Source organism: Vicugna pacos, chromosome 2, assembly GCF_048564905.1.
Source record: "Vicugna pacos chromosome 2, VicPac4, whole genome shotgun sequence".
NCBI classification, from domain to species: Eukaryota; Metazoa; Chordata; class Mammalia; order Artiodactyla; family Camelidae; genus Vicugna; species Vicugna pacos.
Window position 1 is genome coordinate 68684416 of NC_132988.1, and position 112842 is coordinate 68797257.

The following is a 112842-nucleotide window of genomic DNA, read 5'->3' on the forward strand; positions in this document are numbered from 1 at the left end:
AACCAGCTTTATAAGAAATGTTAAAGGGATTTTCAACAAAAAGGCTACTACTTAGAAATATGAAAATTATGAAAGGAAATGTCTCACACACAGACTGAAAGTGAGGGGATGGGAAAGGAATTCCATTTAAATGGAAAACAAAAAGAAAACTGGCGTAGTAATACTTGTATCAGACAAGAGACAAAGAAGGGCATTATGTAATGATAAAGGGACCAATCCAACAAGAATATGTAACAATTGTAAATATATATATGCACCCAACATAAGAGCACCTAAATATAGAAACCAAATATTAACAGACATAGAGGGAGAAATTGATAGTAATAGAGTAATAGTTGGGGACTTTAACACCCAAATTTCACCAATGGACAGATCATCTAGACAGAAAATTAATAAGGAAACACAGGCCTTAAATGACACATTACACCAAGCGAACTTAATAACTATATACAGAACATTCCACACCAAAAGAGCAGAATACACATTCAAGTGCACATAGAACATTCTCCAGGACAGATCATATGTTAGGCCACAAAATAAGTCTCAACAAATTTAAGACTGAAATCTGAAAAAGAGTATCAATCCTTCCCAAGTAGCATCTTTTCTCTGATCACAGCTCTAAGAATCTTATGGTAAAAGTACATCTATGACACTGATCTCTAAAAAGTTTTAATATATTCTAAGTGTCCATCCTTAAGATAATCAAAGGGTTTCAAAAAACCAAACATAGATAACAAAAATAAAGTGCAGATTAAGTTGAAAACATCTCTTGCTTTATTTTCCTTTTATTAGAGAAAAGTTAATAGACGTTAATTCGTACAGTGGCTTGGGTTGTGTCACTTTAAAATAGTATTAGGAAGAAGCATTTGCATAAAGAAGCAACGTGTTTAGGCTTGTTTTTATAATCTTAGCTTCCTTAAACATGTGTAGCAGCTGAATCAGCCCTTTATGTCACTAAAACTTATGTAGAGCTATGATTATATTATTGATCCAAAAGCTAAAAGCATAAGAAACTAGGAACTTGGAATACCATCCACCTTTAAGGAAAATGTTCATAAACAGCCTTGCCTATGAACTTTAAAGGATTTATATTTCAGTTGATTTTTTTATATTCATTAAACTGCCACTTAATTAATGACAGAGAACATAAATAGAACTGTTTTTAAAAGTAAAGAGGCCCCAGAAAACCCAATAAACCACTATGCTGTACACCAGAAAAGAACACATTATAAACTGACCATATTTCAATAAAAACAAAATAAAATTTAAGACAATGAAACAGATTTCAAACTAAAAAAATAAAATAAAACAAAAACAATATGCTGCAAGATTCCACAGCATATCAATAACTATAAGTATTCTGGCTAACTAGAAAACAAAAAGCTTGTGATTTAGACTAGATAGCATTTCATAATTTGTTAGCTTGGTGACTCCCTTGGCTAATTATTGGCCTTTCTCAAGAGTGATTTGTGAGGAGTCTACTCTTTTTTTCTTCTGCCTACAGTGGGGTAAAAGTATATTCTTGTCAAATTCTTTACTGAAAAATTGCAAAACAACTGTGTGAAGGAACCTGACAAGAACACAGTGCCACAGATTTCTGCATGCAAAAACAAGGTAAAGGATCCAGTTAAAGATGGGTATAAAACTATATAATACATCTGGAATCTTTTAGTTTTTCTCTTCAAGGTATTATACAGTTTGTAATTCCTCAAAGGCAATTATGTTTTTTATCAAGATTCTCACCCTCACCAAGAATGAAATGAAAAGGACCAACAAACTTCCAAAATGTTAAAGATATGATAAAAAACCTTTTTTCCTCCTCAACTGAGTTTGTTTTTATTTTTGTAAATTACATGCTGTTTTACTAAAAAGATAAAACATAACTAGTAATAATTGTTTTCACCTATGCCAGAACAAGAATCCAAGCTAAGAAGACAACTTACTTAAGCAAGTAGTAGCACTGTGATCAACAGGTCACCGAAATGCCCAAAACGGAAAAACTAAGAAATTTCTGATTGCTTGAAGTTAGCGTCTTCGTAAACACCTCCTTTTAAAATATATTTTGGTTTAAAAGAGTTGGTGGAAGATAGTATTAGAAGTCTCATGGTAACTTCTTGAAATTTCAAGGTGGTTTTTCAGAGAATAACAATGAAAAGGCTTACTTTTCCTTTCAGAGAGGCATAACTTCCTCCACAGAAGCAAAGACAGACCAGATAAAGAGGGAAAAACAGGTGGACAAAATGTTACACAACAGTGATTTTTAATTATGAGTCAATATGGATTCTATGCCAGCATTTTTGCAACCCGAACACAAAGTTAATCAGCTGGGAAATACGGGGCACGTTCATGGAGTCCAGCTCAAAGAATAACGATAGTAACTGGAAATTGTCTTTATTAAAGAAGGAAATGTTTACTTACGGGAATAACTGGATCAGTCATCACTGATTCAAATATTCAAAATAAAGCACCACTGGCCAATTACTAGGGAGACACAGGCACTATGAAAGTGAAAACTGTCGCCCTGTAATAGACGCTTGCCACATAAATTCTAAGCTGTTTGGTTTAAAATGCATTCATGCGCATCCGGTACACCGGAAAACCAGGGAGTTAAAGCCAAAGCACATACAACATTTCTACACAGTGCATATGACAGGGAACAAAAGAAGTGCGGAAAGGAAGACACCCACCTCTGGTTTCTCACAGAAAAAGCTCATAAATCAAAACCGTGAATCAACGGTCAAAATTATAGCGTGTGCAAGACAAATGGTACAGTTTAATACGGGGTTGGGGGAGGGCAGTCTCCTGTTTAAAATTAGCTTTCGCCTCTTCAACCCAGATCTTTGTGCCACCGATGAAGTTAGGCGGTTACACACAGAAGCGCCCCTGGATGTTTGGCCAGGTCTCCCACCGTTCAAGCACGGGGGGGCGGAGCGGGTGGCAAACACACCTGACCGCTCGGGAGGGTCGGGTCGGGCCGGGCCGGGGACGGGGAAGGACGAGGCCCTGGGCGCCGTCTCCTTTCCCGGGTGGGCAGGGAGCTCAGCGATGCCGGAGCGAGGCGGAAGGTGGGAAGTGGGAAGAGGAGGAGGTCGCCCCCTAGGGGAGCCGCGCCGCAGGCTGGGGGCCGGGGCGGGAGGGGCCGACGGGAGGAGACGGCCGGTAGGGAGACCGCGCCGTCGGGCGGGGCCGTCCCTCCAGCTGGCTCGGACCCGGCGGGGCGGGCTGTAGACGGAGCGACGGAGCCCAGACCGGCCCGCAGCCAAGGAGAAAGGTGGCGGCGCGGACGGGACGGGGCGGCGGCTCCCCGCCGTGACCCTCTGCTCCCCCCGCCCAGGCCTGAGCGCGAGTCGGAGGCGGCGGCGAAGGAAGGAGCGAGCATGGCTGAGACCTCGCCGCCGCCCACCGCCGGCGCGGAAAGTTGCAGCGAGGAGCCGGGGAGGGGCGGGAAGCAGCGACTGGAGGAGCCGCGCCGCACTCCAACCCAGGGCGCGGACCCAGAGGACGAGGCGGGGCCGCCGCTGGCCTCCCCCGCGGGGCAATCGGAGCCGGGCTCGCCGGTGGCCGCCCCCTTCTTCCTGCTCTACCCGGGCGATGGAGGCGCCGGCTTCGTAGCGCGCCCGCCGCCGCAGCAGCAACAGCGCTCCTGGAGGACCCCGCCGTCGCCGGGCTCCCCGCTGCCCTTCCTGCTCCTGAGCTACCCGAGCGGCGGCGGCGGTGGTGCCGGTGGCGGTGCCGGTGGCGGTGGCGGCAAACACCGTGAGTGGCGGCCGGGAAGGGGGACGCCAGCGGGGAGGGTAAGGGGGGGCCTCGGCCGGGAAGGGCCGGCCCGGCCCCGCGGAGCTCCGCCTCCTGCTGGGTCCCCGGAGCCGAGCCGGACGCCGGGCCGGCTAGGAGGTAGGGGCGTTGGGGGTGGCTTCTTGGTACGCTCCCGTCCGGGGGCACGCAGAGGGGCGGCCGCTGTCTGGGCGCCGGATTATTTACCTCCGAGTCTCCCCAGGCCGCAGGCTCCCGCCCAGCCTCCCCTCCCTGCCCAGGCGCTGGATCTCGCCAGCCTCCCACGTGCTCGCCGGGTCCCAGCCCTGGGTCTCTGCTGGGAGGCTTCCCCGGAGGAGTCGAGGAGGGGGCGGCGCCGCCTTCTGCGGGCTCAGAGCGCCGCGGCTGCCGAGTAGGTGTGGCTGCTGCCGCGCCGCCGCCCGCGTGGCCCTAGTTGGACCACTAAATTTTTTACGATCGTTCACTCCGCACCCGTAAATATTACAGATCCGTCCCCCAGAATGGGAAGAAATCAGGAATAGTGCGCGAGATGACGAGAAGGGAAAGTGTGGCTTTGGGAGGGCACTTACCGGGATGTTATCGTTTGACAGGAAGAGGCCTTCACCTTTTAAAGCCACTGTCACCAGAGCCATCTGAATGCAGCGGACCCCACTTTGTGCTGTATCAGTCAGCAAATGTCTATTGATACGTACAGCGAACGGGCCCTAGAGCAGGCAATATGTGTAAGACTCTTGGAGGAATGTTAAGTCTGGTTAAGAAAGACAAGGTCTTAGAATATGAAGATGTGACTGAAGATGTTAGGCATGATAAAAATGCCGAATACTTTGCTGTATGAGTTCTGAAAAGGGGGAGAAACTTGCGTAAGGTGAAGAGGGAATCATTCTGTCTCTGTCTGTCTCTCTCAGTCTCTGAGATAGAGCTAGAGATTTCTTTTTTAGTACCCAAGCAAATCTTTTAACTGGTCTGCACTGCCAAGAAACCCGGACTTTTTCTTTTCTGCATCTGATCTATCCCATGGGAAAAGATTAGCATTAGTTGACTATTTCCTGTGTGCATTCCCTGTGATTATCATAGTTAATCCTCACATCTCTGTGAGCCAAATATACCACTTTTTCAGATGAGGAAGTTGAGAATCAATGTGATTAAGTGATTTGTCCTAAATAACAATGTAATAGAAGGAATGAAGTTGACCCAGATTCTTTGCCTACCGAGCCCATGCTGTTTAAGTGAAAGCCAGACGACAAAAAAACTGTGATTGGATGGTCCCTCCCTAGGTTAGGGTCCATTAGATTCAGCTGGAGGGAGTCCTTTGTTGACTTCTTTTTATTACTTACCTAGAATGGGAGCCAACACTGACCACCGACTAAGAGTCTTAGTAAAATCATAGTTTGTGTGTTAGAGTAATCCACTAATCTCTAGATATGAGTATCTGATCATGTCAGAAATTAGTCTTTTTATAAGCAGAGAGAGTAAAGATAATAGTCTCAACACTACTTCATTTTGTAAGGAATCTGCTTTGTACTTTGTTCTTTAAATACAGCATCTCTTTTCCTTCCTAAAATTTTCTATTTTTGAGTAATTTGCTTATTAACCAGTCACTATAGAATGAAGACCTTCCTCTCAATTGTTTATAACTCTGTAACAGTTGTGATACAAGGTGTGATGCAGAAGAATTTTTCAAGTTTTAGCCAGTATCAGTTGTGGGGATTATCTGAACTTCACTTTGAGTCCTTCTTGTTAAGGATTGGCTTTATTTATTTATTTATTTTTTAATGTTGTCAGGAAATTTGGGCCGTAGCATGATGGAGATCATCAATGGAAGACTGAAAGCTAGAGTTTCGTAATTGTGATCCCTTGATCTCTACTTTGCAATCGTAGCAGATATGTGGCATGATCTGTTAGCACATAAAGTTTGAATAGTCCCCTACTGGCCTTTAATTTCTGAAATTAAAAGCTTACTGGTGTGAAAGTGCTCAGAAAAATTACTGGGAAAGTGTATGTGTCCCACTTCCACTGTTTTTAAAGACCAGTCACTGGGGACATTTCATATTAGTAAAAGATCACTGATACTTGACTTAAAGTAGTTCTTGTTTTGTACTATTTTTGTTTGTACCAGTTATTTTTAATGTACTTCGGAATACACATACTTGAAAAAAGGAATACTCTGAGGAGGGAAGGTAGAGCACATGCTTGGCACACACAAGGTCCTGGGTTCAATCTCCAGTACCTCCTCTAAAAATAAATAAGTAAACCTAACTACCCCCCCCACCAAAAAAACCAAAAAAATTAAAAAGAAAAAAGAGCCCTTAAAAAAAGAAAGAAAAAAGGAATACTCTGGATATTAATAAAAATACTTCCTTGTCAACGCCCTACACAGTCAGTGCAATATTGCTTTCTGTGATGGGCCTGAATATCGGAACTCAGGGTCTCCCGACTACTCACTTGAACTACCTAAGACCAAACCGTTTTAAAAAGTCTTATTTCAATTACCAGAGCACTGCTTGATGCAGTCTCCATACCCAAAGAATATTTGCCTCCTTAACACCCAATTTTTAACTCTCGCTAATATATTTGCCCAAAGTATGTAACAGATAATAACTTTGACAGACTGTATATTAAGGCAGTGTTATCTTTTTGTTTTAGAAATCTTGACCGCACTCAGAGATTTTAAAAATTAGCCTTTACATTTGAGTTCAGAAGCTTTGTTTTAAATGACACTGATAAATAATAGCAAAAACGTGTGCACAAGAGGTACCCTAAATTTTCAGAGTTCATGACATGTAAGGTTTCAGTGTAAAATCTTTCAGGATCTAATGTTCATAAAATATTCAGCAGAAATGCAATATGAAAGGTTTCTGACTAGATTATGTCACTTTCTGAGTCTTTTAGTGCTGATAATCTGCTAAATTTTTATGCTTCTAGCTTTTAAATCTCATAAATTTTACCATGCCTTTTTAAAAATTGATTTATAAAAATTACAAGTAACACAAGGATCTGTTGGTCATAGGTTAGATGTTTTATAGTAGAAAAGTACATTGAGCACAGAGTGAACTTTCCTTCTTGTGGGCCTCCAAACCCTCCTCTCCCCCACCCCTCCCCCAGCAGAGTTTATTATCAGAGAATACCACTTTTGAGTTTGGTGAGTTTTCTCCTAGAACTTTTCCATGCATTCCCAGAGATGTATATGTTCATATTTCATGGGGCCTTTTCCTCCTTGGTGTATCACCTTCCATTCCAGTTTCTCACCAGCTACTTGCATGTCATGGTCCAGTACTTTTGAAATTGAGTCCTCCTAAACCCATGTTTCTCTTCCAAGGTTATGACTAACCCCTCTATCCAAACTTTATTCCCTTCCTTGTCCCATACCAAAGTGGGGAACTGAAACCAAACCGGACCTGTGGGGCCTTCCCAGATACAAAAGCCCCTCCATGACCCCTGTTTCTTGTTTGTGGGGAGAAAAGAAAAGAAAAGGCTTCGGTCTCGTAGGCCTTACCTGAGTTCCAAAGAGCAGACTCCAGCAGTTAATGATTAGGACAGTAGAGTCACAGGACTCCTGGTTCCTCCTGAAGGGATGTAGATAACAATCTGATGCATATCTTTGAGTTTTTCTATGGAAACTAAGACCCTCATCCACGTGGAGGATGGCAACTATGTGCTGACCACAAGCATGTAGACCCCAGACTGGTTGGAACCACAAGGTTGAAATTCCTGAAATGTCACTGTTACCTCACCACCAACCAACCAATCAGAAGGCAATCCACAAGCTGATCACATCCTACGAACCTCTCCCCTCACATTGTCTTTAGAAACCCATACCTGAAAGCCATACAAGAGTTCAGGTCTTTTGAGCATGAACTGCCCATTCTACTTGCTTGGAACCCTGCAGAACAACCCTTACTTTGTTGCAAACACCTGCTATCAGAGTTAGGCTTTCTGTGCCTAGGGCACACCAGCTCTTGCCCGGTAACACTTTAAATGCCTTCCTTTTTCATCCTAACTTTAGAAGTTGTCTTGTGGGTGGATGGGATGGACAAGAGATGGCTTCTTCTTGGTGTTGGAATGAACAGGCACCCCTGCCATTTGCATGGTTATCAGCTTCTGTTGACAGTTCTTTTCCTCTTCCAACTCCCAGAACTACAGCACACATTTATGTTTAAGGCAATGCCATGTAGATAGCCCATATCTCTGCCCTTGTCTTTTCTCTCTCAATTACAGCAGTGTACAAAAAAAAAAAAAATCCAACTCACAAAGAAGCAGCTTTCTGTATTTGTATGTGCTGTTTAGAGATGGGAGGAGGGCTAGGAAAGGAATAGAAAAACAAAAACAAACAAACAAAAAAAGCCTTGGAAAGGACTGGCAGCGTTACTATGACTACCCACTTCAAAGTTGAGTCTACCTAACAGTGAATGCCTTGATTGAGCCCTGAAAAGTGCAGAGAATTGGGCTTCTAGAAGCATTCCACTTTTTCTCACAGAAGCACTTTAAGAATCCATGATGTGGGGAAGGAGCTTTCTCATTTACATATAAACCCAGGAATGCATATTTAAGGGGAGAAAATTAATTTTATATTCACAGTTTTATACACACACATACAATATAAAAATATGCATATATTATGTATGTATGTGTGCATATATACAATGTGTGTGTATATATTTATTCATTGATTTTAGTTTACTTTTCATGGATATTTCTATTATCATGTCTCTTTTTTATCGTTTAATAGTAGTCTGGAAGACATTATACGTGGTCAAGGGTTGAATACACATTAATCAGTTCATCTGCTGTATGCTTTTTAAACTTTGAAAAGACAAAAGTACGTTTTTCTGTTTCATAAATATAGAGGCACCTGCCCAAAACTGAGGTATGCTGGGGAAGGGTCGAACCATCAAAATCCAAAAATTTTGAGCATTTACCTCATTCTAGTAGGTTTTAGATCGATTTGTGACTTTTTAAAAGTCAGCTTTTTGGTGTAATTAATGTAGAGCAGTGCCTCCATTTACAATACTATGATTCACAAATCTATTAGCCTCCAGCTCTTATCCAACTGTGTTCAGAACGCAGAGCCACTTTCTGATCCATTAAATGCCATTTTGTCAAGTGGCAGATATAAGTGTCTGTGAAAAAGGGGGGAAACCCTCAGAAATGTAAGCCTCTTTGGTGCGTAATTGTAGACTAGTGACTACCAGGCACCTTTAGAGTATCTGAATGCAGGTGGGTCCTTTTCACACACAGCTGAAATGACTGGGACATCCCGAGCCTCTAAGATCCTGGGAGCTGGGTCATGCCCCCTTTTCCTTCCTTGTGACCAGACGAGCTGTCTGCTGCTTGCCTCCTAGATTTTGTTTTATCACCACTGCTGCCTAAACTGTCCCAGTTTGTCTTTTCAGTCCATTTCTCTCTTCCCTTCTGCCTCCTTTCTTTTGTTTTACCTACTGTTCTGTCCTGGCATCATCAAAAAGTCAGATGATGCTTCCAATTGACAGAGCAATAATTTTAGAATATCAGGTGTAATCTTTGAATCTTTGACTTTGTTTTGACTCCTCCCCTCTTGATAACCACAGGTTTATTCTTTCTAGAGAGAGTTTCTTTTTTTTCTTGGTTCTGATCTTAGCTTCATTCTGGATGCTAGAAGATCCTAAAAGGCTCTTCATTGGGTAACAGAAGTTATCCTGTAGTTCTGTAACTCAAACAATTATGCATAAAGAATGTGACTAGTAAGATAGTAATGGTACCTAGTGGCTATGATTTATAGAATATTTTTATGCACCAACTGGAGAAGCAGAAACTTCACATGTATCAGTACTTACCAGTTTGAGGGGGTTATATTTATAAGAGGTATTTCTTAGAATTTCCAATAGTTAGGAGCGCCAATACATAAAACTACTGACTTAATAATGAAAGCTGGAAAAAAAATGGGGAGGAGTAGTCCCTATAGAATTCATATAGGTAGATGGGGGCAATATATGTTTTTCATCAGAGTATTTGATTCAGTCTCTAAGTGACTTATTTAAACTATTATAAAATAAAAAATTCTGATAGCATAACCTTGGATTTAGAAGATCATATACTGGGATACAACTTTTTTGGTGTTAGAAAAAGTCTTATCTCAAACTTTAGCATGCATCAGACTTACCTGGAGGTCTTGTTAACACAGATTTCTGGCTCTATCCCCAGAAGTGTTTTTTGTTTTTATTGAGATGTAATTGACATATTAGTTTCAGGTATACAACATAATGATTCAATATTTGTATCTATTTTTTTTAACTGAAGGAGAATGAATTCATATTCTTGAATAGTCTGACTCCAGAGCTCATGTTCTTTTTTTTTTTTTTTTTTGGAGAGGAAGTAATTAGGTTTGTTTTTCTTAATTATTATTTTTTTTTCAATGGAGGTACTGGGGATTGAACCCAGGACCTCACGCATGTTAAGCATGTGCTCTACCACTGAGCTACAGCCTCCCCCCAAAGCTCATGCACTTAATCATTGTATATTTCCTCACCAAGACCTTAAAGAAACCAGTCTGAGTAGAGGGCAGTAAAAAAAGTTGCTGGATGGGAGAGAGAACAGAGGAAAGGTGGCAAAGAAAGCAGCTTTTCAGACTAGAAGAGTAGGATTGGACTCAAAACGTATTCACCTGATTGTGCTTTGCCTTTCATCTTTCCCTTTCTGTTTGACTTTTAGCAGAAACGTATGTGCTACGGAGGTAGAATTTTATCAGAAAGCTAAGAGAATGTATTTTTCTAGTGTCAATTATAGGTAGTAAAACGTCTAGGTGGATGAGGATGAGAGTGTAGCAGAATTAACTGGATGAAATAATGACATTTCCTTGTTGGCTAATATTTTTGAAAATTCCTTAAATAATTAAAAGAGTTGCCTAAAAGATATGCAGCTTCTCCATCATTGCGCAATAAATAACCTGTAGCCAACATAAATCAAAGTAGAATCTCATTTTAATGAATTTTGCAGAGCATCACAACTGTTACATTTCCATGCAAACTTTATTAACATTAATTATGATGTCTTCCTAGAGTGCAAAGTGGCTCAAGTATGAGCTTGAAATTTTTTTTTGATAAGTCAGTAGTGCACCATAAGCATTAAAGAATTGGTATGAAATTATGTGAAAAGAAATACCTTTTGAGTTACAAAACAGTGGTACTTGAGACGTACGTATTAATACGGTCCTGTGATTGTATAACTGAAAAGTTCATAGCCTTCTTAAAATCTGTCAGAGCTGCAGGCCAAGATGGTATTCTTCTTTGCAGAGCCCATCTTAGTGACTGTCTGGTTCTAGACTTGCTCCGTGTGAAATGGACACGATACTCAGCATGTGTCAGAGGGAGTGGCATGGAGAGGGAGCAGAGCGGGAAAAGTTTGAAACCTCATAATCCATAAGAAAAGGAGAGACTGGCACACTGACAGCAAGAGGCATGTAGAAAGCAGTTGTTTCAGCATGTTGCCTTTTAGAGTACGGTTCCTCTGACTTTAAAATCTGTTTAGGGGCTCTCCACAGACATTTATCTGCTTCCCCTGCCTTTTCTGTGAACTTAGGAAATCTGGTCACCTGGTGTGAATGCTTAGTAAAATTCTCACTTCTCTCTCCTCTTCCTTCCTCAGGGCCCAAGAAATGCCCCAGCATACCCTTTGCTCAGATCAGCTTTTTACTTTCCTCTCCCTTAGTCCCATGAACATTCACCCTTACTGACTTTCATTTCATGTAATGGTAGGGCTTTTGTTTTCCTTCCAGAATTCCTGAAGGCAGAATCACTTCTAATATGAGCGTGGCTGCCTTTACTGACTGCTTACTTTGTGCCCAGCGCCAGGCTGAGTGTGTCACTTACACTACTTTATCCAACTCTGAAATAGTTAATATGAGTATCTGCATTTTGTCAGTGAGGAAACAGGCAGAGGAGCAAGAAGCTTGCCAAGGTCACTCAGCTTCTAAGTGGTGGGTCTAGGATCACCGCGGGCGTTCTGACTTCATTCCACCTGCTCTCCACCTCCGTAACTGCCTCCTGTAATTGGAATCACATCCTAAACTGGAGGCTCTTTTCTAGGCCCCAGTAATCCTCTAGTTCCTTGTTCTACCCAGGAAAGCCCTATTTGCTAAAAATGAATGAATGAATGTGAAATTCACAAGTCACCAATTTGATAGAGAAAATAGTTATGTATCTGTGTGTCGAGGACTTAGGAATTTCTTGAACACCTGTAATTGACTGTTTCTTGTCTATTGCTTTGTTCTCTCTTCATATCTGTGCATAGTGGCTACCATATAGTAGATGCCTTGTACATGTTGAATGATTGAATCTGTTACGTACAAATGAATAAAGCTTGTGTTAGAATGACATGCTTGTTAGGGCATAACTTGGTTTCTAGAACTTGGGGGTTTTCATGGTTGAAGTGAAACAGGAGGGTGGAAATATACCACTGCAAAAATACAGAGTGCTTTAGAGTTACATCTGTATGCCAACAAGTATCCGTTGAAAGTCTGGTATTTGGTAGGTACTGTTATAAGCAGGTGTGTAATGGTGTGCAAAGCAGGCAAAAGTTCTTCTCCTGGCACCTGTGATCTTTGTGAAGCTAGTTATTTAGTTTCATTTATAACTGAGTATCCTGAGACAAGAGGATGAATCTCCCAAGATCATCCACTAAGTAGTTGGTAGCTTTCATCTGTAAATCGCTGCTTGCTGCCACCTAGCCATTAAATCCATTTTAGTTATTAAGGTAGACGTTATTTCCAGTCTTAGGCTGGTTAATTTTAACAAGTAAAAAGATTATGCATTGTAATAGTCCTGCTGGTGTTTGTTTCTGACAAAAAACCAACTCAGCTTCTCAGGTACACTCATTTTATAGTACTTATTATCATCCTTGGTTAATATCTACAGACTAGTACTGAGTCTGCCAAGTGTATAAACCTAAACTTGTAGAAATCTCAACATTAGAGTTAGACATAATAAATCTTTGTATGCAAGAGGGAAGGAAGTGGGAGGGAGGGAAGTGGGAGGGAGGACTGAGGCATGTGACAGTCATGACCATTCAATTGAATAATCTTAGAATTTAGCAGAAACATCTGGGCTTTCCCAAATGTCATCATGATGATAATTCATCAAGGAAACCCTTTTGTGCTAAAAGTAACTAGTGAGATGAGCCAGGGGTGGAGGAGGGGGTGAGATATTTCTTCTTAAATTGTAGAATCATGACCCAGGAAGCCTTGGGAAACAGAACTTGTGAGCTTTACAAACTGATTCAGTTGCACAAGTTGACAGATTGTAGGAAGCACTATTGTGTGCAGAATAGGAACTAGGTAATTAATAGGAGGAGTTAGCTAACTATAAAAGAAATAAGTGAAATGGCCTGTTACCTTCAAACCTGTTGAAGAATTGGCATACCTGCCAGAAATCTGTTTCTAAAAAGCATCATTTAAAATTGAAAAATTAGAAGTAAACCAAATGCCTACCAGCATGAAAATGGCTTGGAAAATTGCTTATACATAAAATGTAATATAATACTTATAATACTAGCAGCCCAAAGGATAAACTACGGCTACACAATACAATGTGGATGAATCTTAGAAAATGCATTGTTGGGTGAATGGCTTAGAAGGTTATGGAAGCCTTATTGTAAAGTTAAAAAAACCTGAAGTTAATATATATTGTATAGGCATTATATATGTATAATAATATTTTAAAAACAATGATTTACACAAAATTCAAAAGTGATTGCCTCAAAAGGGGAGGCAGGAAATCAGAAGAAAGAAGGAGCATATAAATGTAGGTTGTTAGCTCATTCTCCAGTTGACAATAGTTTCATGGATATTGAGGTGTTTTTTTTAACAATTAAAATTATACATTGAAGTTTGCAATTTAAAGAAGTTCTACAATGAGTCATTTTAGAAAATCGCTCCATCCCTTCATTTATCTTTTCACACTTCTGAATGTATCAGGTGTTCTTAATATGTTCACCTGAGTCAGGAAATGTGCAGGGAACTTGGTAGGATGGTTTTTCAGCTCTGTCCTCACAGTGGTGGTTCAGCAAGCAAGTGACATTGTCCTTCACGGTGTTCAGGAAGAATTTGGTTCACCCTCTGCCAGCACAAGTAGGAGAGATCCATGCTGGGTTCTCAGGTTCTCAGAAAATGTCCGATTAAAAAACCTGAACTAAGTGTCTAAGGGTGGCTAAGTGGAATATATGGTTTGTGGAACATTAAGGTGTAAAGTGTGAAAGCTGCTAAAAATTTTCTCTTCAAATCTTTGTTCAAATTCATGTTTAGGAAATTTCATGAGGATCTTGCTTTGGTTTTGCTTTGGTTTTGTTTTTAATTTTCCCTGAGTAAAATTTAATCCTTGGAATGGAGTGCTGAAGTTGCAAAGTGTAGAAGAAACCATGGACTTTGGGGCATTCTAGACAGAAGCAGCTGGGGATCCCAGATCTGCCGCTTGCTAACTGTGAGATCTTGGGCCAGTTACATGGCTCAGCTTTGGTTTCCTTGTATATGAAGAGGGAGTATCAGTACCTACTTTGCAGGATTCCTGTGATGATTTGATATGGTATTTATAAAGTACCTAACAGAAAATAGAAGTTCAATAAATGGTAGCTACCTTAAGTAGTAATAATTTTTCCACATGTGTAACAGGGACATTGGGTGTAACAACCCAGTCTTTGTCTTAAAATAGTAGCTGAGTAAATACACTTTAAAGAAATGTAACTGCTAACTTTGAAATGTGTATCTTATTTGCTTTGAATCAATCATAATGCAGAAAATTTGGGCTGTGTAAGCAGCTAGAAGATAGGAGTATTCACATCATCATCTTGGATTTGAATCTCACATAGGCTCGTTAATTCTGCTTTAGAGCCACAGACTGTACCCCAGCCCTCCTCAGAATGATTTTACAAGCATATGCTGTTATTCACAAGTGGAATCAAATGAGAAAATAGTTCAGTACAGCTTAAAACTAGTATGTTTATGAGAAAAAACAAGATTATGAAAAAAAAGGTCAAGGTTTGTGTGTCTTACTGATGACTTAATATTACCTTTATATTCTAAGCTAATATGTTTACTTAGTAAAGACCCAAATGTAAAAACAGTACTAAGTAATACTTAAAATTATTTTTATTAGTCCTCTAAAGATAGTGTTTTCATAATAAATTCATTGCCTGTGAACAGTGAGTAATTGTTAGTGTTTAACACTCAAGGGTGTTTACCTGTAAACAGGCATAACCTAGATAAGTAGAAGTACAGGTTTTCCTGCCCACCCACAGCTCTTCTTTCTGAAATGACTGCTAACACCTCCTCAGACTGGTAGGTATGGGAAACTCGAGGTTTCCCAGTGCAGGCAGGTTTTTCTCTCCTTGGCAAACATTCTAATTGCTTTGGGCTTCCCTGCCTGTGTCCTCTACCTGGAGAGAAGGACCTTTGGAAGGAATGTTAACCAAGTTCCTCTGCTTATTAACCTAGATGTTCTTGTGCTGCCATGTTGTAATCAGTCCAGATCTCCTGTTCAGGATTAAGTAAATGCTTATTGTTTTCTTGGTGGGGAGATAGTTCGTCATGGTTTGTGACAGACTAAATTCGAATATGGTGGACACGGGCAATTCCAGAGCGCACAGATTAATTTGTATTCTCTATTCTGTATGTTAAGATTGTATCAGTGATCTGCAGTCTTGATGTCATATGCACAGATAGCCAAGGATGTTTGGTGTTGTGGTTCCAGGGACTATTTAGTGTATGTTTAATTTAAAGGTTTTGATGACTGCTTAACTATGTTTTAAAGTATTGCATGGCTTAAAGTGAAACTATAAACTATCCTCCTTTAAACTTTAATGTATATGATGGAAATACGTCTGGCTAGAAGGGAATTGAATTGTAATTAAATGTGATTGTGTTAAATGAAGGCTTATATTCAGTATTTGGATATGTAAACTCTGCTTCCTTAAAAAAGTGATCTTGTCCAATTGCTGCATGCCAGCGCCTGGCACACGGCGTACTCTCAGTGAATGATGAATGAACAAGTGAGTGAATAAGTGAGTGTGAATAGCCCTGGGTCCAGATGTAGAATAACACTGGAAGAGATTTACATAGAAATGAATGACCCTACCTGGAATATTTTGTTTTCTTTAGTAATTTGCTGATTTTATTCCTAATTATGAACACCATATACATATACGCATTCTTACGTTATACCAGTTTGCCTTCTCTAACAGCATGAAAATGCCTATTTGCCTACAGGATCTGGTTCTTAGCATTGTTTTCTTTGAGCTCAATCTCAAATTAGAATGGAAGCAGTTATGGAATTTTAATGATACTCCAGGAGAAATGTTTTATTTCAGTTTTCAGGTATCCCTCTGATAAGACATCCTAGAACAGATTAAATCACCTTGGGACATGTTTTCTGAAATTGTATGTTCCTCCTCAAAACTGGACCCTTAAGAAGAAGAAAAAAGAAAGAAAGAAAGAAACAACTTGTTTTCAATCGCCCAAAACATTTTCAGAGAAAACCTTTATCATCCCTTATCTTCTATTATTTATGTATCTTAAAAAGCAAGTACCTAACTTTTTGCTACCAAGGCATAAAGGCCTCACTGGATAATACAGCTGTGTGGGTGGGTGGGTAAGCTGGTTGACTGGTTTAAGAGAATATAACGTGCCCTTAGGATGTTCCAGGATGGGAGACTTTTTAAGATATGACATAGTTCTGTGCTCTTATTAGGAACTAATCTAATGTAGAAACTTAGTAAATACAGCAACATCAAAAGGAGAGGGGGATTGCCATTCATCAGGAAGGATTTTGCTTTTTTAACTTCAAGTTTTCTTGTTATTTTTTACATTTCTGTCCAGTCTAAAAAGTTAGGTCTCTGTACTTTGGAAAAGGAAATTATAAATGCTTAGAGTATGGTATTTAAATTGAAAATCTGCTTTAGTTTTTTTCCCTAAAACACCATCTTTAGCAGAGTAAAGACTTTTAATAGCTAAGTATATGACGATAAAAGAGGTGAATTATGTGCTTGTTAAATCAGTCTAACTGCCTCTTTTACCATCTTTGCTATGGAGTATTACCCAGTATGAATTGTCCTCCACTTATCTAGCCCTTTTATCCCACAGTGAGGGGAATTGATGAGGATATGTGCATTGTGTTATGTCTGATCACAGTTTGACTAGCACAGTCTGGAAGTGGGTTGTACAGGATGAGAGCAAGCAGCCTAATTGCTCTCCCTGCATCAGCAGCATCTATAAAGCATCCTGGGAATTGCTCGCCCTCCGTTCAGAGCAGCTGGTCACATGAGCTTGAATTTTCAGTTCAGTTCATTAGTCAGCCATTTTGGTCAACACCCTGCTTACTGCGCACAACCAATCCTATTAGAACTCAGCATCCCGGCTCCTCTGAGCAGATCCTGCAAGTGATTTCTGCGATTCAGGATTTTTTAAGCTAAATAGAAAATATTGGCTTATTTTTTGTTATTTTGGTTTGGGATTTTTTTGCTTTTGTATTTCTTTTTCTGCACAAAGAAGGAGGATTTTTCACTTACTCATACAGAGGCCAGTTTTTTAAAGCCAGCTAAGGTGGAATCGGCTGTGCAGGATTTCAAGCCTCTGGCTCAGCTGAAAAAGAAGGGGGTAGGGAAGGGAAGATAAAAGGAGAGAAGCTGGAAGAAGACAAGCATCATCTTACTTTGCTATGTGGTAGGAACTGTCTATGAGAAAAGATAGTATAGAATTGTTTATCTTGAACAGTTGGTTCTTAAATCATAAGGTATTTTTCCTTGTGTATTTTTTTTTTAACCTCCTCTACCCCTTTTCCTGAGAGCTTTGTTACAGAGCTTTGGATTTGGGATTTTTGTTGAGGAGGTTTTATTTATTTTTGTTGGGGGTGTGTGTGTGTGTGTGTTTGTGTGTGTGTGTGTTGTGGTCCCAGCTGAGTCATCATGTCTGCTCTGACGCCTCCGACCGACATGCCAACCCCCACCACTGACAAGATCACACAGGCTGCCATGGAGACCATCTACCTTTGCAAATTCCGAGTGTCTATGGATGGAGAATGGCTCTGCCTGCGAGAGCTGGATGACATCTCACTTACACCTGACCCAGAGCCTACCCATGAAGGTATGGTCAGACCCCATCCACTAGCGTCTCACCAGCATCCTCATTGTTACTTGGGCTGGGAGGGTCAGGGAGAGGCAGGAAGAACCCATACTCTAAACTGTTAACAACCCTGAAAACCTTTCAAGCTTACCTACCACCAGCTCCCCTTCAGTACTTTACTGGGGAAAAATATGTTTTCCCTGCCCCATGAGGTATCCTTTCAAAAGATGCTGGTGCTTGTTTAGAGTTCTTTGTCTTGAAGCCTCTAATGAGAACATTTGAGGTCACTTATCACATCTGACCCTAATTGATAATGAAAAAGCTATTAATTCTGATCAGATGCTAAAATATTATAGAAATTAGAGTGATCCTTAATAGAGTAAGGTAAAATAGCATAACTGTAATTATAGGGTTGTACATGATATAGTTGAAACACTCATGAAGGGTATCCTATTATCAGGATGTAATGTTAATCAGGCTATGATACCTAGAAAATATTTGGTCAAGCATTATCTTTTTTAATAATGTAGATTATAAGCTTAGATGAGAAAGCAGTTTTACATTCAGTGCTTATTTAATGAATATGGACACTTAAAAAAGCATAATGCCTTCAAAAGGTTAAACATGGTTGATAAGGTAATCCCTACCCGTGGACTGGAACCTATTGGCCATTGCTTTTTAAAAGTTATTTGTGGTAGCTATGATGACCCTTTGAAATTTCCACTGTCAGTACCTTTGAGACCTTTGTGGTCTCTTGACTCTGACTTTCTCCCAGAACCTTTTCTTTTTTTTTTTTTTAACATTTTTTATTGATTTATAATCATTTTACAATGTTGTGTTCCCAGAACCTTTTCTAAATTTTAAGAGGTTTTCATCTTCTCTCCCATTATAAGGAAGAGAATTAATTTGAGCCATAATTTGAAGCAAATTGTTTTGTATTTTTGTGTAATGGTCTCTTAGCTAATGTTTATTCCCTACCCTTAAAATAATGAAGACAAATGCTTACATATGAAGATAAATTCTTTGTAAGCATCTGCCTGATGTTTAGGCATATCTGCAGGACAGAGGGCATAAGGTGAATTGCCATAGCAATTGGGTTAGGAATAGTGATCCCTTGCCCTTGACCTAGCGTTGCAATCTTGTCATGACTCAGATTTCACCTTCTGTGACAGAAGAGGATATTATTTTCCCAGTTAGACTGTGTTAGAGAGGGTTAACAGCACCGCACAAAGCAGTCATTTAGGGTGTGTCTTTAAGGGCAATGGTTAAGTAGTTTTTAAGGCCGTTTGTATCTTTTAACAATTGGTTTGTCACTTGGACAGCTTCCTTTGGCTCTAAGTTTCAGAATGTGCACAAGGATTAGAAGACATCAGCTGGAATTCCATACAATGCCAGTACTGTTTAGAACAGCCTCCAAAGCTTTAAAAATCTTTAGGGAAGGAAAGTACATTTTTAGATGGTACCAGGAAGTATTTTAGCAAATGCCTCAATTAGCATATTTTGTTTTAAAAATTTCATTTTGAAAGTCATGTTATATGAAATATTCCCTTTTATAAAAAAGGCAGTAAAAGGCAGTGTGTCAGTGCCTCAAAAATAATTTTTAACAAATTTAGTACTCGAATATATATATTTTTTGAGCAAGATTCCTATGAGTGAGCAAAAGTGAGTTGTTTGGTTCATGTAGGCATTTGTAGTGGTGCTGATTGAATTCTTTATTGCAAAACCTGTGAGGGAAACTGTATGAGAACTGCAGCCTAAGCTTAAGTGGCACATCCTTGGATTAAGGAAAACAGAAATAGGAAGTTCCCAAAACCTTAGAATCGATTATAGAGGGGTATGGAGGAAAGTAGAGAAATGCTGACAATGAGTTTTGGAATTTTGCCTTTTTGGGCAAAAGAAGCAACAATTTCAAATGATTAGAACGAGAAGTGGTCAAAGAAAGTCCTGGCGCAGGAAAACATCTGTAGGTTTAGTGATCTAGGACACCAGGTAGTGCTGTGCAGGGCTTTTATTCCTTGCTCCACCAGCTAACTCAGGATGTCTAAACAATCATTTGGACCCAAGAAATGCCTGCTTTAATATTAATGCCAGTGATAATTGTTAAGTTTAATTTTGCCATCAGCGTTTAAGTGGTGATCTCCAGGCCAGTGATAACAAGAATCTCACCGTGTTGACAGCATGGAGCACCTGGTGCCCGGACACACAGAAGTATTCACAGAATACTTCCCAGCTGATTCCTAGAGGGAAAAACATCTGACCACGCAAGTCCTGCATTGGGGCCTCCTGACCCCCACAAAAGAGAGCAGGTGGAAAGCATAGTGTACCCTCTTAAGACAATAATACAGGCTAACTATGTGGCTTCAGTAGTAGAAGCCTTGTGGTTTCCAACTTTTATCTTCTGAAGACAGAGTTCCTGCTCTTCACTGTGCAGTCCACAGTGTAGCCTGGACCTAGAGTTTCTGCCTAACTTAACTCTTAAATATATGGGAGTAAAACTCACTTTATTACTTCAGTGCTTATTGATGGTCAAAGAAGTGATCTCTCTCCACCCCTACTTTTTTTTTTTTTAATATACTTAAAAAAAAAAACAAACCTAGAGTGAATCTACAAATCTCTGGCGGTAAGGAAGGTTCAGGAAAGGCTTCATCCAGTAAGTGACACCTGAACTGGGCTCGACCTTGTGAGATAAGTAGATGATCACCAGGCAGACACTGTGGTGGAAGGGGGCCGAGGCTGGCGGGGATGACTTTTCAAACAGTGCACAGTGAGCCGGCCATGCTGGGCAATAGCAAGCAGTTAGGAGTGGTTCCCACCAAATGGAGGTTAGGAGCATTAAATGGGATAATTAATGTAAAGCACCCTATAAATGTTAGTTATTTGTACAGTAGTTATTCATAGGGGGGAAGGGTATAGCTCAAGTGGTAGAGCACACACTCAGCACACAAGAGGTCCTGGGTTCAATCCCCAGCACCTCCTCCAAGCAGAAATCAGTGAATAAGCCTAATTACCTCCCCCTCATAAAATAATTATTCATGAGACAGTAGTTTGTGCTGCAACAGTTTAAGCCACATCATTAAATCTATTGCCATTTTAGTGTATATTTGTTTTTATGTCTAACCATCTGGACTGGTCAAAACTAGTTGTTTACCAAACAGACTGAAGGTGAACATTAGTAGCTTAAATTCGTGTTTGAGCATTGTCCTTCCTTGAGCCTTTATAAACAAGAAAATACTTAGTTAAAAATAAACCTCAGTTATCAAGAAATACTTGTTTTCCTATTAACTTTCTTTTAAAGATGAGGAATCCAACATTGAGAGATGATCTGTACCATTTTGTTAAAAAAACAACTGTAAGCTCTGAATTACTTTTCTGACTTAGAAAACATCCTTCTCAAATACAGATAATAAGAGGCAGACTATGAAGAAATGATACAGGGGAGAGACACATTGAGAAGAGAACTTTTGCTCAGGTCTTTGATTGCAGTGTTGCTGTGGAGAACTGTTTGCTGGCTGACTTCAGACATGCTATCACCGCATGACTCTGCAGTCCTCCCCAATGGTTGTTTCCTGCTTTAGTGTTCATTTCAGGGATCTGGCGTTTATACTTTAGTGTATAACGGGGCAGCTTATATGTAACATCTGTGAGTGTAGTGATGATATTGCACATCATGCAAGGAATGTGTTTTGGTTTGTCATTTGGTCAGAAATGTTTATTGGGCATCCCTTTTTTTTTTTTTGAAGTAAATATAATCTCAAAATTTTATTGTCTTCATAATAAAACAAAGTTTGCAGCTTAGAACTAGATCACTTGGCCCTTTCTCTTCTTAACTCCTCCCAGCTCAAAATGCTTGTTTGCATCTCTTAATAGCCATCATTCTCTTAGATCTGCAGTTGGGCTCAACACATTCAAGCCTCAGCACAATCTTCTTTGTAGTTTTAGCCTTCTTCCGGAAAATCGGCTTAGTCTGCCTATTGGGCATCCCTTGATGCAAAGTCCAGTTCTAGAGACTAAAAAATAGGTGGCTCTTGCCTTCAGTGAATTCACAGAAGTCAGGGTAAAGAGATGAAACAAAGATGTCAGAGGCTGCGGTAAAACAAATGTGAACTACTTGGTTACTAAAAGACAGTCAATTCTGTTTCTTAGGAACTGGACATGGAATTCAGAGCCAGATAGCACTTAAAGTGACCACACTTCCCAAAGCCCTGTGTGGGTGCAGGTGTGGGATCAGGTTTTTCCATTCAATAGGAAATACTCTACTGATACAATAAGCAAAGAAAAATTCCCTGAAGATGAAATGGTTTGTTATTCAGTGACTGTGGAAAGTGTCTGGTGCTGAGATAATTCCACGGACATTTACTAACATCCTTTTACTCATTCACATCACTGCACACTAGTGTAAGCCCAACTTGCCTGGGAAGTGCATATGTTTTAATGAAAAAAGTGCATGTCCCAGTGGGCATTTTGGCGGGAAATCCAAATGGATGTTTACCAAGAAACTTGATAGCATGAATTCACTACAGTCTTGTGCAGGGCTTCTAAGCCTGGGATCCATGATCCAAAAAATTATATATAAAATTTTATATCTGCATTTTTTTTCCTGGGGAAGAAATCCTTAGGGTCCATTAGAACCCCCAAAGGAAAAAAAGCAATATTTTAAAAACATGCAGTTTTTATCGTAAGATCAGACCTTCGGCCCGTCATTCAGCACACATTTAAGTATCCCACTTACAGTTTATGCTCCACCCTATGCTAGGTCCTGAGGTACAGCACAGTGAACTGGCCCGTTCCTCTGTTCTCTTCTGAGCTTATTGATAAGTGGGAAGTAGGGTACTTCAGCAAGTAAAATGGCAGTCATTGCAGTGTAATGGTACAGAGCCAAAAATATTTTCTAGGGAGTTCCAGGGAAATTTTCCAATTGAAATAATGTCTGAATTTAAGACGTAAAGGGTAAGCAGGGGTTAATCTAGTTGTAAACTGGAGGCAAGGGATGGTGGGGGTGGGAGGTGGGGAAGAGACAGCATTTGCAGAGACCCAAACGCCAGAGCGGAAAGATTTTCAGTATATATTTTCAGCCTCTTTCCAAAGTTCCTTTTCAGTAAATTTTCACCTCTTTGCTCTGAAATACTACTAAAGCCACATGCTCTACCGGGGACAAAATGTTAAGGGTAGTGATCAAACAGTAGATTTCTTTTTCTTTTCTGGTTGTGCCAGTGTTAATTTTTTTAACATTAAAATCTGAAGTGTTCTGACAGTGAATAAGTTCATTATATGTTTGCATTTACTTCCATACTTTGTTAAAACTATAGTTTTCTCTTATAATTAATCAAACCGTGCTATATATGTTAGGGCATCAAAGAAGGATGTATGTGTTCTGTTCCACACAAGAGGCTTAATTTTGTCTTTCATACTCATTTCCACAACTACCAGGATCTCATTATGTCACATCCAGATTCCCATACCTACTCTCAGCTTTTCTCTAAACCATTTCTCCAGATACTGATTCATTCATTATAAGAATGCCAAATAAGTCTTCACAAAAGTGAACGTTTCATTCTTGTACAAGAGTCGGTTTCAGTCAGCCTTTATATTGAATGTAGAATATTCCTGAGAAAGTAGTGGTGGTGGTGGTGTAGCAGGAGGAGATGTTATCATTTATCAGGCAGCTCTTCTGTGCCATCAATTAAATTGGAGGCCTTAGCTTTTTATCCACTTGATTTTCTTCCCCTCTTTCCACCCATTTTTATAAAGTCCACGAAGATATTTCCCTAGTTGTGCAGGTGCTGCCCAACAACAGAAACGGCACACTGCTGAAACTGACCTGGCTGGCAGGCAGCACCTTTATGTGCTGATCGTAATATGTTTCTCAAGTGGATGTGCAAAATGACATGAAAAGCTGTTTGTGGGAGCAGTAATGTTTGTGATTATGGATTGTATAGAATAGTAACTACGTTGAATGCTAATTGTTTAGCCAAATATTCTCATGCCCTTCTTTGGGTAACTTTACTTATCAAATGTTTTTTCAAACTCCTTTTCTGTGCTTACCTATTTCAACCAGGCTGTGATTCTGTACTTCACCAAAACCCTGATTCTTGTTGTTCCACTATTCCTGCTTGAGATTCTTCTTGCTGACATTAAATTAGGAAAAGGAAAGGACCCTTGACACCCTTCATCTATGAGCCCTCTCTAACAAACCCAACACCCTTCATCTCCTGAATCATTGGATACTGTTGTGTCACTTGCTTGAATGCACTTGAAATCATTCTCCAGTGATTTATTTTAATCTATATGATTCCTACTTTATGAAGTTATACAGAAAGTTCTTTGGGGAAAAACTTTTCTTTGGCATCCTGTTTATGGTAGCTATCCAGCACACTTTAGATGAGCTCATTAATGCCCCATAACTCCAGAAAATAATCACTTTTAAAAGAAAAGATTATTGGAATACCTTCCCTCCATTATACACAACTTACGGTTTCTGGGTATTTTCAATTTTTAAAAATCATTTATCATACTCTAGACTCATTGTATCTTATTTTGAAAATAGAAATTGAGTGTAAGAAATAATTTGTTGTTGTTTACCATATCCATGAGTAATACTCAGTGCTGATGAAAGTGTGGGCAGATCCAGGTGGGGGCTCTGCTGGTGGGAGTATACAGTGGTACAGCATTTTTGGAAATCACTTTATCAGTGTGGATCAGGAGCCTTAAAAAATTAAGTCCCAGTGATTATACTGAACATCTCTCCTAAGGAAATAATCAGAGGTACAGGCAAAATATACAGGTAGGTATATTTATCACAGTATTAATTATTTAGAGTGGCAAAACTTTAAATGCAACTTAGATAGCCTAGCAGGAAAATTGTTCAAATAATTGTAGAACATCAGTACAACAAACACTAATAATGATGTTGTGGAAGAATACTTAATGGCTTAGGGTGTTGTTTAGAATATAATAAGTTTTAAAGGCTGTCTCCCAAGATGCATGTACCCTATGGTCATAATCTGTTTTAAATATAGCTACACATACACACAAGTAAAAGGAAATGTACCAAAAATGTAAAAAATAGTTTTCTCTGGATAGTGGACCTACAGATGATTTTTACATTCTTCATACTTCTTTATGTCTTCCAGATATTCTACAAGAAGATATATTACTATAATCAGGAGAAAAATGCTTTTTTTTTTAAGAAAAAAGCTTTATGAAAACTATAGGTCTGCAGTCATCTGTCTGTCTAACTCAGAGTTAAGCACCTTCCGTGGCAGGGTTTCCCATGTCCATGAGCAGGAGCAGGAGCCTAAAAGCAGAGCTGCTGTTTCGGATTCAGTTTCCAGTATAATTTTTAATGTTTCAGGTAGACATCTTGAGTTTTTCCAGGTCACAAGCCAGGCCAGGGTTTATTTTCCAAGCTGTCTAGAAGCTGCATGCAGTGCACAAGGGTGACCCATAGTGTCTAGACTTAGGTGCATTCGGTACAGCATTTGATTTATTCCTTTCCTGTGTTCAGAAAATAAGATCTGAGTCGTCAGGATTCTCATCTTTTACAGAATTGTGTTACTGTTCTTTGCTTTCGCTATGCACTCCTCCTTTTGTAAACTGCCCTCAGTGAGATTCCTGGAACATTTGCCACCAGCCCGGGTTAGCCTCAGAGTTACAGGGTCAGGTTCTCCAAGTTGTGATTACTTGTGCACAGGGCAGTCTTTGTGAACTTCTCAAAGTGAAGTGGCTATAGCTTTTATTACCACCTCAGAAGCCTACCGGACAGAGGTCTTGGGACAAGGTTCTTCCCTTCTTGTTGCTGTGTTCTGGGAATAGCCAGGCTAGTCACCCTTCCAAGGTAAGTTTTACCCACTCACTTCCAGGATTTTATAAAATCCTAAAGCTGGGGGAAAGTATTAGCTGAGTTACATTTGTACCCCAATCTGTAATTAAGCCATAGAAGAGCCACCTGATGCCTCTGAGCTGACGGTAATGGGCTCTCCCTGAAATCAGCTTTCTCCTTCCAATTTCAGGTCTACTCTCAGTTTCTTCCCAGCTCCTTAGTAGTTCTGCCACTGGCATCCACTTCAGTGGACTGTCATTAATCACAGTGCCTTACTACTGGCTTTCTTCTCTATTGGTGAGCTTTTTCTGGACCTTTCTTGAACGTAGCTTTTACTTTAATTTGTGCCTTTCTTAACATAGTTCATACTAACTCTTCCTTGAGTTATCAGCTTCCAGTGCCAGAAGGTCATTTGTCCTAAACTAATCAGGGACGTATTTTTCATTTTCCAGAGGTGAATGTTGTACCAGATTAGCTAACTACTACTCAAGAGATGGAACTCAGATTGGAATTCAAGTTGTTGGATTCCCAAGCCTGGGTACCTGTGAGACCTGGCTGGGAAGAGAAAAAGGCTGCCATCTGAGAGCACCCACAGTATTCTCTGCTCTTCAGTTGTGGTTCTGTATTATTTGGGGGGTTTCAGTGGTGCCTCTCTTTTGGAAAGGTAGCATAATGGGGTATGATTTTCCATTGTGGTTCTTCCAACTCCCAACAGTCCACTGAGACTGCTACAAAGTGCCTTTGAGTACAGGGAAGTAAATACTAAAATTCATTCCCTTGCAATTTTTCACATTTGAACTTTGCCAGAGAACAAATAGAAGAATTTGCTGAGCTTAGAAACACACGTGTAGAGGGACAGTGAAACAGACTTATTGCCAAACGGCCCCTAAGTATTTATTACTCATCGTAATTGAATTTCCCAAAATAAAATATCTATCAGTGTATTGAAGATAATGGGGTTCTAATAATATATGTTAACATATATTAATGTATAATGAATATATGTATTTTAGTGAAAACAACTTTATTTTTCTAGTTATAAAAAGAATATATTTGCATTTGAGTCACAGAATACAGAAAAGTAAAAAATATAAAATGGTAGAATTCACCTAAAATTCTAATACTTACCAATAACTACTAGTAAGATTTAGTAACCAGATTCTCTTTTTTAAATATGTACACATGGAGTTCATTTACAAGCTTACACAACTTTATACATGTAAGATCATTCCATTCCTGTGTTGTGTGACCTGCCGTTTTTCTCTGCAGCATCTTTCTGTATCAGTAACTAGAACTCTATATCACCTCATTTACTGTCTTTTGTTTGGAAGTACCATAACTTCTTTGAGTCCCTTATTATAGACATTTAGGTTATTTCTAAAATAGGCTACCACAGTTTTGGCATATCATTATGTTTATAACTTGAACACATTTCATTTGAACAATTTTCATTTTTAGAAGTGGAATTTCTTGATCAAATGGTAGTGTATTTTAATTTTTTATATACAATTCCAAGCTGCCATAAACACTAAAAATTTTAATACATGGCATCATGAATTTTCATATTGGCTTTTTCTTTGCAACTCTTCTTCTTTTGCCACTGCAGTTGGTTGTGGTTTCTCACAGTGTGTTAAAATCTGAACTTTCAAAGGAAACAGTTGTGGTTTTTGGACAGTTGATTCAGCAGCTATAAACTGCATGATGTTTTATCTTTTTTTTTTTCCTTTATACTAGCGACAGTGTCCTAAGCAGAAGAGAATGAGTTTTACCATTGATTGTACAGTGAGAAATTTCACCCTTTTCTGAGATTGCTCGAGTTTACTTTCTGGGATGAAAGGCTGCTGAAATTTCTTCTTTCTTTCTCCTAGGGCTGTAAATCTTAGCATATGTATGAGATGTACTATATCTTATCTGAGAATTTCACTGTGTCCTGTTCTATGGGCAGCAGCTACCCATTTGAGGTCCAGTTAATCAGAGACATTATTTTCTGCCATTGTAACCATTCAGGCAAGAGGGCGAAGGTCTCCTGAGGAGGCCCCTTTTCCTTATCCCCTCTCCCCTTCAGGCCCTGTGTCACCTAGCTGCTCACCTGACTTAGGAATCTCTTCTATCTTCTCTTATCTCTCTAATACCAGTCCCTTTTACCTCGTGTCATAGTTACCTAGATCTCCTCAAGGGCAGTGTCTGTGGATGTTTCATCTTTGTATCTTCTGTGCAAACTAACCGTACTTAGCTGCCTTAGTAAAGTTCTTTGCTCCCCAGATGTGCTCAGTAAATATTAAGTGGCTCAAATGCTGATAACTGTAATGGGAAAAGGTACATTTCTTCTCCTGGGTCTCTTTTACTTTCACACAGAACACTTCACTTCTGACACTTCTGGTCACCAAATGTGTGTAGGTTTTTCCCAGTACCAAGTGATTCAGCAATACCAGATGGTTGTCCCACAATTTAACTCAATTCTGACTCTTATCTGCCTAGAGAAAGCATCAGATCCCACAGGTCAAGGACTCAGTCCCACAGGACCCCTCTTCCCCACTTGAGATGCCAATTGCAAGTAGTAGGTCTCCAGGTTACCCACAACTTCTGACTGGGCTGCAAATCGGAGGTCCCCATGACCTCCTCGCCCTTGAATTCAGTTATGTGCTAAACAACTCATGGAACAAAGGGAAGCACTTAACTTTGCCAACTTATTAAAGGATATGGTAAAGGATATAGGTATGCAGCCAGATAAAGAGATACCTAGAGTGAGGTCTGGGAGGATTCAGAGCAGGAGCTTCTGCTCTGTTGAGTTGGGATACATCACCCTCCCGGGTACATGAATGTGGTCACCAACCTGAAAGCTTTCAAACCTCATACTTTTGGGATTTTAAGGAGGTTTCCTCACATGGACAAGACCAATTATTAACTCCATTTTCAGTCCACATCTCTCTCTCGAAGGGAGGGGATGCTGCTGATAATTACAATCTTCTAATTATGTCTTAGGCTTTCTAGGCACCAGCTCCCATCCAGGAGCCCACCCAGAGTCACCTCATTAGAGCAAAAGATGCTTCTAATGTTGTCATCACTTAGGAATTTACAAGGTTTCGTGAGCTCTGTGTCAGCGACTAGGGATGAAGACCAAATACATATTTCTTATTATAAATCACAGTATCACAATAACTTAGTATTACTTTTTCTCAGACCATTTGTTTTTTTGCTGATATTCTTGGTTTTTCTATACTTTGGGAAGACGATAGACCTTAGCCTCAGTTACTGGTTAGAACAGGACCTATTAGCATTTTTAAAAATTAGCCTGACAGTTCTTTCACTACTATTTATCGTAGTAGTGAAAGAACAGGACCTATTAGCATTTTTAAAAATCAGCCTGACAGTTCTTTCACTACTATTTATCGTTATGTTAACAACCTAATTGTATTATTGTTAGTTTAACAGCACCTCAGCTGTTAAATTTGTCATTTAGTCTACTTATATTGACTTAGGGTTTTTCGCTGTGTTTAATATTTAGGGTTTTTTTTTTTCAATCCCATTCCCTCTATTTCCTTTGAATAATTATGGCAAATATACTTAGATGACTCCAGTTTGTAGCCAAATCAGAATACAGGGCACACACTGGTTTCTTGTATACCTAGAGTGGACATTGAGTACCTATAATGTGCTCGGTACTTTAAAGTCTTTAATTACCATATTTAATTTGAATATCTATTTCCTACAGGAATACTAATGTGCTTAATGTGACGTGCTGCCCCAGGCCCTGCTGGTTCTGCATGTTTGTTGGCCTCAGTATATACCATTTTACTTTTCTAAAATTAAAAAATAAAATGCTGAATTTCAAAATACATTTGGCCAGAAAATAGATAAAAGGTTTTGAACCTAAGTTTACTCTTTACTTCTCACACCAGTGCTGTAGGGCAGGTCCTGTTCTCGTCCATGTTTTACAGATGAGGAAACTGACTACGGGAAAAGAGATGGAGTACCCGGACCAAGGTCACACAGCGAGTAAGGGGTGGGGCTGGGACGGGAGCCCAGGCGTTCCGCTCTTGAGTCTGTTCTCTGAACCAGCATGTTTTCCTGCCTCTGTTTATAAAGTGACTTGCTGGGGATGTTGACAGAAGTTAGGAATTTAATCCTGGTCCTCTGAGCTGTACTCCTGTGCTTGGTTTTCTAAATCATTAATTTCTAGACTTTTGAATTGGGAGATAGCACAAATGTAATAGGGCATAGACACTTGCAGTCTTTTTGTATTACCTATCTTTGTGTTTGACCTAGCCAATAATCTGTATATATCTATTTTTCAGAAAAGTTCCATTTTAATCATATATCACCTTACTAGATCCCCATCTGCTTCCCTGTTTTCTGAATTTAAATTTAAATTTAAACTTTCTATATACTTGGATCTTTTTTTTGCGCAACTTTACAGAATAACTGACCATATATTTGACACTAGAATATACCCTTATAGTCTACTAGAAAATTCTGTTACATGAGAACTAAAATTAATCAGTTTAATTACAGTAGTATTTTATAAAACTCGTGAGAATAGGACAAATGGTAAGTTCTTTTTTTAGATGGTTATTCCAAGTTATTGCTTCAGATACTATGCTGACTTCTGTGATAAATCTTTCAAGAAAGAGGGCTTATCATGGGCAAAGCATTCTTGGCCCATTTTCTCATTCTTTTATGTTCATTCTCTGAGAACTTACCTTTATTTGCTGCATACTTACACATGTAAAATTCACATGATTTGTGAGTTTAAGTATGAATATGCCATTGTGTGTAAAATAATGGTTTCAGAGTTACTGAAGGAAGATGCTAATCCATTTTTTAAAATTTCTATAGGTTCTCAAAACTTATTTCAGAACAGAAAATGATCTACCAGTTTTAAGACACTGTTAGAAGACACTAAAATAGAATCTACCTACTATAGAATAATAGAATAATCTGTTACATTTGTAATCTTGACATTCTTGTTCTTTCACTTCATATTCTCACTATTCTGTGTGCAAGAACATTGAATTTACAGTAAGAGGAGAGAGTACTATACTTTTAACTGGATAAACATTATCTGTGTTCATTTTATTATAAGTGATTTATTTTGTCTTCAAAACAGCAACTTTTCCTTTATTTTTGTTTTGGGGAAGGAGAACTGTTGGGGTGGAGGGCATCAGGAAGACTATTGAGATTTTTCTTTATTATTCCAAGTCACTAGTTTTGCATGATATTTGGCCTGAGTCTAAAAAACACCTCACATGTTTTTCAGCTTCACTGAGGGGATGAAAATAGATATTGAATGAGGTTGCGTACACTTAGAATACCAAGAATCTAATCTTGATTTTCAGTGGGGGAAAAAAAACCTGTTAGTTTTTTATGGGATGTGCACCTTCCCTTTTATTAAAAACTGAAATTATTAATCTCAGCTTTGCGACATTTAATATCACAGTTAATATCTCTGCTTTGTTAGTGTCACATTCCTCCTTGGGTGACTGCTAACCTCTTGGGCTAAGCTCAAAGAGTTCTGGGAATCTCCCTTTCAGTTATCCCTTTTGAAACCTTGTTTTTAATAACACTTTTCTTTCTTGGCTTGCATGACATTTTATCTTTCTTTTCCTTTCTTTTTGCCGTTTGCAAAGACTCTTGGGAGGATTTGACAGATTTGGTGGAGCAAATGCGCGATGATACAGAAGGTGCGTGCCACACCAACATCTTTTAGCCTTTTTTCTCCCTTTCTTTCTTTCTTTTTCTTTCTTTTTTCTTTTAAACTTTCTAACCACCTTTTGATTGTTTTCCATAAGAGGAAGTGTCCGCTTTAGGTTTTATTTCCCATGACAGTAACTGGAGCAGTAAGCATATTTGCCAGATTTTCCATGCAGGTACTTCATACAGGATTAGGGTTTTCAGAGTCTTGCATTTAAAATCTTTATCTTTATGGTTCCAAGTAAAGTGGCATTAATATATGTGTATGCTGTTCATTTAGAATATTTGTTATTTAATAACATGTTCAAAGGGAACTTTATTTCAAGATTATATCATGTATTCCGGTGGCTGTTTTCTCATTTGTTTGTTGGAAAATGTAAATTTTTTATCATTCATGCCAAAAAAATAGATACGTACATATTTCTATGAATTCCACGAACAGATCCCAGGAACTTCAAGTATTCGGTCTGGAATGTTGCTCTCTGATTTGTAGATTTCCATAACATTAAGATACTTTCAGCTTGGTCATGTGGTAGCTGGTGGAATTACTTTGAAAAGTAGCACATGTGTTGTAATGTATGAAGGTTCCACAAACCAATCATTTTTTTTCCCTGTAATTGGCACCTAACTTTAGGGAGCTCATTAATACATTTTTTTATAATAAAAATAGAAAAATTGAAGTTTGGCTCCACTTTATTGCATCATTTTATGTTCTCCCACTTTTGCTGGGCACATTCTCATAGCACACGCTGCAGGGCACACTCTCATAGCACACGTCCACTACTCTGCCCACGCTGGCCTTGTCACTGACTGTGTCAGCGGCCCTGAGCCTCCTCTCCTGCCTCGTTCCTGTGACGTTCCACCCAGAGCATTTACACCGCATCTCCCTCCCACTGCAGCCCCTGCAGTCTAGAGGAGAGCTCTGGGACACACTCCCTGACAGCTTTGGCCCGCAATCATTTCCCCATTCACTCAGGTTCTGCAGAACTTGGAGGTTGAAGCTTTTGACATGTTCTCTGATTCATGTATGTTTATATTCCTAGTTAAAGTGTAAAATCCTTGAGAGCAGAATTTGTCTTAAACTTCTTGGTGTTCGTATCAGACTTGGGACAGTATGGTCCTGGGTAGATTTGGTCACACCGGGCAAAAAACTAAAGCAGTTTTCTCTCTCCAGTGAGGCCCAATAGTTTCTTCTTTAGCATTTTACTTTGAATGAGTAAATTATCCTGAGTTTCATCTCATTTTCTACAGACTATTTTTATTCCATTTTTATTCTACTTTTAATATAATTAATTATATTTTGATGAACAAAAAAATTCGTATTGTCTAGTTGATTGACAGTTCATAGACAAGAGAAAAAGGAGGTTGTTGACTCAGTGAATGAGTACTGTTAACTGTGTTAGCTGCCATTATTATTATTATTATTATTATTATTATTATTATTATTAACCAGGTACCAGTGTTTTGATTCCTTTAACAGACTAGTTATAAAGAAAAAAGCTACATAAAAGCCAACAAATCTGTGCCCTTCTTGGAGATTTTTTTCCGTATGACTTACCCCTGGTAAGCTTCCATTTCTTTAATACAAGGTACTACTGTAAGAATCAAGCCTGCTGTGAGAGTCAGCCTCCTCTTTTTCATTTTCTTTTTGCTGGAATTTTTATGAATGATTATCATAGATGAAATCAGAAAGGGAAAAACTCAGAAGATATGAATTGTATTACTTTGATGTCTTAGTAGATTACCAGTCAAATGGTTAGCCAAGAACCTATTTACAGAAATGTCTTTCTGGAGTATAGCTTAAAATAAAGAAAATCAGAATGGGGGAAAGAAAATGGCTTTACTTGTTAACTTTTTTTTTGAGTCATTTCATCCTTGTCTTTTTAAATATAGTTTTCTACATCTTTTGTCTTGTTTCAGTTATATGAAATTCTAGAATTTTAGTGTTTATATAAGTTAGAGTTTTTGTAAATGAGTACTTGTAACAAGAATGAACATGAGTTATGGAGTGTTACCCACACATAACACGCATAGCAGCCCAGGGTCATGGGAAGAACCTGCAGTCAGACCCAGAGAAAGCTGATAATAAATATAGGCTCAGATCTTCAGGAGACCATCACTGCTGAGCTGTTTTAACTCTGTTTCTTATCTGTTGTTATGGATGTGTCATAAGAGTTGGCTTTTTAACACTGAGTTCCAGCCTCCTGAAAGACTGCTTTTTTTAAGATAATAAACTCTAGGAGGTCACGGATTTGAACTGTTAGCTTTGGGGTTTGGTTTTTGTTTCATTTTGTTTCAATTTTGGCAAGATTGGGGTTTTTCTGGTGAACTGATTTCTTACAGTGATGGTTGGTTTTACATTCAGTGTGTCTATAACACCTGTCTAGTAGAAAATGAAATGTCTTCTTAGGGTGGAATTGTATCATGCTCACAACATTGATCAGTTATCTTGCATCTCACTCATTATATGCTATTAATTTGAATCTAAAAGTTTTGAAACTCGTTAGAAAATTACGAAGAGTAATGAAATAATAAAAAGCACGTGGTTTGCTATCTTTAGTTTCTCAAAAAATATTGAATTCCTTTCTGTACTCATTTATAAACCTTTTAAACAGATTCTATGAATTTGCAGTTGCCCAGATTACTACCTATCTCTCTGAGATTGGAGTGCCTGGGACATTACTTGAATTAGGAAAATAATATACCTGTGTGAAATATTACCTGATCAAGATTGCTTACTGGTTCCTTGATATATTTTGTGAGTTAAGACTTGTTATCTGCCATCTTGAAAACTGGAAGGAACATATCAATGATTTTCTTAGCATCTAGCATGGTGTCACATAGACATTCAATGAAAGGCTATATTTAATTAAAGAAAATTATTAAACTTATTTGTGGAGGGCCATAATAATTTTAATAGTTAACAATTGTTTATTAGTATGCCCCAAGCATTTCCAAATATTTAATATACATGAACTTGTTTAATCTTCAAAACCCTTATCAAATCTTATGGCTGAAGAAAGTAAGGCCTACAGAGTTCCATCCCAGTGGAATACTACTCAGCAATAAAAAGGAACAAACTATTGATGACCTGGATGGATCTCTCAAGAATTATGCTGAGTAGAAAAAAATTTTTTTCTTTAAAGTTACATGCTGTATAATTTCCATTTATATAACATTCTTGAAATGACAACACTTTAGAAATGGAAAACAGATTAGTAGCTGTTGTGGATTATAAGGGGGTAGGAGGCAGAAGGGAAGTGCCTGTGGCTGTAAAAGATCAAAATGAGGGTGATATAATTCAATGCTGTAATTCAGTGTAGGTTTCCTGGTTGTAATAAGTTACTCTGGTTTTGTAAGATGTTACCTTTGGGGGAATTAGGTTAAGGGTACACGATATCTCGCTATTGTTTCTTACAACTGCATGTGAATCTACAATTATCTCAAATTAAGAAGTTAAAAAAGAGAGAGAGAAAGAAAGAAAAGAGAGAAGAAACTTGCCTAGGGTTACAGCTAGGGGAAGAATTCAAGTAGAGTTCAAACTCCAGTGAGCCAGCTCCAAGGCTTGTGCTCTTAATCACTAAACCAAAGTTCAAACCTAGTTGACTAGAGACCCACTGTAAACATATTTTTTCACCAAAACTCCATACACACATCATTGATTTGTAAACATCTAGAACAAGGGCTTCATGAAACAATGCCTGACCTTACTATATGGGACATACTAGATCGATTTTATACTCCACTAAGGGGTCGTGACCTTCAGTGTGAAAGCTAGTCCAGGATCCTGTGCTGCCTCTCTGGTGTATGTCCATTTTAGCTCTAGCTACCGAGATAGAAGCAAGAGAGTTCTTCCCGCAGTGCCAGTATGTTGGGTTCTGTTCCCAGCCTGTAATTGTTAACACCTTTTAAAGTCTCCGCCAGTGACCCTGCATCCTTCTGTTTCTCTTTAAACCATCTCCTCTGATGAAAACATCTTATTTATAATAATTGCTGCTGTTATCCTTATGCTAGTGACTATCCAACCCCAAACTTTAATTTGTATGTACAACTATGTGTTGAAAATTATGTTGAGACTGCTTCCACGTATCATTTACTGTATCCAAAACGAAGCAGATTTTGTCCCTTACCTCCAAAACAATTATTCAGTTGTTGTTTTTGTTGTTGTTTAATTTCCATTTTCAGCACAGTATTCTAGTCTCACAGGGCAAAAACTTTAGGTTATTCTTGACGCCTCTGTTTCCTTAACAGGTACAGTTCTTCGGGGCAAGCCATTTTGATCCTCTCCACCAAATTCTTCAAATTCCCTTTGCATAATCCTTTCAGACTAATCACCCTCAAGCAAAGCTGTAGTCTTAGGACTTGCCTGCTGAAAACCTGCAAAGGTTCCCATTGCCTGCTTCCTGGATATGCAGGTCTGGTTTTAGAGACCTGTCACTTGATTCTGCCCTTCCTGTGTTTTCCAGTTCTCCTTAGGAAGAACTCCCCACTCCATTATTTCCTTCACCTCATTTCACACAACCACTCCCACCCCTTGGAATACTTTCTTCCATGTTTTCTGTGATTTCATATTTAGGGTCTGCCTCAAATCTTACACTGGAATTTAGCGTGCTTTTATCTTTATTACTTTTGGTGTTGTCTCATTTGAAGTATAAATGTACAGTGTTCTAGGGAATTAAACTAAGGAAGAGTTTATTCCTATTTAGTTTTGTTGTTGTTGTTGTTGTTTTTGTTTTTTGTCAAGGTTGGGGTTTACCCTACTTGCAAGCTAAAAAATGAGCCTGTTACTGTTTCTTGGATGCGGGTAAAGACATGACTCCGTTTCACTTAGAGACAAAAAACCTTGTTACTCATAACACTACAAGCAGACTGAACATCAACACTTTTGTGTCAGTTCCTCTTGCACCAGAGTTGCACCCAGGAGACACTGTATGGCTCAGGAAGATGCTGTGCATGTGGTGGTTCTGTGTTGCAGCTGAGGAACATTGAGTGTGGGGTATCTGTTGCTTTTACAGGAAGCAGTAGGCAAGTCTCATCTCTCCTGATAATCAGTTACATACACAACCCTGAGAAATGGCCTGGATAAAAGAGCATTCAGGGCCTTGCATTCTTGGTACAACCCATAAAGAAATGTAGAGCAGGAAGTCCAAGGAGGATTGTCTCTCTCAATATTTTATAGGTTAGATGTAAAGAGATTAGAAATTTCCCCAGTATCACTCAGGGAATATGAGAGAGGCAGCTCTAACTCTTCTAGATCAGATCACAGTGTTGCCCCCTAACATTTTAATTATTTCTATGGAATAAGTTGAGCAGAGCAAGGAACTCTTGGGTTTATACTTAACACCTAAAATTTTTATGTTGCATCAAAACAAAGGCGACTGACTACTGTCCTTCTAGATGTTCCCAGAAATCTTCTAGGTATTCTTCTGTGTGTGGAATTCTTCAGGTAAAGGTGCTTGAAGGAGTTTAGGAAACTCCTAAAGTTGATTATTTTGTGATATGGGAGTGCAGTGAAGAAGTCAGTGTGGTTTCATAGAGAACTCTTGGACAAGTTTGGAATATAAATGGACATCTTTTAAAGATTAGAGAAGTGGATACCTAAAGGAAAAACAGTTTTTCCCTCTGTTATTCACAGTGCTCTCTGACACTGAGTGTGTGGGGTGTTTTCCCACACCCACTAATTCTCCAACAGCAATTCAATTTTGACGCTATCTGGAGTTAACACAGACTCCACCAGACGCCCCCTCACTTTAGAAGCCAATCACAAGTCCAGGTTGTCATCTGTGCTTCTGACCAACCAGCTATAAATTGGAGGTTTCCATGAGCCCCTCCTCAGGTTTGATAATTTGCTACAAAGGCTCACAGAACTCAGGGAAAGAGTTTACTTGCTAGATTACAGGTGTATTATAAAAGAACACAACTCAAAAACAGCCAGATGGAAGAGATGCATAGGACAAAGTATGTGGGAAGGAGCATGGAACCCACATACCCTCTCAGGGAACATCACCCTCCCAGCTACCTGGATGTGTTCACTAACCAGCTCTCTGAACCCTTTCCACTCGGGTTTCTATGGAGGCCTCATTATGTAGGCTACATTGATTAAATCATGGTCTTTGATGGTTGAGCTCTATCTCCAGCCCCCCTCCCCTATCTGGATTTGGAGGTGGAAGGGGGTGGCTCAAAGTTCCAACCCTCTTATCATGCCACTGGTTCCCCTGGCAACCAGCTTCCACATCCTTAGGGGCTTTCTAAAAGTCACCTTATTAGCAAAAACACTGATTGAATGGGACTTATGAATAACAAATATGCTCCTTTTACCTTTAACTCTGGTAAACTCAGGACCTAGAAACAGAAACCAAATATAACAGAAGATACCCCTGTAGCTCTTATCACTTGGGAAATTACTAGGGTTTTAGGACCTCTGTGTTAGGAACCAGGGGCTGAAATAAGTAGGTAGGTAGGTAGGTAGGTAGATTTATTTCTTACTATTTCACAATCCCTAGCCAAGAATGAGTAAAAGTATATGGAAGAATGATTTTGGAACGTTAATAACCAAATAAGCTTTTTTAGTTTAAAGCAAACTCCAAGCATCATGTTTTATCACCTGTAAATACTTCAGTACTGTTGCCAATAGATGCAACCAGCGTTCCAGGTTCTTGTCCCCTCCCAGAAAGAATTCAGAGATAAGACTTAGAGGTTAAAAAAAGGTTAAGTGAGGCTTTATTAAAGGATGGATAGTACACTCTCAGGGGAGAGCGGGCAGGCTCGGGTGAGCGGCTGCCCTGAGTTTCTTTGGCAAGTTAGTTACATAAGGTGTAAAAATGAATGGGCAGAATATTCACTGGGGAGGAGGGATTTTTGTCCTTATTTAGTCTGGATCAGAAGTGTCATGGTGTCGGTGCCTGATGGGTACTTCTGATCTGCAAGGCTAATTTTATTGAAATGAGAGCATAATGAGCAGAAGGTTACATTCGGACACTAGAAATTCCTGCCTTTTCTCACCTTTCTTTGTTCTTCTCCAGGCCACTTGTCATCCCAAAGGACATGATCCCTTATCAGCCCCAAGGCTCCTGCTTTTCTTTCTCTGCCCAGGGATCCCTGCTGCTTACATGATGTGTGGTTTCCTGCATCTGGCTTGTGCCCCTCCTTTCTGCCCAATTCCTGCCATTTGGTCTGTGCCCCCCTTTCTCTGCTCATATCTAGCTATCTGCCTGCTCTGACAGTACCACACCTAACAAAATTAATTATTAATAATTTCCTAACAGTAAGTAATATTCAGCCCATTTTCAAAGTCTGCTTGTCAGGTTTTTTTTTTATTAGGATCCATACGAGATATTTTATTGTGTCTCTTTTAAGTTTCTAGGGTTTTTTTTCTTATTAATAGCATTACTGAGATATAATTCACATACTGTAGGGGTCACCACTTTAAACTGTACAATTCAACGGTTGTTAGTATATTCACAAAGTTGTACACTCATCACCACTATCTAATCCCAGAATATTTTCATCACCCTATAAAGAAACTATACCTGTTAGTATTCACTCCCTATTCCCCATTCCTCCTAGTTCCTTACAACTACTAATCTATTATCTGTTTTATAGGTTTGCCTATTCTGGACATTTCATATAAACAGAATCATTAACTCTGGTGCCTTTTGTGTCTGGCTTCTTTCACTCGGCATAATCTTTTCAAGGTCCATCCATGTTGTGGCATGTATCAGTACTTTATTTCTTTTTTATTGCTAAGTAATTGTCCATTGAACATACTACATTTTCTTTATCTATCAGTTGATGGACATTTGGATCATATGGTAAGTCTATTTTTAGTTTTTTGAGGAATCTCCATACTGTTTTCCATAATGGCTATACCAAATTACGTTCCCACCAACAGTGTAGGAGGGTTCCCTTTTCTCCACAGCCTTTCCAGCATTTGTGGTTTGTGGACTTTTTAATGATGGCCATTGTGACTGGTGTGAAGTGATACCTCACTGTAGTTTTGATTTGCATTTCTCTGATAAGTGGTGATGTTGAGCATTTTTCCATGTGCCTATTGGCCATTTGTATGTCTTAATTGGAGAATTGCTTGTTTAGGTTTTCTGCCCATTTTTGGATTATTTGGTTTTTTGTTATTAAGTTGTATGAGCTGTTTATATATTCTGGAAATTACGCCCTTGTCAGTCACATCATTTGCAAATATTTTCCATTCTGTAGTTTGTCTTTTTATTTATGGTTTCCTTTGCTGTGCAAAAGCTTATGAGTTTAATTGGGTCTCACTTGTTTATTTTTGCTTTAGAAATATGGAATGTTTCATGTATTTGCATATCATCCTTGCGCAGGGGCCATGCTAATCTTCTCTATCTTTCCAGTTTTAGTATATGTGCTGTCAAAGAGAGTACTCATTATGGTTTTGATTTGCATTTTCCTCATGAGCATTTTTTCATGTACTTATTAGTCATTTGTATTTCTTCTTCTCTGGAGAAATGTCTGTTTGAATCCTTTGCCCATTCTTTTTTTCTGAGTTGTTTCTCTTTCATTGGTGAATTATAAGAGTTCTTTATCTGTTCTGGATACTGGATCTGATTTGCATTTTTTTCTCCCATTCTGTGGGTTGTCTTTTCACTCTTGATGGTATCCTTTGAAGTGCAAATGTTTTTAACTTTTGTGAAGTACAGTTTATCTTTTTTTTCTATTGTTGTTTGTGCTTTTGGTGTCATCCAAAAAAAATTTGGTCATATTGTATAATCCTTTCTATATGTTGCTGGAGTTGGTTTGCAGGTATTTTGTTGAGGACTTTGCATCTGTATTTATAAAAAATATTGATCTGTAGTTTTATTTGTGGTGCCTTTGATATTGGCCTCAAAGTAATGGTTTCATAGAATGTGTTGGAAAGTGTTTCCTCTTCTTTTATTGTTCAGACTTGTTTGTGAAAGATTGGTATTAATTTTTTCAATGTTTGGTAAATTTCAATAGTGAAGCCATCTGGTCCTGGCCTCTTCTTTGTGGGATTTTTTTTATTATGAATTTAATATCTTTACCTTTTAGAGATCTGTTCAGATTTTCTATTTCTTCTTGAGTCAGTTTGGTAGTTTATCTTTTTTAGAAATTGTCCTTTTCATCTAGGTTGTCTAATATGTTAGCATATAGTTGCCCATGGTATTCCCTTATAATCCTTGTTTCTGTGAGATCAGTAGTAGTGTCTCCTTTCTGTTCCTAATTTTAGTAATTTGAATCTTCTCTCTTTTTTGGTTGGTCAGTTCTAACTAAATGGTTATCAATATTGTTGATCTTTTCAAAGAGCCAACTTTGGATTTCATTGATTTTTCTCAGTTTTATTTGCTATTGATTTCTGCTCTAATCTTTATTATTCTTCATCCTGGGAGCTTTCTACTGATAAGTGTAATTATTGGCTGCCCTTGAGGAAGCCATCTGTGAAATCATGGAATTATTATAGGCTAGAGTTAGGAGAGTCATCTAGATCAGTGCTTCTCAAACTTCAGTGCACATACAGATTGCTTTAGATTCTGGTTGAAGTGCAGAACCTGATGCAGTAATATCATTGGAGCCCAGGGTTTCCTGTTTCTAAAGGCTTCCAGGTGATGGCAACGTTGATATTCCAGGCAGGACCACACTTGGAGTGGCAAGGATCTTGTTCATTTGGTATCAGAGTGACTTGTGGGATTTTTCCAAACCATGTTGTTACTCCTCATTCCGGGAATATTAATGTGTCCCTCCCTTGAGAAGTCATGCTGTGATTAGTCATTATGATTGATATGGGTGTATTTGTCTCTATCAGATAAAAGAGATACTGAACAAGTTTAACTCTTCATTTTAAAGGTAAGGAAATTGAGGCCCCAAAGAAGTGAGATTCCTTGCCTGGTGTCATATAATATGTTAATCCAGATGATTAATATTAAGCAGATTAAGAATAGTGGGTGGATATAATCTTCCTGATGTAAAGGCTTATTTTTTGCAAAGTGCATCGTTGATTCTGCTGTTACTAAGAAAAGGTAGCAATAAGGATGAGTAAATTTGTGGTTAAATTTTTTGACCAACTCCTTTGGATTTTAACCCAAAGAAAATGTTACTTAAGTGAATTTCCTCTTTATTACTCTTGAGTGCAAAATTATATCTGAAGTGTCATTAGTAGATAGATAATGATACAGATATATAAATACTCTAAAGGTCCTAAGACTCTATTGATTATTTTTAAGGGAGGATTTAGTAAAACTTCATAATTCTCTTGTATAAATGAGTGTCACCAGACTAGTTAAATGGTGTTTTATTATAAGATCTTTTTAGTACTTTGAGTAATTTCTTTCACTATCACAGATAACTTATTTTATGCCCAATTTTATATGCTAAGAAATATTATGGCCAAAGTTCAAAATAGATTTATTTCGGAATTATTGGTCTTCAGACATTCTGAACATCGAGTAAGCTTTCCTTTCAGTATCTTTCTGTTAATTTGTCATTTTTAATCTCATATTAATACTTTTAGGTATCACTGGGAAATTTGTGTGTGACAGCTATTTTCGTTTCTCATTTAAAAGTTTTGATCTGTCAAAGAACCGGGAAACTGAAGAGTAACTACTGTTGTGCTATGTATGAATTATTCCCACTTTACCAAGAATTGGGTACAATGTAACATACTAAATCTTAATATAATGTTAAATATACCTTAATTTTCTTTCAGTTATTCATTAAACATTTCAATGTTTCTCTGTATGAATGTTAGTTGTCACACTATAAAGAGATTAAAATAGAGTCTTGGTGAGATGACTGGTTTGCAGAACAGTTTGCCTCACTGTCACTCTTAGCTGTATGACTTTGGGTCTGCTTTTCTCATCACTGTTAACTAAATGAGTCACATGACTCTGTAAAGTTTATTAAAATTTCCTCATATGAAATAAGCAGCCTTGAAGAGTTATGATGAAGACCCATACTCCCTTGAGAGAACTTTGGTTTGAAAACCAGTATAGTTTATTATTGTAACTACAGTCATTTCCACATGGTTTCTTTAGTCCACTGCTTCTGCTATGTTTCCCACCAAGGTGATTTGCACCACTGGCCAAATGTAGAGATAATCAAATAATCACCCAAACTAGAAACACAGAAGTTGCTCTCTATTCTTTCTCCTTCTTCCCTCAATCCAGGTGATCACTGAGTCCTGAAATCGTGACATTCTGCCCCTACAACATTGCTGAAGGCTAACTCCCGCGGTTGGGAGGGTACAGCTCAGTGGTAGAGTATATCCTAGCATCCACAACGACCTGGGTTCAATCCCCAGTGCCTCCATTATAAGTATATAAATGAATTCCTACTTACTTCCTCCCTAAAATAAACCCCCAAAATTAAAATATACAAATTAAAGAATTTGTTTTAAAATCTGAACATTTTTTTAAAAATTGAAGAAAAAAAAAGGAAGCTAGCTCCCTCTTCTCCACACAGCACTCAATGCTTTAGTTCTGTCCCATATTATAATTTCCCTCCTTAACTTTTGCAGTAGACCCTTACTTGCTCCTTGGCTTTCAGTTCTTACTCCCTTCTGCTTCATCTTCCTCAAAGCTGCTGGAATGGCTCCTCTAAAATTCAAATCTGTGACATTACACCTCACATCAAAATCTGCACTGACTTTCAGGTAAAATCCGTATTCCCCAAACAAGGTCCTTAGTAATCTCTCCCTTAATTACTTCGCTTATCTCATCTCACAGCTATTACTTGAATGCTCATAAACTCCTGGCATCTGTCAGTTTTATTTGCTTCTGTACGCCATGTCCTTTCACATTCTGTGCCTCTGCTCAAGCCGTCCGTCCACCCTACTCCCACCACAGCTCTACTCCTGTGCCTGCCTTGCCCAGTTTCTCTTTGTCCTTTAAATGACAAACTCAAAAGTCTCATCCTGTATGTATGGCATCTAGTGGTTTCTATGTATTGATTTTACTCTGCTATCTCTATGAATTACATTTTTGTAAAAATTTTAGTTTATTTTGTTTGATTTTCTGGGTGTAAAATAGATTGTATGAGAGCAGTAATATATGACCCACTCACAGTTTATATGTCTCCAATTTCTTTACCTTCTCTAATTGCATTGGTCTGTCACCCTCAGTACAATGCTAAATAATAGCCATGTTGATAGTTATTTCTTGAACTTTCCACGGAATATATCCAATGGCAGAGAAGGTTGTGGTGGACTTACAGCTTGCCTGAAATCCTACATTAATATCATATCTACTAATTTAGCCTTAAAAATATATATCTATATATAAACTTACATTTGATTCCATAGAATGGTTGTATTTAGTTTAACATAAAAGCCTTTTAATTTACTTGTCCTGGAATAAAATTAATCTTTGTTGAAGATGAGAATGTTTATCCTGAAATTTCAAGTATTCTCTGTAAGCTGCCCTGTTTTGTTCTCCAGATGTCCGTATTATCAAGTTTGATAAGTAGTAAGCACTTTAATGTCAGAGGCTAGGTCTTTTATCTCTGGATTCCCAGCGTTAAATACAGTGTCTAATACCCAGTAGATGTTTATTTTAGTATTTAGTGAAGAAAATGAATGAATGAATGAATGAAGTTTTAGAAAAATAGTGTTAGATGTTAACATTGTGAAAATTTGACATTTTAATTATTTTAATATAGAAAAAGTATAACAACATTGTGAAAGTCATGCATTTTAAAATCATTCTCTGGTCTATACAAGAAAACTTCGTTTAGCTTTTTATACTTAAAAGTATAAAGTATACAGAAAAGATTACATAAATATTCAGCTCAAGTGAATTTTCACACAGTCACCAATTTGACACAACTAACACTATATCAAAAACAGAACTTTCCCTGCCCCTTAGAAGTCTCTCCACATTCGCTTCTGGTCATTGCAGCCCTTTTAAAAAGCATATATTAGTTCCAGGAAATCATTTTATACTTGACTACAATTCAAGACAAGTAACAAATTGATTAAACAGAGAATTTCTTATTCTGTGACAAATCAAGCTAACGATTTAGTATTAATTATTAGTAGCCAACATTGCAAAATGGATGAAAAAATACTTAACTACTAAGTCTATTCAGTTTAATTTAGTACTAACTAGGAAACAAAATTGTTTGTAACGACCATTCTCTCATATACTACTCAGCACAAAAATATTGATAATAATAAGCATTAAGTAATCATTTAACTTTTGCATTAAGTAAATAATAATGAGCAATAAATTCCTTTGAGCTCTTATGCCTAATTGTCAGGTTACCTTGATTTCTGTTTGACTTTCTTTCATTTGTTTAGAGTAGCAGTCTCCACATGTAGGAGCTGTTGTCTTTCAGGAGACTCTGGCACCAGCTGGAGATACTTGGGGTTGTCAGACTGGACGGTGCTACTGACATCTAGTGGGTAGATGCCTGGGTTGCTGCTAGATTTAATTCACAGAACAGCCCCTCAAAAAAAGGAATTAGCTGGCCTAAAATGTCAGTGGTGCCAAGGTTAAGAGTAATACTTTCTAAAGAATGGGTGGGTTGTTTGTGTTTGGTGCAGGTTAGTTCAAAAAGGTTATAGCACCAAATTCCTGACACCGTGCAGTCCAAGGTGTTAGGAATTTAATTTTCCTGGCCACTAGGCCATCTTTCTGTAGTCTGTGTATCCCAGACTCTAACCAGATGTCTTGAACGTTTCAGCTACTGATTTCAAGAAGAGCAAGATGAGGCAACATAGAAGAGCTGGTATCACCACTTCTGGAAAAATGCCTCACAGTCTGCTATTTTGTACATACTCCAAATCCAGCTCTTCCCACGTGACTGGTTCTCACTAGGTTGGAATTAGGTTATGTACTTTGACCAGCAACATTACTTTTGCTATTAGCTCCCTGAATTAATGATCTGCAGACTTGAGGCAAAAGGAGTGGTACCTTATGGACTGCCAGTTACCTCAGCCCAACCACATTTCTTGCCATCTGTCAGGGGGAGTTAAATGGGGATCCAGGAGTTCTCTGCAAACGTTCATGCGTAGCCACACACCCCAGCCCTCTTCCGTTCTCCTAGTGAGCATAGAAGGTCAGAAAGTCTACAGTGCACATAACTGCTGGTACTGATGCTGGAAATTAATATTTGATAAAGTTGTTCTTCACAGCTGTTGGGAGGTTGTTTTTGATGTATTTTGGTGTCTCCTGTGAGCTTATTCTATTCTTGACAAGTTGACCTACAGTGAACAGAGAGCCAGATTTGAGGCACGGCCCTAACTTTTTTTGTTAGTGTGCGGGAAAGAATTAGTGGGAAGGTATACCAATTCTGACTTTCCTACTAAAGTACCCGCTGAAAATACTACCTCAGAGAACACTACAGCAAACCTAGATTTGTACTGTTGGCACTGGAAACCTCCAGGTCCTTAAACTTAATGGAGAAGAGGGTGAGCTTAGATTTGATTCTGCTCATTTAATTGTGAAAGCAGATATAAATGAAAACACTATGTGAACAGAATTACTTGGGACAATTTAAGTAAGACAATCTCTGTTTTGTGTTGTAGCTTGTTTCTATTATAGGAGCAGAGCTTTTATTAGTATTACTTTTAATCCTCCTCAAAAGGTAAAATACTTCATAGATCTCCAGGCCAAAATAGAAATGTAACATAGTTGGCTTTGGGAGGATGCCCGTATCATAGTGGAAAGAGCATTGACTTTCATGTTATATCCAAGTCCACATTCTGCTACTTGGGAGCTGTTTGGCCCTGGATCTCTAAACCATTACAGGCCTGCTTTACCCCCTGAAAAAAGAGACAGCACTTAAATGATAGAGTCGCAAAAATTAAACGTGATAATCGTGTAAAAGAACGGTCAGCAGGAGGGAAGGATAAATATTTGGAGTCTGATGTATTTGTAGGTGGATAATAGTGGTCAGGAGCACAGGGTTTGAAGTCAGAGAAACAGAGTGTAGACTCTGGCTCTGTTGGGTATTTCTGGCTGCGCCTGAGGTCAGCTACTTAATTCTCTAAGCCTCATTTTCCTTCTTTTTAAGTCAGTGATGTTGGTCTAACTGTCTCATAGCATGCAGTGAGGAGGGACTGAGATCATAACTGTAAGAAGCAGCCCGCAGTACCAGGCCCAGGGTTAACACCAATGAAGAAGGTAGCAAGTGCAATAAAGAAGCTATCTGAGTTTTGTCAGATTAAATATGGTACTTACACCCTTTCCTCAAGGAGTTTATTTGGTTGATGAGAGCCATACACTCTGTTAAGCCTTTAAAAATTGGGGATTTGATTAAGTTCTAATATTTGCATTCCTGATAATGTTAATTATTTTTAGTTCATTTAATAATGCTAAGTTTAAATTACAATGCTTACTAGTATAAATACTAAAAATGCAAATAGTATATTTGGAACAGAGTTTAAGCACTTTATCCTTTTTTTCTACATCGGCTTTATTTTTTTAGAGCACTTCACAGGCTGCAGAGAATGAACCAGGCAGGGCCAGTAAGGAAGCAGGCCGGCATGAAGTCTGTGTGCTAGTGAGCTTGATGGGCCCAAGTTATGGTGGTGGCAGAGGCGGTGCTGACAGTATTAAAAGCCTACTCTGGGCTCAGTATTTGATAAAAATAAATAGATTTTTTACTGTTTCACGAAGAATATTCTTAAGGGCAACTGGCATCTTTTTTTTTTTTAAACAGTAAGCACATGGCAGAGGAGAATACATCAACTAATAGTATAATTTGGTGCCACTGCCTTGATTGTTGCCAAGACACCCGCAGTCTTACCCACCTTTGTTTTTGCGCCATCAATGCGAATGTCAACCCAGTCAAATTATCCTGAGTTTTTGAATGTGCTATTTCTAGTAACCAGGCTCCATCCTTCCCCTTTTGGCTGCAGATCCTAATTATCTCATGGCTAACGAACGCATGAACCTGATGAACATGGCCAAGCTGAGTATCAAAGGCTTGATTGAATCTGCTCTGAACCTGGGGAGAACCCTGGACTCTGACTACGCACCTCTCCAGCAGTTCTTTGTTGTGATGGAGCACTGCCTGAAACATGGCTTGAAAGGTAGGCCCCGGCCTCAAAATGCAAATGTGCGTGCACCTGTTTCCTAGCAATACGTGCTTAAGAAGAGAAGCATTCCTGGTGGAGCCAAAGAATAAAAGGCTTGAATTAATGACATTGATCCATTGTAGTGCAACCTGTATGGGTGCAGGAATGTGATTAACTTGAAGGATGTATAGGTCTTAAAATACAAATCCTTAAAAGCTACGGTTGGAAGCACTGTTACAAGTATCTAGTCCAACATGGCAGTTGTGTTTCACAGGTGGAAATAGACGTAGAATGGGACATGACTTGCCCTGGGTCACACAGTGAATGGGGGCAGAGCAAGTGCTGGAACTCAGATCTCCTGACTCTTGCTTCTATGCTCTTCCCACTTGACCAGAAGCTTCAAGGTCAGGACTCGGTCTTGTTCACCTTTGCTTCTTTTCCTCCTCTCTCCCCAGTCTTTGATTACCTATTTCTGGATTACGTATTCTTTTCCACTGGGCTGTTTTCTTCACTAATACCACACAGTTTTAAACATGATATTGTTAAAATATTTTATTGTTATCATATGGCTAGTTAATAAATTTTTCCTGAAAGAGGAAGGACTGAGTCTCAAGAAGTAGGAGATTTTTTATTTTTACAAAATGTTACCTATTCTGAAAGCATGAATAATTTTAGAACTATCTGATAATCTAGGATTGGTTCCCTGAAAAGCACACTGAATAGAGTGTGTGTGTGTTTAGGGTATGTTTATGTTGTAAAAAATATTAAAATATTGCTTTGTTTTTATCACCTTAGCTAAGAAAACTTTTCTTGGACAAAATAAATCCTTCTGGGGGCCTCTAGAACTGGTAGAAAAGCTTGTTCCAGAAGCTGCAGAGATAACAGCAAGTGTTAAAGATCTTCCAGGACTTAAGTAAGTTTAAGGTTGAATTCTGTTTGTCAGGGAAAATATTCTTAACGATCTCCTTCAGGAGTGAGACTAAAGACAATGATGACCATAATCATTTATTTCATAACAATCTGAAATGCAACATGTTGTTATGACTAGAACAGGTGGTGTTATGAGAGAACTGGTAACGTAGAATACTGAGAAGTGTGCCTGCAAAGGATAGTTATGATTGATCTAACAGAGGTTGTCTTCATGTTAAGATACCAACCATTTTCGTATTTTTTCTAAGCACCTGTGGATATAAGCTGGTGAGTCTCAAGAAATTAGATCTAGGGAGGTAGCATGTTGGACTTGACTTAAGACAAAGAATGTGTTCAATGGAGTTGGAGAGCCAAGATTAAAACAGTTGTCAAGTGAATCTCAGGAACTGACACCCGGAACCCAGCTTGGAACTTGAAAAAGAGTAGAAATCGCCTTCCCAAATTAGACTGGTCTAATTTTAATCAGGTAGAGGTCTATGTGGCCTGTGATCTCATTATTAATGTTTGGGTACTTACACGACCCACATTTCATTTATGATGATTTTCCAAAAGTAGTCTGCTGGAACATTTTCAATTTGGCCTCCCAGAGGTCTTGTCTTCAAATTGTAGTCTCATTCAGTAACTAATTCCTCACAAGAGCATTTGTCCCAAACACACCCCTGGCTCCCACTAGCATGCACAGAATTCCTCACATAGAGATGTGGTGGGAGAGGCTATGAGGAACAGGGTATACTGGGTGACCACTAGCAAGAGTAAGTGAATCTGTCCCCACTGTGGCCCCAATCTCTGCAACTTTTCATTGTTTGGTTTCTGTGTTTTTTGTAGGACACCGGTAGGCAGAGGAAGAGCCTGGCTTCGTTTGGCATTAATGCAGAAGAAACTTTCAGAATATATGAAAGCTTTGATCAATAAGAAGGAACTTCTCAGGTATGAAAATCTTCTTGAACTTTGTTCTTTTCTTACCATGTTCTATATGGTATGAGGTTGAATCATGTAAATTTATCATTTTTGTAGATCAGAAACAGTTGATTCATGACAGTTTCACATAGTTCAACTAATACTTCCTCCCACATCACATACACACATACTCAAGAACAGATATTTTTATATTACGTGGGTTCACACTGTCTCTGTGGCATATATATGGTCCTTTGCAGGGCAAGTCAAAATTTAACACCTCCAGAAAGCAGGAGAGGCTTTTGACACCTTAGCATTTACCCAGGCTCACTAAGACAGGAAGTGGACAGGTAATGTTAAATTTAAATTCAGCACACAAAAAAATTTCCAGCTGAGTCATAGGTATGAATGGGAAAAAGAAAACAATAAAAATGTTTAGAAGAAACCTAAGTTAGACAAAAATTTCTTAAACAGGACACAAAAAGTTCTACCTGTAAAGGAAAAAATGGATGGATAAATTGGTCTACATTAAAATGAAGAACTTCTGTTCATCAAAAGACAAGATTAAGAATGAGAGGCAACCCATAGCTCTAAAGGAGATACTTGTAATACATAATGTATATATTCAACAAAGGATGCATATTCCAGGTATATAGAGAACTCCTTCAATCCAAAAAGAAAAAGGCAGATGAGCAAATATAAAAATGAATAAAGGACTTCAACAGGCATTTCACAAAAGAAGAAATTGCAATGGCCGGTAAACATATTAAAAGATACCTAATTTCACTAATTATCTTGTAAATTCAAATTAAAACAGCAATGTGATAACCTCACACAACCACCAGAATGGCTAAAATGAAAAAGACAGATAATGCCAAGTGTTGATGAGCATGTGAAGCAACATTAGTGTCCTGCCGATGAGCTAATTGGTTCAGAAACTTACAAAAATCGTTTGGCATCCTTTATTAAAGCTGATCATAAGCATACCTTGTGATCAGTGATTCCATTTCTAGTTAGTATAGCCAACAAAAATGGTTATGTTCAACAGAAGACATGAGTGAGAATGTTCATAGCTATTACAATGTTTGTAATGGACCCCAAGTGTCCATTCACAGTAGAATGCATAAGTAAATTATACCATACAATGAAATACCATACAATGGTTATTTCTCATACAATGAAATACCATATAGCAACTACACACAGCAATATGAATTTATCTCACTAGTGTAATGTTGGGCAGCGAAACCATACATGAAAAATACATTGCACGTTACTCGGTTTATATAAACTTTGGAAGTATATACAACTTATCTTTCATGATAGAAGTCAGGAAAGGGCTACCATTGGTGGGGTGGGGATAGTAATTGGGGGTAGAAGCAGCATAAGATGGCTTTTGAAGTTCTGATAATAAACTGTTTTTTCATATGGTGCTGGTTGCACAGATGTGTTCTCTTCATGAAAACACATCCAGCTACATTGTATGATGTGGGTAGTTTTTTATATGTACTTTATAGGTCATTAATATTTACTCAGAGAAATTCAAATATAGCAGATTGCCTCTGAGAAATAGTGTAAGAACAAGTAACAGAGAATTTAAAGACATGGTTGGATTTTCCAAGAGCCTAGTTTTCACAAGAAGTTGTGCTCCAGATCCTAATACTGAGCATTGTTTTAATGTTGCTGCAGCTGCATATGCATTGATTGTTGTTTTCTTGCCGAAGAAAATTAAACAAATCAGGATAAAAAGAAATAAGAACCATTCAGGGGAACTTGTTTATTTCCACAAAGGGAGGGCTCCACTTTCCAAGAGTCAAGCCTTGAAGTGGTGTAGGGTCTAATGTTTAAGCAGTAGGTGGCTGCAGGGGAGTGTCTTCAATCAAAATTGTGTGGTTCAAATTGGGGTCTGAAGAATTAGCTCTCGATCCAGCAGAGCACCCGATTAGATGGGTTCAGCCTTGTGAACTAGACAGAAGAACACTTTGTATACATATTTTCACTCACTTTGACACAGCAGTTTCACACCATAGGCGTGTCTGAGAGAAGTGGAGGTGTTTATGCCCCAAAAACCGTGTGCAGTCGTGTTCAGAAAAGCACTGGAGCCTGCACAACAGAGACAGCAAGTGGAGTGAATCCACTGCTGCAAATTCATACCACGAACACTGTCCAGCAGTGAAATGAATGAACTGCCATTGCATTCAGCAATACATGTGAATCTCACAAATAAAAGAACGCATGAAGGAAGCCAGACACAAGAAGTGTTTACTGTATGTCTTTAGGGAAAATAAACTATTAAGCAACGTGTTCATTCCAGTTCTACTCAGCTTTCTTCACAGGTTGTCAAAGAACAAAATAGCACATGGGCTATTATTGAAAGAGAGGGCAATTTGCAGATCATTTTGTGCTGTTTTTGAACTGTTTACCATTTGTTAATATTTTTTATAGAGAATCAAAAAAGAAAGGCAAATGCGTTGTTTCTCTTCTGCTTTTTTATTTCTAAGTCATTTTCAGCCTGTGGAATGTGTCATGGTAAAAAGCCAAAACAGCTACCTATTCATCAGAGAGAGGCTGGCTAAGAAAAAGGAAGTTTTGGCTATTACCATTTATACTACAGCCATACAGTGGAATATTATAAAGGCCAGTGTAAATGAAGCTGCAGAAAGTCATCTATTGCAATAGAAATCTACTCACACTATCATTAAGCCAAAAAAAGAAATTCGAGATAATCTAATGGTATAATGCTTCTTTAGTATCTCTCAAAAATATAAGTATGTCTCCATGATGATCTGAAAGGTGATATATCACGGTCTTAACAAGTCATTGGTGGCTAGAATTATAGGATTTCTTGTGTGCTTCTTTTTGCTTGCTTCTTTTTCTATTTTCTGTAGTGAGAACTGACTTTATTAAACAATAAAAGACCCCTTAAACATTTTAAATCATCTGCAACCTATTATGGGTGCTGATAGGCAACTTTTTTTGCTAATTAGTCAAAAGGGAATGAATATAAGTTATTCAACAGTTCACATTTTTTTAAATGTTTATTCACTGTGTGAAAGGAATGTGGTACTTAACTAGAATTAAAAATTAAGCAGATCAGAAAAAAAGCAAATTTTTAAAAGCAAATAATTTTTAAGATGCATTAAAGATTGAATAATTATCCCATGTACATCACAAATGCAGATATGTAGAGAAAGCATGATTTTTCATTTCGGTGAAAATACCATTCTGATCACTTTTCTTCTAGCTGCACCTCTATTATCCAGAGTCTGTTCATGCACCTATTATCTAAAATAAAATATCCAAGCCATCCTTGTTTTTACTTTTTTTGCTATTATCATAGATGACCATATTTAACCATGAGGACTTCACTTTTCTTCGTGTCTTGTGATTACATCATTGATTCTTGAGGTTTTATTGCAGTAGAGCATTCTATGGATTTCTCTTACAGTGAATTCTATGAACCCAATGCCCTCATGATGGAAGAGGAAGGAGCCATAATTGCTGGTCTTTTGGTGGGTCTGAATGTCATTGATGCCAATTTCTGTATGAAAGGAGAAGATCTGGACTCTCAGGTATGAGAAGGATACTCAGCTACCTGGTGTGTCACTCTCAGTTCTGTTACCTTAGAATTTGGATTGATGGGATTATACCAACCAAATAAGGGGAAGTTCTATAAGTCATAAGTAGGATTTCCTTTAATGTTGATGTGAATATAAAAAGTTTGTTTTTCCTTCCAGCTTGGCTCATTTATGCATAATGAATGTTTTTCAAATTCTTTTCTTGACTGTGATCCCCTTTAAAAATAATTTGCACAGGCTGAAAAAAAATATATATATATATACTAAAATATATATACAGGGGTTTAGTAGCAGAATATTTGAAATAAGCAAAAGAGAAAGAAACATTAAACCTTAAATTTATATTAAGTATTCTGGTGACTTTTTTTTTTTAATTTTTAATTTTTTTAATGGAGATACTGGGGATTGAACCTAGGACCTCCTGCATGCTAGGCATACACTACCACTGAGCTATACCCTTTCTTTCTTTCTTCCTTCCTTCCTTCCTTCCTTTCTTTCTTTCTTTCTTTCTTTCTTTCTTTTCCTGTTGACTTTTTAGTCATGTCATGATCCTACTGACTTAATCTTGATTCTTTACTTATAATACTTGTCAATTCTTGATTATAATAAAACATTAAATTTGCATTAAAAATTTCTAGTAATTGTCATGACTGTGCTACTATTTTGAGTGCCTAGAAGGAGCCATTGTGTTATGGCTTGGGAAAAGTATCTAATTTTATATTAAATTCTGAAAATTCTTTCTGTAGGTTGGAGTTATAGATTTTTCAATGTATCTCAAGGATGGGAACAGCAGTAAAGGTAGTGAAGGGTATGTACAAAGAAAATTAGTGTTCCTTTTTCTTTAGTGTTCTTAATACTATTTAAAGTTCACAACAATACTTCTTTCACAGATGTACGGAAAGGATTTCTGATGATTTAGCTTTAATAGAATCTTGTCAAAAGTATCTGACTATTGTGCCTGCTAAACCTTAAAAGGGGATTTAGTTAAGTGGGTTTTCTTGCTATGCGGTTCAGGTTTATAAAAATTTTTATAAAAGGAACCCAGTGCTCCATCTCATTTGAAAACATGGTCTTCTTGACCAGAGGATTGTATTTTCAGTTTGCTTAAAATTTGCACTATTATTATGTGCATCACTGGGTTGTAGGAAATGTTAACATTACAGGGAGCTGAATGAAGAGTATCTAGGAACTCAGCACTACTTTTACAACTTCTGTAAATGTAAAATTATTTCAAAATTTGAAGTTTTTAAAATATCCATATGGTACTTGGAAATTGGAGATCAGAAGCTCACCTTATAACTTTTATAAATTTAGCAGTTGACCCACTTAGAAAACAAACTTATGGTTACCCGGGGTGGGGAAGAGGGTGGGAAGGGACAAATTGGGAGTTTGAAATTTGCAGATACTAACTAATATATATAAAATAGATAAACAACAATTTCATACTGTATAGCACAGGGAACTATATTTAATATCTTGTAGAAACTTATGTTGAAAAAGAATATGAAAGCAAATATATGTATGTTCATGTATGACTGAAGCATTACGCTGTACACTGGAAATTGACACAACATTGTAAATTAACTATACTTCAATAAAAATACATATATATAATAAAATAAAAAACAAACTCAGCAGTGGAAACCATAGTCTGAAGTTTTGAACCTTGGGTGTTGAGCTAAGATTATTATATGGCTTTTTCTTTAAGTAGTGTTAGAGAGGTATGTGGCCTTGAATTTTGTCTTTAAGTGGAAAAGTCTGTCTGTTTAACTTTTGCCTACTCTAGTTGGCTCCAGAAGTAAACCTCCTTTTTCCACATTTAACTTTCTTATGTAATAATAAACACTTGATCTTTGTGAAAATCTTTTATACCATTCACCTTGAAATTCAAATAGCATTTAAAGACAAATTTATAGTCTTTGAGAACAGTTAGTACACCTGAGTAAGCGTACTTCAGTTCCTATGACATGTGGAACATTGCTACTGTAAATCATACTAGCAAAGCTAAAAAACTCCATCAGTTGCAAGAAGAAGATTTTTATTCTTTAAAAGCCTCGAATAGATTGCACATGATACCTATAACCTAAGTCATTAAGAGGTATAAGCTATAACAAGGGCTCTATTAACATGTAGGGGCAGGGGCTTCAGTTTTAAACCAAGTCTCTCTCGTTGATAATGTCGAGGGAATTAGACGTCAGGTCTATCTTCTGGTTCGGTGTGTCTATGACATAATTTCATTTCTGTATTTTATGAAAAGATTAGGGGCAGGAGGCATCTTGGTATTTCTAATGGTATTTATTTTAGCTCTATTTTTAACCTTTTTCTCCCTAGAGATGGCCAGATTACTGCAATTCTGGATCAGAAGAACTACGTAGAAGAACTCAACAGACATCTGAAGTAAGGAATTAGTAAACAATTACTGGGGGTTTTGTTGTGGGGGAAGGGAAGTGTAAACTGATGAGCAGTTAGGATAAATTCAGGCAATACTCAACTATATATAGAATTCCTGCTTGCCAGGCACTGAGCTAAGCCCTGGTTAAGTGGCATTTAACTGTCTTGGTGACCTTTAATGAAAGGCAGAATAAAACTAGTATGTAATTAGAACTCTAGGGATTATGTAAATATACTCAATTAAGAATTCTTAAGTTTGTGACATAGACAGTTGAAATTGGAGGTCTTCTTGATTCAGTAGATCCAGCCACGTATTTCAGGACTAATCTTGGGTAAACTGCTTGTTGTTTTGGTACCTTTAGGTTAGTCACATCTTGTTGGTCCCTTGCATTTCACATACATTAGATTGATAATATTAATTTGCCCCCTTTTCACCAACACTACCACTAATTTACCGAGTACTCACCAAGTATTTTTTATGACCAGAACATAAAACAATCTCTTTTCTCTTGAGGAGAGCTATCCAAAATGTACTGGTATTCTCAAGTACATTGATGTTCTAAAAACTGTTGAATAAGTCAGAAGAATTAATATATCCATTAATTATTTATAGTTCTCTTATGAAAGATAATCATTGTAATTTAAGTAAGACCTAAAATATGATTCTGCTAGTATCAATATAAATTATAGTCTTGGTTCCGTCTAGAAAACTCAAGAACAATTTAAGTACATTTTCTCTGGAGACTGAGTACTAATAATGAACAGTGAACTGTGGCAATGTTAGCCAAGCAAAGATATGGTTACAGTTGACAGTGAAATATAAATATAACACTATTATTTACTCTTTCAGTGCCTCAGTTTCTTTATCTGTAGTTGAGGATACTGAAGGTGGGGTTGTTGAAAGCAATAAATGAAATAATGTAAGTAAAATCATTCAGAAGAGTGCTTGGTGACTGGCAAGCACATCATAATTCATGTAGCCTAGTATTCTTACTGTATGTATATATGTATGTATATAAATCTTGAAGTTTACAGTGTAGTGCATCAGCTCTTTTATTTCATCAACAAATACTTAGTAAATACAAATTTCAATGCCAAGGATGTAGCAGGTAAGATACATATTGCCTTGTAAGCTGTCTTAGAGCCTGAAAGTCGAGAATTGTGGAGAGTAAACAATGAATGATAAGTATGATGGGTGTTTTGAAAGAAAGTACAGGATATTATTCTGTTTCTCAGAGGAGACCGTTATGTTTTTTCTTCTCTTGATAGTGCTACTGTGAACAACCTTCAGGCAAAAGTGGATGCATTAGAAAAATCCAACACTAAGCTGACAGAGGAGGTAAGTGTTTTGGAAGTTCTTTGATTGCCTTATGGAATTTAGTAATGTGCGTTAGTGGAAAATAATTTCTCTGGAGCCTTGAAAATAAAGGACTTGACTTTTCAGATAATACCTTGTTCTGACAAGAATGGCCAGCTGGCTTATTTCAGGGGTCAGTTACCCAGTTGGACTTTGTAGGCATAGAACCTGGGCTGCTCAAGTATTTTGCTTTCTTTTGTGTGTTTTGTCTGGGCTAGCCTGGAGGTAATGTTTAGCAGATAGCATCATATCCGTTCAACAAACACTTTAGGTACCACTTACGTGCCAGAGCTAGACAAAGATTTACACCTGCCAGGCATTGATTTCTGTATGCCAGATTGGCAAGCTCCCTACCTGCACAGGTTTTGTTTTCTCCCTGGGGTGATGGGACAGATAACGTAAAGAACACTGGTCAGAAGACCAGTAGTTCCTGCTTACATGTCATGTGCTCCTGAGCAAGTAAGTCACTTGACTTGCGGGAGGCCCAGTTCCCTCACTGGCACTTTAGGGTGTTTACACTTCCCCTTTTAGCCTCCAATTACCCTGAAAGTCAGATAAGAATATATATGTGAAAACTCTTAGAAAAGTCCCTAAAATAAGGATAAAAAATAACCTCATATTTTACTTCTGATTAATATATTTCCTCCCCAGTTTACAAATGCTAAACTGCATATTTTTTTTCAACAGCATTAGATTGAATAGATTAGTTTCTGTGAAAAACCTTAAGTAAAAATTTTCAGGTGGCAAAGGCTTTATCTTCTCTCTCTTTTAGTTATAACTATCCATTTACATACAGTGAGATAAATGTGGCTTAAACACAGCATAGGTGGACCTGGAGGGTATTATGCTTAGTGAAATAAGTTAGACAGAGAAAGATAAATAATGTATGTTATCACTTACGTGTGGAATCTGAAAGATGAAACAAATGAGTATAACAAAGCAGAAACAGACTCAGATGTAGAGAACAATTAGTGGTTACAGTGGGATAGGGAAGTGGTGAGGGGCAAGGTCGGGGTAGTGGATTAAGACATGTGAACTGTTATGTATAAAATAAATAAGCTACTAGGATATATTGTACAGTAGAGGGAATACAGCCAATATTTTATAATAGCTTCAAGGCTATAATATAATAAACATTTATAATCTACAGATTTTACATATAGAGAGTATAATCTATAAAAATATTATATCACTATGTTATATACCTGAAACTAATATAATGTTGTAAATCAAATATACTTCAAAAAAATTGGTATAAAAAAAGGAACTTAAAACCCTAGTCAGGAAATGCCATCTAATCAGATTTTTTCAGAATGAACATTTTCATTGTTATAACTTTACAACACCTTCCTTATTACTCGGCTCTGTGGGCTTAATTTTTGGATGTAGATTCTTAAATTATATTAAAACTTTAACTTATGGATATGACCATTAGCATTTTATCCCACAAGCCTTTTGAAATATTCTGCACAAAACTTTCTACTGTGATTCTACTGCTATTCTATGGAGGCAATGGGGCATAGCAGTTAAGCATGCCTCTCCAACACTGGACTGCTTGGGTTCATGTCCCAGCTCTGGCACTTGCTGGCTTTTTGATCATGGGTCAGTTACTTAAGCTTCTTTCTATTCCTTGGTTTACTTATCTGTAAAATAAAGATAAGAACAGTAATAAGATTTTTGTGCAAATTAAATGATTTAATGCATAAGGGCCTAGACCAGTGCCTGACACATCATATGTACTCAGTAAATGCAGTTGATTATTTTATTCCTTCAGTCACAAGACTTGTTCTCTTGACCTGGATTTATTTTACCAACAGTATTAGTGTATTCATTCATTCATTTATTTATTTTACCAGTAAGATTTAGTGTTTTGAAACTTCAAACTTTTAGAGATAGGTAAGTGCTGTGCATAGACTTTATAAAGAGCAGATAAGCCTAATGAGGTCCACCTTCTCTCATTTCCATCTATTTTGGATTTAAGGGGACCAGTAAAAAACAAACAAACAAAAAAGACCTTCTTTCCCCTCCTGAGTTTTGAACCAATATGACAAAGTGAGAAGAATGGAGCAGATGCAGATAGGTAAACATCCACTTAAGTTGGTAAAGCTGACTTAGAAAGCCCACTTGGATCTGCAGTCGTCATTCCTAACATTTCTCTGATGGTAAGACCTTGGCAGAAGCAGTCTGAGGGCGCGCTTGGTGCTAGAGAGCAGACCCACCTGCCCAGAGTTACTTCATTATGCTTTACAAGGCCGGTGGAGCAGAGAGAAGTGGGCTGCTGGCACTGCCTGTAAATCGTGCCTGAGCCTGGCTTCTCTGTACTGACACGTTAGACGAGGAACCACGTGGAGGCAAGAAGGCAGATGGCCCGGCTGAGAGGGGCTGGCTCTCCCAGCCTCCTTCAGGCACCTTCCATTCCCTGTGGGGAACTGAGCTCGGTAGGTGCAGAGAAGGATAGTGTTTCCGCTTGGTTCTTCTATCGTGTGAAATGGGGATTTGTTTCCCTTAGCAATATACTGTTCATAACATTACCTTATCTCTTTAGGCCCCCAAATGAAAAATCTCTTCAATGCCTAGTGGCATCTTTTAAAGTGAGAACTTTAGAGTTCATTTCTTTACCCTTTAAAAAATCATCTGTAAAAGGTTTTATGGAGGGTTTGTAAGATGGATCCCAAGGCATGAGGTGACCTCGTAAACATTTTAGAAATAGGTATTATAACTAAATATAATTATCCATGAGGACACCCTTGAGGTAAACAATCTTAAGTTAACATTTTGGTACTGAAAAAAGTTTACCAAAAAAGCAGCAGCAGGAGAGGCTTTTTGTTTTTATCTTTAAAGGTATTTCTCCTAAGTTCCCTACAAGAACATTTTTACAGGGTTATAGACAGATTTCTTTCCTTCTAAAAATATCTAAGCCTGAAAATCATGTTCTAGCAGATCATGAATTATCTTACCCTCTGTTAATAAAAGAAAGATAAAAGATTATTTTTCACATTTTGTCAACAGCTTGCAGTTGCAAACAACAGGATTATCACCTTGCAAGAAGAAATGGAACGAGTTAAAGAGGAAAGCTCCTACATACTGGAATCTAATCGGAAGGTTAATCTTACTGGATTTGTAAAGTATTCCTAGAGAGCATGTCAGTGTGTTAGCAGTCAGGGAACCTCCAGAGAACTGTTTGGAAGCAGCGAGCATTTGCATATGTCCAGTGTACTGTTCTCACTAGACTCGTGCAGAATTTCATGAATGATGAAGGTGATGGGAGGGCGGTGCCCCCTCTTCGGCAGATACTCCTTGGCTTCACCACCACCTGAATCTGTTTAGGGACTTCGAGAAAATAGTCGAATTCAATTCCTTGTTTTTATGTGCTAATGATTTGTACTGTATTTAAGTATTCTATTATATTAAATATACCATTATTTTTAGACCTTGTTACTGTTTTATAGGGAGTGTTTATCTGATACCACTAGGAAAGAGTTACTACACAAATGAATTTTCTGGGTAACTCGGTCCCTTAAAGTGCCAAACTTTTTATAGATGTCTAAACATATTTTGCAAACCTTTTATGTATGCACAATTCTAAGCCTTCTTAAGTAGAGGATATAACTTAACACATTTAGCCCTTTATGATGACTGAAGATCATTATTATCAACATTGGCAACTCTGTACTGAATTACAGTGGTGCTACTTTAGGGAGCTGTTGAAATTGATTGCTTCTAGCACCTGTACTTAAATATTCCCAGATTACTGTGGGTGGTTTTCTGCCTTTTATTTCACTGGCATCTCTTACGTCTTACTGCTGTTGGCACTACTTTCTAGAAAGGTCTCCCTACTCCTTATCCTCATGCTTTTAACCTGCTGTGACCTAGGAATCCAGAAATCCAATTATTAAAATGGTTCCTGGTGGGGAGGGTATAGCTCAGTGGTAGAGTGCGTGCTTAGCATTTACAAGGTCCTGAGTTCAATCCCCAGTACCTTCTCTAAAAATAAACAAACCTAATTCTCTCCACCCCACCACCAAATTTTTTTTAATTAATTAATTAGATAATACAATAATAAATAAATATTTTTTTAAAAAAACTAATAACCAGGCTCTGAGTGGGGACCAACATGAGTAATATGTTTCAGTTTTATTTGTGGAGTTTGTTAAAAAAAAAAAAAACTGTCTGCTCTGAAGAATTTTCTGGTGAGCTGCTCATCTTTAGCTCTGATCTCTGGTTGGTTGGATCATCTGGTGGATGGTCGGAGACACCAGATGTGAGATCTCTGGAGGAGGACAGTATTACCATTTGAACCTTTGGTCCAATTTATAGTGTATAGTGAATGCTGTTTTGTTTTTAGAGGATGATTTTTAAGACTTCTACCACTTGGTTTGGTAAACTGTTTAGGACTTTAAATAAAATGAGAAGAAATCTCCCATTCAGCTTAAGAATTTTTAACTTAGTGAACCTCTTCAGTTTCTTTGTTGGCTTTGCTCATCCTCATATGCGCCTAGATATGATCATTTTCTTTACTGAATAGCAGTGCTAGTGTCAGCCAACCGTATAGATTCTTTAAGTCGTTAAATACGTACTATTTTATTTATCTTTTCAAGGGTCCTAAGCCAGACAGAACTTCAGAAGGGCAAGCACTGAGTGAAGCAAGAAAGCACTTAAAGGAGGAGACACAACTACGACTGGTAAACTTTGCCTACATTCCAACAGTTCAGGAACACATTAAAACCTAACAGCCGACTGAGGGGCTTTCTCTCTCACACCAAGGACTGTCAGTGGTGTTCTAACAGATTTTATGGATCCTATAAAGTTGTTTCTCTTTCTTATAACCCATATTCCCTATAATGCTTCCTCAGTCATTTTCTGAATATTCTCAACAGCCAATAGGATTTTGCCAAACCTTATTTTTATTTTCTTTTTACTTTTATAGTTCATGTTGCAAAAACATTAGATATCTCCCTTCCTACCTCAGCCTTACCCCTGCAAAGATCTGTCTCCTTGGGCTGGGCAGGAGACCTCCCCTCTCTCCTTACTAAGAATCATTAATGTAGAATTGTACTCTTTTACTTTTAGTTGTTATTTCTGAGTTTATTCTTGTTCTTATACATAAATAGAAATGTGTTATCAGTATTAGTCTTAAAATATTTTTGGAAATTAAGAATATATATATGCATATATATAAGGATATATAATAAGGAATAATTCTCCTATAATAGATTTTATCCAAAGGTCAGTGTATTAATGCACCTATGGTATTAGTACATCAACTCCTCCTGTAATTTAGACAGTATGACAACCAAATGATCGCTGCCAATAATGTCTCTAAGAATAGGGAGAAGCCTGAAAATAAGCACTGACCCAATTTACAGTTTATCACAAACTTTCAGTGCATAAAACAGAACTTCAGGTCATTTTATCATGTTACTTTAACAATAATAACAACTTGAAATAATTATCATTTTCCTTCTATGCGTTTGTGGATTCAGTCTCAATATACTTGCCATAAGGAAGGTCCTAGGAATACTATAGGCCAGCATTTTAAGGAGCAGTCTGATTTGTTTTCTTTTATGCTAACTGTGTACAGAGGAGTGCCTCAGTTAAGTGGCAAGTGAAAAAAATCTTACACAGAGTTTTCCGCATTCTCATAACACATTAAGGTAAATGTTTGTTAAAAAGGAAGGGAACCAAGCAAGGAGACAAGGTTCTAGATAAGCCCTGGGCAGAACCTTAGATCTTTGTACCTCTGATTATCCAAATAATGTTGTAGTAATAATGGTTGAAATAAAAGAGGATTTCATGGTAAGTGAGTATAAAAATTCAGTCAGCTATATTGACCATTCCCAGTAAGTGAGATGTTACCCTGGGGACCCAAAGTATCTCTGGGGTTCCTTGGGCTCTTGAAAATGGCAGCAGCCTCCAAATTCCGGCAGCTTCATTTTGTGCTGACCGCTGTAACACTTTATGTATATTTCTATAATAGGACATGGTGTCAGTTGTCTACTTGAATATCTAATGAAGTGCCTCAAAGATGCATGCATTTTAGACATATTAAATAGCATTACCTGGGGCATACCAAGCTTTTCAGATTTGTAAATTATTGAATAAATGTTACAGTAATTATCCTAGTTGTTATTATTCTTGTTGTTAATGTCTCTGCATTGAATGACAGCTTATAGCTATTTTGCCAGATTTCAGACCTGAGAGTTTTGGTCTGCCTTTTCCTGTGGAATTTTAGGGTTTTCACTTGAGGAAGGAGAGAGTAAGCAGTTTGTTTCCCTTTGTGGAGCAGGATGTTGAAAAAGAACTGGAGATCCAGATCAGCATGAGGCAGGAGATGGAACTGGCTATGAAGATGCTGGAGAAGGATGTCTGTGAGAAGCAGGATGCCCTGGTGTCTCTGCGGCAGCAGCTGGATGACCTCAGGGCCCTTAAACATGAACTTGCCTTTAAGCTGCAGGTAAGAGAACTATGAGAAACAGTCTCACTGACTCTCTGAAGTCCCGGGGCTTCCCTCTGCCCTCTCGTTCTCTAGAAGCACACTTGACATACAAGAGGAAAACGTAAACCACTCTAGGAATCAGACTGTCACAGGGTCCTGGACTGCTGTTCTGGAGAGCCACGGTCACTTTTCACGTTGTAATGGGGCAAGGGGCTCTTCTTTATCCTGTAGGATAATTTCTGCCCTCCAGCCTAACCTGCCAACTGAGTTATATAGGTAAATTGATGTACTTTCTGATGTTGATTTTTGAGACAGAACTGCACATCACAATACTAATTTTAAATGTTTCTTATTTTTCCCTCCATTTGAGAATTAACCCATATACAAATATACGGGCATTTCCATTTCTCTGTTTCCCACTTTCCATTAGGTTGCAGAGGCATGTGTGATTTGTTTCAGTATTTTGTGTTATATATACATCACTCCTAACTCTTTTGCCTAACAGAGTTCAGACTTAGGAGTGAAACAGAAAAGTGAACTAAACAGTCGCTTGGAAGAGAAGACTAATCAGATGGCTGCTACTATTAAACAACTGGAACAAAGGTAACAGTGCTGTTTCTTTAGTGAAACACTTCGGGCGTTCCGTACTGGAAGTGATGAGAGTGTGGCGTGTGTTTGGCAAACAGTATATGGAATTCTACCCGCTTAACATCAGTCATGCTGGTAGAAAGAAAGCCAATTAAATTGTATGTTTTTTAAGATATCACTAAAAACATTTCAGTGTCATGTGTTAGAGGAGGGGTACTTACAAGGATGAAAGGACTTTTAAATCTGTTTGTGACTGTGTTATTTTATTGTTCATCACTCAAGTCTTTGAAGGCTTTGGGGCTGGGCAGTGGAGGGGTGCTGAGGGCCCTTCTGATCACTGTAACCCCTTTCCCCTCCTCTCCCATCTCCTTTTTTTCTCTGTTTTCTCCTAAATAGTTAGTTCCAAGGCTCCCACTGTCGCCTCCCACCCACAACTCTCAGATCTGTCAGTCTCCAGCTCTGTCCCCCATCTGGAGCCCAGTCTTGCATTTTCACCCTCTGATCAGCTGTTCCCACCAGTACCCACAGCTCAGTCTGCCCAGAGTACATCCTCTCCCCGTGCTACTCTCTTCTCTTCCTGGTGGCTCAGCTGAAACTTCGAGACTGAATGAGCCATGGTCATTAAGTGTTGTCAGCCTGTGCTGCCACCTGTAACACCCACTGCTCACCCTTCTTGCTCTTGAGCAAAGCTAAACTACTTACTGGCCCCTGGACATATCTTTCTTAATAGTTTGACCAATTAGAAATGCCCTTCCTCTTCCCACTCCCATGTTCTCCAGATACAATTTTTACGTTCATGCTCAAATGCCACCTACCCAGAGCTTACTCTGATACTTCTTCCCAGCTAGAAATAAACTGCCCGTCTGTCCTTGCTGGAATTCCCATAGTCTTATGGCTATACCTGTCCGTATGTTTATAGCACTTCTCACTTTCGGCCTCACCTTATAAAGCCTTAATAAGTGTAACTGATCTGATGAGAGTATGAGTTCCTTGAGGTTAGTTAACTAATCCTTTGAGTTCCCTCACTGAATCTGTCACAGTACCTTGAATGTCCAGGGCAATCATTTAGTAGAAGTGTGAATGAATGGACGAGTGGATGGCTTCTTTTATTCAGATGGTACTTTACCAGGGGGGTCCTGAACAGCACCCCATATTATCGTTAACTCAAAAGTTAATTGCAAATTAATGAACAAGCTTGAAACCTCTTGTTTGGCTGATTTTAGGTGAATTTTAAATAAGCTTTTTTAAAAGTTTAAAAAAAGTAGGAAGCTATCTAAGTGGTTGCTCATAGCAGTTACATGTTTATGATTTAAAAAATCAACTTTACTGTCCATGAATTATGTTTTTGAAATGTGTCAGATTATTTTTCAATGGATTTTTGTCTTAGCATTTAAAGCAAACAGACCTAAAGTAATGACTTATCTCTTCAAGGAATAAGCTGACTTATTCTCTTGCTATTTTTGTCTTTCCTACTTATTCATTTTCTCATTCCCCTTTCACTCCATTTTTATTTTTTATTTTATTAATATAGTGAAAAGGATTTGGTGAAACAGGCAAAGACCTTAAATAGTGCAGCAAATAAACTGATCCCAAAACATCATTAGGCATTTTGCAGCTGGTCACCTCGCAAGTTGGATGTCACAACTTAATCGTAAAGGGAAGAAATCAGAAAGTTATTGCATTTATGCTCTGATTCTATATAAAATGTCACCAAAAATTGACTTTGAATTGGCTGGACTTAAAAAACAAAAGAAGTTTGATATATAGGCTGTGTTTTTATTTTTCCTTCTTCATTTTCTCCCCAGAGTTAGAAAATTCAGCATAAATTCTTCATTAAATGCCAAGTAAACTTTGAGAAATTACTTCTGAGTTGCCCAATAAAATAAACACACCATTAAAAAAAATCCTAGGGAATTGAAGCTCTGTACATATATGATCGATGCTTTTACAACCCAGTCCCCGACAATACCAGTTTTTAGGTGCGATGTCTGTGTCCGTGAGCCTGTTCTGCCATTGCGATGTAATGAGAGGTGACTACCGTTGGTCTCGGGCTCTGAAGTAGCTCTGTGTCTCTTAGGCCGTGACCCCTTTTCACTTTTGTTACCTAGGTTTAATCCCCAAGCCAAGGACAAGTACTTAGTATTTCACTACAGTTCTATTCTCAGTAGCCAAGATTGCTTGCAACTTTTTTGCCTTAGTGACTTTGGGGAAGGGGAAACAGCGTCCTTACATTTCTTTAAAGTCATAGGGATAAAGTTAGTGGTTAGGTAACTTATGATAACACAATAATGTGGAACCTTGGGAAAGCCCTCTAATGTTTGTCATCTTCTACCTCTGCCATCTTCCTGCAATTCCACTTCCTGTTGAGGTAGCTCAGAGAGAACAATTCTAATTAAAAACACTCCTCTCCTATTTAAAAAAAAAAAAAAAGCTACACATTTTTCAGATCTATCCTGCTTTTCCTTTTGGAGTAAAGACGACAAGGCATAGACTTGAATGATGGCTTCCTGCCTCTCGTTTCTTGCCAGCTACATTTATTTAAGAGTTTCTGTTACTTTTTGTTCATTTGGAGATTTGCTCAAGTTTTTAGGAAAATAACAGTCTAATTACTAGAAAACCATTTCAGAGTAGGAAATTGATAAACTTATATTCATTATTATTATTATTTAGTCTAAAAATAAAGATTCCCAGTGGGTGTCCGTAGACAGTAATTAGTGGGACTTTTATTCCTAAGTGACCACAGATCTAACCGTTTCCAGGCTTTACATTGTAATACTCCTATAAATACTTCGATTTTTTTTAATGACTTTTGATTTAGGGGGGACAGTCTTTACATAAGCCTATATTCCTTCAAAAAATCTTGGCAAAATTTTTTCCTTTTTTCTCATTCTGATAGGATTTGCAGCATTTCAGCTGCTTAGACGGGGTCAAAGATAGCCCCTTTGCTTCCAGCTCTTGAAATTCTTTACTGTCTTCTTGGAAAAACCAGAATTAAGAGAGTAAGATAGATTTTATGTGTGTTTTTCCAGGTCCTTGCAGACTTGACTTTGCAAAGAGCATCTGACCAACCTCATGGAAGATCCTGTGCTTTTAAACTTAGTTAGCGCTTATAATTTTGCACCTATTCTTACTTCATCAACCTTCTATGGTGGTGAGTTGCCTCTTCTATAAGCATTTGAAGGGTGTACTCAAACACCAAAATAAAGTATTTTAATGAGTACACATAGCATGCTTCCAAATTCTATCATATATAGGCCCAGACATTTCACCTTCGAACATGCTTCTTTACAGGTGCAAAGTTATAGGATATGTAGGAGAAAACATTCATCAGAATCTTCCACAGAGTCTGGGCAGGAAGCTTAGGCAGGCCCAGTGCTGAATTGTTTGTCACACGCCACTCGGTAGAAATGGAAAAGGAAAGAGATGGCCAAACTCTGACAAAGGCTTTTCTTTATGTAAAAATTTGAAGCCTGAATAAAGGTTGATGTATAATGTCTGATGATTCAATATTAATGTGTGATTTAGGGAAGGGACCAGGAAAATGTTAAAAATGTTTTAATTCCACCTGTAAGAAGGTAGTTGCCCATTTGCAAGTTCCAGTTATGAGTGTAAAATAGAAATATAAAGTACCAAACATATTAGGAAATAAAAACAAACAGAAAAGTGGATTTGACTTTAATTACTGTGTACTTGAGGTTGGCTTTGGATATGGATTTTCTAAAAAGTGATGTTTTATTGTTTATCATCTAATGGCTGTAAACCGTAGTACTAGAATAAAAAAAAAATGGAAAATCAACTTTTCCTCTGCCTGGTTCACCTGCATCTTGCTTTTTTTAGACAAATTTGTTTCTTCATCATCTTTTTTCCCCTATAATTTCTTCCTGTGGCCTGCAAAGTTTTTTTTTTTTTTTCCCTCTTTCTGTCTCTCCCTGCCTTCTTCCTTGGGTTATTTTATTTTGTGTTGTGAACTTGGTCTTTCTCCCCACCATGGCTTTTGTTTTTTATCACAAGTTCCTATGGCTCACATCCAGATTGCGCCAGGCTGAGCGAGGCCGTCAGTCTGCTGAGTTGGACAACCGGCTCTTCAAGCAGGACTTCGGAGACAAGATCAACAGTCTGCAGCTGGAAGTGGAGGAGCTCACCAGGCAGCGGTGAAGAGAGGGCGGCTGTAGCGGGCAGGGTGGTCGCGGGAAGTGCTAAGGCCTGACAGCATCAGAAGGGGGTCTCCTGAGCCAGCCGTGTGCGTTCTGTCTCTCCCATGCCCTTTGTCCAGAATTAGAATTCAGAAAGCTTCAGATACATCAGCATTCCCCAAATCTTGTCAACATCCTTTGCCATCAAAGAATTAGGAAATTGGAACCCAAGATCCCAGATAAATGAGGAGTAGGAGAATTAACAGCCGACACAACACTAATAATCACAGTTGGGAGTTCCTGAATTCTTACCATGTGCCGAAGACTTTACTAAGCATTTCATGTGCATTCTCTCCTAGCATCTCCCTGTCACCTATTTGTAGGTGATCCTTTTGCCCTCATTTTAGATGGAATTAAAGCTTAGAGGGCTGAAATTGTCCAAATTCACACAGTTAAGCTAATAAGTAGTAACACCCAAAATTAAAAGCCTATTTCACTCTGACTCCAAGCCCTTAACCACTTTTCCGTACTCTCTCTCAGATGAGACTCCCTTCTGTACCTAAAGCACTGACTTCAAACAAATCAGACTGTGTTGTTGGATATAAAAGCACACGGCTACTAAGGACGCCAGTGGTAGAGAGTATCGCTGGGGATTGGCTACATAATTGTAAAGAGAGACCAGCTAATTAATATGTAAATGGACTGTGGTGTCAACACTTTCATACTGTATCTTGCTAAAGATTAGTAAATACTATCTTTCAGTGTAGTAAGTCCTACTAATTGTCATTCAGTTGACCACACTCTTCATTAAGATTTAATATTAAATGTTGATATTCAGAGTGGTGACCCCTCAGGCACTGGGAGATCCTGAAGTACATTCTTAATCATCTAAGGAGGATTAAACATGTTGAATGTTTTGGGTGTTTTTTTTTTTTAGAGCGGAGGTGGGGTAGTTTTGTTTATTTATTTATTTTTTAAATGGAGGTACTGGGGATTGAACCCAGGACCTTGTGCATGCTGAGCACGCACTCTACCACTGAGCTATACCTTCCCCCCAGCTCCCCGGAATGTATTTTAGAGCTATTGGTTTCATTGTATTATATTTTAGTACTTTAAAACCTGGTTGTCCATCTATATCTGGTAACTTTTTATTAATCAAGTATTAAAACTTATTTATTGAACTCTAAGAAAAGGGTCTGGCATTCTTTAGAAAATATGAGTACAGAAATCAAAATTTTCACCCTTTTCCTCTCCTACCTATCCCAGGAACCAGCTTGAGTTAGAACTAAAACAGGAAAGAGAAAGAAGGTTACAAAACCACAGGAGCAGCCCAGGGAAGGGTTCCCAGAAGCAAGAACCCAAAATGGTAATATTTGTTATTCCCTTGTTCATTTACTTAAGTTTTAGAGGCTACCTTGATGGGCCGGACCGTTTTCTCTCCTGGAACAAGTGCTTAATAGCTAAGGCCTCGAGTATGTAGACGGCCGGCAAGAGCTGGAGTGGACACATAGACGCTCGATTCTGAGTGCCCCCGGGACACCCTCTAACTTGATTTCATTTGGAAAACAGGATCAATAACCATGATTTCCAGTGACCCTCTTATTCCTTTCAATTTGTTAAGTAAGATCATTTTGGTATTTTAACAAAAATAACTGTTTCTTGGACTTCTGCTGGCTAATATTTTTAGTAATATGTTATAATAACCCCTCCCCAACCCTGAATTCCCCTTTAACAGAGTTGTCTTAGATGTGGGTTTGATTCTGTGCACCTTTTTCAGATTATGAAGTTTTCAGTTTTAGCATACTCAGGGTACTTCTCTTGGGAAAATCAGAAAAAGAGGGAACTAGGCTTGGGGAAGAGAAAGTAATGTAGAGGGGTTTAAACAGCAGGAACAGTCTCAGGAGAGAGACCTGTAGTGGTGAAGGAGCTAAAACTGATTTAAGGTCGTCTCTGGGACCCAGGAAACAGAAGCCAGCCTCTTGAAATAATAAATCAGGAAAGCATGAAATACTTTTTCTGTCAAAGACAAACCACAAGGGGAAAAATTACCTTTTTTGTAAATATTATATATAACAAAGCAGGACAAATTTATAAACTTCTTACTTAAAATTTCTAGAGAGTGAGCTGCTAATTTGCTGGAGGATAGGAAAGTGGTAAATGGAAACATATTACATAGTACTCATTACCGCTGATTTAACGTGTGCAAAGTACCATTCTCTCTGTGGCAGGCTGTCTTTATTAGTTTAGCAAACATAAAATCTGCTTAAAAGGGCTTGCAGAGATTTACTTAAAATCTTGGCCTATCTTACCCTGTTTTTCCAGTGACGCCTTAGATTTCTCAATCTTGAATCAGCCTGCAGTGCAGGGGTTTCCAGGAGTGGTCTAAGAACATGCGTTCTGCTTTTGGAGGCTGATGGGCAAGCAGTTCAGAGCAGACAGCAGTGTGTGTGCCACAGAAAGACTTTGTCCCTAGAAATGGCCCAGGCAGGGCTTAAGAACATTGGTAGAAACACAGTCTGGAACTTTACATTGGTCATTCAGAGTAGAAAACCCCTTGAGTTGTATACGCTGTAGAAGTTGTCAAGGCAACTACTTGGCTGCGTGTCTAGAGGGTGACACAGTCTGCTGGATACAGCCATGCCTGGTGTCACCAGTTGTCCAGAGCTCAGCTGGGGGGAGGGGTGGGTGTTTATTTTTTCTCTTAAGAAGTAACTGATACCTTGAGCCCACTTTGTAAGTAAATAGGATACATTCTGAATTTCTTTTGAATCTCAATAATTAAAGAAAATATCTACTCTGAAAATCATTTGTTGTAAACTCTATGAGAATGTATTAAGAAACTACTTAGAACAAAGAATGAAGGAAAATATTTTGAAAGTTAAATTCCTTCCCTAATTAAAAAAAAAAGCTATTTAGCTTTATACCTAAGCTAAGACAACACAGAAGAAAATGTCTGTAGCAACGTCATTGTTTAGCATTCTGAATAATGAATAAATTGGGACTGTTTTCTTTTGGCAGGATGGGAAACACAAAATTCAAGAGGAAAATGGTAAACTAAAAAAGCCCCTAGAAGAAAGCCACAGGTATTTGGTAAAAAAGTATTACTAACTAAGATACAAAGTTATGTTGGGGTAGTAGGGAAGGGAGCTTCTGATGTGCTTTAGCAGTGACACAGACCGTACAGTGATCTGCAGTATTAATATTCCAGAAAGACATTTTGAAGGGGGAAGTGAACAAATAAAAAACTAGATAAAACAAATTTTTTTTATTGAGTTATATAGTCAGTTTACAATATTGTGTCAATTTCTGGTGCAGAACACAATTTTTCAGTCATACATGAGTATATATATATTCATTTTCACATTCTAGATAACACAAATTAAACCAAACCCATTTAGTCCACTTTAGAAGGAAGGTGATCAGGCTGTCCTGACTTCCCTGGTTAATCCGTTGTCACTTAAAGATTATTTCTAAGCTGACCTTTACAGGGTCAGCAGCACAAGTGAATGAAGCACAAGTCATAGCATTTCTTAGGTTCTTAAGTGCACCTGAGCATGTTTCCACCTATGTGCAAAGTGCTAAGTGAAAGGAAGCTATGTTTCAAATAAAGCCTCTAATTTCCCTTATTTTTTTTTTTTCCTTTAAGGGTTTCAAACAGTTTATCTTTATTCCTTTTTCTGAACTCTTCATCTCATTTGCTTACTATGAAGAGCATGGGGGCCATTTCACGGAAGTTGACTTTTAACAATTGTTTTAGCAGGTAGAAATATAACAAAATATTACATAATGCCACTGCATTAAAAATGAAGGTGGTCCAACTATATGACATTCTGGAAAAAGCAAAGCCATTGAGACAGTGGTTGCCAGGGGTTAGGTGATATGAATGGACGGATAGGTGGAGCACAGAGGATTTTTTAGGACAGTGAAGATACTCTGTATGGCACTATACTGATAGATACATGTCATTATGCATTTATCCAAACCCATAGAATGTACAGCACCAAGGGTGAACCCTAAGATAGACTATGACTTATGATATGTCAGTTTAGGTTCAATGATTGTAACATCGGGTACCACTGTGGTGTGGATTGTTGACATAGGGGGTGGGTCGGAGATCCAAGAGAATATATGAGAAATCTGTGTTCTTTCTGCTCAACTTTGCTATGAACCTAAAACTGCTCTAAAAATTAAAGTCTATTATAATAACAACAACCCCCCCGAAAAGATGATCATCAAATGATTATCAAGAAAAGATACCACAGAGGGGTTTTGAGAGAACTGTACAGCATACATTTTTGGCTGCTGTACCTGAACAGCCTTGGATGCCCTAAGGATGAGATAATGTGTCATCTGGAGTAAAACCAGCGGCTGCAGAAGATAAATCACTCAGTCCAACAGAGGCTGAGTGTGCAGGTGCTTATGTTACACAGCCCTTCCTTGCCTCCAAGGCCAGAACGATGCCAAAACCTTTAAGTTTCCTCCCAAACAGAGCGTAGTCTGATCCAAGACCAGCCTTAAACTACAGGCCGTCTAACACTACAGATTAGCACAGGCCATGGGAAAGAACTAGACTGTACAATTAACCAGGGTTCAAGGGGGCCCTTCAGGGAGCCTCGCTCTAGACTAAAGTCAAGTCACTTACATTCAGGAGGGTCTTACATGCCATGTTCTGATTTTAGGCCCTGGAAATACAAGACAGTACAGTCCTCCCTCAATATCGGGGGTTCCAGGAGCCCCCTCAGATGCAGAAATCCATGGATGTTCAAGTCCCTTGTATAAAATGGCTGAGCACAATGAGTATAATGGGCTCGCTGATTTGTGGGTTGCACACCTGGGGACTTGACCCACCCTGGATGCAGAACCTGAGGATGCAGAGGGATGAGTGCACTGCCTTACCTCCGCGCTCTGCAGCTTAAAAAATGTGTCACATTCATTGTCTCCTTGTAAATTCAGTTCTCCTTACAAAAGTTTAACCATCTATTCCTGCCTCACAGATGAGAAAACTGAGGCACACAGAGAGGTCCAAGTTGCCTCTATTATCATGGCTTCTGCTTTCAAGTCCTTTGTCTCTGCACCACTTAATAGCCACTTCAGGGCTTCTCCTGGCCAGAAATACAATACTAAGATACACCCAGGTTTCCTGGGATTGTGGCCCAAGAAACACCTGAAAACTCGATCATGCTGGAGGTCACACTGCCTCTCAGCCAAAGAGAATTGGAACCGCTAGATCTGTGGTGCATTTTCCCCAGAACTGAAAGTGGGCCTTGCTCCTCCTCTTGTTCTGTTTCTCCTGAGTTCGGTTCCAAGTTGGGAAAATCAGGGCTAGCTCAGCTGGGTATCATGAAATACTTCCACCCGAACGGGTACTCATGTGACAGTCTCACTCACACTCTTTCCCTGAGTAATTTGCTAAAGTTCACATTTTAAGAATACTTGGGAGAAGGGACAATACCTGACATATGATAATGGGTAGGTTTCCATAATAGTGGATAGGAAAAAAAAAGCTATCACAACGTATGGCCTCAGCCAGTGGGAGTTTTGCAGGTTGGAAAACATAAACTCTATTTTCTTGGTAGTAAAAAGGAAACATAAAATGTAACTCCAGTCTGTTTTTAAACAGAAACCATTATGTAGGTCAAGGGTCACATTCTAGTAATAGATTTAACAACTAAAATTTCCTCCCCTTGGTTGTGGACATTAATAATTACTTTGGTCCCAACAATGTAAAAGAATCATGGTGTTGATTTTCTGTGCTTTTGAAATGATAAAGGAAACATAAGTCGCTATTAGTTACTGTTCTTAATTTCCCATTGTAGGCTGCAGTCTCACCCTGTGGATGAACAGGTAACAGTCTCCTATCCTAAAACATCTTGTATAAATTATAGAGTTGGCTGGACCATGCCTAGCTGTAAACAAGGCAGCAAGGGAGGTAGATGAATGCATTCAGGCCTCTGTGTCCATCCTTCTGAGGATGTCCTAAACAAACATGCATTTGCCTGAAATTCTCACTGGAAGTAGCACAGCCCTTTGAGCAATTTACTAAGTAAGCAGTTTTCACTTCCCCCATTTGAGATTCTCTTTAACATACTTATGAGACCTAAGGGGACTCGCCATACCTCCCTTTCCGTTAGTTTTCCCTGACATAAAATGGAGAGAAAAAAATACTTCTTGATCACTTACAAATAAGCAAACATAAACGGCAGAGAAATATAAATACAGTGGTATATGTCAACCCCATGAGAAAGACGGTAAGTGCTACTCTGTGTGAGTCACCCTGTCATTTATCTATTAGGATAGAAAATGAAGCCTACTCCTTCCCATTCTTGATGACAGAGTAAGGCAAGAGGAATGGGGCTTTTTTTTTTAACTTCTTACGTTTATATACTTGAATTTTCTTTCTATAAATAAAATCGCATGTTATTTTATTGTAAAAATTAAAAGAGCTCCAAGGATACTGATAGGATTAGCAGAGTTGTATTAAGGTGGTGGGACTATATGTAGTCTGTTTCTTCAGTTTCCAGGTGGTCTGTACTATGATGATATTGTGTAACTAAAAAATGCATATTCTGAAAAAATGTCCCGGGCTAAGGGAAACTAACTGGCTCACTCTGGTTTAGGATCAGCCGCTGCTCTCTGAAAAGCCCCAGATGTGTCAGCTGTGCCAGGAAGACTGCAGCCTAACAAAGGTAACGGTGGTGAGAAATGAACAGGTTCTTCATAGGGACGCCCACTGCACCCTAGCCCCGCCCGCTAATAGGGGCGGCCTGTGTAGAGTGCAGAGCATGGGGAGGAAAGCAAGAGGAGCAAGTAGTTGGTGTGTACCTATTTTTTTCAGCCCTATTAAGTCATGTCAGTAAACGCCCATTAAAATAAATACAAATTAACTATATAATTTAAAATAAACATGAATGCACAAATATTCATTGAGCGCCTACTGTGTGGAATGTGCTATTCCATCTGCTGGAAAAAGAAGAATGAACACAGTGTAGACCAGGTCCCTGTTCTTAAGCGTATGTCCTTTGTGCCATCGTTTCACAGATGAAGAACTTTGGGTCAGAGGCATTAAGGACTTTTCCCAGTTACTTACTCAAAGTTCAAATGCAGCATGACTTTGCCTACAAAGTCCACTCCTTCTAGAACTCTGTCCTGCTTAGAACAGTTAAGACATGTTTGGGATGGAGGGTTCTTTGAATTTGGGGGAAACAGCCTTGGAAAGGAAAATGAGCTCTCTCCCCACCAAACCACTTGTTTTTCCCTCGGATCCTCAAGGATCTCTGCTTGAGGACCCTCCCAGTGTGTTATCCTGAGTCGGCAGAGTGAAGGAAGCATTCAGGAAGAGTAAGTGTCCTTGACAGCCAGCTCTGTGCCTTGCTCGCTACAGTAGGGTCCCCCAGCATCAAATATGGTGCCCAGTGCATAGGAGATGCTTGAGAAATGCTATGGACTAATGAGTGTTGGAAACAAATACTGAGAGGAAAAGGAAACATGCCACCATTTGTGATCATGCGGCATTTTAACAGGCAAACTTGTAATATGACCTAGTCTTAAATTAACAGTATCAAATAAAGATGAACTGCCTTTATAGAACTGAAAGTTTTAATGAGAAAAATGTGTTCCAAAACAGAAGAAGCTGCCAGTCTAATCCTGGCTTTTCTTAGCTATTCAAAGTAACGGCAACATTTCGGAGAAAAATTCCTCTCAGGCTTTCAAATGAAAGTGACCACCCTCCCTCCACGGCACCCTCAGGAAGATGAATTGTTTGAGGAAAAGTAGCATTATTTATGGGGGCAGTTATTCTTCACAGCCTTTATACAGGGGCCCTTGGAACTGTGTGTGCACCACCCCATCACAGCCTTACCAGTGACACTGCCATAATGACCGAAATGCTGTCCATTAGCTTGGCCACTAAAGATTCAAAATGCTTAATAAAGAGACTGATTTCCCAATAAACAGGATGCAGTGCACTGATGTTCCAGAGGATGTGCTTCCAGAGAGGGCATCACAGGAAGGCATTGAGGACGCCAGTGTCTTAGGAATTCTACTTTCAGATCATGCTCAGCAAATTCTTTCACCTTAAGCTGGCTACCCAACCCACTGCTAGGTTCCTGCCTATGCTTTGGTACTTTAAAACTAATTTTAGAATTAGCCCACCTTAAAGTGAATATAGTAAGTGAAAGTGTTCTAAAGAGAAACAATTTGTGTATTTGTTCATTTGAATTCTGTGGAAATGCTTCTCTTCATTTAGCTCTAAGAACTAGACTGTGTGCTTCTCTGTAGAGACTGTGTTTGGTCAGATACCGTGTGGCACACAGCACACTTTCAGTAGGTACTTGACTAGACGTTGAGCATTTATCATATGTGGCCTTTTATATCCTGTGCATCTTTATGCCTTGCTCTTCTGTTCCCCACCTGCCTTCCCCTTTTCCTTATAGAATGTGTGTGAGAACTGCAGAGGAACCTTCTGTAATGCCTGCTCAACAAACGAACTGCCTCTTCCTTCAAGTATCAAGCCTGAGCGAGTTTGCAATCCCTGTCACACACATCTGATGAAACAGTATTCCACCAGCCCATCGTAAGACTGGAGGCCAAGAGCCAGACCAAAATGTCTCTACTTGTGTCAGATGTCAGGATCCCCTAGAGCCCAGACGTTAGAATCAACTCAAGGGTTAATTAAGAGTGACTTAAATAAACCAGGTCCAGGGAGAAGAGGCAGTGGTTGGTGGTGCCGGAAATTTTGCTCGTTTTCTCTAATGAATATATGAATAAAAGTTACTCAGTTGAGCCTCTCTCTGCTAAATCTGAACAACCCCACTTTGCAGTGTTTATTTTATAGCATGTCTTTGGAGAGGTTATTCATTTTTATGACTGGTGATAATAATACTGGGGTGGATATGAAAGGAGAGAAGGTCCTTAGAAGATAAAAAGGAAAATGATCATCTCCCCCTATTTTTATTTGCAGATTCAAGGGGGAAAGATAAATGTTACCTAAAATTGAAATGATGGGTGTTACATATTTTCCCAGGTGCTGCTACACATAAAGTTTCCTCTTTACCCCGACTGACTACCTCTTCTTTAAAGTAGCTCTACCAAACTGTGAACCCAAACTCAGGGAAAAAATATTAAAGAGTAATATAAATTTTGAATGTACTTAAAGCAATATTATAATATATTACAGTTTTAGGACCAGAATTTTTCTAGTCCTGGCTACAAGTGTTTTCATTATCAGCATGAGGAGGAGGAACACCTGCCGTTTTTTCACTTGATGACTTCAAAAGTAAATATCTGCCCTTTTCAGAGTCTCCTACTGCAAAACAAGCCAACTGTCTTCCCCAGTCACTCATTCCTCTTTGGGTCATAATGGAAATTAGAACTTTTAAAGCTAGGGTTTGACTTTTGCAAGTAGAAGATTTGAAGCAAAGCTAAGTCAGGTATAAAGTAAAACAAACTTAATTTGTCCACGGCTGAGAATAATTAACTCAGGTTATTCATTAAATTCTTTAATAAATAAAGGATCCCTTATTCTAAGCTAGGAATCAGAACTGGTAGACCGGTTTCTTGGAAAGTACAATACTTAGACATCTCTTAGTAACAAACCCTTTGGGGGAAAAGAGGGAAATGCATTCAGCAAGAGAAGGAAAGAAATGGTATATGCTCTTTTGATTATGTTACATGTGTCTAGATTGTTTGATTCGAATTAAGACCTAAGAAGATACGATTCTGTAACTGCTTTATAATTCTGAGGTGGAAGCATCCTGGAACGCTATTTGATAACTTCTGTCTCCTGAAAAGGGTTACAGCCCAGGAAGGAGTTGTTATTCCAGAAGTCTAGCCTGTTACTTGGTGAAGCTGAGTTTTAAGAGTACCAGGGAAAAATAAAATCTAATAATTCTAGCCTCGTTTGTTGTCTCTTTTTTCCTTTTAAATATTTATGATTCTTCACCCTCTGTATTTTTGACCACCTATATGTGTCAGCACTGTTCTAGGTGCTACAAATGATGTGGGCAATTATCCTAAATCAGCAAAAGTTATTTTATAATTAGTTTTGAATTAAATTGAAAAGAGGCTGCTCTGTTCATGGAACATAAGAAGGAATAAGTAATTAGCCACTTGAAATTTGACTTTCAAATGCACATAAGCTATTTAGCTTTTTTTTTTTCCTTAAACAAAGATCTGTTACTAGTTCAGCTGCCCACAAAAGCAAGGGCACCAAGTCATGAATACCGTGGCTTAATGTTATGCCTTTCTTCCTTAAAAATTGTGCTGTCCACCATTTATAATAGCATCACCAAGAATAGCATACTTAAAAATAAACTTAACCAGAGGCAAAAGACTTGTACACTGAAGACTATACATTGCTTTAAGAGAATAAATACACCAATAAATAGGAAGACACCTCATGTTCATGAATTGGAAGATTTAACATCTTTAAGATGTCAGTATTACCCAACACTATCTACAGATTCAATGTTATCTCTTATCAAAAATCCCAGTATTTTTTGCAGAAATAGAAGCATTTATATGGAACTTCAATGGATGCCTAAATAGCCAAAACAGTCTTGAAAAAGAACAAAGCTGGATGTCTCATACTTCCTGATTTAAAAACTTACTACAAAGCTGTTTCTCATCTCATTCTCCAGTAAGGGAGCCAGGGCTGCTTAGAGAAATGGCTGATTCCAGATCTGGGGCATATCAAAGGGATTCAGGAGCAAACTAATAGCCCCCAGTGGGTAAACCTGAAACAATGTAAGCAAAATAATGTAGAGTAGGATTATTACCCAAAGTATAAATATCCATGAGTCCACATTATATAAAGGATTAAATAAATGGCAGAGTAATGTCTTATTTCCTACACAGAAAAATTCCAAATAATTTATGTAGATACTATTCCTTCAAGAAAGTGGAACTTACCTCCCCACCTTCTGAATGAGGGCTGTGCTTAGTAACTTGCTTCAAAAAAGTGGAATATAGATAAAGAAAAAAGAAACTTTATAGTAACCTAGCAAACACTATTTTTGCCAGGTGATCAAAATCCACAAGGTCAGTGGTAAGTCATGTTGATAAGATGAATGCAGGGAGCATGACACCTTTGTGTTCTTTGTCCCCAAACCTGATAACCGCAGTCTAACCCTGAGAAAAACCTCAGAAAACTCCAAGTGAGGGACTTCCAACAGAATACCTGACCAGTACTCCTTAAAACTGTCAAGGTCATCAAAAACAAAAAAGACAGTGAGGTTAAGGAGACACAATGACTAAATGTAATGGGGGATCCTGGAACAAAAGATATTAGGGAAAAGCTAATAAAATCTGAATGAAGTATGGAATTTAGTTAATGGTAATGTACCGTTAGTTGCGGCAAATACATTCCAAGATGTCAACAACAGGGAAACTGGGTGAGGTATATACAGGAATTCTATTTTTACAACATTTTTGTATATCCCAAACTGTTCCAAAATAAAGTTTAATTTTAAAAAAACTGTGCTTTCATATTCCAAACAACTATAGGTCTAACCTAATAGAATTTGACTGAACACCCTAAATGTAATTTATTTCCAAATAGAATCTGAGAATTTTCCCCAGCATGTGGATTTTAAACCAGATTTATAGCTCAGCACAAGGTTCTTGGATCATTCGTTATTCACAGTCAAGTTATAAAAATATATGATGAAACTCTTATAAGGAATTTTACCTTCTGTGAAAGGACTCCAGGTATGTCCTAGTGATTCTGAAGAAACTCACAGGGCCACTGTATATTACAGCCTTATTTCAGCTTTGCCAACAGAAAATGTAAGCCTTTTTAAAGAATTATATTTCAGAAGTGGTAAGTTTTGATTTATAGTAAAGCATCTTTCAAATAACTTAGCCTAATAACCCCCTAGATGTTTTCCCAGGTCAAATCTTAAATGATTCTTAGATATCTGCTGACTTGGGGATTGTCCATCATTAAGGTCTTCTATTTTATTCTCAGCATTCCTGAGGACAGTTGATTTTGTTAACATTTGTATAAGAGATTTTTGTAAACATGTCAGTCAGTCCACCAAATCAGAAATCAAATATCTGACAAGCACAATTTCTACACCTAGAATAAAAGGCAACCTTTATTCAAAAATAGCATATCACCTTGAAATGTTAACTTGGTTAAAAATAGAACCAGTGAGCAACAGAAAAGCAACAAGTAATATACAAGTGAACTCCCACTAGGTTATCAGCTGATTTTTCAGCAGAAACTCTCCAGGCCAAAAGGGAGTGGTGTGATATATTTGAAGTGATGAAAGGGGAAAACTTACAAAAATATCCAGCAAGACTCATTCAAATCTGATGGAGAAATCAAAAGCTTCACAGAAAAACATAAGCTAAAAAGAACTCAGCACCACCAAACCAGCTTTACAACAAATGTTAAAGGAACTTTCCTAGTCATCAAACCATGAGAAAAGAGAACAACGAAAAAACCCTACAAAAGATTGCTTTGGCAACTTGGAGTCTTTTATGGTTCTATATAAATTTTGGAATTATTTGTTCTAGTTCTGTGAAAAATGTCATTGAGTATCATGGTAGGGGTTGCACTGAATCTGTAGATTGCTTTGGGTAGTATGCCCATTTTAATAACAATTCTTCTAATCCAAGAGCACAAGGTATCTTTCCACTTTTCTGTATCATCTTCAACTTCCTTCATCAGTGTTTTACAGTATTCAGAGTATAGGTAACTTCCTTGGTTAAGTTTATTTCTAGGTATTTTGTTTTGATACAATGGGAATGTTTATGCCAGTTACAAAAATTCTGGTTTTTGAAGTGGGAAAAAAAAGGTGAATGAAGGGTTGCAAATGGCAATATATCCTTTTTTATGGGTGAGTTGTATTCCACTACATACATATACCAACCACATCTTTATCTATTCATCTACTAATGTGCACTTAGGATGCTTCCATATCTTGGCAATTATAAATAATGCTATTAATAGAAGGGTTTGTGTATCTTTTTTAATTAATGTTTTTGTTTTTCTGGGATATACCCAGCAATGGAATTGCTGGGCCATATGGTGGTTCTATTTTTAGGTTTTTGAGAAACCTCCATATTGTTTTCCATAGTGGCTGCACCAATTTATATTCCCACCAACAGTGTTCCCTTTTCTCTACATCCTTGCCAACACTTGTGTTCTTTTTGATGATAGCCATTCTGACAGGTGTGAGATGGTATGTCATTATGATTTTGATTTGCATTTCCCTGATACTAGTGATGTTGAGCAACTTATCATGTTCCTGTGGGCTATCTGCATTTCCTCTTTTGGAAAAATGTCTATTCAGTTCTTCCCATATTTTAAATAGGTTGTTGTTTGTTTCTTAATTGAAGTACAGTTGATTTAAAAAAATAAATGGTTTGTATGATGAAAAAAAAACAAACCAGAACCAGTGACCATCTGTATGAATTGCTGAGGATGTCAGATTCTAAGAGTTAATAATTAATCATGATAAAAACAAAACTCAGGCTTCCAGTGGGCAGCTAGGATGGAGAAACTGCACAAGTCTCCAGGCAGCAGTACTGTCCTGCCATTTTGCAGTGCTTTCTGGCACAAGAGTATCATTCATATTCAATTATCATGTGTATCACAAATAGTTTATCTTTGTAAATTAGAGCAGGTTAAAAATTAGCCCAGTATTATCACTTACATTCCCCCATCCCCTCTCTTGAGGGGGAAAGAAATGGATGCAATTACAGCCAGCCTATCAGAAATTCTGAGTAACTCAGTTTCTCGTTAGCTCTTGGTCTTTATTCCCAAATGGCATTGTTGAGTGGCAGAAAGAAAGGTTGAGAGCCTCTTTATTTCAGTTAAAACCTGGTTATGCTTTGGGATCACAAGTCTTTGAAGACTTGTAAAGTTTCACAAGCTTCATATTTAGTCAGGATCATGATCTTTGTGGGTTTCACTGAGCTGTCCGTATTCCAGTCCACCCTGGCTACACACCTTCATGCTTTATCACCAGGTGCTTTCAAAATCATTTCACTGGGACATCCTAATTCTGACACAGAACCTGGAAGCCATGAAAGAAGAGATTTAAACTGGGGAGGGAATGCTATTTAAAGGTAGCTTATTCCAAGTAGGGTTCCTGCCAGTTACGAAAAAGACAAAATACAATGGTGGTCAATTAACATCACTGAAAGACCATCAGCGAAACTCACACTATGGAAACCCCTCAAGGTTAATCTTATTTCTTCTACAAATAAGAAGGGGAAAAGAAATGGAAGGGGAAACATAACTTAAGAAACAGGCACTTCAATTTCATTATAGGTATCTGAATGGCCAAAAAGCTTATGAAAATATGCTCAACATCACTGATTGTCAGGGAAAGCAAATTAAGACCACAATGAAATACCACTACACACAGAATGGCTAAAGTTACAGGCTGAAAACATCAAATGGTGAGGATGCGGACCAACTGGAACTTTCATATTGTTTGTGAGTGTGTAAAACAGGATGACCGCTTTGGAAAAGGGTATATCAATTTCTAGTAAAATTAAAAATTTATCAACCTTGCAACTCAGGATATTCTACTAAGTCCTTACCCAAAAGAAGTTAAAACAAGAAGGTTCACAAGAAGCCTTGCACAAGATATTCACAGCAACTTTATTCATAATAGCCAAAACCTGGAAACAGCCCAGCATTCATTAGCTGTTCACCCAACAAGTTAAAGGTTAAACCGAGGCATATTCATTCATACAATAGGATACCACACAGCAGTGAAAGGGAACTATGAGCTGAAACACATCGATGAATTTTAACACATGCTGAGTGGGAGAAATTTACACAAGAATACATAAAGTATGACTCCCATTTATATTAAGTTCTAGACTAGGCCAAATTAATCTATGGTGAAAACAAAATCCTAACAAGGCAAGGGGTGGAAAAGGGGCAGGTATTGACTAAAGAAATTTTCTGTGATGGAAATGTTCCACAGCTTGTAAGGGGTTTGGATTACAGAGTTTTATGTAAAAATTCATCAAACGGTACACAACATTTGTTTAATTAACTATGAGTTTTACCTAAGGAAAAAGAAGTCTACTTAATATGGATGACAAGAAATTTAAGAGTCAAATATAGATGTCTACAACTTTGACACATACAGAGAAAAAAGATGGATGGATGCACAGACACGCGATGAAACAAATATGGCAAAATGTTACTTGTAGAATTGAAGTGGTAAGTATAGGCATGTTTGTAACTTAACTCTTTCAAATGCTTGAAATTTTTTATTAAACTATATCGCAGGGAAAAAGACATAATAATGATTGAAATGTGTGTGCACTACTGTTTAGATCCTGACTCAAACGAACTTTTTAAAAAATGACATCAGATAAGATATTGGATAAGAAACTATTATTTTTAGGAATGATGGTATTTTTTAAAGTCCTTTTTAAAAAGAGATGCACACTGAAATATATCCAGATAAATAACATTGTCTTGAATTTGCTTTAAAATTAATGAGGATAAGATGAGGAGGGGTCTGTAAGAGACAAAGAAAAATGGGAAGAGGATATGAAGACAAATTTATAAAAAAGAAAGTCCAAAAGCTCTTAAAATGAAGAAATCCTACATCATAAGAGAATGCCATTGTGTGTGGGTGTGTTTTTAACCTGCCAGATTGGCAAAGAACAGACTGCTAGTATACTGTGTCAGGGAGGCTACGGAGAAATGGGCACTTGCACTGCTGGTGCAAACTAAGAAAAAAACCAATTAGAGATATAAATTTAATTTTAGATCTAAATTACAAGTGCACATACTCTTGACCATGTATCCTACAGAGAAATTTATGTATGTACGAAATGACACAAATTTATACAAGGCAATTCATTTTGGCATTATAATAGCAAAAGATTGGAAACAATTTACATGCTCATCAGTAAGGACAGGTTAAATTACATACACATCCGTACTGTACAATGATTTTTAAAAATGAGAAAGGATTTTATATTGATATAAAATATTCAGGATGTATTAAGTAGGGAAAAAAGGTACAGAATAGTAGGCATAGTATGCTATAATTTATATTTTAAAAATAAATGAAAATGTCTATTAATATTTGCTTATCTATGCAGTCACTGGAAGTTTACATTAAATGAAACTGATGAGTGTTGCCTGAGATATGACTGAAGTACAGGATGGGAGGAAGACTGTCCACTGTATACCCCCTTCATATCTCTTGAATTTTACTTCTTTCAAAAAATAAAAACACAATTTTAAAAGTACCCCACTATTTATTTTCATATCATCAAAGCATAAGAACCAAATTAAACCTTCCTCTATCCTCTTCCTAAAATTCAGTAAGAAAACCACCCAATTGAAAAATTGACAAAATATCTGAACGAACGCCCACCAAAGACAGTATGATGTCAACACCTTATGTTATTATAGAACTGCAAACTAAAACGAGCTATCCCTACACACCTAGTAGAAGAGCTAAAATTGAAAACACTGACACCACCAAATGCTGGCAAGATGAGCTGCTGCAGGAACTCTCATTCATTGCTGGTGGAAATGCAAAACGGTAGAGCTATCTTGGAAGGCAGTTTGGCAAGTTTCTTACAAAACTAAACATAGTCTTACCATATGATCCAGCAATCACACTCCTTGGTATTTACCCAAATGAGCTGAAATCTTATGTATACACAAAAACCTACACACGAATGTTTATAGCAGCTTTATTCCCTTCGTACAAACTTCAGAGATTTATTTTCCAACCTGCTGAAGTCAGGCAGGAAAATGTATTCCTACTACATCGAGCAATTTTTCTTCAAAGCCCCTGTAATTTAGGCACTTTACTGCTGAGATACACCATTCTACCCTATATTACAGGTCCTACCAATTGAATGTGAACCCTTTCATGTAATTTGGAGGAAACTCAAACTAATTAAGTGTTTTAAATTATAAAATGAATAGGATGTAATGAAGAGAAAAATCTCCAAATGAGAATCTGCTAAGAGACTGTTTAAGGCAGAGGATGCCAATAGGGCATGTTAACTAGTAACAAGCAGGGTCATTGCCTCAAAAAGTCACCGAGATGGAAGTGGCTTTCTCCTGCTTCTTTCTTGTCATACTGCAGAATTAGTGAAAAGGATATAGAGCCTCTGCTCCACAGCGGATTCGGTCTCCCTGCCCACCTGGCAGAAGCCTCATTTACCCAGGCTTAGAGGGACAAATACAAAATGGTTTTGCTTCCTCCTCTGGTTTCAGTGAGTTCATCAGCTCACAGTCTTCAGCATTTTCTCCTTGGTATCTACATGCTACTTATCGAGTTCTCCCTTGCAATTCTTTTGAGCGAGCAAAAGCAAGATATGGACAACCTGGCCACATCCAATCCCACTATTTTTGACAACTTTACCACCTAGGAGATTATAAAGACACAAAGGACCCAAACAGAAGAGCAAAAGTCACTGTCATTTTTTTTTTCAGTAAAAAATGATGTTGCACAACCCAGTTTTGTCAAATTTCAAAAGAGAAGTATGTCTTTTGATTGGATACACATAAAAGATTACTTCTATTCTATTATGTGCTTTTCTTCTCTTTCCAGTAACTACATTTGTCCTATCGGCAATTATCCATGTACCAGCCTAAATTATGAGCAATAACTTACTAACGGCAGTATAGGAAAGCATATGAATTCATGAGATGATTTCCCAAGAACGCCCACCTTCTGCACTGAGAAATCAGCCACTAGTGTGACAAGAAGATAACCCTTCCAGCTCACCCACCACGTAACATCTTAGTGCTGCTGCTCTCATTCTTTTCCCAGGGATATGCAAATGAAACTCATCAGCTTTAAAATAAAGTAATTGCAAATGAATTAATTCCTCACCAACCACAATCCCAACAGACCCTACAGATTTTTTCTGCAGCAAATCAGATACCTACTGCTAAAAGGAGAGAAAAAGATCACATTCTAATTGGTCATACAGCTACAGACACCAGTTCTCAGAGCTCACTCAGTATACTCAACTACACATGAAAATACATTTCTATCCAGGTAGTAATACAGAAGCTCGCTGATTAAGTCACGTTCTTTCAGGACGGTGGAAACAAACACAACAGAAAAATAATCATTTCTTCTTACAATATACCAGGATTTGATGTAATAAAAATATATTAGGTTGATTCACACACTCCAAAATAAATACTCTTAGGTAATCTTCAGCCTGAAACAAGCCTTCATTTATTGACTACTTACAGTACAGTGATTTCGTATCTTAGCTGGTAATCAAAGACGGTTATGTATTAAGTGAGAGAAGATGTAATCTCTCTTCCAGATATCACCTCTCAGAAACTGGGGCTAATTCAATTTTAAGGACTAGATCTGCATCTCCTGGTAACCACGTGGCAGTCGTCACCCTGAGAACAGGAACAAGGCAGAGAAAGTATACAGGACTTTGATTCTCCTACAGGTGCACATAAAATTAGTTTATTAAGGACTACATTTTGAAGCCAGCTATTTTGATCCAATGTTTAAATAACAAGCTGTTTAATATTAAAGCAGAAGGTACTGCCACAATGTGACAGAAATACAGCTTTATCCATAAACCCTTCACACAATTATACATTAAATGCTATTTTTATTTAAGCAAGGCACCCCTACTTGTTCTAAAATATGGGATATGCTACCCCACTGAAAAAAGCAAATGAGGAGACTTAGATTCCATCCTATCTAGAGCTGGTTTAAATTCAAGTGAAGCCATCAATGTCCTTACCAATCAGGACTGCCATGACATGTCACTTCACAGTTTTGACACTAACACACACTTCAAGGTTTACTGAAAACCAAAGAAAGACGGGGCTGAGGGCAGGGGTGTTCAGACAACTTTTGACACTACAATTCCCTCTTTAATTATACAGACACCAATGTTAAATGCCTGTAGCACAGGGTTTAGAAAGGCAAAACATTTCCAGAGACATCAAACTGACAAACTGTTGTCATTTACACTAACCAGTGGTATTTTTTGTTTTGATTCCTTTTTTAAAAGTCTTATCACTATCAAAGTAATTAAATACACCTAAAATTAAAACTACTCTGCCAAATGATAATGGTTCAAAGGTCTGAAACCTTTCCTTGCTTTGGTGAGTATTTGCTTAAAAGAAATCAGTACTTTATTCCATGAGAAGTTTTACATCAAAGCTCTTAATTCACAGGCAAAAAAAGAAAACCTCAAACAGATTATTTTTAAAATGGGAGAAGATTTTAAAGGAAGAGTGCTGAATAAAAATACGTAGTCTTTACACTGGGTCACATATCCTCTGTGAAAACAAACTGTTTAATCATAGAAAATAACGGTCAGATTCTTTAATCAGATTCTGGACAGTTTAAACAAAAAACTAAATTTGTAGTTTATTTCATAATCCCCAACTGAATCTTTCCTTTTTCTTGCTAAACAGTCCATTATGGATTTTTTCTTATAAGCAATTCACCCCAAACCCCCAAATCATTCCTCTAGCAGTTACTGCTTAAAAAACTGGAACTTTATATCCCATGTCCAAGAAAGGTGTGCAAATGAAATGCTTCTTGCTTCATCCTGGAAAAAAAAAAAAGTGGTGTACATTTACTCAAAATGAAAAATGCTACTACACATGTTCCTGTATCATTTCAAATTATAAATTCTTTTTTTTCTTTCTGATTTAGTGCAAGTTTTCCGACAAATCAACTAAGTTAAGGTGAAGAAAATTAGCTGGGCGTTAGTGCTTACAGCCTGGCATGAAGACAGTAGATTTTCAGAGTTGAGCACAGAATATATTTCATATAGAGTTTAACTAATGAAAATATTTAACATCACAAGACTGTGGGACTTTATATCCAAAAACAGTCTATGACAACGATGGTAAAGAAATGTCCCATGTGTTTTTAAGGAATCATTACAGTAAAGTGCCTCAAAGGAATGTACCACTACATGTAGAAAAATGATTACAATACAATATATGAAAAGATTTTAGGGGGAAAAAAGACACCATATAGCACTGAGTAAGGGAAGGAACATCAAGACATACATAGTTGATTTACCACAGAGAAGTTAACTGTATGAAATCTAAGGATTTCCCAGGACTGCCATTTTGATAACACCATTTTAGGAAAAGACACAGCAGTACATTCAGTGTATAGATGCATGATACACCCTGGTTTCAAATGTATCACTTATAACATCTTAAAAATATCTTAGAACTGAGTAAATGTATTTAAATTTTATAGGAAGACAAGTTAATGTACTGTGACATAGAGCAGCCAGAGGTACTTATCTGGGCACACAGCGTGATGAACGTTGGGGATGGTACAAACAGATTCTAAAGGGGAAAATACTCAAAGCCACTATATGACCATAATATAGTCTGTTTCCCGGGGAGTTTCACTCCTTATACTGAAGCTTCAATTATCATGATTAGTTTGATCTTTATTAAAAAGAAATGGCTTCAATCGTATTACGAGTGAGGAAATGACTAATTTATCAATTGAAAATAATTTCCACAATTGCACCTCTTAAATTTACCTCATTATCTGGAGTCTCTGGAAGTCTTATTTTCCTTTTGGACACGAATTCAGGAACAATTCAATATACCTATGGTCTGAGGATGACAAAAAAAGATTCATTTTTTAAAGTTGTAAGGGCAGAAATAATGGTGTAGTCATTTATTTTCCTCATAGTTCAGACAGTAACTCAAGCCCTTTGCCCCATCCTTTCCCTAGTGAAAAAAAAAAAATTCTATCTAATTCTGGATGGATATATGCATGATAATTAATGAATAAATGCTTCTCACTATAATATAGTGGGGTTGGTTTTTTTTTTTTGTCTTTTTTATACTTATTTAGTAGCATTAATGGAATACAATTATCCCAAAGGAAAAATTCTAGGCAAACTGCAAAGCAGAGAAAGGCATTTGTAAACAGACAGACATCAAACATGACAACAGAAACCAAGGGCAGCACTTACGAACGTGGGACCGATCCTTGAGCATAGCTGCAACAGCATCTTCATGAGTGTCGAAGTGCACGTCAGCTTCTCCAGTGGCCTTCCCGCTGGAACTGTATTCCATGGTGATTCTAACAGGCTTCAGTGGAGCAAAAAACTGAACAACAAACCAAGGAAGCCAAGAGGAACATGATGTTACTGGGTCCGATTTCTACAAGTCTGGTGGCTCTGCATTTTTCTTTCAGACTTGGATTCATGTATCTGATAAATTTATTTTCAGGAAATCTCTTTAAGCAACAATGTAGTTACACATCTACCACCTCCTTTTCTGATCTTCTTGGAACTCAAAGTCACATTTCATATATCTGTTCACAGAGAACTTAAACTGTAAGTACAATACCGTATATATAATTCTCAAATTTTTTTTATACCAAGAAGGACCATTTTTATTATTCCTCCCACACACATCCTTCCCTATTTCTAAAAACTATCCATCAAATACACTTCATTTCTTCATAATTCATTTTTATCATTGTTTTCAATTAGACATCCACCTGATAATCAGTTTTTTACCAGCACTACCTAAAGACAGCTACCACGCTGAGTAGTTATCACTCCAAACCAAAGCAACAGAATGTAATTCTTTAACAAGACCATGCAACTTTCATTTAGGTAAAGATATGATTCCTATTACGCTTTTTGAAATCATGAAGAAAACTGTGAGACCCCACTACTAACTGAAACAGGGCTCTGAGTATGGATCTACCTTAAGTAAATGTTCTCAAGTTTATGAAGTCAATAGGGGCTTCACTGTTCTATCTTTTCATTTCATACAGTATCTATCATGAAATAAAAATATTTTAAAAATTCCTTTTCTCAAAGATTAGGGAAGCCAGATGTAAGGAGGCTGTACAGTCTAATGAAAGCTCTAGGCATTTAGGAGTCCTGGATTTGTGTCTAGTATATAACAGCTCTGTGAGAAATGCCCTGAGTCTCCTTTTCCTAAACTCAAAAATGAATGGGTTGAACTAATTTAGAGAAAAACCAAACTTTTTTACTTTGAATACTAAACCTACACCATATTATTCTGCATCTATAAAATCCTCTTATCTATTATACATTTGACCCTAAAATGTAATAAAACCCATACTTCTTGGCTCAAGAAAGTAAGACAAGCCTCCACAACTACGGAGACGCCACCTTACTACCCAAAGCTACCACAGGGATGCTGTATTCTTCTTCTCCACCTTCCCTGATTTAATAGAAGTTCCACCTTAGAACTTCTGTTCAAAGCTACTGAGACTGGGTATCTTACTACCACATACATTTATGATGTCCTGGGCATTGGCTTGGAAAGGCAATCCTCTCATGTGGACAAAATGTAGTGAAGACGCAGCTCCAAAATCAACAGCCTCTGGAAGCTTTTCTGACGTCTCCTTGGGCAACTCTGAGAAGCAGAACAAGAAGCACCATCCAGAACATTGCAGCTTCGAGAGTCACTAACGGGTTATAACTAGGCATGACCTGTACGTCCAAGTCCTTCATTCCTCTTGAAACAGTAAGGAAGAGGGCTTTAATTTTAAAAGCCAAAACAACCTAAAATTTCTGCCACTTAACAAATATCACCTGAACACTCATAAGGCTTCAGTATTTCAAACCACTACCAGATTCCAAAAGACTGTATCTTTCTCTCACAACAGAGAGGAGAAATGATTATGAATGGAAAAATATAAAGGCAAAAGAAAAACTTTCTGGGTTATCGTCACCAAAAAAAAAAAAAAAAAAAAAAAGTTGTAACAGGCTAATCCTAGGGCACGCACTTAAAAAGGATTTATCAACTTCAAAGATTCCAAATGTTGCTTTGGGATTAGGAATCAAAGGAATGATTAAATACAGAGGCAAACAAAACTCCTTAGTCAACATTCCTGCTCTCTATACACATTTTTTTCCCATCTTAAGTGTTGACATTTTACTTCTTTTTTTATATATGTGCCACCCAGCCTTTGACATAGAATCTACGAAGATGATTATATTGAAAAAAAAAAAAGGCAAAAGCCTACGGCATAATAAAGCCCTTCTACATACATAGTTGGCCCTCTATATCTGTAAATGTGGGACCCATGGACAGGGAGGGCTACCTATGGGATTTGAGCATTCATGGATTTTGGTATCCATGGTGGGTCCTGGAACCAACTCCCTGGGGATACTTAGAGGCAACTGTATTCAGAGTACATTCTACACTCAAAGACATATTAAATATTTAACTCAATTCCCTTGTCCTATAATCTCATAATTTCATACAACACGGTCATAAAAAAATTAACTATCAAAACATGCAAAGCAGATCAATAAGAGGAATGTCCTTACCTACTTCCTTCTCACTTTCAAAACCTGTCATGGGTCGGGTATCCTCATTCACTTCATGCTCTTCAAAGACCATTTCTGGCTCAGTTATATACTTAGCAGTAGGAGAAGATGCCATTTTCTTTCCCTTATGAGAGCCAACATGTGTTCGAACTTCATTTCTTCTGCTTGGAAATATCTCTATATATCTATGTCAAAGCAAAAGCGAACAGGCACAATGGTACAAAGTGACTTTACACTGAACTCTTTAAAACATGCATATACAATATTTCTAACACCTGACATACCCAGGTATCCAAAGAAAACCGGTGGGGCAAAAAGAATGGATATAGATGTTAGGCCATGAAGAAGTACTCTCAACGGAACAGGTCACTGGTTTAATCACCTCCACCCCCAAGATAACAGTTTTCTTCACATACATTTTACCTCTGCTTTCTACCCTGTTTTGCTTCATGAGGACAAATACGCAGAGGTTATTTGCGTGTATGAAAAGAATTAATTTGGTAAGAAAGGTTTTTTTCCTAATAGTTAATTAATCTCTTGAAGCCTTACAATTCAATTCTGTGAAAATTAATCATAACTGTTTAAGATATTAAAAGTCACCGTATATGAGGAGCCAGTTCAGGACTGCACTAAGAGGCTAATGAGAATTCATGATGTAAATGTCAATTCTGACTTACTGTTTGACTATGGAACTATTGATTAAATCCAGGCTTCTGGAACCAGTTTTCTTTTTCACAACACTGCTTTTCCAAATTTAGTTATTAAGCTTGAACTGTAAAAATCATTTTTATTTACAGATCTATAAAGATTAGAGGGTATCATTTCTTAATTTATTGAAGACATTTGTACACTGCCTTAATGTTCCCATATAAAAACATAATATTGATGTGTTCCAAGTTATAAGAAAATATGAAGAGTACTGAAAAAAAATTAAAGGGAGGGTACTTTACATATACTTTCTTCATTTAAAAAAATTTCATAAAAAATAACTAAGTAACAAAAAATTTTAATAAAGACCTCTGAACTAATTCCATTAAGTAGATCCTGAAATGGCTTGTTTTAAACTTCAAAGGAGCCAGGTAAAAAGGCTAGAAAGCAGCAAAACAATGTACTAAAATTTGACACTTCTAAGTACTCCTCGAAAATGAAAGTTAAAACACAAATGAACCGACCCATCACTACATGCATCCTAATGTGATGAGATATGCAGTATACAGTATTGCCCAGAGAGTATCCATATCAAAATGTTAACCTGAGTCAATTCAAGACTTTAGCTTTAACTTCCAGTTTTCAGGAAATAACAGATACAAAGGAACAAGTTAAATGACACCATGAGGAAGCAACAGGATAAATACAGAACGTGAGACACTGAACAGGACACCTGACCCAATTTCTTCAAAAGTCAATTGCATTTAAAAAGCAGGAGGTAATAAAAAAAAATAAAGGAAAAGGGGATTTGCTCTAATTTAAGAGACTAGAGGCATAACAATCAAACTCAATGTGTGGACCATGTCTAGATTCTGGTGCCAAAAAAAAGCAAATGGAAAAGATATTTTGGTATAAATGGGAAAGTGTGATTATGGGCTGGTATTGGACAATAAATCATTGCTAATTTTGTTAAATGTCATAATATTGGGATCGTGTTAAAAAAGGATTTTTAAAGATATATACTGAAAAACCGGTGCAGCAAATACAACAAATGTTAATAATTTGTTAATCTAAGTGATGGGCATTTGACAGCTTATCATACTACTGTCTTCTTTTTCTGTGTTTAGATAATCTTACTGTTTTATTACAATGCATTCATCAAAATGACCCAAAGTATGATTCTTCCACATCATTAGTATCTGCTTCACTTACCGGTTACCAATTTCTTCCCTGTGTTTCAACAGGGCTTGGTTAGCCATCTCTGGTTCTTCAAATTGCACATAGGCTTCTCCTGTTTTTCTTCTCCCTCTGTAATCCATGACAAAAGTAATGTCTACTATATTCAGTCCTAAGACATCCAAAAATTATTACAAATTAGTTCTGCTAGCAAGGGCATCTTTATTCTTAGAATTAAAACATTCTTTCACATACTAAGAATTTTTTTTATTTTACTAGTAAAATTGTAGGACTATTTTGCCAGCCCCAAAGCTGAATACATGCCTAATGGGAAGAAAATTATTATGCAGCCAAAAGCTAATAACATCTACATATTCAAAAATGTTTAGGGTCCAAGCTGTCCATCTGTTTTGCCATTAATTATATAGTAGGGAAAAGATTCAGACTATCACTACTGGTACATATTTTACAGCTAAGAATTAGATGATAATGCTTTTAAATCATATAAATTGCTATTGCCTTAGACAAATATAACCACTCTTATGAGAGGACATTTTCCTCAATAGTAAAATGAACCCACATGAAATCATTTTTAAATCTGACATCTCCCAAAGATCAGTGTGAAAGGTCAAAACACTTATAAAATCTACAAACATTTAAAATCCAACCTAAGAGTTCCCCCCTAAAGCACCTAATATAACTGTATGCAGTTACCTAGGAAGAGGTTCACCTAAAAAAAAGGAGGAAACAATGTGAGGGAAAAGATATGAGGCCCCAAACAAGATATAACTGGGAAACACCTGCAAAGAAGTCTACGATGTCTTTCTCATTGCAACTATAAGGAAGTCCTCTCAAACGAACCACGCCATCGTTTACCACAGGTGAAGATTTGACCTGCAGGCTCTTCATTAAGGCATCCACATCTTCATTGTTTATCTCATATACTAAGAAAAAGAGCATAAAAGGTATGCAAAACTTACACAATAAAGAAAGAAGCCATTAAAAAAATAATCACACTGGGTGGGTTATCCAAAAACTAGTATTTATTTTTATCTTTATGTACTTCTCTGGAGAAGACAATAAATGACATTTATCAAGTATTACTTACTATGTGCCAGGTGTAACATCGCAACTTCTGAGGTAAATTTGGTCAACATCCTCCTCATTTTATAGGTAAGAATCTGAAATTATCTCTGGGCTTCATTTTCACACCCTGGGAACGGGTGTATTCATAATATCTAACTACTTCACTCTTGTTAAGGACGAGCTGAAAGTGCCTTGGGAAGCACAGTCTACCGTAACAATCGCCAGGAGCTAGAACATGACGTCACGTACCTTCCACGTATCGCTGCCCCATGTACATGCGGTGTTTTTCTAAGGCTTTTTGCACATCCTGCTCTGACTCCATTTCAATTAAGGCATCACCCCTTCGTTTCCCATCTCTATTTAAGAGGAAATGTATTCCATTCTCACCATTGCGAATTCTGCAGTCTGAAAGTATGTGAGTTAAATGAATTAAAACTAGAAATCAATAGCTCAATTATACAAGTCACTAGAATTGCAATCTTCCAACAGCAAAACAAAGCAGGCTCCAAAATGCCTGTCACTTTCCTCACACAAACTCCCATCAGTGAAGCGAGCAGAATGCTAATGAGGTGGTGGTTTCTAAAACGTTCCATGTGGAAGACATAAACAACCTTAGCACAAAATCTTACGATCTCCTGACCATTAAATGACAAATTAGAATAAGCTCGATGCAAAATGTAACATTTCCTTCCAAACACTTCTATAATCAGTTTCAAATCACTTAAGGTATTAAAAATATGGTTAGGTTTATGCATGTCATCTTCTCTTACAATCATAACGATAAGATCTCTAATATATATCCTATAAGAATAATTTTACAACATAATTAGATTTTTTTCCTTTCCTATCATTATCAGGGAAACACATCCCCATACTGCACACCTCTTAAACTGGGAGCAAGATTTAAGTGGCTTTTAAAACACTTGATCCACACAATGCACATTAAGGTACTTAATATAATGCTATATCATTTCACATTTAAGGCAGCATCTTCAAAAAGCCTCTTAAGAGGGAAATTAAAAATCACAGTCAGATACAGAAACTTAAAAACCACAGATACGTAAGTCTTCCAAACATGTTATTTAGGGAACACTATCACTTGCTACTAAGTGATCTGCATATTAAATTTTTGTGTATTACATAAAGAGCTACTCAACCAATACTCTAACTTATTTCTACCAACAGGTTTTCACTTTTTGATATGTACATATTAAAACTTCAGAGAAAACTGATTTTAAACCATGTAGCTTTAACATTAAATTTTTTGTTGTATTCAAGGTCTTTTAAACCTGGTATATATGACAAATGGTACAAGTGGTGTCACTTGGCATGCATATGGAACCAGCCAGAGTGAGAATCCCCATCAGATAAGATGCCTACAGCAAAGCCCAGCTTGGATTTTATGGGACTGCTTTTACTCAGATGAAATCAACATATTTAAAACATACATAAAACATACCTGAGAAAAAGCTAAGCACATCTTCCACAGTGCACGACCACGGTAACCCTTGAGCTCGAATGAGAAAGACATCATCTACCTCCTCTCCTAACTTGGACGGAGGCAACTCATACTCAGGGAGAGGTGGAAGGTCTTCCAAGTAGGTAGTTTTAGACTCCTTCCAAGAGAAATGAAGAAATGTAAAAATACTTTCATAACAACCTACTTAGAAAATGTTTATTTCCACAAACTAACACTCGGATGTTATTCTTTGGGGACAGTTACTATTTCAGAGGCAGGAAGTAAAATTCACAAATCTCACTCATCCTGCTTTGGCTTAAATTGTACATCCTAAAGCTACAAGTCGGTATATCCTAATGATTTGGCAAGACAAATTTTATTCCAGGTTTGTTTTAAATTCATCAGTCCCAAATTACACCTAATAACAGTGTTTTAGTTAAGGCTGGACAAGAAGGGTCTCCCGGATTTGACAAATATGTGAGTATACGCCACAATTAGAACCTCATCTCAGAAAGCTTACCATCTAGACTAAGACAAGCATACAAAATAAGGTGCTCTAAGTGCTATAATTAAGACACAAGATATTATAGAAATTCAAAACAGAGCACTAAGAGAATTAAGATACGAGATGAGCCTTAAAGGAAGGCTAGAATTCTGACAGTGATGTATGAAGGATAGGGCACTGCAGCTTGAGAAGTGAGGGGAAGAAGCAGAACGAACCAAAGCTCATTTGCAAAACAGCAATAATTCCATTTGGCTAAACTGTAGGGTACAATTAAGAGTCAAAGAAGATGAGCTGGCAAAAGAAATTGGTGGGTACCATACGGCAGAGGGACTTGAGTGTTAAGCTCAATGTGTGTCCTTAACCTGGTAGGCCAAGGGGAGTTGACAAAAGACATCTTAGGAGTGTTGACAAGACAGCAGGATGCTTGGAAAGATTAATCTGCCAATTGTTATGTCAGACCAACTGAATGAGGGAAAGATTCTAAAAGGCAATGGCGGTAGTGTGAGGTAACAGGAGCCTGAGACATACCTACAGAACTCCTTTTTACAAGACTGGAATGTAATAAGATTCGGTCAAGCACCACAACCATAAACAGGAAAGACAACCCAGGTTTTAAGACTTGCTAAGGAAACAGATTCCTTTGTACCATTTCACCATTTACACAAAGACTTATGTCTAATTTTAAGGAGTCAATGATAAATATAAATCTCTAGCAGAAGCCTAATGCATATATAGTAAGAATGCAACAAGTACTACAATTATCAAAATGGGAAGACAACTCAGGCTTTAAGTCAAGTGATTTAAATCCTGTTGGGCTAAACAGAGAGATACTTCACTCCCTTGTATGTTCCCATCACTGATAAGACTTACACATAATTTTATGGAATCAATAATAAATTTAAGCACAGTATATGACACTAGCAGAGACTCAACAGGTATCATTATACTTGTCAAATTCAAAGAAGAAAATAATCAAGTAAAGGGAGTAGCCAGCTCACAAAGGCTTAATAGAGATAGTTTGTGTTTTTTCAATAAAAGTAACATTCCCTATATTCCCAGAATTCCATAAGCATCACAAGCTTTTACAGAAATGGGCAGCAGAAAGCGTTGGGCCGGGATTCAAATCAATTAGCTCAGCCACTGGCAGGCAGCAGCCATGCTGATTAGCTTCCCAGTTTCCCTGAATTCAAGGAGAAGCATAAATTGAATTAAGATAAATATGACCCACGGCATCAGGAACAAGGCAATCAGAAAGTGTGCTGACATTTCCCAGATGCCACGTAACAAGCAGAAAAGAAAGCTTCCTATGAGGCACAAAATACCTGCAACCTGAGTACTTAAAGTACACATTACTTCAAAAAAATACTGTAGACTCACTCCTGGGTCCCCAACCCATGGCCTCAGCCCCAGCCGCCGCCTCTCGTCGGCCCCCCTCCCCCAATATCACAGTCCCCAGGCTGTTCCTCCCACTGGCGGCGACCCATGGTCCTAAAGGACCTTCTGTCAGACGAAGTGGAGGTGCAGAGGTGACCTTCAGTAACTGGGGCAACCCGCCTTTCCCCAGGGACACGAGAGAGGAGAGCGTTGGGGACCAGCCTCCTTCCCCATGAACCCAGCCCACGCAGTGTGTGAGTGAACCTTCCCATCCTGGGCCGCGAGGTGCGCCGAGGGCCGCCCAGGCCTAGTGCTCCCGCTGCATGGAAAGTCCCAACCCTCCGCAGGGTCTGGCCTCCCAACTTCACAACCAGCGGGCGGAGAGCGACAAGGATGCGGGGTGGGGGCGTCCACAGCCTCACAAAACCTACCATAGGCCGGCGGGAAACAAGGCCTCAACATTCACCCCCAGTCACACTTACACTGCCCAACCGACCAGAGACTCGAGAGGAGAACAAAACAAGGAGAAACCCCGAGGCCTGGGAAAGCGTCCCTTGTTCTGGGGCCCAATAGGAGGACTGGGCGGGCGGGGGTGGGAGGCGGGTGCGGCTTGTGCCGCGGATCCCCGGGCGCGCACGGGAGGCGCACGCGGAGGGGCGCGGGGGCGCGTGCGCGCGGCCGGGGAAGGGTCCGGCGCGCGGCCGGGGAAGGGTCTGGCGCGCCGCCCTTCTCCGCACCCACGTACCTGGCCGTATCCCCGCGCCGGGCCCGCGGCCGCCGCCAGCGACTGCGGCAGAAGAGGGGCACGCAGGGCCGAGTAAGAGGCGGCAGCCGCGGCGGCGGCGGAGGGGGCAGGCCCCGCCAGCCTCCCGGCGGGCGCAGGCCCGGTCTGGAGGCCTCGCGTGTGAGAGGCGGCGGCCGCGGCGGCTCCGAGCAGCAGCAGCAGGCGGCGACGGCCCGAGACGCCCGAGGGGAAGGACCCGGCGGCCGAGTAGAAGGGCAGGCAGGCGGCGCCGGTGCGCCGGCAGCTGCTGCAGTTGCAGCCACAGCCACGGAGCAGCGCCCCGAGCACCCAGCGCGTCCCGGCCATGGACTCCGGAGGGGGCACGGGGCCTGAAGGCGGCTGCGGCTGCAGCGCGAGCGGAGGGGAAGTAGAATCCAGGGCCGGGGAGGGGTTGCCGGGCACATGCGCCGCCGGCACCGGGGGCAGCAGCGAGTCGGGAGGAGGCGGAGGAGCTCGCTGCCCCGCCCGGTCTCCGCCCTCGGGGCGGGGCTGCCCGCGGCCGGGAGGGGCCCGGAGCCGGTACGACCGACTGGCTGTTCTTTCACCTGGTGGAAACTGAGGCCTGAAGAGAACAAGGTTTTCTGCTCTGGGGAGAGCGGAGCCCTGGAACGCCGTTCTGCCGACGCGCCGCACTTCCCCCTCAATCTTGTGGTGTGAGGGGCGAAAAAAAAAAGGGCCGTTTCTGGAAAGAATTGTAATACTCTGATTATAAAAAGAGGTTGGGATAATAATACCGGCGGAGGTTTAAAAATGCTCCCCCCCCCAGCTTGAGTTATGTGCGGAAGGCCAAATTTTTTGTTTTAAAATGAAATATTTAGATAATTATATGTTAGTAACGTATACAGGTATTCTCCCGGTGTTGAAAAGTTCACTCTAGGCCACTTCGCTTTCAAGAAGGACCCGTATTAGTAACTGTTTCCACTGTGGAAAGAAATGTGATTTTCACTTTTATGGGAAAAAGTGAACATTGGAAATAGCATTCAGCGCTTGTTTTGCAGCAGCCGTGACAGAGGCTGCGGTGGCACCACCAAGCGCTCTCCTGGGAGAATATACTCAGCATCTCCCTGCCATAGCTTTGAACTGTATCCTTGAGCATCTGTGTTTTACCTCCCTAACAAGACGTGTTGTAGGGTAATTGCTTCCTCACTTTATGCCATTTTGGCTTCCAGGAGCTTTCATAGGAACGCTCTGATTTCGGATAGTGGGTGAAACCTGTCTAACAAAGATTAAAGCCTCCCCTGAGGATTTAGTGTAGTCACAAGAGGACAGGCAGAGGTTTGCTGAAGGCCTGGTTGTGCAGTTTTTCTCCTCCTATGACCAGGACCTGTCTCAATTTAGTAGGCAAAAGGGAGTTCAGAGAGTGAAAAATAGAAAAAGCCAAAAATTTTAAGCTTTTTATTGTAGAAAAACTCAAAGAAAAATATAATGAACTAGAATTTCAAAAATTACCAACATTTTTCATTCTTGTTTCATCTGTCTTCACCACCACCCCCCATTTTTTTTCTTTACTGGAATATTTTAAAGCAAACCCCCCAAATCATGTCAGTCACCTTTTCAGTATTCATCTTAAACAGATAATGACTTTTTTTTAATGAAATTTAGATTAGCTACGTTAAAAAAAAGACTGAACTGACTAAAATGTAAAGATCTTATTGGCTTTATTCAACGATCACGCATTGGGCAGCATCCCACTTAGCAGGTAAAAAGGAGCTCCCAGAAACTATACAAAAAGAAAGACTTGTGTAGGCAGAAGAAGGTAGGAAAAGGAAGTTACACTAGCAAAAGTAGACTGGGTGTGGTAAGGTCACTTTGTTTTAGGGTATTGTAGGGGGTCTATCAGGCAGATTACATCACTAGTGCTGACCAAGCAGTTCCTGATTAGCTAGTTTAATATTCTATTTCTGGGAAAGCCCAAAAGTGTAATTAGGTTTGGTAACATTGGGCTTAGCATAAGTGACTCCATTTTGGATTTGTTTTTAACAGTTGGTTTAAAGCATTCAATATTATTGCATTTAAAGTTTATTTATTCTGGCCTACTTTTAGGGAAAGGGAAGTTCAGTATTTCCCAGATAACCCTTTCTTCCCCCCAAAAAGTGAAGAACAGGAAAAAATCTGATTTGCTTGGCTCTATGGACCTGGAGTATCAAAGAGAAGGGGTTTTCTTCTGCAAGAATTAGGAATCTTAGAGATTGTTTTTTCTTAAATCTTCCATTCAAGAAGGAAAACGGATTAGCCCTTCCTATCAGATTATCACTACAAATCACAGTTTATGGACATGTTAGGAATTCTGCCCATATTTACTCTTGCCTTCATTTTCTTAATAGCCAAAGCTATCATCCATATTGTGTACATCGGAATGGATTAGAAACCTAAATACATAGAGTGAAATCTTACAGAGTGTAATTAGGAGTAACACCGAATTATCAAAATGGGAAGCTTTAATTTTTATTTAGAGGAAGTTGGGAGAATATAACAGAGACAAGAAACTAACTTTGAACAATTATTCATTTACTATTCATTTTTTACTACTTACTAATCATTACTATTCATTTTTGTGTTCCAGGCACTGTGCTATGCTCTTTGCTTTCAGGGGTATAATAATAGGCTTACAGACTAAATATCAAAATGATGTTTAGATTTATATATGTCCAGATTATCTGAAGAAAGAATAGCAAATTTTGTAAATTGAAACTAATGACTTATGGAACACCAGGTTTTAAAAGTTGTGTTAATAAATGTTATTTTAAACCCAAATAACTATAACTAGCCCTCTTTAGTGCTAAATTTTATTTTGGACATAAAAAGGCTCTCTTGAACTAACAGTTTACATTAACAGACTTTTTGAGTAGGGTGGTGACAATGGAGATGAGAAAAGGGAAGCCTCGAGAAGTTTTTTTTTTTTAAGGAGGTAGAATCAACAGGATTTGAGGCAGGTTAGAAAGGGAGGATAGTGTTTTCTGTTATTTTACTGTTATTTAGAGTTGGGAGGGACAGATGGCAATGATTTTTCACCTATGGGAAAGTTTAGAATTCAATATAGATATATTGGAAGCAAATCAACCCCATTTTGGGTTAAGCCAGAGAAGTCTGTCCTAGAAATATTCATTCAGGAGTTGTCACTATAAATGAAGCTGTTGGTTTGAATGGAATAGCTAGGACCAAGCATAGAATGGAGGCGAGAAGGCCTCAGAGTAAGGCTTGAGGTTAATGAATGCCCTGGGGAGGAAAGTGAATTTGCAAAGAGAGAAAGGGTCAACAAGAGAGTTAAGAGTAAGGAGAGCTGACGGAGTATTTCTGGAAAGAAGTAGGGAGTATTCAACAGTGTCAAGTCTTTGCTAAGATCAGTACTTACTCATCAAGTGAGATGAGAACAGGAAAAAATGTCTTGGATTTCGTGACCTTATCCACAGCTGTTTGGGGGTAGTGACACCAGAGGCCACAATATAGCAGAGGTGATGGACGTGCAAAGTAAGTTTGATTTTGTAGGTGAAAAAAGGATAAGGCAGTAAAGATGCATAGATCAAAAGCGGGTTTTTTTTTTTTTTGCTTTGTTTGGATTAAACTGGGTGAAAGTAAAGCATGTTGAAATGATGGTGGGAAAGGATTCAGGTGATAAAGGATTTAAGTAACCAGAAGAAAATAGGTATAATGGCGTGTGGGTTCCTAGAAGGCAAAAGAGGAGAGGTGCCAAAGCTCAGATGAAGAGATTAGCTTTATACAGGAGAGAGCGCCTCCACCTCTTCTATGGTAAACTAATCACAAAGCATATTGTTCTCCTGGTATGGTCACTTACCACTTCTACATTACTAAATACAGAGTAGCACTGCAGGGTGTCAGCCTGCTTCTCTGACAGAAATTTCTGAGGTAGAACTCATCTAAATTATGGAAAGAAATACTCTGGATTTGGGAGAGAATAAGGAGAAGGAAGGAGAAAAACGACCACCTCCATCACTAGGAAAGAATGTTCAAAGAAGCCTTCTTAGCTCCAAAGAGCACATGATTAGGAGCTGGGAGAGGAGCTGGCAGGGGACGATTGCTCTGGTTACTAATAAATAAATGAAGGAACTCACTTTATTGTCCGTGCCCCTCAATTCTTAGAGGTGAACATACTTTTCCTCTGATATGCAATGAGGTTGGGTTCATCTCAAAGGATCTCACCCCACAGCGGTCTTTGCATTTGAAAGAAACAAAAAATCATGAACCATGGATGTCAATAAGCCTAGGGTGGCAAAAGGAAAAGGAATTGAAGTCAAGCACCATAAAGAAATGGTGCCCATTTGTGTAACCTGTGATTAAGGTGCTATTCATCATCCAAGATTAAAGGAAGAAGTTTATTACGTTGAATAGATACAAGGAAACTTTAGGAATTTGAGCTACCAGTTACTTCCAAGGAAAGGTGCATTTTATCACCACTATCGCTGCTTCATTCTTTTATCTGACAAGAAGAACCCATCCACTGGATCCACAAGCTCAAAGATTTGTTTTTGCTGCAGTAATGTGTTTCTTAGGTTAGCTTTGTCACTCGGTCTATACTCACTATTAACAAGTCCATGCTAACCGATTTTTACCTCCCTTAGATTGCATGTGGTAAACCTTTCTGTGATAGAATAAAAATAATAATCATAATATTTATGCTTGACACATGACAGACCAATAAACCTCTAAATACTGCAGCTTCTTCATGGATTAAAATTAGCTTGTTAAAATTAAAATAGGTATCTGGGAAAGAGTAGCTAGTTTATTGTTTAAATGAAATACACTACCGTGTATAAAGAGATAGTAGTTTAAATAAAAATAAAATGATTATTTTATATTAGTAGTCCATTTTTTCCCCATGGTAAATATTTTTAAATGAACAAGACTGGAAATGTGAACTATATTCCTGAGGGAATTATCAGACTACAATGTCAACACAATTATTACAAGGAACTGATTTACTCCAGATAGATGAGGCAGTCACAAAACTGAATTCTCTATGGATGCTGAGTCGGTGCTACTGTGTAAAGCTTACACTGAGGATATTTGGACATTGGAATGATGGGCTGTGGCATCCTCTGGCCATATTTACAAAGATCAGGTGGTAGTGTTTTTGACTAGTCCTAGCTACTTAAACGTAGTCACATCAGCTGGCTTTTCCTAGGCAGGCAAAAGCTAGGGTGCAACAGAGCCAAGGCCCTGAGCATCAACTGACACACAAAATACAAAATAACCAAGAAGGCTTTGTTAATAGGCCTCATTCTGAATAATCTCTGCGCACACAAGCGCACAAACACACACACACACACAGGTATGCTTCTACCCACTGTCTTCTAGTCTTCCAGTTCTCCTCAGATATGTTACCACTTTCTTGTGTATCCTTTCCATGATGGTCTGTGCAGTGTTTCATCACTTTTAAATTTGGTGACTCTGCTGTACTTGGGATTTTAACAAGTTCTCACCTGCTATGAAAGGATGTTCTGAAGACAGTGTGTTTCTAAACTGAGAGCAAAAGGAAAAGGAAGCACAATAGACAAATGAGATTCTGTGTCAAAAGAAACAAAGGACACGGGGTGGGGGCGGGGGGAGGCATGAAAGAAAGGTAAATATGCTATGATATTTGGAATAATAATTTTTCCCTCTTTAACAATAGCTTAATTAGGAAAAGCATAAGACTTCAGAGTCAGACTCTGATAAAATCCTGGTTACATCACTGCCGCACTTTGGTCGTTACTTAACCTCTGAGCTTTGTTTACCTAAGTTAAAAAATAGAGACAATATATTGAGTTACCTGGCACACAGGAAGAAACTAGTAAGTGGTGACTATTATTATTTTCTTAGACATTGTCTAAAGGAAATGGTTATTGTTGTATTTTAATTCTGTTTCCTCTGATTCCACCTCAGTATTTATTTATTTTTTAATTGAAATATAATTGGCATATAGCTACCTCAAAATTTACTTGTTATTAATGTAGCCAAGGACTTAAGGCAGCTTCCTCCCCAGGAAAATATATTTTTCTTCAAAATAAATTATATAGAATTTGAAAACACCAAGCTGAAGGCTAAGCTCTCAGGGACTGATCAAGCATTTCCTAAGGTCTAGGGCAGATACATACCCTAATGGTCTGAAGGACAGCAGAGGAATGAGATTTACTGCTGTAAAAAGAGCTTGGAAGTACCTGTTTCAGATACACTATATTTAGTCTGTTTTCCCCACTACATTTAAAACAAGGGTCTGTATCATAAAACCCTTATATCTACCTACCTATTCACCTATCTGTATAATACATATATATGAATGTGTATCTATATATGTAACATGTGGATGTATAACGCAGACCTACACAATTTTTTGCTAATAATCAGTATTCAATAAATATTTATTGAATTAAAATCAGAAGATTTTTTATATGTATATATATGTGTATGTGTTTGGGTTAAGGGATATAATGCTGGGTTTATAAGTAACATTTCTATATGGACTAGAAGTGACAAAAATGAAAAAGCCAAATTGAACATTGTATAGGATATTTTTCCAGTAAATATATAAACCTATATTTTCTAATAATCTTCATATGTATTTTTAATTTGGCTGTATTTGTAGGCTCCATTTATAACAAACACTTACTGGAGTCTGCTATAAGTACATATATGGTTCCTATTCCATTCTTACAACTTCATGGACATCTTTGTGAGCTTCTAGGTCTACTCTCCATTTAGAATTTGTATGCTAGACAGTTTTTCAATAGGGTCCCCCACAATTTTGTTTGTTTTTCCTCTACAATTTCTGTTGGTAACAGTTATCTTGAAGGCTGACCATGTATCTGACCTCATGCTTTAGGAAGATTATAGAGTTAGGTGTGATCTATTCTGAGGGTCATTAATTTCAGAAATATTTACTAATTCACTTTTTGGTACTAGACACTGAGAAATATATAATGAAAGTAGCCCCTACTTTCAAGTCTCTCACAGTCTAGTAAGGAAGATGGATAAGAAAATTATCAATTGCAACACATTGCATTTGCTGCGATAATGAGATATATTAGGATACCACTGGACTTCAAAAGGACATTTTCACACTCTTATAGATCAAAAACCATTTCAAGAGAGTTGACACCAAAGTTGGAACTTGAAGGAACCAATAAAGATTAGCAAAATGTAGGGAATGCTGTCCTAGTCAGAGAGAGCAGTTTTTACACAGCCTCCGAAGCATAAGATTTAGAGAACTGAAGGAATTGCAAATGGTTTGTGGCACGAATGCCAACATAGTGGGAATGCTGAAAAGATGAATAGAAGTCAGATCATTAAGAAGCCTTATACATGCACCATAAGGAACTTGAACTTTCTCTGGAAGATAATGGGGTGCCCACTGAAGCAGGAAAGTGACATAAGCAGATTTGCATTTAGAGATGTGGCTCTGGCAATAGTCTGGAAAACAAATTGCAGGAGGACAAGAGATCAGAAGTAACTTGGGGGCAAACGCAGTAATTCACAGGAGAAATAAGGAGTGCCAAGGCCATGAGAGCCACCCCAAGAGCCATTTAGAGTGTCTATGGCAATCTTACTATCCTGAAAGCATCCTCTGTAAGCCTTATGGCAGCCCTGGGCAGAAGTTGCCAGGAAAAGGTCAAACTGAAGGAGCTAACAGACATATGTCATAAGTAAAAGCTTTAATCCTAGTTGTCACAAACTGGGGAAATATCAAACCAAAAGAGTAGCTTTTACTATGTCAGAGGGTCGTAAAGTCTTTGGATAGAAAAAAATGTTAAAGTTATTGAGAGATTCTAAGCCAATGTTTGAACCCCTTTACAACATCCCTGCCAAGTGGGAATCAGCCCATGTCAAGTAACTCCAGTGAGAACAGTTCACTATTCCCTAAGAAAGGTCGCAGACATTTTCTCTCATTTTAGAAAGAAAAAACAGGAAACTTCTTAGGGACTTGTTAGCCAAGATTCCAGGTGATATCCAGATTTTCCACTGACTTCACTTGCATTCTCTGTTCCTGAATTTCATGTCTGTATAGTGATGCATAATTTATATGCAGGGCTGATTTTATCGGAAGGTAATAAAAGGAAGCTATTCCCTAAGTAATGTCATTCTGGGGGTCAGGAAGCAAAGCTGCTTCTCCCTCCATCACCTCCAACCCAGGCTATCATAGAGTCCCAATCCCACCATTAGCATTTCTGAAGAAATGGCATGTTAAACTAAGTCACACTAGGATGTTAATGACATATCAGATAGATTTCATCCTGACATTGGGAACCCTGAGAAGTATAGAACCAGTAGCAAAGGAAAGAGCACTGAAAGTGGAGAAGAGAAAAAAAATACTAGGGTAAGATGAGCCAGAGGTTCCCAGTGGTCCACAGATAGAGGTGCTTGGTTGATGTATAAGAAAGACATGGAATATGTTCAAAATACTGTTTTTAGGACTCCTCATATTTTCTTGTCACCATAGATCTGGGGTGGGTTTCTGGGCATTTCTGATATGCAACTTAATTTAGGAACTATTAGCTGTGAAGCCATATAAAAATACCCAAACAACATGAACCTCACCTCATAAACACACAAAATCAATGTTCCTATTCTGCTGAGGGCCATCTTGGTTTGTTCATACAAAGCTCTTGTTCTAAAGTTTATAAGATAAAGGTTATGAGGAGAGTCATTGGTACATTTGGTGCCTGATGAAATGTGCCACCGACTTTTTAAAAAAAGTTTCTAAAGTCTACTTCAACAACAGTAGGCTTTCAATGAGCAGAACCATGGTGGTGAATACAGAATGATACAAAACAGCCTTTAAAACTTCTTCTAGCTATTGCAACATTTGTCTCTTTGGATGAGAATTTTATGAATTTGTAGCAGACATTAAGTCACTGGGCTCACGATACCTTTTGAAGTATGTGGCAAGTTTTAGTGCTGATGTTTCTTATGAAAATGGACAAAGGAGGTCAAGATGCATTGTTATGATAGCACAGTGATTAAAAAATGCATTGTTATGATAGCGCAGTGATTGAAAAAGTCACAATTATAGCTGAAGCATTCAGATCTAAGATATAAAAACAATAATTAGCATTTGTTCATCACTTTATGGTTTATAAAATTCATTTGCATATTTGATTCTTCTAAGAATTCTATAACACAAGGAGGATAGGCATTGGGATATCAATTTTATAGATGAAGATTTCTCAAGACTCAAAGTGTGAGGGATCTTCCCAAGGTTTAGACAAGTATTGTAAGTTTTTTTTTTTTAATCCTGTTATGAGGCAGAATGTAATAGATTGTTTCCTGTTTTCTAAAAAATTCTAGTAAAAATATCTTATAATAATTTATAATTTATACAAAGACTTATTTAATTACTTCTGGACATGTAGTAAACAAAATAACTACTTTTATTGAGTACCTACTCTGAGCTAAGCATTGTGTCAGGTGTGTAAATTACCTCTAATTCTCATAACAGTGCTATAAGATGTTAAGATGTTATCTCATTTTGCAAAAGAAGAAATTGAGACTTAAAAAGGTTATGTGAGGTGCCCAATGATTAACAACTAATGAGTTGCAAAGTCAGCAAACTCCCATCCTTCTGATTGCAAACTTCTTTTCGTTACACCTTTCTTAAATGATTATAAAGATGTTTACTTACAGTCATCAATTTTTAGCCCCTTTAGAATTACTCATTTATACACATGCAGTGTTAACTCATTCATTTGTACAACCATACATACTGTAGACAATTTTTTTTCCCCAGAGTATTTCTAGAACCTGGACATTAGCTTGGTACTAGATATAAAAAGGAGAAAGAATATGTCTATACAGAATTTGTAGGCCAGCCTAGGAACTGTATCAGTGAATAAATAACTAGAATATGAAATGTGAATAACTGTATCAGTGAATAAATAACTAGAATATGAAATGTGAATACTGCTTGGGAATGTCTACAAAGCAACTTATCAACTAATAGGAAGCCGTCACTGCCTTAGCTGTGCTAATTTTAATATTTAAACTATTAAATCAAACCTTTAGTGGAAAATATTTAGTTGGCTTATTTAATATTGTGTAATGTACTTAAAGATAATTTTAAAAAGTAGACTTAAAAAAATTATTTTCCTTCTGAAGTGGAAATTTCAGAATAGACTCAAATAGTAGGTAAACACTCCGAAGCAAACAGAGGTTTGTATAAACACTGATGTGGCTAGAGCAATTTTCTCAGCTTAATACTTGTAACTACTGCAGATCTCACTTTTACTCCTGGTCACATGGTTGTAGTTGATATAACTACTGTTAATTCCATAGTCCCTTTGCCCTCAGCAAGCGTCTCACATAGCCATCGTCCTCGCCTGGTAGATGACCCAACCCTTCATTTCTGAAGAGTCTGGGTCATTAGCAGTTCTACCTGAACTGGGTTGTTGTAGCTTCTTTCTTGAGTTAAATCATAGGACATGGGAGTAGCAAGAGCACTTTGGGAGATTTCCCACAATCCAAACATACTCTTCCTTACCCCACTGTGCAATAGTAACCCAATTTCCCCTTGATAGTCAGAATCAATCACCACAGTAAGTACACTGCACCTGCTTTGCCTGTTGATTCATCAGTGTGAGGAGCTCAAAGTGGCTGGGAGGCAGTCTCAGCTTCCAGCTTAATGGAACCAATATTTGGTCCTCTAGTGAAAGCATTCCTCCCTTTAGAAGTAAGACAACTATACTAACAGAACCTAAAGTCTCAGGGATAGGAAGCAAAAAGTTTGCTAGTGGATCACTAGGGATCATGATGAAAAAAGCCACTCCTATTCTCACCCCCTTAATTCCCAGACCTATGAATCCCACTACAGGAGAAAGAACACCACCTATACCATTATCTGATTTAGAGCATGGACTGTCTCCTGGAGGACAGGGCTGCAGCTGCACAAGCTGTGCCTACATCACTTAGCCAGTGCCATCTATGATTCTTCAAAAAGCCATCCCACTATTCTGTCAAGCCAGTGGTGTTATGAAGGGGGGCAGGGTAAGTGAATTCGATGAGCATAGTCCCCTCATTTCTATGTAAAGACTTCCTTTGTCAGAAGTGATAGTATACAGAATACCATGACAATTAATAAGGCACTCCATAAATCCATGGATGGTGGTTTTGGTACAAACTTTACGTGCAGAGAAGGAAAATCTATAGATAAAGTAAGTATCTATTCCTTTGAGAACAAAGTACTGCCCCTCCCATGATGGAAATGGTCCAACAAAATAAATCTGCCCCCATATAGCTGACAGATCCCCCTCAGAGAGTGGTTCTGTATAAAGAATTCAGTTTTGGTTTTTTTTTTTTTTTTTTTTTTTGCTCTAGCAGCGAAACCACATCTCAACAGCAGCTACAATAGGAATCACTATCTGAGTTTATAACAATCCACTCATTCTCCAAAATTCATCTGTCTTCTATAGACTCTCCCTAACCCTTATCTTACTACCCAGTATATGATGCTTTACAGGTGGATTTTTTTTCTTCTTAATGTTGGTACAGGCATCTTCTTAGATGTGAACACCTTCAGAATATTATCAAAACTAGAAAGAAAATAGGAAAATTGGAGAGCATTTTTCTTTAAAGCATTACTTTAGGAACCTCAGTCATAAAGGAAAAAGCAAGTACTTCTATCTATACATGTATAATGATAGTTACCATTGTTGCTGTGCACTTATCCTCATAACAACCTACAAGCTAAATACTAATTCCATTTGTTACACTAGAAAACTGAGATGCAGTGAAATTAAGTGACATGGCCCAGTCTCCACAGCTAGCAGCACAGAGCAAGGTCTTAAGCCAGATATCTCACCCCAAACTACTTCTCTTTACACTATACCATATTCCAACAAATGAGATTATGTTCTTTATTCTCTTTCCAGAATACAAATTGCTCTAGAATTACCTGACATAATTTTATTCTTAAAAGGGTTATTAAGTAAGAGGATAATGAGAATAGTTAAAATATGTCTTCAAGCACTTTTAAACTTTCTTTCTTAACATGCATTTTGAATTTCATAAATACTTTTATAGTGTTTACCTCTTCCATATTTTCTCTTCTTTAAGGTAATTAAGGAGGAAAATGATAATAATTGTTGCAAAACCTAATCAATTCTTCTGAGCACAATATCTATGAAAAAGGTTTGAAAATCTGCAGTTCCTTATTTGGATGTTAGTAATTATTATTTATTGACTTGCCCAATCCTTCTCTGTCATCTGACTGCTATGAGTCAATATTTTTAGAAATAAGAAATTTTCTGTCTGAAAGTTGGTTTTATTTGCCCAGATCTGAATATAAGGTAGAGTCTGATTTGTAGTAACGTTGATATAATCCATCAGTATGTGATTTTGTGAAAGTAATCTGCTATGAACTAATAACAATGGCATTTTGTTAAAAAATTAAAGTGCTATTTCTTTATAGGAATGTAGAGACAGTTTCATATTTAGCTAGTTGTGGGCCTGATTTTTCATTGACTTACCAAGGTGTTTTAGGAAAGTAAAACTGAGGGCAGTTTTATGGAGTATTAATCCTAAGTACATGGAACTCACTTAATTATTGCTTCATGGTCACTGGTCAATTTTTTAGAAAGTAAAACTCATACACTAAATAGATTTTATTACAAAATACACTCTTCAGCAAGTGAATAGAATTATATTAATATATTGAAAAGTAAAAAGTTGTAACAAATACCAATGAATTAAAAAGAAAAAAAAAGAAAAGTAATTTATCTGATTTTATCCTTTCAGTGTAACATTTGATAAGACGATGGCTAGATTCATCAGAATTAAGAAATAAACCAGTTTTGTTTTGCTTGTAGTTTGTTATTTATATTCAAAAAAGCATATTGGAGGCTGGGGGGAATGAGTGAAATAGGTGGGGTTACAAAGGAGTAGTAAAGTTTATCTTAGTTTAATAAAATCTATAATTACACTTATTTTTAAGTTACAAATCTGATTAGTACTTATCTGCTTAAAAATCCCCCATGGGTCCCCACTGCTCATCAGGTCCAGCTCAGACCATTACCAAGGCTACAAAACTGGTCTGGTTCCAACCAGATCTGAACAGCCTCAATTCCTACTGATCTGTGCTATGTACTTACGCTCCAGCTGTACAGAACTTGAAAGTCTTTTCTGAACAGAATCTTCTTGTTAAAATTTTCTTTTTCTCATATTATAAAAAGAAAACATGATCCATCAGAACAAAGCTGAATAGAAAAAAAATTAAGATAATTCCCATAATCTCACCACAGTTAACAAAGTAGTGTTTTACTTTGAAAATGCAGGAATAAGGTCACAAGTCGAGGAATGGAGGCCACCTCGAGAAGCTAGAAAGCAAAGGAAATGGGTTCTCCCCTAGAGGCTCCAGAAGGGACATAGCCCTGATGACAACCTTATTTTAGCTCAGTGAGATCCACTTTGGATTTCTGCCCTCCAGATTGTAAAATAATAAATTTGTGTTCTTTCAAGCTGCCAGGCTTGAGGCAATTTGTTACGATAGCAATAGGAAATTGATATAATACCTAATGAAATGTACAGCTCAGCAGAAGAGCATAATACATGCCCATTTAAAAATGTATTTCAGCAAAAAATTAACAAATGGGACCTAATTAAACTTAAAAACTTTTGCACAGCAAAGGAAACCACAAGCAAAACAAAACAACAACCTACAGAATGGAAAATATTCACAAATGATATGACTGACAAAGGTTTAATTTCCAGAATATATAAACAGCTCATGTAACTTAATAACAACAAAAAAAAAACAACCCAATCCAAAAATAGGCAGAAGACCTAAACAAGCAATTCTCCAGTGACAACATACAAATGGCCAATAGGCACATGAAAAATGCTCAATATTGTTAATTAGCAGAGAAATGCAAATCAAAACTACAATGAGGTATCACCTCACACCAGTCAGAATGGCCATCATTAAAAAATCCACACACGATAAATGCTGGAGAGGGTGTGGAGAAAAGGGAACCCTCCTACACTGTTGGTGGGAATGTAGTTTGCTGCAGCCATTATGGAAAACAGTATGGAGATTCCTCAAAAAGCTAAAGATAGATTTACCATATGATTCAGCAATCCCACTCCTGGGCATATATCTGGAGGGAATTCTAATTTGAAAAGACACATGCACCCCAATGTTCATAGCAGCACAATATACAATAGCCAAGACATGGAAACAAACTAAATGTCTATCGACAGATGATTCGATTAAGAAGATGTGATATATTTATACAATGGAATACTACTCGGCCATAAAAAATCAAATAATGCCATTTGCAGCAACATGGATGGATCTAGAGATCATCATTTTAAGTGAAGTAAGCCAGAAAGAGAAAGAAAAATACCATATGGTATCACTCATATGTGGAATCTAAAAAAAAGAAAAAAAGAGGACACTAATGAACTCATCTACAAAACAGAAACAGATTCACAGACATAGTTAACAATGGTTACCAGGGAAAAGCAGGGTGGGAAGTTTGAGATTTGTAAATGTTAGCCACTATATATAAAAACAAATTTTAAAAAATAGCACAGGGAACTATAGTCAATATCTTATAATAACACTTAACGAAAAAGAATATGAAACAGATTATATGTATGTATATGCATGACTGGGACATCATGCTGTACACCAGAAATTGACACATTGTAACTAACTTCACTTAAATTAAAAATAAAATAAAATAAAAAATAATAAAAAGCAAAAATTATTTCAGCATTAAAATCCAATGATTATATTTAGACCCATATTTTTCAAGGGAGTGTATTTTGGAAGTTTCACATTGCTATAAAAATTTTATAGGTAGTATTTTATGATGACATTGGGTTATAAATTAAAAACAAAAGTTGATT

General features: G+C 38.1%; 2 protein-coding genes and 2 non-coding genes across 11 annotated transcripts; 1 reads left to right on the forward strand and 3 right to left on the reverse strand.

Annotated features, from left to right (window-relative positions):
• Positions 1-3006: 3006 nt before the first annotated feature.
• Positions 3007-77568, forward strand: RUFY3 (RUN and FYVE domain containing 3). Of its 7 annotated transcripts, none has more exons than XM_072941018.1 (19): positions 3136-3756; positions 47209-47382; positions 48163-48280; positions 49123-49224; positions 52643-52766; positions 53519-53580; positions 55104-55169; positions 56433-56502; positions 59530-59622; positions 61119-61202; positions 62807-62974; positions 63462-63559; positions 67576-67695; positions 68944-69043; positions 70696-70760; positions 73494-73521; positions 74295-74363; positions 74947-75015; positions 76110-76245. In XM_072941018.1, exons 1-18 carry the CDS (start codon positions 3378-3380, stop codon positions 74995-74997), a joined length of 1971 nt encoding a protein of 656 aa, XP_072797119.1. In that variant the 5' UTR covers positions 3136-3377; the 3' UTR covers positions 74998-75015; positions 76110-76245. The 7 variants fall into 7 exon arrangements, with proteins under 7 accessions (XP_072797146.1, XP_072797140.1, XP_072797133.1 ...); XM_072941027.1 differs by lacking the exon at positions 74947-75015 and adding an exon at positions 17685-17872 and having other exon boundaries at positions 3620-3756; positions 76110-77568; XM_072941045.1 differs by lacking the exons at positions 3136-3756; positions 74947-75015 and adding an exon at positions 3007-3065 and having other exon boundaries at positions 76110-77568.
• On the reverse strand, positions 10164-10236 carry TRNAV-AAC (transfer RNA valine (anticodon AAC)). Its single transcript has one exon. It is a non-coding gene; the product is annotated as a tRNA-Val (tRNA).
• Positions 39653-39757, reverse strand: LOC116276854 (U6 spliceosomal RNA). The gene has a single exon (XR_004186368.1). It is a non-coding gene; the product is annotated as a U6 spliceosomal RNA (small nuclear RNA).
• Positions 77569-82275: 4707 nt separating the features above from the next.
• Positions 82276-98427, reverse strand: GRSF1 (G-rich RNA sequence binding factor 1). Of its 2 annotated transcripts, none has more exons than XM_072941107.1 (10): positions 97969-98427; positions 95345-95501; positions 94135-94290; positions 93600-93743; positions 92836-92971; positions 90976-91160; positions 89934-90055; positions 88630-88765; positions 88189-88264; positions 82276-87225 (listed from the first exon to the last, which is right to left on the reverse strand). In XM_072941107.1, exons 1-9 carry the CDS (start codon positions 98311-98313, stop codon positions 88215-88217), a joined length of 1431 nt encoding a protein of 476 aa, XP_072797208.1. In that variant the 5' UTR covers positions 98314-98427; the 3' UTR covers positions 82276-87225; positions 88189-88214. The 2 variants fall into 2 exon arrangements, with proteins under 2 accessions (XP_072797208.1, XP_006212576.1); XM_006212514.2 differs by lacking the exon at positions 97969-98427 and adding an exon at positions 97655-97794.
• Between the last annotated feature and the right edge of the window lie 14415 nt (positions 98428-112842).

Bases quoted from the DNA above. Each gene is read 5' to 3' on its own strand.
- RUFY3 (XM_072941009.1), top strand. From the start codon at position 3,378: ATGGCTGAGACCTCGCCGCCGCCCACCGCCGGCGCGGAAAGTTGCAGC. The intron at 55,170-56,432 runs GTAAGGAATTAG...TTCTCTTGATAG, and splicing joins GAACTCAACAGACATCTGAA to TGCTACTGTGAACAACCTTC. The intron at 70,761-73,493 runs GTATTTGGTAAA...TTCCCATTGTAG, and splicing joins CCCCTAGAAGAAAGCCACAG to GCTGCAGTCTCACCCTGTGG.
- GRSF1 (XM_072941107.1), bottom strand. From the start codon at position 98,313: ATGGCCGGGACGCGCTGGGTGCTCGGGGCGCTGCTCCGTGGCTGTGGC. The intron at 95,502-97,968 runs GTACGTGGGTGC...TTCTCTTGGAAG, and splicing joins CGGCGCGGGGATACGGCCAG to GAGTCTAAAACTACCTACTT. The intron at 88,766-89,933 runs GTATGTGGTAGT...TTTGTTGTTCAG, and splicing joins ATGCCCAGGACATCATAAAT to TTTTTTGCTCCACTGAAGCC.